The sequence below is a fragment of the Typopeltis vanoorti genome, chromosome 4, assembly GCF_054136105.1.
Source record: "Typopeltis vanoorti isolate ZY-2024b chromosome 4, IOZ_Tvanoo_1.0, whole genome shotgun sequence".
Taxonomy (NCBI): domain Eukaryota; kingdom Metazoa; phylum Arthropoda; class Arachnida; order Uropygi; family Thelyphonidae; genus Typopeltis; species Typopeltis vanoorti.
Genome location: NC_143552.1, coordinates 172,535,713 through 172,679,891, shown reverse-complemented (window position 1 = coordinate 172,679,891; position 144,179 = coordinate 172,535,713). Strand labels below are relative to the sequence as shown.

Below are 144,179 nucleotides of genomic sequence, written 5' to 3'. Positions count from 1 at the left end.
GCGAAAAGTGCAAACGTTTACTCAAGGAATTTGCAGACAAGCAATCAAAATGCATTCTTTTCTCATGAAGCAGATCGCTGCCAGGGAGATCGTAATGTATTAACACGGGTGACGGCGGTGAAATCGTCCGGCTTCACGTAGATAGGGAATGGATTTTAACTATCTTCAAAAGGTAGTTAATGCTGTCGCAGTAAAACTTTCTTTCAAATTACAGACATTAATTAGCACCAAAGATCTCTTCTACAAAAGTTCGTGTGGGAATGATCCGCCAAGGACTGAAAGTGCTGGAATGGCGCAAGATGCGAGTTCATTTCGCATTACTCTCTACTCCTCACTGCTTTTAAATATTCCTTCTTTGCGATGTTGCATGAATGGCATGTCTACGACAACGAGGGGTACAGTGCAATGCGGAAATGAACTTACATCTTTCGTTAACCCACAACACAACATAATTCATTTCAGACGGCTATAACGGCGGCCATACGGAAAAGGGCTACTCCATACCTTACACGTTAAATGCAATTCCAGTGAACCAGCGAGCGGTCTCCACTTAGAGTGGTCTTAAGAATATTCTGTGGACACTTGATGAAAAAATTATGAACAGAGGAGTCACCTTAGAAATTCCGTGACGCTAATTACCAACGGAAGTTTGGTACCACATCACGTCGCATCTTCCTTCTTAGATATCAATGTGCATGCACGTAAACATCGTGATCTTTGCTATGAGCACGCGCTCGTATGTGCTTCTGAATGCTCCCAAAGGCCCATGAGAAGTCCATGAAATGTTGGTATGCATTAAAAAACTCTCCGAACCACTAAACAGCAATAATCGTGTGTCATCGTGAGAAATGCTTGGGGTGTGTTTGCTAATTCCAGACTACGACGGCACGAACCCGTGAAATGTAATGAGAGACGTCAAAATCAGTGGATACTTCTAACTACTGTTCCGCGTGCATATCAGAATCTAATTAGGAGTAATTAGATTAATCAGAATTAGATTAATTAGAGTAATCAGAATCTAATTACAAATTTACTCGTATTATCAGAACCTATCAGAATCTAATTATTATTGCTATAAAAGAAATCAGCTAACGCCTTTTGTTCTCCGATAGGGAACAGGCGAGGACGTTTTAGCCATATTATCATTATCATTATTATTATTTTATATTTTTACTGACAACATGGTGTGAGGATTTCTCATGTGGTTTTCTAAAGAGATATGATGGTGACTCAAAGGAAACAAAAAAAGCTGTCAAATATTGACTCTCGAATTGCTTTTGAGAATTAGCAGCTAAGGGTTGTCCAACTTTGTGTCTATGAAGAAATAAAGAATATGGAACACTCAATTGTCAGTTGTGTTAGAAAACTATTTTCTATATGCCACGTAAAGTCAAAGGATTTAATAAAAGCTTGGGTAAAGTCTGATAAGAGAAAGTAATTCTTATCGCAAGAGGGATCTGCTACAAATTAAAACAGACAGAAATGACAGAGCGTAATAAAGCCCAATTAAAGAGGTGCTTCATTGCCACGAACAACTGATTAATTCTTAAGTCTTTTTTTCTTACTTGCGATCGTTCATTTCAGTGTTTACATTTGTACTCTCATTCGTACTTGAAATCTTTGTTATAACCATATTATATATAAAAACTTCGCGTTACTGTCTATCAGAATTAAAAGACACCTAGTCTAATAACTCTTCTAGCGTAGTCCGCATACATAATAAGCCATTCATATCTCACCACACTAAAGTGTCTCATTTTACGTTTACTAAAGTTGAACTGACTGTCATTTTCACATACCCACAAGGCCAGCGTTTTCAAGTGCTTCTAAAAGTCAGTCGCATTTCCTGACATCCTGGTTATCTTTGCGTAAGGAAATAGGTCTCTGCCTTGTATCAAATCTTTCCCGATGTCATTAATGCAACGATCTAATATGAGCGGACCAAGGAGTGATCCTTGAGGTATCCCACATCTTGCAGCCTCCTTATCCACCTGTTTCTTCATCCGGTGTAGAGGAAGCCTCGAGCTCCCCACACCACGTTGATAGCTGTTAGCAAAATGGACAATCTCTTCAGGACCTGCCACCAGCACCCCATCTGCTTTCATTATTCTTACTCATTTTGTCTTTCGTTTTCTTGTTGAATAGCAATCGAATTGTTTTGGATTGTCTTTTTTTTGCTTGCACGGTTAGTTTCTCTTCACACCGAGACTCAGCTATCTCAACTCTTCTGGCCTGAGCCTGAAAATTTTCATAACTAAACAGTTGAAACAGAAAACTTTTAATAACTAATTCGATTGATCAATGACCCATCTCTTACCAACTCACTCCTCCCACTTTCTCACAGATGGTAGGTTTCTGCAAAGTGTGTATTCTATTAATATTTCCATGGCAAACATTCATCTGGGATAGCATCAATAATTCCCCCATTTAGTGCTAAGCTCGTTGAAATACGTGCAACACCTGCTCCACGTCCCTTCGCAGTGCACCTTGAAACCCACAGAATAACTTTCTTTACCTCTTCCTTCATCCATGCAACTGCTGTATTGTGGATAGTCTTCCCCCTGATGTGTTTCCCAAAGAATACAATATACAAGCTTTTGAAATAAATATAAAACAAGTTCCTCCTTTCCCAATCCACTGTCCACACACGGTACTAACGTACTATAGGTTGATGAACCAACCCCACTTCACTCCTCCTGTTGTATTTATTCTTCGAACTCCAGGAACACATTCCGATGTTAGATGACAGACGTTATGATACTTGAAACGTTGACAGAAGACAACTGAATGATTAAGAATGTATTGCTAATATTTCTTCAAAAGTGAAATGTTTTGGATGGCACGTAAAAGACTAATCGGTTGGGTGAAGAATGAAAAGAGGGCAAAAGTATTCTGAGACGAACTATTTCATAATATAAAATTTCAAAAATATAATATCGGTGATACTGATATTTCGTGGATGAGCACCGGACACCTAGAACACCCGGAATATTCGCCCCTGATATATATATATATATGACTACAGCCAAATGTGGACATAAATTTATTGCCGGCATACTAATAAATTGCATTACACAAAAACAGTTTTTTATAAATTTCGTACAAATTAAATGCAATGCATTTTTGCAAAGGATACAGATTTTCGAACGACGTAGTTAAGGAATTAATGTACAGCGCTTACAGAAAAAAATGCGGAGAGACATTTCAGTATGGAATATGTCCACGCGGAACTGCGCTTCAGCTGTCAGAACGTCGTGCCATGCTTATCACCAAGCGATTCAGGAGTTTGTGAAGCAAACTTGCCCACTCATCCTTCAGAGCAAGGATAAGGCGTTGTTTGCTTTCTGTGAGGGAATTTCCGGCAGCAATGTATCTCCTGCGTCCAAAACATGTTATATTCAGGTTGCTATCCGACGAGAGTGCTGGTCACTCGATTAGATTAATGTTCTTGTCTACAGAGGTATCTCCACTGCTCGTGTACGATGTGGTTTGGCACTTCAAGCATAAATATGAATTCTTCGCCTAAAGCACCACGAAACAATTCGAACATGACACTGGAGAACTTCGTTCCAATATCGTTCACCAGTCAGAGTCCCTTTTTTCCTGCACTTGTACTGCGGTGCATGCATTAAGCATAATACTTCCCCACACCATGACCAGAGTATTTATCCGTTTTAAGAACATTCTCGTGATGGTAAGCAGTACCACTTTTACGCTACATCAAGTGCTGTCTAGAATCGGAGGAAAGAATAATCTGTAAAAATTACGTTAGTCCATTGGCCCAAGCTGACATGTCCTGGCGTGTCATTTACATTTTGCTGTTAAAACAAAATCTGTCTTCATGCTCCTGGCGACCTCTTAGCAAACGTCTGGAACAGGTTCCATTGGTTTCAAACGTTGCCCAGAGCCAGGATATAACATCCAGAGCCTGTGTGTGTGTGTGTGTGTGTGTGTGTGTGTGTGTGTGTGTGTGTGTGTGTGTGTGTGTGTGTGTGTGTGTGTGCATTATTATTGTATTTTTATACATAATAATAATAACAGAACATTTCTTTAACCCCGAACCTGAACGAATCCAACCCCTTCCCCACACACAAATCTTCTCTTCTGTTGGACCCTAAGTCATTTTCTAAAAAGAAATCTAACCTACTCTGTTTACATGTACGTAAATAAACTCAATAAATCATTACTGTAATATTAAAGTCTTCATTATGCAGTAATAACTGTGAATCCCGCCCCTTGCTCTTGATAACCCCCTACATATTTTCAGGGAACACAGTTTAAGAAACACTGCTCTAGCACTATTAGGAAGATGGAGGAGCAAAGTTTTATATCCTAGAACAGCGGTCGGCAACCTTTTGGAGTGAAGAGCCATTTTTAAAATTATATCTGTTAAAAAAAATTTAGGGAGCCGAACGCAGCAATGAGTAACCAATGGTCCGCGTTCTGCATGAGGCCCTCTCAGGTTTTTTGTGCGGTCCACGGTGTTCGTTGCGTTCGGAAGAATTAGTATATTTTAATTAAAAATCTATTTTATGAATGTTGATTTTTACATGTGGATTTATTTGTGCAGGTTAAAAAATTAAAATATTCCTAAATAATGGAAAATAAATTAATACTTTCTTATCAAAGAAAAAGAAAATATTCTTATGCCGATCGAACCGCGTATTTGATTTACTATTTCATTGCTCATCACTGCTTTAAATTTAGAAACTACATTGAAAAATATTACAATTAAATTATTTATTTATTCAGTTTTTTTAAAGTAACACGTTATCATACTGTAAAACACAGAAGTGGCATGTCACACGAAATTATGCGATATTTTTAAATATTAAATAATAAAACAAAGATTTCCCCCTCCTTACAAAAACATATGTATAAAATCCAATAACATATCTATTTCTTTAATTTTTTTAATTTAAAATATCTTCTCAGTGCGACTTTTGCTGTTGAACTTCTTGGGATAGTTTCTCAATATGCGGCGAATACGCCGTAATTTTCATTTTCAAACATGACGAAAGACTCGTGTTGGTTAGTAGGTTTCTCAACTTACTTTTAATCAAATTCATATTAGAAAATATTTGCTCACACAAATATCCGAAAATCGATAGAAGTCCAAATGCGTATGTTTTTCACTGAATGCAAGTGTCCGGTAAACAATTCCACGTGTCAAATACAATCTGATCTTGCTTTTTAAGATCTTCTATTTCAGACCATTTGTGTTGTACTGCAAGGATAGATTTTTGTCTTTCCAACTTCTCCAGGTAAGCTTTAAGATTTCTAAATTTTGAAATTGATTTCTAAATCCTTGGTTTTCAGGTCCTCTAACTCAACTTGAAATGCAACCTCATCAATTCTAGCAAAAGGTGAAAAATTTAATTTGGCAGGATTAACTGCAAGTGGTCGCAATAAAAATGACGTAGTTGCTTTGTTCTTTTTTTTAAACTCCTCAAATCTCCCATTAAATTCAGATCGCATATTTATCACAATTTCTTCGAAAAAGCTTAAATTTATGGAATTATTATCAGCTTGTTCTTGTTGATATTTCTTCAACATAGGAAAATGTTGAAAAAATGTGCCTTTCTCTAAGTCTGTCTCAAACAAATATACTTTTGTGCAAACGAAATCACTTCTTCTAAAAGAAAAACTGCTGTATTTCCCTTTCGCTGTAGTTTCTGTAGTTTCTTATTTAGTGCGTTTAAATGAGAAGTCATATATATCCACCATAAAGTAGAATTTTTGTAACCGATGAGTATCTTCTAACTGTGCATATTCAAGGTCTTTTCGTTTTAGAAACAACTTAAACTCTCAAAGGCAGGTGGCAAATCGCATCAGCACCGCACCTCTGGAAAACCATCTTATTCTGTTTTGCAAAAGAATATCGAAATATTCGCAATTGATTTCTTTAAGAAGTTCCCAAAATTGCCGATGATGTAGCGGTCTTGCCATTATTTTGTTAACAATTTCTACAACCAAATCCATCACTACTCTCATCTCTTTTGGAAAAGTTTGTGCACAAAATTGCTCTTGATGGATTATGCAGTGAAAGGAAAACACGTCATGCAAAATTTGTTTTTTAAAAAAGAAATAAAACCGTTTTTGTACTTTTCATGCTCGGCGCCCCATCGGTCGCGATAGATATGATTTTGTTAATATTAATACCCTTGCTTTTCAAGCAAGTGGTAACAGCAGATTCAATGCCTTCTCCACGAGTTTGTCCTGTGAGTGGCAGTATATCGAGTAATTCTTCCTGAGGTCCTCGAGAGTTTACATATCTACAAATAAGTACAATCTGCGCAATGTCATCCACATCGCATGATTCGTCACAGGCAATGGAGAATCCTGGTGTTGAGTTTAGATCTGTAACCTGCTGATTTGTGATATCTTCTGCCATTCGTATAGTTCCCTCCCTTACAATCTTAGCAGATAATGGCACGTCTTTTATTTTTGTACTTATTTCTGCTTTGTTTTTAAAATCGCAGAAGAGAAATTCGGACATTTTAATAAAACATTCTTCCGCATATTCGCCGTCCGTGAAAGGTTTTCCTCGTTTAACAACTTCTTGAGCGGCCACAAAACTAGCAATAGTTGTATTTTTTGATGCTTTTATCCATTTGGAAAATTAACATTTAGATTTACTTTGCGTTGCAGCACTTCTACTGCCTTTTTTCTTTTCATCTCCCCGTGGATATGCTTTGTCAAATTTATCGTGTTTATTTAAAAACTGTCTTAGTATATTTGATTTTTTATTGTTTGAAAGCTTTTCATGGCGTATTAAACACATTGGAAATCCTGCTGTATCTGCTACAAATGCGTAGGTTTCGGTCCATTCACTTTTAGACTCCCGATTTTCTTTTTCTATCTTTCTCTTCTTTGTTGACATTTTAAATGCTATAAAAATATTTTTATTTTGTTAATATTTATTTTAATGTTACAATATTCACGTTGCGTAACACAATCACCAGTAAATGAAAGCACTGCAACGTCCACTACAAAACCTTTACTTATTTTAACAAAGTGAGCAGATTTACGGACCACACCTGCACCATAGGGGTGCTTAAGGGTCAAAGCTGTATAACTGAGAGGAGACCTCCACATAGCCTTTAAAGGAATGCGGAGAACAGACCAGGGCTTCTGACCTAATGTCCAATCCTCACCTTCTCGTGGTGCACCCTGCTGGGTATCTACTTTGATACTGAACGAACGAGGATGGGCTGGCAATTTGGGATTTAGCCGACCAAATTGTATTCTTATTGGTTAAACCAAAATAAAAAATGATGGTACAACATGACAAAATTTCATGCCGGCTGGGGCGTCGCCCGGTTAAACAAGGCCCCCGTTGTTTTCGCCAGGGAACCAGGGCGAACAGCGAAAAGTCAGCTACTGGAACAAATCTGAAAACAAACCCCAACTCAACATCACCAGAGTTAAAGATCAGTACTATCAACGTAAGAAGCCTGAACGGCAAAGAAATGGAGCTAGCTGAGGAATTAGATAAGTACCAGATCGACATAATAGGGGTGACTGAAACAAAAAAGACCAAAACTGGTGAGATCTTTCTGAGCAATAAATACAAAATGTTATATTCAGGCAATGACAATCAAGGAAAAGAAGGAGTAGCCATAGTATTCAACACAAAATACGAGGCTAATCTTCTAGAATGGCAGTCAGTCTCAAGTAGAGTAATGTGGGCAAATATGAGAATGGGGAACTGGACAATGAGACTTATTTGTGCCTATGGTCCCACAGAAGGTTCTACTAAGGTAGAAGTGGAGGAATTTTTTGAGGCTTTAGAAAAAGCAACTGACACAATGAAAAAGGAAAACTTGGTCCTTGTTGGGGATCTAAATAGCAGAGTAGGAAATGATTGTGAGACATACAAAAATATTTTGGGAAAATTTGGAGAAAAGAGCAAAGCTAATAATAATGGCAAATATCTGTTGGATTTCTGCTCAGGACATGGACTGGTTATTACTAACACCATGTTCCAACATAAAAATGTGCACAAATTCACATGGAGAGAAGAGGCTAGGAATAAGAAAAGTCTCATTGACTATGTTATTGTTGATAGTGATGTTTTCTCCCTGGTGCAGGATACCAGAGTGTACAGAGGATTTGAAATTGGAAGTGATCACTATTTAGTCTTGAGCAGGATAAAATTGAATTTCATATCGAAAAGAATAACATGTAAGAAAGTTTTAAAGCGAATAAAAGTTGAGCAGCTCTCAGATGTGAACTGTAGACTAAAATGCACAAAGATTATTGAAGAAAAAATGAAAGAGTTTGAGAACAGGAATCAAACCTTGAAAATTCAGTGGCAAACTCTGAAGGAAACATTGATTGATTCTGCCAGAGAGATATGGTGAGGTTGTCTGCAAGGATAAAAAAATCAGAACTCCCTGGGTGACACAGGAAGTTAAAGAGGCAGTGAAGGAAAAGAAGAAAGCATATCAAAAGTTCCTGTCAAATAAGTCAGTTTGTACTCTTAGAGAATATAGAGACAAATGCAAGAATGCTAAACACTGTAAAACTAGCTAATCAAAAGTCATGGGAGGACTTTGGCAAGAATATAGAAAATAAATATCAAGAAGGTGGCAAAATATTCTGGAGGTTGTTGAAGAAGCTCAGGAATGGAGGAAAGAGTGCTGTAAAAGGAGTTAGAGATGATAAAGGTGAAATGAAAACAGGAGAAAAAAGATATCCTTGAAGTATGGAGTAATTACTTTGAAAAACTGCTAAATGAAACAAGCAGTGATGACAGCACAGTGATAAAAAACACTGACCAGGCATGCAGTCAGGAATACATATCCATACTTGAAGTAGAAAAAGCCATCAAAGGCTTGAAATGTGGAAAGGCAGCAGGAGTAGATGATATTCGACCAGAAATGCTGAAGTATGGTGGTATAAGAGTCTTACAGTGGCTGCACTGCATAGTTCAGAAAGCCTGGACAGAGGGACGAATTCCCGATGATTGGAGTAGAGCTCTCATAGTACCCATATATAAAAAGGGAAATAAAACTGAATGTGAGAATTACAGAGGTATTTCCCTACTGAGTGTTTCTGGCAAGATCTATGCAAGTATACTTGAGAAACAGTTGAGAAGAATTGTGGAAGAAAAGCTTGGTGAAGAACAAGCTGGATTCAGGCCAAATAGAGGCTGTCAGGATCAGATCTTCACTTTACGGCAAATAGTCGAGAAAGCATGGGAATACAACAAAGATCTGTATTTAAGTTTTGTCGATTTAAAAAAGGCATATGACAAGGTGCCAAGAGAGAAGCAATTCAATACGCTGCAGTTATATGGTGTCAATGGGGCATTATATCAAGCAATACTTAGTCTTTATTTGAGTTGTGAGTCAGCAGTTAGAATTGAAGGAAGTACAGGAAGATGGTTTAATGTTAAATCTGGTGTGAGACAAGGATGTACATTATCCCCTTTGTTATTCATTATCTATATGGATCACATTATGAAGGAATGTGGTATTAAACCTGATATCAAAATTGGAGATGTTAATGTCAGCTCTTTGCTTTATGCAGATGATGTTATACTTCTAAATATATCCGCTACAAGTCTGCAAGATTCTCTGACTAAATTGAATAGCTGTTGTAATAGATATGGTATGAAGGTCAGCAATAAAAAGACAAAGACAATGAAAATAGGCAGAATCATTGAAAATGTCAACTGTGTTGTGAATGGAGAACCTGTGGAACAAGTAAAACATTTCAGCTACTTAGGCACAATTTTTACTGAAGATGGTAAACTAAATATAGAAATAGGCAACAGAATCAGCAAAGCTGGTATGGCGGGAAGTCAATTGAATAAATTCATATGGAATAAGAAAGAAATTAGTCGGAACACTAAATTAGCTGTATACTGTGTACACTTTGAATACAAGACAGTGTTCAAACCAATTTTAACTTATGGATCTGAGAGCTGGGTCAGAAGTAAAACACTTGATCAAAGACTAGAGACCGCAGATATGAAAGTCCTGAGAAAGATTAGAGGCGTGAACAGATGGCATCAATGGCAATATCATATTAAAAATGAGGATATTAGGAAAGAACTTGACATTGTCAGCATCCAGGAATGCGTTAGCAGAGCTAATCTCAGATGGTATGGTCACTTAAATAGAATGGGAGAGGAAAGATTAGCAAAACAAGTGTTCTCTGCCAGGTTGGCAGCAAAACGACCCAGAGGAAGACCAAGATATAGGTGGATTGATACGGTACAAAGTGCCTTAGACGATAGAAATATAAGATCTGATAATGTTGGAGTTTTGACAAGTAACAGACTGATTTGGATGAAAATTGTAGATAGGATGTTAGTAATGATGTAATTTTTCATGTAGTACTGTCATATCCTGTACACCCCTTGAGGGTACATGGCAGGAATTTGATGATGATGATGATGATTACCTGCACCATAGGCGAAGACAATGGGCGTACAGACAAGCAAGCGCTACCGCAGCGCTACATGTGCTAGCCTAGCGTGACGTATTTGGTTTAATAAATTAAAACAACATAAAACATAACTTAAGTTTAATTATTTAATTAAAACTCATGATTTTGTATTGTATTTTATTTCGTATTATATAATGAACACAGTCCATCGCAGCAATTCTTACTACCCCATCGTGAATCAAATCAGGAAGATTATTTGTTTCCGTTCACGAAGACCAAACCTCTCTCGCATAAGATTTTATCTTCGTAAAATGTTTTCTACGGGATTAAGCATGCACGAACATTGTGAAAGTAATTTTAATTGGCACGAATAATTAAAACAAATATTTGACAAATCGGTGGGTTTATGAATTCTTTCATTATCCGTGATAATCCAGGACGAACGTAAAGAAGGATTATCGCGTATCATTTCAAAGAGTTCAAACGTGAAAGTATTCAGTTGGCCGCTAGAGGGATTCGTAGTCGTTTGTGTTTGATGAGAGCTCCTGATAAGATAAGTGTTATTTTAAGTTATCGTTGATAAATTTACTTGAATATTACGTAGTTTTGTTTGCCTTGCGTATTTTAGTTTGTCTCTTTGTGTGTTTAGTGTGTTTCATTTTATAATTTGATAAAATATGTTACAAGTGAGTATGGCCCCCGTAAGAAGGAAACAGATCTTTATTAAAGAACGGTAATATAAAGGGGATGATTCGGTGTACTATCTGCGAAATGTACGCTTTGTGGAGCACGGTCGGAGTGTGGTTAGACGATAATAAAGGAGTGAATGTGTGTAGAAAATGTAGGGCGAATGAGAAATTGAAGAGTATTTCGGATCGTGAGTGTGATATTTTGGTCAAACTTCAGAAGGAAGAAAATAGGGATATGAGAAGAAACGGCGAGGTTGTACCAGAGAATTGTGAGAGTGTGAATGTAGAAAGTGTGAATGATAATATTAATGGTTTTACTGAGAATAAAAAAGATGAGATAGACGCAATGAGTGAGATCGCGTTGTTGAATGGTGCGATACAAAGGGCAAAACAGCAGTATGAGCAAAAGTCGACTGAATGAACCAGCCAATAATAAAAAGTATCATAGGAAAAATAGACGTATGAGTGTGAACATGAACAAAATGAAGGAGAGAGTGCTGTATGGAGACTCGTTAGTACGAGGTGTGATAGTAGAGGATTTGACAAAATCGTACCAACCTGGTGCGACCATAAAGGATGTCACTGAGTCTATTAGAGAGCAGAAGGAAAGGGTGAAAGAAATGATTGTTGTGGCAGGTACGAATGATTTGAAAGGAGACAAAATGGAAACGATAGAAGACCTGAATGAATTGTTTGAGGTAGCAAAAGAAAAGAGTGAGAGAGTTACGATGATTAGTCTTTTTTTCGCGGTATGACAGTGAAGTGTTTAAAAGGAGGGCCATAATTGCGAATGACTTTATGCGTGGGTTATGTATGACGAGTGGTGTGGAATTTGTGGACGTGTGGAGTGAGTTCGATGAGCGAAAGGATCTGTATAAGATGGATGGCTTGCATTTGAATGTATTCGGTGTAAGGAGACTTGAAAAAGTGTTGTTGAATGAAGTGGATGTGCAGAATCAGGGAAACTAGATTTATTAAAGGGGGGGGGGGAGTAGATATGAAGACCTTAGGGAGGCAGTTGAATGTATGAATGAGTATAATATGCCTGAGCGAATAAGGACAACAAATCAGAATGGGATAGTTAGTATAAGGCATCAAGGTAGGGTTGGGGCTAATGGGGGTCGTAAATTCACTTACACTAATGCTAGGAGTATTAGGAACAAGAAGGAAGAGTTTTTGGCCATGTTTGGCACTTCCAGACCACAGGTTATTGGCATTAGTGAATCATGGCTGACTGTAGATGATATAACTAGTGGGATTGAATGTGATGGTTATAGTGTTCAGGAATGACAGGGAGAGTAAAATGGGGGGAGGAGTATTGTTGATGATAGCTGATGAGCTGCAGCCAAAGATAATAGAATTTGAATTGCAGGATAGAGAAAAGAGCACATTTGAGGCCATTTGGTGTGAGATTGTGGCTAGCAGAACTAAATATACAATTGGGTGCTGTTATAGACCAGGTGACGGAATACATGGTGGAGATAGCATGCATAAGCAAATAGAAGAAATGAGTGGAAGGAGGGTAATTATTATGGGAGATTACAACTATGGTCACATTGATTGAAGTGAGGAGAGGACACACGGAGAAAGGAATTGGATTTTAAGCTGTTATTAAGGGATACTATTTGCGACAGCATGTAATGGAAAATACTAGGGATCAGAGAGTGCTTGACCTAGTAACTACATCTGAGGATTTAGCTGTAACAAATATGACCACATTGCCACCAATTGGTGAGAGTGATCATACGGTCTTGACTTGGAAGGTGGCTAAAGGTGTGGAATTTAGAATTAAGACAGGGTACATGTGGAATTATCGGGTTGCTAAGTATGACAAGCTTAGGAGTTTGATTGGTTCAGTGCCATGGCATGTACAACTGCAAGGACTAGAAGTTGATAGTGCATGGGAGGTAGTTAAGAAGTGTTTGCATGAAACAATGGCTGACTATATGACCTAGAGTCCAAATAATAAATCAATTAGGGGTTAAATGGATGAATAACACCATTAAGCTTGAGCTGCAAAAAAAGAAACAACTATGGAGGGAATTTAAGGAGAAAGGTGACCGGCAGGCACATGAACGGCATAACGCGCAAGCCAGAAGGGTAACGAGTGTGGTAAGAAAAGCATAAAAGGATTACGAAAGAACATTGGCCATGCAGGCTAAAGAGAATCCTGAACAGTTTTTTAGATATGTAGCAAGTAAAAGGAAAAATGTACATGGCAGAATGATTTTAAAGAATGCCGATGGTAGGGAGGTAACTGAATCAGTTGGTATGGTTGAGTTACTGAGCAAGCACTTTGAAAGAATAAATCTTTCAGGTGGTGACATTGCAGAAGTGAATGAACGAGTAGATTATACAGGAATTGTGGTGAATGAAGTGGAGGTGAGTAGTCTATTGCATAACCTCAATGTCAATACATCTGTGGGATTGGATGGTATACCAGCTCGTGTCGTACGAGAAGCGGCTAAAGAATTGTCAGTACCCTTGACTATTTTATTTAATTTGAGCCTCGGGTCTGGGTTAGTCCCGAGGGGGTGGAAAGAGGGGAAAATAGTTCCACTGCATAAAGGTGGTTCCAAGACTGCTGATGTAAATTACCGACCGATTAGCATATCAGGAATCGTTGTCACGGTCTTAGAGAAATTAGTCAAGAAAAGAATACAGGATTGGATAGATGAAAATGGGATATTGTATGGGGGACAACATGATTTTCTGAAGGGTAGATCATCCCTCAGTAACTTGCTCACGTTTTATAACACAGTGACGGCTGAACTGGATAAGGCTAATGGGTTTACAGTGATTCTACTGGACCTTGCTAAGGCCTATGACAGGATACCACATGGAACCCTAATCAGTAAACTGGAGAATATGAGGATGGATATAGGGTTGGTGAGATGGGGAGATACCAGAGTGTGGTTTATTCAGGAGTTGAGTCCAAAAGACGGCTTGTGACTAGTGGAGTGGCGCAGGGCTCTGTTCTTGGACCACTACTTTTCAATTTGTTCATCAATGATATAGGAAAGGATCTGAAAGGAACTGTTCACTTGTTTGCTGATGATGATGCAAAGTTGGGTAGAGCAATTGTGAGTGCACAGGATGTCAAAATTTTACAGGATGATTTGGATAGTTTGGAGGACTGGGCTAGGAAAAATGGATGTCAATTTAATGTGGCAAAGTGTAAGGTTATGCACTTTGGGGTGAAAAGAATAGCAGAGTATATCGCATTGGTGGAACCGTACTCCAGGAGATTGATAAGGCCAGGGATTTGGGAGTGTTGGTGGATAAGGAATTGAAGTTTAGGGGGCACATTGCAAAAGTGACTAAAACAGCTCACCAAATCACTTGGCTTCTGAAAAATACTTTAACATGCAGAGACAAACAAGTTGTTGTTCCTCTGTATCGAGCCTTGATAAGACCCCATCTGGACTACTGTGCCCAGTTATGGGCACCAGGGTTTCTTCGTGATGGGGAGGAAGTAGAGAGGATCCAGAGACGAGTGACCAAGATGATAGCAGGTCTGTGGAATGAACCTTATGAGAATAAGTTAAAGATTTGTGGGTTGCAGAAATTGGTCGATAGGCGAAGGAGGGGTGATAGGTCAAGGCAAGGTATGATAGATACTGTGTGATGTCGAATAGTTGTTCTTGGCATGATGTTAGGGCCTCCCTCGATGTGTCTGTTGACTCCTTGGAGTTGCCCGAAATAATAATAATAATAATAATTTAATTTTTCAGCATCGCACGTACTATTTTCAATTGTAAAATATCCTTAATGTAAAATGTCCTCAATTTATTGCAAATGCTATATTTAGGGATTTTAATTTCTAATTTAATAAATAACATTGATTTTGCATTATTCAAAAATAGATTGTTTAATAACGAAAAGAGCCGCAATTATTCATTCAAATAGCCGTATGCGGCTGCGTAGTCGCAGGTTGCCGACCCCTGTTCTAGAAACTGGAGATTTTCAAACAGCAAAAAAAAAAAAAAAATCCAGCTGGAAAACACACACACACACACACACACACACCAAATCAACAGACATAAGAATATAACACTTGCTCCACAGCTCAATTCATAATTCAACAGATTCTGCATTCGGGTTTCAGGTTTGGCGGTAAAGTCCTTAAGAGTATAGAACCATTCTATTTCATCTGTGTTAGTTAACGTTAGCACCGTCTCCTTTTTGTGTTCAGTTGCTGTCATAGTAATATAATAAGACTACAGATGGCGGCACTTACTTTGCTAGTTACTTTTTTAAAAAAACAAAAACAAAACACATAATAATGATGATGATAATAATAATAAAAATAATAATAATAAACAACTAATAATTAATAACTTCCGAAACGCCCTTTTTGGGAGCATAAAAAAAAAAGAAAGAAAAACCTGCTTCTATGTGGTCTAACAAAACTTCATGTTGATGCTGACAATAAGCGAAGCCACATTCTGTTTCGCGCTTCATTCCTGTCCCTGCTATTTCTGTTCACGGAACTTCCTCTTGTACGTACATGAGCAGGGCTTTAATGAGCAGGCATAGGCAAAATAAAATGTCTAACGAAAATGCGTTTATGATTTATTAATAATTCTATTATATATCAATCAAGGTCGTGGACGTTGTGTAAATGTATTTTTGAGATTTTTTTCCTTGCATTTTTTTTTTTTTTTTTTTTGATCAGCTGCATCTACATATTCCGCCGTATGTTCAACATTCTGGACAACCACGAAAGTGTTTAGAAACTTGAACTGGCACCTCCATGGAGTCAGGAGACTCAATCTATCATACCTCTCCTTGAATTCGTTAACAGACAAAGCACTCGCAACTGACTCTGGCAACCCATTCAGGTTGAAAACGTCTTTTCTAAAGGGAGATTTCTGTAGTGCCAAATCTGAAGTCCAAGAAGTCATAACGTATAATACACACACAAGGAAACATCGGTTCATATAAACATTATTACTATTTTCGGAATAGTTAACGCCTCCTAAGTACTTAATCTATTATGTCTCTGTCAAAGCGTATGTTTCCAAGCCAGTTTCTTGGAAAGGAAAATAAAAAGCAGTGTCTCCGGAAGAAAATGCGCTGCCACATCTGTAGGATCTCCTACGGATGTGGCAGCGCTTTTAAAAACAGGCAAACCGGGGAGAACACAAGCGATTTACACGTGGAATAACACGGGCATAAGGAGTAACCACCCTGTTTCTTGGGGGGGGGGGGGGGGGTTCTTAAGCCTGCATGTCTAGCATAGGCGCAAAATAGGAAGAAAGAAAGGAAAGGGTCGTGTCCTGGACTGGGGGTAGAGTGGTGGAATCAGATATTTCCACCCATATGCCAACTAAGCAGCGTTGAATGATCTTTCTATTGTATGAACACTTAAAATTTCAATTTGATGCTCGAGTGGCTGTGAGTGAGTTCAGCTTTTTAAATGTCCGCTGATCGCACTGCCCTCTCAGTGATGTTTAAAAACACATCCTAATTTCTTTTTCATTACTTCGACACATCGAATACCTGGGATTGGAAAGGCTGGTTAAATTTTTGCATGTCTTTTTCTAGTAAGGCCTCTTATATTATACTCCGATATGCGTGGGACAACAAGTTCATTTCTTAATCTTCGTGACATCATCTCAAGTATCCTGTCTGCGACTTTGAAAGGATACTACTCGTATTGCCAAGAATGCTTCCAAGAACCTTAAAGAGATGCAGTCAGAATAAAACTTTTTCTTTTAATTTTAATTACTTTATTATTATTATATATAAAATTATATAAATGCATGTAATTTATCTGAGAAATAATAAAAATGTTAAAAAAATTATAGGGAATTTTAAAGTTGAAAGTTTTTTTTAAAAAAGATATTTTATTTTATTTTATAGTATTTTAGAGTTTCCATTAAAATAGTTTGCGCATGCTCAATGACTTTTTACTATGTTTCAGTGGATTAATTAAAGTTCGATCGAGCGTTTGTTAATTACTAACAGAATGAACCTTCCGCTCTTGTTTTCTTTGAGTTTTCGTTTCAAACAACGTCTTTTCTTTGGCATTCACTTTTGTGTCACTTCAATTTAAATTTATTTTCCTCTCAATTCATTTATTTTATTTTATGTTATATTCATTTTATTTCTTCTTTTCCACTTCTTGCCGTGTTTATTTCTTTTCGTTTATCTCAATTTCTATTTATTCACATTTTACGGTATTTTATGTTTTCTATATTTTAAGGTTCAAATAATTTCCTTCCCCTTTCTTCTGGGTTCCGTCGTCATCCAGAAGATTCACTCGTTAGTTCAACGTCGGCGCTTTCGTTCAGTTATTTCGAATTGCTCTAATAAAATTCGGAGTTCGGTTACACTGTGTTGTCGCCCCATTAATAAATCCAGTTACTACAAATCTCTTCGTCCTTTCTGAAAGGCATTTCTCACCTTTTACTAATTGCTTTCTCCGGTAATTCAGCATTTCTTTTGCAGAGCGTCTTCATCCCCGTGGCGAGCGAGCGGGAGTGTTCCCAGGAGCTCATTTAAGCTTCATTAACGCAAATGGAGGCGAAAGAAGCTTCGTGCTGCTCGATCGATTCTGTACTTGCCTCCAGCATGAAACCTCGCTCCAGGGTGCTCGTTGTCATGGACAACAGAGTCCCTGGAGTCAGTTTTTATTATGTTATTTTGCCGACAGTCAACACGCATTAATTTCTCGTTGTTTTCTTCAAATGTCAGCGAGAAGAGGTCTGTTTGCCGGGAGAGAGAGAGAGAGGGATTAATACTTTGATGTTCGCCAGCCATTAACAAAAGCACGTGCCAATCAGAGACCGGTACACGGTCAAAGAAAACTCCCTCATATCAAACCTGGTGAAAAACGGTCCGTAATGAACACCCACTTTAATTTTCAAAGAACAAGAAAGTATTTGTATGAAGCGGGGAAGATGTAATCTGCGTTGCTGTTTTATTTTAATTGTCGGTGTGATAATCAAGAAATAAATAAGAAATAATCAAGAAAAAACCCAGCTTTCCCTGCAAATTCATCTGCCCTTGGACCAGACAGTTTCCCAGCATCAAGATGCTGGGAAACTGTCTGGGTGCCTCTCCCGATCCTTTAGGACTTAATAGATCTTCTTCTCTCTACAAGAGTGATTCCACCATATCTTCGTGCCTCAAGAACTATTTTTATTACCAAGAAGGAAACCTCTACACATGTTTCAGACTATACGCCAGTAGTAGGGGGGGGGGGATCATTTCTGACCAAATGCTTCCGGTGGGCGTGGCTTCATGCGCTTGGAATGTTTGGAATTTCCCTGAGGGCATAGGTGTCAATGGCTTCAGTTCTTGTGTTTTGGTTTGCGTATGGAATTGTGGGTTATGGTAGAGATAAGGATTCGTGTTGTGATTGGTGGTGCACTAGTGACAAGATGAAGATCAAGATAAGATAAGGAATCGTGTCATAAATGTTTGTTATGAAATGTAGATAAGTGACGTCATTTATTATTTGTAAATAAATGACGTCATTTGTTATTTGTAAATAAGTGACGTTATTGTTTTGAATGGAAAGGAAGATATATTAGAGATAAGAATTCGTGTTGTGATTGGTGGACACTTCTGACCAGATGAAGATCAAGATAAGATAAGAATCGTGACGTGAATGTTTGTTGTTATGAGATGTAGATAAGTGACGTCATTTGTTAGTTGTAAATAAGTGACGTTGTTGTTTTGAATGGAAAAGGGAGATATATTAGAGATAAGGAATCGTGTCGTGATTAGTGGACACTTCTGACGAGATCAAGATCAAAATAAGATAAGGAATCGTGACGTGAATGTTTGTTGTTATAGAGTTTGGAATTTCACTGGGGCCCTTGGCTGTCTGGGACATCACGTGGTGTTTTTGGTTTGTTTATTGTGTTGTGGATGATATTTAGAGATAAGAATCGTGACGTTATGTGTTTGGAAATTTCTGGGGAACATATGTCTCTCTGTGATATCACATGGTATTTTGGTTTGGCTATGGAATTGTGGGCGATGTTTTTGAGATAAGATATCTTGGAATTTTCCCAGTGTGACACACATCTTCATGTTTTGTTTGGTTGTCTATAGATGACTCTACTAATTTCCAATACATTATGGGGTATTTCTTTCTTTCTTGTTAAAGGTCGGAATTCTTAGAGTAGAGTAGAGTAGAGTTGTGATGGCGTCCGAGTTTCGAGTTTTTCTGAATAATTTAATTATATATACTAATGGCACTCAAGCATACGGGTTTTTTTTTTCATAGCTCATCTGTATTTTCTTCTATATGCACATTCTAATCAAGTTCATATTTTATTCATAATTCATCCGAATATTTTGATTTGTCTAAATTAAGATCTTAAAGTTCAATAATTAAATAAATAAACAAATCGTGTGTGAATTCACGGTGATTTTCAAAGTATTCTTACTTACATATACATAACACATCAAAGACACTGTTTGTTCTTTTAAGTTTACATATTTATTTCACAGATGTTATTTACAATGCAATATGCAAAAATAGGAATTTACATATATCACCAATGCAAATGGTGTTTTTCTTGGCGTAACATTTCTTTGATGAAGCAAGTTTGATTGCCTGATTTTGATACTACTTCCCAAATGATTATGGCTATTTCTCCGGTCACTAATATTACCAGTACTGCTATAAAAGCAAGTATCTGGCACTTTTGCGATGTTTCTTGATTTTCACCTGCAAAGAAAAAGAAATCATTGATAGTAATGGAAAAGTTAGCAGATTACTATAATGCTAATACAGTAGTTAGTTTTGGAAGTATCAAAGCTTTACAGAAACATACAAATTTGTCACATGAAACCGTGAAAAGTTGGTTAGCAACACAACCTACTTATGTGAGACATAAACCTATTAGAAGAAAGTTTAAACGCAATCAAATCAAAGTCCCGACACTTTTACACACTTTGCAATGTGATTTGGCAGATATGTCATCCCATGCAAAAGAGAATGGGGTGTGTGTTTCCTTCTTGTATGCATTGATTGTTTTTCCCGATTTGCGTGGGTTCGAAAACTGAAGAAGAAATCAGCAGATGATGTTGTTAATGCTTTCGAATCTATTTTTAAAGAGGAAGTGCCATGTTACATAAACACTGATCAAGGAAAAGAATTTTGCAACAAGAAAGTTCGTACAATGTTTAAAAACAATAATATTCATTTCTACACGACCAGGAGTGAAATGAAAGCACCCAGTGCAGAAAGATTTATCAGAACATTGAAAACAAAGATCTACAAATGGATGACGTATACTAAAAGTAAACGTTATACGAAAGTTTTGCCGACCCTTTACATACTTATAACCTCACACCACACCGCACTATCGGTATGGCTCCTTCGCAAGTTAACCTTCACAATGAGGATCGTGTTTGGAAATATTTGTACGGAACCCAAGAGGAGACTACCAAACCAAAATTTCAAGTAGGTGATAGTGTGGTTTTAAGTGATGATACCCACAAATTTAGAAAAGGGTATTGGGGTAACTGGACACGAGAATTGTTCACTATTGCTCAGCTTATTAATAGAAACCCTGTAGTATACAGAGTTCGCAGTCGGGACGGAGAGATAGTGGAGGGAACTTTCTATGAACCTCAACTGCAAAAGGCTAATATTCCCAATGAACTTCCGGAAGACGTGTATCTAATCGAACAAGTACTTAAGCAGCTCAAACAGAAAGGAAAGCTTCAGTATTTTGTTAAGTGGCTCGGTTATCCCTCATCGTATAATTCTTGGGTTCGTAGCGAAGATGTTTTACTTAACCCTTCCCAGTAATGCCAGTATGAAAATGTTTCCTACAAACACGCAAACGAAATTTCAAGTGGAATTACCACACGAGATCAGACTTAAAGGTAAATGGGAAGTTGCTCTTGCCGAAATTCATCTTCTGGGAGAACTTAATAACATAGATTCCGGTTACGATGAGTTTCATATGATACGTGCAATTGGAGGATGAGTAAACAATATCGACAACAACAACATCACAGGAAATAAAGTTTTTGAAAAGTCTAAAGAAGGATTTTACAAAGTGTACAAGATTCCCCATGGCAGTTACAATTCACCCTCTGAAGTTCTTCAAGCAGTCTTTGATGTGAGTTCTGTGATTACTGGAAAAAAGAACCCAAACAACACCATTTCTCTGACAGTCCCAAAAGATTACATCCTGTTGTTTCCCAAAGAGGCCTCCGGTTTGGGTCTTCTATTGGGTTTTAATCAGATTGGTGTTAAACTGAAAGATACAATCACAGGGAAATATCCAATTGATATAAAGTGGGGTGGAGCCGCATATTTTGTTTATTCTGATTTAATCCAAGAACAGATAGTTGGTGATACATGTGCACCATTGTTACGAGTTGTTCAGTGCAGCACTAAGTGTTCCTTCGTTTTTGCTCAACCTGATTATTATCCGTTACGAAAACAAACATTTCAGTCAATTAGCATTGGAATTCGTTCTGACAGCGGCGAGTTGTTCCACTTTCGTGGTGGCAAGACAATAGTTAAATTACACTTCCGACAAGTGAAGGATGACTGATTATCTGAGATATTACACATTGCAGGCAGGTGGGGCTCAAATATTTACGGGCCCCCCAATACAACGTGGGTACGGATTAGGTAGCATTTTCAGAAGTGCCTTCCCCTTTCTAAGTCCACTTTTAAAACCTGCAGCTCAATTTGTCGGTTGTCAAGCCTTAAAAGCCGGTCAGCATATGATAGGAGATGTATTGGAAGGAGTACCTGTACGTCGAGCCTTTATAAACAGAGCATCAGAAGCCATTGCTGAAAAGGCTCAGAGTCGATTACTTCAGAGAGGTCAAGGAAGCAAGAAGAAACAAACGAATACTAAAAAGCGCAAGCGAGATGACATCTTTTGCTGAGGATATGATGTCAGAGTTAGATCTTTTTTCCCACCCTCGTGTCAACATGTGTGTGGAAAGAAGTTCTTATGTTACCTACCAACCAATATTCAGTACTGACAGTGGAGGTCCTGTGGAATTTTGCATACCAGGTACATCTGAAGAATACTTGGATTTGGGAAAATCATACCTACGTGTTCGTGTGCGCATCACTGATAATGATGATAAACCTATCGAAGATTCTTCTGTTGGTGTTGTGAATAATTTTTTCCATTCCCTGTTCAGTCAAATTGACTTTTTTCTCCAAGATAAACTAGTGAATGTGGCATCAGACACGTATCCTTATAGGGCTTATATTGAAAACCTACTAAATTATGACAGAGATGCTAAAAACAGTCAACTGACAAATGAACTATTTGTTAAAGATGATGTGGCTAATGTTAGTGATATGTTTACCAAAAGTGAATGTGGGATGCGTAGACGACAAGCTCGAATTAACCAATCGAAAAGTGTCGAGATGCTTGGTCGAATACACGCTGACATCATGCATCAAGACTGGTACTTGATCAATAACGTTACTGTTCGTGTTCGTATGGTTCGCAGCTCTCCCAATTTTGTTTACTGACTGCAAATGCTGATTCTAAGGCTAAAGTGCAAATTGAAGAGGCTATACTTTTTGTCCGCAAAGTCAAAATAAATTCAAAGATTCGATTGGCTCACCTGTCTGTGCTAGACAAGTCAAACATGATATATCCCATCAATCGTGTGCAAGTGTCTTATTTTTCGATTCCCAAAGGTATGTCAGATGCCACACGAGAAAATCTGTATCTAGGTGAAATACCATCTAGATTAATTATTGGACTGGTCGCTAGTGATGGATTTAATGACACTTTCAACAGAAATCCATTTAATTTTCATCATTTCAATCTGAATTTTCTTGTAGTGACAGCTGACGGTATTCAGTATCCCTCACAACCTTTGACTCCGAACTTTAAAGAAAGGCATTACAGCAGATGCTACATGTCACTGTTCACATCACTAGGTAAATGGAACAGAAACTGTGGTAATGACATTTCTTATGAAGAATACGTAAAGGGAAACGTTCTCTATGGATTTGACTTATCGCCAGATCAAAATGCCCCCCATGTCGGCCTGTTAAGAAGAGGAAGTATGCGACTCGAAGTTAAATTTGCTCAACCTCTTCCTGAAAACATCACAGTGGTTCTTTATGCAGAATTTGAGTGTACGTTATCCGTAACAAAGGATCGTTCTGTGTTACTGGACTATGAACACTGAACAATTAGTAAGCATACTAGAGTTAGAACCCACCACGAGAAAAGTGGGTTTAGGAGTTTGTGCTCGTGATGAATTGCCACAATATCCGATCAGAAAACAACAGTCGATGTTCGTCGTGAACACAGATCCGACCTGGTTGCCAGGACAACATTGGCAAGCTATCTATATTAAAGACAAGCACGGTGATTTTTTCGATAGCTTCGGTCGTCCACCCGAAAACGATATTGTTAACTTTCTGAATATCAACACTAATAAATGGCATTATAATTCTGTAGCTGTACAAGCTAAGGAATCTGTCGCGTGTGGTTTGCATCGTGTGTATTTTTTAATATTGAGATGTCGTGGTCTTTCTATGCAAAATATTATTAGCAAATGTTATTCTAAGGATTTGTGGTTAAATGATATTGTAGTAACTAATGCTGTTACAGATCATTTACTGAAAATAAAAAAATAATTAAAAAAAAAATTGTTTTTTCACTTACCATTTTTTCCATACCAGTTTCTTATTCCCACGCAGTTTTCGGAGATAGAGAGATGAATTTGGTACTCCTTCTTCGAGCTCTCTTGCGGGGAGGGATTGGAGTGGAAGCATTTTCTTCACTGGGACTGGCTGACGTTGATGGTAGATGGGAATGGTTCTGGGTATTTGGTTTGTTCAGTAAAGGTTCTGGACGTGGTAGTCTATGTTCCTGTTGCTCTCCTTCTGTGTGAGCCAATTGGCTTTTCAACCCTAAATACTTTTGCAGAACATTTAAATATGCTTTTACTTTTTTCATCTGCACGTTTATTTCTTATTTTTAAAATGGCACTCATTTCGTCATCGAGTGTGTAGAGTTCATGCTCCTCTGGTGATTGGAGAAGGGTAAACTTTTTAAACATATTCATTTTCTAATAAGTGAACTCAAGAAAGGAACAATGATACTGCCTAATAATGGGAACAGTGCTCCCCCGTGCTGTAAAACCAGTTTTCTTCTGGTAATGAAGGGAAGCGATTTGTTACTTAGTGCTCTTATAATTTTTTTGTTTCCTTCGTAGGCGTGACTTCTGTTTATGTTTTAATGGAATATTTCCACATAAGTCATTTTTGCATATTTCACAGAGTGCGGTGATTTGGCTGGAGGTACAATGTTTTAAAGCATCATTTGCTTGTTTGGGAGAGGAATGAGATAAGTACATGATGAGATATTCATAGCGTTTGAGTCTATCAGCCATTCAGGGATAAATACTGTATTGGGTTCTTCTCCTGGCAAAATCCGTGACCTCAAGCGTAAAATATCAGGTGTTTCCTGTTTAAAGTCTAAAACTAAATATGAGTGGGGTTCGCGTGTTGCATCTTTATAAATCTGAACTAACACATTCGTTTGTCCTGGAAATACTTGGGAAGCTAAATGAGAATACTGCAATGAGTCTCGGGGATTTTTAAAAGCAATAACATAATGGCTATTGAGAGAAATTGTACAAAAATGTGTGTACCTTTACAGAATAAATTTTGTGTCAGTAGAATGACACTGAGGTTACTGTGATGTGAACCTTTTATGAATACATCAGCTATTTCCTTGATGTCCTTAGCCTGGTGAACCAAATCATCGATTATGAGTAAATTTCTCACATTAGAATCAAATTCAGGTAACTTCAAACCATTCACGAATTCTGTATTGGTAAATTTTTTAAATTTATCTTGATTTTCACTGTAACAGTAAACGATTCGTTCCGGTGGTGGTTTGATTAGTTGATTACAATGTTCTATGAGAGACAACACGAATGTTGTTTTTCCTGACTGAGTAGCTCCCGAAATTATACATGTAAATGGATGTATGAACATATTGAAAATGATAACATAATAAGACTGTGATTATTTTTATATAATCAGAGATCATGTAATAACAAATAGATACTTATTTTTAATATAAAAAAAATCTCCTTGTCAACATTTTTTTTTTTTTATCACAGTCACCATGTAATCATGCCAAGACGAATTTTCTTTTTAATTCTAAGGAAAAAAAAAAAAGCTATTGTGGAATAATAGTAGCAATAACACTGATGTAAAAAATGTACAAGAGAAGGGCGACACTGCAAATTATCGTGTTGGGAAACCACCATGGATTTTTACCTACTAGGTAGAATGTTGTTTAGCTTTCTGTCCCATAGATGGCATCTTTTGCTTATGGGGTATGCGAGTGTAAGGAATTATCCTTTAAAATACCCATAGGGAAAAGTGCATGTGTCTGTTGACACTATGCGCTTCGCAAAAGTGTATCCAAATCTTTTTGTTACGGAGGTCGTTTTGAGTTGACAGTTCCATTTGTCTCTGTGGACAGAAAATGGTACCGGAATTTGGATGTTTTGTGGTTCACCCCTTACTGCTGCAATCATAGATTCCAGATTAATCTCAGTGGCCGCACGAGAATTTAAAGTAATGCCTTTGCATTTGGTCACAAACTTACCCCCCCGCGTTCTGTAGGAATAAGATTTGGGGCCTGTGGTGACAAACTCAACAATAAAGTCACCGTCGAGTTCGTCACCTAGCTCCCCAAGATAGTGACCAATGGACGGTGAGTAATCGCCCGGTTTTTCACTGAAAATGACAGAATCAGTATCTGTGTATAAAAGCCGTCTTTGCAAAGGTTCCATGACCTGCCTACGGTAGGATATAACTATATCCTACCGTAGGCAGCTACAAATGAGGAGATGACAGCATTCCCTTTCCTATTTTCAGGCTCATTGCCTTCAATAGGAGAGTAGGCAACCATCATCTGCTCTTCTGAAACTAACCTGGCATCTTGGATAACTTTACTGTTATCTAAAAAAAGTTCTACGAGGTCTTCATAAGAGGAAATCACCTGGGTCTGAGTTCTTAACATTCTCATGCCAAGCCTTCCCCATAGAGAATTCAAACAAAGCTTAGCAAGTGAACGTTTACCAGGGTTTTTACTAATGTGTTCACTATTTAACATAACACCTTCCCTTAGCAAAAACTCGTCCAGATAAGCCTGTCGGTTTTGACCTTCAGGCCATCCAGATGCTCCCTGTTTCAGCTTCAGAAAGGTATCAGTATAGTGAGCAAAGAAGTTTTCTTCCCCTTCAAATTTTTGAGAAAAATGCCACACCTCGTAAAATTCAATAACTTTATAACCGCGAGAACGTGCTAAATCTAATGCGGGACTGCACCAATAACCTGTAAATGATCGGTCGGTATGAGAGCAAAATGGGGCCATTTCGGAAGCACACTTTCCACACAGGGGGAAGATTAATTTTTCGTTAACTGTGATGGGCAAAACTGGTAAAAAGAGATCGGTAGGTGCTTCCACTTTTGCATGGCAAATACCAAAGTATACCCCAGGAGAATAGTCGAAATTATCGATAATAACTTCGGGATGCCCCATAGGAAATACCTGGTATTTCATTACCCATGGATAAAGGCTATTGAAGTCCAAATAGTGAATAACTTCCCCTTCTGACTGAATTTTGTGATACATTTTGTAGCAGTCGGTTCTGCCACCATGCAGAGCACTACGAGGTAATATGGGATCTGAAATATTAAGAGCATCAATAAAGTTTTTCAAGGCTGTGTTTTCAGAAATTTCTGCATTAAACTGACATTCCCAAATTGAGATAACGTCGAATCCTTTGCTACGAAAGAAGTTTTCGCGATCCTTCGTTTGCTCAAAAAGGGCAATGATGTCAGTGTTTCTGTATGGTTGGAATGTATTTGGCCTGTATTACTTTTGACAACCGTGGAAGAAGCAACCATAGAAATCATATAAAATGCTTCCACATTTCCCATCGACAAAATAAGGTCTGATGTGGACTCCCCCCCCCCACAGAACGTGCATGTTGTATGGTTATATTGTTCTGTTGTTCTTGCCATTTGAGCCAAGCCAAAGCCTTTCGACTTTGTACGTTTGCCCCTATGTAACCCCGAGCAGGTAGTATGGCCAATGTATTAGGTTTCAAAAAGTTTTGGAGAAATACTCTCAAACATACTCCTGCAATTGTAATGTCATGGAGAAAGGGATCAATCTGGGTGAGCTGTATGAAGAGAGTGCGAAAAGTGTTGCAACTGTCTCGCAAAACACGCACGTCATCTTTCGTATAAGCTAAAAGTTCCGCTTTCAGACAGTATTCAGTGTCTAGCCAATTTTCGTACCAAGTCTCGAACTCTGTACGAGTTTCTTTATTCATAAATTCCGGCTGGAAATATGATTTTTTAGGATGACTGTACGATAATCCAGAGAATCGGATGTGTGAAACTTATGAGGAAAGAAACCCTTACGAACTTCTGGGAGATCGAACATGGCTGGGAGTTTCCTAAGAGCGACACTAATGTAGGAAAAACTATCAAGAAATATGATGTTTAAAGGGTCATAATAGATAGCAAGTATCTTCGATCCATCAAACACTACATGGGGTTGGAAATTTGTTTGAAAAAAGATATTCCAAAATAAAATACCCGTCAAAACCACGAAAATTGTGTGCAATTACACGAATATTTTCATATTTTGGTTTGAGAGTCCGAAGGATCTTACCATCACGATCTCTTTTCATGATATTCCTGACAGAAAACAACTCATCTAGAAACTGACCCACACAGTTTTCACCCCAGAACTCGCGTTCGTTACTACCGAAATCAGCTATACATAAGACTGGTACATGACGATGATTTTTAGCTATAGTTTCTGTGTCAAAAACACCCATAGAAACTTGTTTATTTGAGACCTCCGATTTTTTCACGAAGCAGTTCTGTTTTGGGTGAACTGATTTGCAGCGGTTGCAAAAATTTTCAGGTGGACAGACGTGGCTTTTATCTGTAGAGAAAGTAGCCAAACACTGTCCGCAACGATGGAGTTTTGAACAAATATTATTTTGTATGTGCAAATTCAGACATTCGTTGCCGTAGAAAAATCTATTTCATGACTTGCACAAAAGAAGGTCCCGCACACTATGACTGGCGTTTGTGTGACAGCGGATGCATATGTTTTTGCATCTATGCATTTGCAATTTGATAGAGTCTTTGAATGTTCAAAAACAAGTGGGGCAATAATAGATACCCCCAAACAGAGCTGGCACGCTATGCACTAAATCATAATGAGAGTTGCGGTATAAAAGACAGATCTGTTTACTTCCATTTGGGCCCCGAAATACCACAGAAAAATCAGCATCTGCCGAAAAAATTACGATTTGGTATTCCAGAGTCAAATGCTTTTGAAAGAGATCTGCTTCTGGAATACTGCAAGAAATGAGCGGAACCCCCTGCAATTTTGTGCAGAGTTAAAGCCCTCTTTGTTTGTAACTTTTTACGATCTAAACACACTTGTCTGTATGTTTGGGCATCATCACTTTGTGTAGAAACACCCAGAACAAGTGCTCGGGCCATGCAAAGATTGTCTTTGTTGTTAATTTCCACAATAGCTTTTTTTATTTTCACAAATTCACCCAGGCTAAGCAGCGAACTTCTTTTAACATTGGTTCTGCCACCACCATTGTTACTGATATTGATAAATACGACATCGATCACAAGATCATTTGCCAAAATAAACTCACGTTTCGATTGGGCAACAGCATAAAAAGCATCAACTATCCTTTGGATAGTTAGTTCAGAAAGTAACATGAATGGTAAGTTAATGTTACTTTCTAAACTGGATGCACTAACGCCCAACTGAACGTCAGAAAAAGTTCCAGAACCCGATAAACGCTGAATGATCTCATTAAGCATATCTCGAAATATTTAAAAAAAAACACTCTGTTGAAAACAGTTCCAGATCACGAAATCGAACTTGATACTCCAATTGTCGAGTTTGATACATGATAGATTTACGTGATCAGGCCACCGAAACAGTATAAACGTCTCTGTAGAGTGAGGGTTCAATAGTAGTAGAAGTAGAGAGTTTAGTTTCACATCCAGTAACTGAACGTGAATTATATAAATTTTGGGGAGGGTCGCGACTTCCTCCAGCCACACCAGCAATTGTTACATTAGAATTAATACCACGTCCTGTGGTTTGTACATTTTTGCAATCATTTTCTCCAGTCAAATCAACCTCTACAATGGTGGGTTGATGATTGAATATATTCCCATTACCATCAACAAAACGAATAACAGATGATCGCTATTAAAAAAAAAATTAAAAATTACTTTCTAGATTTCAGAAATATTGTTTAGAAATAAAAACTCAAGGTGATTTTAGCAATTTCAATACTACATAAGAGTTTCACTAACACAATTTTACTAAGCATCACCCCTCAAAAATTTCCCCCCCAAAATCCTAATAACCAAAAAATAAATTAAATGTTACTCATCATAATTTATTAGCAATTTTGACACTATGCGATGGTTTCACTAACACAATATTACTAAATAACCACACTCAATATCTTTTCCCAATCAAAAAAAAAAATATATATATAATGACTTATTGGATTTCACTTAACACAAAACAGATTGAATATCATGAACATGATTTTTATTTTTCCATTGCAAAAACCACCTTATAACTTTATAGACAAAAATCGCTAATGTAGTCACTAAATTTCATATGACATTGCTATAAATAGACAAAATTAACTTTCCTTTTCTCCAGGAAAACTCATTTTGAAACTACAATCTTCTGAATGCATAAAAAATTTACCAATATAAAACTCCAATGAAACGAGCGACCCTTTAGTCTATTTATAAAAAAATTAGAACCAATGGAAAACCAATAATCACATCATGTGACAATGAATAACATAGTTCTCAACGATCACACAAGGTCAAATTACAAACCTTTGCTACCCATCAGTATTGTAAACAATAGTCGCATCAGAAAGTTGACTAATACACATCCCAGAGAAAAATTTTACCTTTGAAGTAGAACGATGACCGACTGATCGGAAATGAGTCACTCAGTTATCTACAAACAAGGTTAATGAAAATTAACAGTGTGGGAAAATAATTCACAAATATATTCTACTTACAGAAATAGGTTAAGAGCACAAGGAATCGAAAGTAAAATTAATAGTTATATTGGTAATTTCCCAATGGAAACCAAGAGTTCAAAACAAAACACACGATTTCTCACCTATATACAACAAAAGTCGACCGGATAAGATAGATACCTTAAAGATAAGACTTAATGAGAAATATACAGTGTTGGAAAATAAATTCACATATACTTTATATATTTATTAATTCTGCTCAGTTATTCTGTTAGAATATGACCTGTAAAAGTAAAATACAGAAAATAACGAATCAATTTGAAAAAAAAAAAAAATAATAATTTCACTTGTCAGAATTCCATACTCTAACAGCAATCGGAATTCGAAACCGGAAATAACACTTACCCTAAACAAAACGGCGCATAGAGTTTCCCACCAAGCTTGGGCAACTTTAAGATAAGACTTAATGAGAAATATTCAGTGTTGGAAAATAAATTCACATTTACTTTATATATTTATTAATTCTGCTCAGTTATTCTGTTAGAATATGACCTTTAAAAGTAAAATACAGAAAATAACCAATCAATTTGAAAAAAAAAAAAATAATAATAATAATTTCACTTGTCAGAATTCCATACTCTAACAGCAATCGGAATTCGAAACCGGAAATAACACTTACTCTAAACAAAACGGTGCATAGACTTTCCCACCAAGGTTGGGCAACCGTGGGAAAGAATTAATACAGAGAACCAATCAGATACTAAAGTAAATTAAGTAGTCCACTAGCTTTTCTGGTTATTTACAGAAATATCTTTCAACTCCTATGTTTTGTGTGTTTTGTGGTGTGAATATATGGTAGCCACAGTAACCTATAATGAAAAAGTGAAATGTCTTTTCAGACTTGTGTTTGTGTTCTGTGAATATATGTTAATCAACAATATGGAATATTCAGAAAACCTAGATAGTACCAAGATATTCCCATTCTGGAAAGAAATGTAATTTTTTGTTTTTTTTTCAAAGAAATGTTACGCCAAGAAAAACACCATTTGCATTGGTGATATATGTAAATTCCTATTTCTGCATATTGCATTGTAAATAACATCTGTGAAATAAATATGTAAACTTAAAAGAACAAACAGTGTCTTTGATGTGTTATGTATATTTAAGTAAGAATACTTTGAAAATCACCGTGAATTCACACACGATTTGTTTATTTATTTAATTATTGAACTTTAAGGTCTTAATTTTAGACAAATCAAAATATTCAGATGAATTATGAATAAAATATGAACTTGATTAGAATATGAATATAGAAGAAAATGCAGATGAGCTATGAAAAAAAAACTGTATGCTTGAGTGCCATTAGTATATATAATTAAATTATTCAGAAAAACTCGAAACACGGACGCCATCACAACTCTACTCTAATCTAAGAATTCCCACCTTTAACAAGAAAGAAAGAAATACCCCATAATATATTGGAAATTAGTACAGTCATCTATAGACAACCAAACAAAACATGAAGATGTGTGTCACACTGGGAAAATTCCAAGATATCTTATCTCAAAAACATCGCCCACAATTCCATAGCCAAACCAAAATACCATGTGATATCACAGGGAGACATATGTTCCCAAGAAATTTCCAAACACATAACGTCACGATTCTTATCTCTAAATATCATCCACAACGCAATAAACAAAACCACGTGATGTCCCAGACAGACAAGGGCCCCTAGTGAAATTCCAAACTCTATAACAACAAACATTCACGTCACGATTCCTTATCTTATCTTGATCTTCATCTGGTCAGAAGTGTCCACCAATCACGACACGATTCCTTATCTCTAATATATCTTCCTTTCCATTCAAAACAATAATGTCACTTATTTACAAATAACAAATGACATCACTTATCTTCATCTCATAACAAACATTTACGACACATGATTCCTTATCTTATCTTGATCTTCATCTTGTCACTAGTGCACCACCAATCACAACACGAATCCTTATCTCTACCATCACCCATAATTCCATACGCAAACCAAAACACAAGAACTGAAGCCATTGACACATATGCCCACAGGGAAATTCTTGACATTCCAAGGCCATGAAGCCATGCCCACTGGAAGCATTTTGTTTAAACTGTCCCACCAATCATGACACGATTCCTTATCTCTACCATCACCCATAATTCCATACGCGAACAAAAAAAATCACCCACAATTCCATATGCAAACAAAAAAAATCACCCATAATTCCATACGCGAACCAAAACACAAGATCTGAAGCCATTGACACCTGTGCCCTCAGGGAAATTCCAAACATTCGAAACTCATGAAGCCACGCCCACCGGAAGCATTTGGTCAGAAGTGACCCCCCTACTACTTAGGCCTATTACTCTATCACCAGTGCTTCTTAGACTTTTCCATAAGATATTGGTCAGACGACTACAGCAATATACACAGCACGACCTGGCACAGAGCCTTTATACCTTTGGATGGCTGTGCCGAGAACATCTCCCTCCTTTTCTCTCTTCTTCCAGATTCCCGACGATGCTTTAAGCCTCTATACATGGTGTCCCTGGGCCTCCAGAAGGCCTTTGATAGCTTCTCCCTTCCTGCTATATTCTTCGAGCGCTATCCATTGCACGATATCCAGAACTCTTCCTTATGTTATATGAGTTTCTTCGCTCTCTTCTTTACGACATTGGTTACTCTCTGGGTGCCTCTTTCTTCAGTGCTATGATCTTTGTTGACGACCTTATTCTCGTAGCCTCCACAGAGATAGGCTTGCAGGAACTCCTCGACCGGGCAGTTGACTTCTTTCATGTTCGAAGCCTTACTGTTAATGCAGAGAAGTCTTGTTCATTCGCTGTTTTGTCCTTCAGGTCACAACACAAAGCTGAAGCTCAAGAGTATAGAGTCTTCCTTGCATGCGAGACCATTGCGTGCTTTGACCATCCCAGAGGAGTGGAGATACCTTGGTGTCACTCCAAAGAGGAGGTCTTCTGTCCCTTCTGCTTTAGAGTCTGGGCTTTCCATTTTGAGGCAAGCTCCTCTTAAGCCCCAGCAAAGGCTTTTTATTCTGTTCTATTATCTCCTACCTCGTTTTACCACAAGTTGGTTCTTGGTAGGACGTATGTCTAGGTACTGTCTCGAATGTATGGTGCTGTTAGCGCTGCCATTAGATCATGGCTCCGATTACTGCCAGATGCCCCAATAGCGTATTTCCATGCTCGGGTGAAGGACGGCGGGCTCGGGGACCCGTCACTAAGGTGGTTGATTCCACAGCTCCGCTTATCTAGAATAGGGAAGCTTCATCCTCTCCTATCTGTAGACAGGCTTTTCATAGCCCTCGTATCCAAGAGGACTTTAGACGTGTGGAGTGGACCTAGTATCAGGGCACCCAGATTGAGACAGCAAGAGGTGAGTAGAAGAGATGGGTGTCTTCGTTTCTGATGTTGTTGGTACCCCTATAATATCAGTGGGCACGTGATGGGACTAGATTACGTCCAGGGTTTGGGTTTATTGATTTAATAAGGAGTAGAATAAATGCCCTTCCCCCTATGACCCATATACAGCCCGATGTGGCAGTGAAAGCATTAGCTGTAGGGCTGGCTGCCGTTACAGCGAGACTTTGTCTCATATTTCCCAAAGCTGTTTCCGGACACGTGACATCCGTATGCAGAGACATGCTGTGCTCTCCATATTGGCTAACCGTTTTAATAATAAAGGTTGGGAGACCACTGTTGAACCACACTTAGAACAACTTCTGGCGTTAGAAAGCCAGATATAGTAATGAGGAGAGACGGTTGTGTTTGGGTGATTGAAGTTAATGTAGTGGGTACTGGGTGCTCACTTCCCTATTGCCATAAGAGCAAGTTCAGTACTACGAGCGAAATTCTGACCTTGCCAGGCAAATAGAAGAGGAGTTTTCGGCAGCTCCTCGTTTTACTAGCGGCACCTGACATCCAAGAGTGATGTCAAAGTTATTTCTTTGAGGGTCCTGCAGGGTACACTGGTGGCCTGGCGTTACTATCAGCGCATGACAAATAGGATACCAAGTACTGGCGTGGGGTGATACCCTTGTAATCTTTCTTTTTATGTAAAGCTTCGGCCTTCCGAAGTCCTTTTGGACGTTATGTAAGAGTAGTACTACTCTATCAGTACAAAGCGTAAGAAAATAAAATGAAAGTAATCCGCTATTCTTGTTAATGATCAGTACGCTCCTGATGGCTGCAAGATAAGCCAAAACTTAAAACAAGGAAAAAATAATAATCGCATTAACACTTTCCAGTTAAAAAAATTCGCTGTCATTTTAGACTTATCTAACTTTTATTGAAGAGTGATTAGCAATAAACACGCACCTGCACTGCTTGCTGGTTCTAGATATTCCAGGAACCAAAGGGAAAGGGATGCAGCAGACAACTGCTGCTCTGTTGAGATCCTTACTCGATATGTTATTGTCTAAACAGTGAGAGTTCTGCGGTTGATTTTCGTTAGTTGCTGGGATAAAACCCGAGCTTTCGTGAGGGGAAACCCTACTTGAAAATTGAACCAGAAGAAAAATACCTCAGAAAAAATTCCATTACTCAGATGATCTGATTTTCCCTTTCAGTCGCTTCCGACAGTAGGTGACTTTTGTAGGTATTGCCCACAAAGTATTCCTGGTGAGATTTTTACAGGGTTGTTCACCATTGCTTCCCCCCCCCCTAATTTCATCCGGGCTCGGGACCGGCATATGGCTGGGAGGTATTTATGACTGTAATCAGCGTGTGTGCACGAGGGCCGTTTGTCTCTTCTGGGGGACGAACAACCCGAGTTTCAGGGTGAAAAAAAACCCTACCTCCGTATGAGACCGGCTAACTCACCTTTAGTCGAAAGAGACCAGATAAATGCCTCACGTCACTGATGAAAATCGAACCCAGGCTTTTCCGACCAAAGGGTTTCTTCTATACCGACTGAGCTACGGAGGCTCAGCGAGTAAATCAAACGGCCTTTCTTCTGGTATGGAAGTAAACGCAATTGCGAAGGCCTGTTATTGAATAAATACTCACTGGTATTTATACAGAAAACTGACCAGAAAACTATTCCTTCTCTGAGTGTCTCCAGTATTCTATTCTGAGGTTAAAATAAATAAAAAGAAATTAAGAGCGAATGCCCTCGAACAGGACAAAAATGGGATTTCTTATTCAGTACCCAACACTCCAATTGAAAGATGCTCAAATCGGGAGGCGGTGAGAGGGTCGAATTCCTGACGACTGGAGCAAATCTGTCAGAGATCTTCTCTATAAAAAGGGAAATAAAAGTGAATGTGAGAAGAACAAGCAATTTCACCTACTCAGTGTTCCAGGTAAGATTTATACTTGAAAAGAGGACAAAGAAACTTATGAAACTGAAACCTGGAGAAGAACGAGCCTGGCTCAGGAAAAATACAGGTTATCATCGTCAATTTTACTTTACGGCAAACAGATGAGAAATCACGGGAATGTAACAACTATGTGGCCTGAGATTTGCAGATCTGGAAACCGAAAATAACAAATGGAAGAGAAAATCTGTTCAAAACGCTATAAATGTATGCTGTAAACGGACATTGTAAATAATCCATATAGAAGTCAGAATTCAAGGAGGTAAAGGAAGATGGTCTGATGTTAAATGAGATGTCAGGAACAGGCGACATTACACCTGCTGTCATTCGGCATCTACATGGATCGCAATGCGAAGGAAACTCTCATTAAACCTTATTACTTTAAACCTTATTCATTAAACCTTATGAATACATTCATACGGAATAAGAGAGAAATTAGTCAGAACACTAAATTAGCTGTATAAAAGACAGTGTTCAAACCAGTTTTAACTTATGGATCTGAGAGCTGGGTCAGAAGTAAAACACTTGACCAAAGACTAGAGACTGCAGATATGAGAGTCCTGAGAAAGATGAGAGGCGTGAACAGATGGCATCAATGGCAATATCATATTTAAAACGAGGATATTAGGAAAGAACTTGACATTTTAAGTGTACAAGAATATGTGAGCAGAGCTTGGGCCACTAACGGGGAGGGAACCGCAATGCATGGCCACTTCCTGTCAAGACAACCCCACCTCAGAAAGATGCCTTCCTAGTTGGAAGAAATGCCAACTAGACACTAGGAAGAACATCCACCACTTAGGTGGTAGATGTTCTTTCTTCATCGCCCTCTGAAATATCACCACCCGGCTTATTGGAAGTCTGAAGTGGCAAAACACTATTTGGTCTCCAACGCAATGGATTCCATTACACCTGCTGTTTTCCATTACATTTACATTTTCTGTTCTTCTCTCTCTCTTCTCCGTTCAGTGTTGATGATACCCTTTCAAGGCCACGACAAACATTATTAGAAACCCATAACCTCCTCCATTTCGAGGGTACATCGGTTTAAACAGCGGTGCCGCGGGCCGACTACAGTTAGTGTATGGACCCAAACTTACTACTAACGTGTCAGGAGGCTTCCCGGTCAACTGGTGCATAATCCCGCTGCCACACACACATTCTGTCAGTCGCGCCTGTGTATCTGGAGCCAATTACTGGTATGTGGGGAAGTGTCGAGGCCACGTTATGGCAAAGACAAGTGTCTATCTTTGAGAGAAGTCGTCTATCTTGTCTATCTTTGAGAGAAGATAGACAAGAGTCTATCTTCTCTCAAAGCACGTTCCCGTATATCCTTCCGTTTAATCCTGATTAAACTTTTGAAGTCTCTTACAAACAATGACAGTGACACGTTAGGAAAAAGACACAGAGGAAGACCAATATCTAGATGAGGTCCTGCACCGTGGGAGAGCGAAATATAACATCTGATGACATTCTAGCTTTCAGAGATGGGAAGAAAACGAGGAAAACGAGGAGGAAAATTATCGTAACGGTGTAAGGTTTCCATTTAACAATATCGTTAAATAATAGCCAAGAGGACGCATGTCCATTATTTGATGAAGATGAAAAGGCTGTTCGAAGCAGAAGAGATGAAACGTGGAGTTTCAGTTTTATACGGAAACGTTTGAAACGTCTTCCTCACTCTGAAGATGAAATGTAACGACGATGAGTAGCCCTGTTTTTAAACAATCTGTTGAAGCCAATCTATACTGCAACAAATCACATGCGTCATAGTGAAGGGGAAGGCACATTATTAGATTACTTTCATTCCGGTTACCCTCTTCTACACAGAACCAAGTTTTTAAGACGTGTTTAGATGCGATACCCAACAAGAGGGAAAGACGTCTCGCTGGAAAGGCGATTTAGCATTTTTGCTGGCCAAATGATTTTTCGGTCTCGATGGAATACTTGACAAAATAGATTTCCTTAAGGCTGAAGCTAACATAGATGGTGTAAAATATTTATGCAGCTCCGAAAAGACTAAATATTTTTACATAAAGTTTACCAAGACCAGTAAGAATTGTAACTTGTACATAGATGTTTGTTTAAATGTAAATAATCCCAATGGGAATTGTATATGCTCTCTGTCAAATAAGGGAATATTCTAGAAGGTGTAGTGTTAAGGCAATACCTGCCACTAGTAAACAGTATATTTTTAACTCTTTGTAAAGACATCAAATTTTGTGTGTGTTCTACATGGAAACGCTCAAGGTCAGTGCTAGGTGGACCGACAAAAGCTTCAAACGAATGTCCGCTGGCAGAACGAATAGGATTTAGGGATTGTTGGAGAAAAACAAAGGAAGGATCAGTCTGAGAAAAAGATCAAGGGATTTCACCGAAACGTTCTGGGGTCACATATCTCCATGCAAGGATTTGCAAGTGACCGAATAGAAGGCGTTGGCGAAAAGATCGCATTATCGGTTACAGAAATTTTCGTCAGTGATCCAGAGGTCATCTAGAAGTCGTCGGCAGTTATCCGTCAGATGTACATCATCGCAATTTCAGGAGAAATCATGCCAGAGATCTAAAATAAAGATGACGAGGAGCCGATCCGCCAGGCAAGGCAGATATTTGATGACGAACTGACGAGTCTTTGCCGGGAGCTGTTAACCAGAGGGAAGAAATTGCTCTGTCGGTCCAACGCACATGCAAGCATTCCACAAGCCGATAATCTTTGCCCAAAGTCAGGACAGAGCATCCCAGAAGCGTCAGTAAATCTATCGCCGGCATAAAGAGGGAGAGAAAAACCTGACACGGAAGTAAAGGGAACAGAAGTCCAATTCGAAGCCAAGTGCACAGTGGGTAACAGCTATAAAGTGAGCTGACCAGTTTGTTAATTTTTCTTCAGCTTTTAAGAGAACTTTTATTAGTGGACTGTAAAGCAGAGGCTGATCTAAATAGGCATCATTAACAGTTGAAGATTATAAAGTAATTAATTGTCAGTAATTGATCATAGTTGAGATAAGTCATAGAGTAACTCTTTGCTGAATTGGTGAAACTTACCTACAGAATATTCCCAGTATAGAAAGGAAGGAGCAATTGCGTGTAAAAGATATTGTCTATGTATTGCAGTGTAAATGCAGTGTAAATTTGTCTTATGTGAATTAAAAGTTTGTTGTTTAAATATTAAATAAGTGTCACCTGATTCTTAGTTAATTGATGCACTCTTCCGAATATCAAAATATTAGAGCCTATTAGCGGGAACCCAGGAGAAAGGATAGTAAGGAATAGATAGTAGACCACGACTGCAGATATTAATTAAATTAGAGATATTCTGAGGGTAAATAGAAGACGCATTTTGCACTTCTTGTTAATAGAAAACGAACTTCAGTGGCGCAGCTTTTAAACAAATAAATTTTCTGGTGTTTGTAGAATAAGAAAGCAAGTGCAGAAGGCCGTTTAGAGCAAGGAGATATATACGAGATTAAAGAGTGATGAGGAAAGCAAAATAATGCATAGGGAAAAGAGAGATATAATAATTGAATAAAGATAATAAAGAGAACACCCCCTCTTTCTCCAGACGGTAGACTAGTTGGATAATAGAATACAGTAAGATAATAAAGACATTTTTTCCAATTTATTACAATGGCGCAGCCTGTAGGATTAAACCCACCATCGTTTACAATGGGACGAGTTACGGTAAAACCGGAGATAATGCTAATCCGATAAGAGGTATATAATTGCGTTCAAAGATCTGTCTGCCAGAATACTTCAGGAGAAAAGGCCAGAGGCCTTTTCTCCTGAAGTTTTTTATTTTTCTTTTTTTCAACGACAGCTGTCGCGTCCTCCCTCACAACAAAACAGCACCGAGCTGTGTTGTTGTGCGGGAGGACGTGAAGAAACACAGCGCTAGTCAGTTGGGTCAGCTGGTTTCTTGGTCTTGAAAATGCAGTTGTGTTTCCATCACCATCATTTCCTGGTGTGTTTACCGCTGAGGAGAGTTCAGGACCCTCTAATAGCATTAAAGGGTTAAGTTTACATTATTAAACAAAAGCCATTTTCCAAATTCTATTTCTTCAATATTTTGCTCATGAAGATGAGCATTAAATTTATTACGAGTAAGACATTGTCTGCATAATCTAATCTCGTTAAGCCCTGTATCACATTGTGATATCAGGTTTAAAGTGCACGTGTATACGCAAATGTCATTTCTTGATTTGACTCTAAAAGCCACTCGACTCGGATTCGTTTTTTATTTATTTATTTATTATCTAAATATCGTGCACAGTTTTCTTTTCAGTATGGTATTCATTTTTAACACGCCCAAAACTGAACTTGAATTTTTTATTACCCACCTTCAGTATTCCCTGGCATGTTTTCTGTAAGTGAATTTGTGCAATTCTTCTGTTGAATTTGCTGTTAGTTTAAGCGGTTTATTTCCTGAATGGAAATCTAGCAGGAACTCACCTTTATCAGTGACGTTTTCTTTTCTGCAGTAGAACATTCCCTTTTTGTCTAGTAATATTCTGTTGTCATTTGTCTTAATCACCAAAGAAGTACCCCCCTACTTCCTTTCTCAGATGCCTTCTCCAATGACTTGATTTTTTTATTTTTTTAATTTATTGTTTTATTTTTACGAGGTTGCGCCCATTGATATAGCTATAATACATTAGAACAGTATATGAGCAGTGGGGGAAAGGGGGGACTTGTTTACGTTTGATTTGTAAGACTGTACATTGTATTCCTTGGGAAACGCAACAGGGGAAGACTATTCCACCATACAGCAATTGCAGGGATGAAGGAAGAGGAAAAGAAACCTTCTGTTTGTTTCAAGCTGCACTATGAAGGGATGTTGTGCAGCACCTGCATGTGTTCCAACGGGCTTAGCACTGAGTGTGAATTATTGATGCAATTTCAGACGAACATTTCCCATGGAAATATTTGTAGAATACACATGTTGCAGAAACCAAACGTCTGTGCGGAAGTTGGGGGGGGGGGGTGAGTTGGTAAGAGGTGGATCATTAATAAGTAATTCTTCTCCTCTGTATTGAGTCAAGCATTTTGAGGGAGTTTTTAGCAGCTCCATCCCACATGTGAGAGCAGAATTCGATAGCTGGACGGCTTTGTGATTTGTATAAGGCTAACAGCTGTTCAGGGGGTGAAGTAACGTCTTGAGCGAAAGAGAAATCCTAGTTTCTTGAAGCTGAGGATGCAATGGTTGTGATGCGTTTAGGCTAGGAGAGGTTTGATGGGGTGGGGGGGGGGGTAATTCCAAGAAAAATCTCATACGGCCTGGAAATTTAGATATCATCAAAAAGAGTACCGAGAAAAAAGTGTTCTATTTTATGAGAAATCGGGCCGAACTGGGTCTTATTAGCATTGAAATTGATGAGGTTATCCGAAGCCCATTGGGGGATGGCTCAGAGATTAGAATTGAGGGCGGTGGTGGTTGATGTTCTGTAGGTTGAGATGAGTTGTGAAGAGTAAGATTTATCAAATGAAAGGGAGGAGTGCTGTCGTCTGCAAAACTGTGTTTGGGTTGGAGGTCAAATGAAGTAGGACATTGATATATATCAGGAAGAGGGTTGGTGAGAGGACAGAACCTTGTGGACCCCTCGCATTAGTTGAATGGTGAGTGGATAAGGAACCATTCACAGTCACAAAGAGTGTGCATCCAGACAAAAAGTTGGCAATCCAACTACGGAAATTCTGAGACAGACCAAATGATGTTAGCTTACTTAGTTTTGTGCAGACTCGGTCAAAGGCTTTGTAGATATTAAGTGCAACCACTTGAGATTCGCCAAACTTCTCCATGGCATTTGTCCAGAGATGGGTGACATATGTGAGCAGATCTCCTGTTGATCGGCAGCGACGGAATCCATACTGCCAGTCGTTTATTAGGTGGGTGTCTTCAAGATAGTACAGGAGTTGGGAATTGATGAGTCTTTCCATTACTTTAGACAGAAATGAAGTAAGCGCATAATAGCAAGAAATAATAGCGCAGTAGTTGGACGGCAGTGACTTGTCGCACTTCTTGGGAATGTGTTAAATATAGGCCAGTTTATAGGTTGTGGGATAGATTCCAGTGGAGTAAGAGGGCATATATAGGCTACATAGGATAGAGTCAGTTCTGGTGCACAAACTTTCAGGACAATTGGGGGAATGCCATCATGATCAGGAGACGTTTTTGTGTCTAATTTGGACAGTATTGTTCTGATCGATTCCTCGTAAAAGGATATAGGGGACATTATATGTTGGGTATCTGGAATGGTTGGGGACATTTACGATTGTCACTTATGCATGCATTGGAAGCAAAGTGTGAAGTCAGAAGATTGGCGTTTTCTGTGGGTGATAATGCAACAGAGTCATCTGGGGATGATAAGGGTGGAAACAGTGTTGGGCAGGGGTTATAGGCAATTGTTTGGCGAGAAACCAAAAGACTCGGCTACCGTTTGAACAGGTTGCTGGTTTCCTGTTTTCTGCTCTTTCGAACTCTGTTTTGGAACCACTGATTGTGTCTTGCATCGATTTCTGGCTTCAAGGAGGATGGGGGTTCTTGATTTCAGCCAGATTTGGTATGTTTGATTTTCCATTTGTACAGCCTTGGCATCTTTTGGAGAACCAGAGTTTAGTTAGGGAATAGCAGTTCAAGAAAAGAGTAGTGTGAGAAATGTATGTTGCCATTGTGGATTACTTTGGTGATAAGTTCGATAGCACGTTATAATGCCAAACTACTCTTGTGTGGGTGTGGCTGTGTAAGCGTTGTTGGATGGGGGAGGAGATGATCATTAGATTGTGGTCAGAATTACTTAGCTAGCCTATACTTTCGCTGTGTATTTGGAAGGATCATTGGTAAGGAAGATATCTAGGATGCTTGGGGAGTGGTTCGGGTTATCTGGTATTCAGGTTGGCATCTGAACAAGGTGTGTAAGGTCATTAGCGATGCCAAATGTTTCAGTATCTCTGCCTGCAATATCTGTACAGCTGGGGGGGGGGGAAAGCCAGCTTGTGTTGCGAACATTGCAATCTCCAAGAGGATAATTTCGCTGTTGGGAAAGTGGGGATGGAGAAAATCAATTTTTAAGGAGAGGAAATTAAAGAGCTCAGAGTGGTTGGTTGCACTGGGGAAGCGATAGAGACAGCATATGAATTTGGCTGAGTGGGGAAGGGATATTCTCAACCAAAGAAAGTGAAAGTTAGGTGATTGTAGGTTGGGTGCTCTCTGGCAAGATATGCCAGAGCGGATGTATGTGCAGACACCACCCTTGGGACGAAAGTTTTAAAGAGTGAGTAGTTTGGAAGGTTGATATAAATAGTGCTGGGGGAGGTGAGATTTGAGTTTCGGCCAGAAAGAGTAGGTGGGAGTTTGGTAGACCGAAGGTGGTAATGGATACTATTAAGGTTGGAGTTTAGGCCACGGATGTTGGCGAAGTAGATATGCAAGGTTCTGTGAGGCATATATTTGATTGCAAGGACGACATTTCCTATGCAGTGCCTGCATACTGGTCACCATGGTGGCTACTAGTGGTGTCACTTGATTTTTGCAGCAATTTAACTTGCTTGTAGTTGATGATCCAACTGGTATCTCTATTTTGACATTTTTTTTCAAGTTTTCTTGTAAGATCGCGTCCTTGTTCTCCTCTGTGCAAATGTTAGGTCTGCTCGAGCACGTATGTGCGATCGAGGTAAAGTGTCCTTGAACTTGTTGTTGATCGCTGTTATTAGTTTTGATGTGCTGTCGGCAAGTCACTTTTACAAGGCGTAGAAATTTTGTTCCGTTCTTTATTTTATTTATGGGTCCAAAACGATTGCACCTGACGATATTCTTAGAATCGATGTTGCATTCTTCAACTAGTTTGTTGATGCCCTCTTTGAATGATTTTCCGTTTTCAGTCGGAAATTTCATTTTTTTTTTTATTTGTTTTTTTTTTTTGCCTCCATCGAGTCGTGTACCGTTGATGCGATTAGGTCGCGGAGTTCATTCGTTTCGTGAGCAAAGGTGAACTTGCATTGCAGCGCTGATCGTCAATTAGTTCGAACTTGGCTTCCACTGCTCGTATTTTAGAGGAAAAAGTTTCGTTCCTAGCAGTGATGTGCTGTTCAAGGTTTTCGACCCTTTTATCTACGTTCAGGACTTGTTTTACCGAAGGGAGGCACAGCTAACAGAAAAAGGGCTGTTTGAGGTCGATAAACAGCTTGTGCGCCGATTCTTCTATTTTGGTGCAGAAAGCGAGCAACCAATGGCAACACATCTCACAGAATATACCCTTCTTTTTTATCCGTAACACCAGTTTTACAGCTGTGGCACGTTGTCGGTTTGTTAGCGACGATCGACGGCGCTACGCTGGAGAGACAGAGATGCTCGTTCGTCGTTCACAAGTAGGCATAGCGGGCCCTTGCACGTGGCATAGAACTGGAAAGACAGCTTATTTAATGCACTATTAGTAGTTGAAGGTTGTGCAGAAGTAATCCTCTTCTTAGTACCAACTGTTAAGATTTCGGTTTAACCCCTTAACATACAAAGACATCTGTGACACGTCTTTTGTTTATTGCACCAAAATTGATTTTGAATTTTGGTTTCACATATAAATACAACCGAATATAGACGCTAGACAATCTCGTGCCTATTTCCTTTCAGCCGAGAAAAGTCGCCAACGGCGTGTATCGGCTATTTCATTTGCGTTTGCACAAATTCATCATTATTTGAAAAATAATGAAGAATTTGATCCAGCAAATCACCCTCGCCCAAAACTCGCCCAAAAAACTGGCAGAAAAACGACCGCTTTCTGATTTTTAATTGGTACGTTAAGAGGTTAATGATTCATTTCGATGAAAAACACTCACAATAACGATAAAATGTGGGAACACAAGTTCAGAGATATTTCACCGACGCGCCTGGAGGATGATTTTGTATTATTACACTCTTCCTTAGAATAGTCTTCTGAGAGAACTCCCAACACAAATGGTCCCATTCTTCAGTTTTAAACGTCGTACTTTGGTCCCATGACTGCACTTAAAACCAGCTACAGTTAATTTATTTTCGTGTTTAGCGAATGCCTTTTTGCCATCCTTTCCTTTCTTTGATCATGTTGCTGGTGTATAATCTCTCGAAGCTGTTATTTAGTAGCGCCTCACCTATTTTGTTTTCTCTGTCTCGATTCCTCCAATTATATCGAGGTGGTACGTCTTTCTCTCACTCCTTTTTGCTTTAACATTTCTTATATTGATGATGCCTATAAATTTGACATTGCATTTAATCAATCTTTGCCATCATACTGTTTACGCTTTAAGCCAATACAGATTGCTATTTGGTCAGTTGAAAATTGTCCAAAGGACAAAACTACCAGCCACATTTATGTTCAATCAGTATTTGATTGAACGTAATAATTATATGGCCTCATCAACAAGTGGATGAGACCATATAATTGCATTCACCACAGGGCGAGCATCGAATGCTCACCCTCAAATATCTAGCTTTCATCACCTATAAATAAAGCAAAGTAATGGTATGTAGCATCTCCGTATACCCGTTGTTTTATTTTCACAAGGTTGAATTTTAAAGTTCATCCAATTTTGGGCGCGGTTACTTGAACGTAGCGCTCTGTGGTATACTTTTCCTCAGAGAACGGCGAAATAGCGATCGCTCTAATAAATGTGAGATGTTGCTTTCATATTTAACCGAAGTTATGGATTTTCTTAATGATGATGATGAATGTTCGGATGGGAAATTTTGAATTTGTGACTCAATCCTTTGCAATCTCAATTCTTGAAGTCCTTCCCGCAGCTGTCGGAGTAGGTCATGATGCATTAGCTGGCACTCAACTGGAGCGTTTAAATAGTCGATTTTTTATAGACACGAAGAAGGGCACGCACGCACCCCCCCACACACACACACCCACACACACACACCAAAATTCGAATGTGTAAGTTGTTTTAGGTATCGAAGCAATAGGGGGCAGATAAGAGCACCAAAGCCGATTCACAGAAAATATAAATTCTCCTGAAAATAGGGACGGTCACTAACACCACAACTCCGATAGAGTGATGAAAATATTGTGCTATAAACTTTATTTCATTCTTTTGTAATATTCTTAATAACATTTCATAACGTAGAAATGTAAGACGAATTTTATTGCTTTTCTAATTATTATTTTTTAAAAATAATTAACGAATTCAAACAACTCAAATTTCCATCTTTCATGAAGGCAAGAATAACACCGACGTGTTTTGTCACACAATGTCTCGCAAAATGTCTTTCACGAATATATTTGATCTATACACGGAGAGAAAGAGAGAGAGAGAGAGAGAGAGAGAGAGAGAGAGAGAGAGAGAGAGAGAGAGAGAGAGGGAGGCAGAGAGAGAGAGAGATTGGGGTACGCAAAAAGATAATTGCTGCCGCGTTAGCTCTGAATGGAAAAACCGATGACAGCGATCCTAAACGGTCTGTTCGGACAACTTGTCGAGTGTCATTTAAAATTCTCGGTGCCTTCTATAATGGCTTGACGCTTTTATCATATCAGGCAAGTGCATTTTTATTGACTTCCTGTTTGCATAGTTAGCAGCGAGTGTCAAATTATATTGTAACACCTTGAAATTCCGTTTGTCTGATACCTTCGAAAAAACATCCACATTTCCTTCGGTGTGTGCTTGACGACCTCCTCTGCCACACACATCCAGTCTGCTTCGGTATCAACTGTATCCTGTAGTTCGGGAGGTGTTGTTATCGTCCTTAAGATGCCAATAGTTGTTAAGTGTGGCTGGGTGTGATATTCTGTAACCATGGAAACCGCACAACACTTGAAAGTCACCTGTCATGCGTGATATGAATGATTAATCCGAATTTTGTTATGTTTGCGACAGAATTGTAATTCCCTTTTTACTGGTGGATCCTGCGTTATTGATCATAATATCACGAATTCGAATGGGCGAAAATCAGTACTTCCGTTAACACTGGCATATCCGATCGGTCATATGGACGAAATCGTTTGGTGTGTGTGTGTGCGGGTGAACGAGAATGAAAGAGATGCAGCTAGTCAACATGTGTTTAATCAGTTAGACTCATACAAAAACCAAGCTTTAAGCAATAAAGTGTTATATCCGTTAGTGAGCCTCACATAACAAGGTTACTCGAAGAAATGTTTCACTTTACAGTATCTACAGCACTCCTCGAGTCTGCCTTAATGTCTTGGATCGACGGTGATTTTATAGCTTTGTTAGCATCTGCAGAAAGAACAGTTCGAGAGAAGATGAGCTCCTCACCTGCTATCCCAGTCTCGTACTTCCACCATCAGAGGTACCTTTCTAGGCTTACCTGGCGTGTACTTCGCTCTGTCGTGCTCCATTGACTTTGCCAAGTTAGGACTAAAAGTACTTTTTATTTCGAGAGGGCTTGACAAGGGAGTAAAGCTTGGAGGATTCACCACCGGTCCTCCGACTTTCGACTTTTTAAGACTCCCTGTATAAGGAGAAGATGAACGATAGGAAGGAGACTCGGGAGGGGAGGAAGCATCTGTTCTGGTAACGAGTTTTGACGGTGGAGTCGGAGATCGTCGTCTTCCAGGATCAATTAACGAAGGAGGAGCAGGCGTAGAAGTGCGAAACTGTCGTTGTCGACTCTCTGCCGATGACCGTGTATTGGTTGCCATTCCTTCGGATTTACTGACCCACACATCGCTGTCTCGATCCGACGATTCAAGAAGACCTCGCATGAATTGGTGTCGCTTGTTGTCTGCAGGGCTCCAGTTGGGGGACGTTTGCTCTCCATTATAGAATTTGTTTTTCAGGTTCTTCTCGAAGGTTGAAAAACTCTTTGTTAACCCTTCGTGGGTTTTGTTATCCACCACAGACTTATCGAAGCTATTTTCGTAGCTTCCATTCCGGTATCGGGATTCATTTAGACTCTGTCTGATTCCTGTTGCCCTCTCGATCGTGTTGTACTGCCCACTTGGTGTAGAAAAGCGCACGTGATTCGTGGACCCATTGCTCCTTTGGTGCGGTCGGTCTAGAGAAGAGCTCCACCGGTGCTTTCCGTCTTCTTCCTTCCCGTGCCAGAACGACTTGTTGCCCGTTTCCTGCACGGAGCTGTTGTGCTGCCTGAAGGCGCGGGGAGAAGATAGTTCCCGTTTCTCAGGACGGTGGACAAAAGCGGGAGAGTTACTTCGGTCCAATTCGTCGGGGAGTTCGATGTGAATGATCTTTTCGTGGCTGCTTTGGAGGGAATCTCTAGAGGAGTCCAGTTTGGTGTCGCTTCGGGGAGAAAATAATCGCGTGTGGCGGGGGAGCGTCTGCGTGTCTGCAAGCAGGTAAGGGGAAGTGAGCTTCTCATTCCCGAAAAACGGCTTTCGAGGTACTTCTCTGTAGGACGAAGACCTCTGCACGCGATTGCTGCTGATGAGAGGTCTGTCGTCATATCGGAAGGACTCGTTTCTCCTGATACGATGCTGGGCCGTCTTAAGCGATTCTTCAGCGAGCGACGGGGAGGACTTCCATAATGAAGATGATTTTAAAGGAGAAGGATGACGGCGGGGCCAGTTAGTGCTGTACGTTCCGTTTTCCCCCAGGTAGAATGTCTTCAGAGGTGGTTTTGACGACTTGATCAGGGAGGGCCGAGTAGGAGTGGCTTCTTTTGTCGCGTGGGTGGAGAAAGACCTCATCCGCGATTCTGCCTCTCGATTAGGTCGGTCGTAGCTGCTGCTGACTCTCGTTGAAGAGGACTTTTGTTTAACTTCCCGTTCAAGGCGGTCTTTGTCATCGACAATCAGAATCCTCGGCACTGGTTCACCTTCGTGTTCGTGGTGATTGTTTGCTGGGGGTTTTCTGGGGGCCATTTCAATTTTAATAACGTTTCCTCCAGAAGAAGGATGTTCTGCAGCTCCGTCGCTCTCGTCGGATCCGAAGTGATCGGTCAGCCAGCGAGTTGTCTCATTATTTCGAATCCCTTCTTCTTCCCTTAGACTCAAAGCCTTTCTCGTTAGGGGATCTCGCCGTTCAGGGGAATGTTCCCGTAAAATGTTCATCTGCTGTTCCTTTCGTAGTTTGTCTGATAAACTGTCGAGACCGTCGTCCGTATAGTACTCGACGTGCCTTGTTGTTTCTGCAGAGGCTTCTGGTAATGCCTCCGTGACTTCGTCTTCGGGGACCTCGTCGTCGTACAATTCTTCGTGATGGTGCGTCCTAGTAGTCTCTGTTGTCAGTTCGCCGTCCTTTAGTTCCGACACCTCGCGCACTTCATCCTTGTCAGTGACTTTCTGAGAGCGGCTTGTGTAGTGGGTGAGCTTCCCGGGTCTCTCGCTTCCAGGGCTGTGTGGAAAAGGTGCATCTGTGGGGGCAGTCAGCGCCTTCTGATGGATTTCCTGTATATAAAAAGAAGACAATGAGTACAGTTTGTTGGGTGAATGAAATAAAAAGATGTGCATTCGAGGGATTGAAAGCACACACAACAATCCTGCAAATATCCTAACATTTTTCCTGCAACATTTAACTTCCTTCGAGAGTCTAAGCTAAGCATTACTAACGATTATTTTTGATTGCAGAAACGATAGAACAAATATTTTCTCTCAAAATGCTTAAAAGTAGTCATATATTATGGGTATCTCAAGGAAATGACCTCATTAGTTGTTTTTATATTTATTTAACGCAAAAGATTAGCAAGTGATTAGCAAAAATAGTTTAATTAAACAAATTAGCAACCTTTTAGCAACTCGAAAAGATGATGAGCGAGAAAAGCAAGATTATCGTGTGAGCCGTTTTTCGAAAATCCGTTTTCAACAAAAGAAAAAGTTCGCTTTATCAAAGAATGAGCCACGTGACTTCATTTCGGCGATGCAACAAACAAAATCGAGGATATTAAAGATCCAATCTTAAAACCGCAAAAGCGAACAGATGGAAAACCGCTGAAAGTTTCTACATATTTGAAATAAAGTTGGATCTTAAATATCACTTGTTCACGCTCTCCGTTCGTTTCAAGTGGGTGGTGTAGTTGGATGCCCAGATTTGTAATTCTGAAAATCTTCAGATGATAAGATTTCCGGTTTCACACACTGCGTTCCTTGTTTAAGGAATGAAAGGGTAATAAGAAACATCATCTTAGTATCCATCTATTCATTGGACACATCAGATGCCGTACGGTTACTCAAGTCCTCGGCGATGTGTCACACAAGTCCTCGCTAGATGGCAATGTATGCTTTTCTGGAGACTTCAACTACGTGAAGATTAGTCACACCACACACATCATTCATCTTTCCATCTCATTGAGGATACTCCTTCCTCTTCTTCTTCTTCTAGAAACTTTACCTTCTATTACTGTTCTGCGACGTCCTCCTCCCATCCTTTCAATGTCTCTTAAATATTTTACTTTTCTTCTGTCAATATCCTTAAGGAGCCTTAAAGTTCTGCCGATTATTTCTGGCACCCATCCATTGGTCAACCTTTCAGAAATATCTACCTCAGCCTTCTGTAACACCACATCTCAAAAGCAGCCTCTTCCTGTCAGACTTCTTCATCTACCAAGTCGTACATCCATAATTCTCTGTTGAAAAAAAAGCTGCATCCAAATTCCTCAACTTTGCATCTTGAACTCTTCATCCACAATCCATCTTTAATCTTAGTATGGCCAACAGTATTTCCGATTTTAACGGCCTGAAGGTTGGTTACCATATCCGTTTCCCACAAAACAGGTTGCGTATTGAAATCCGCATTCGACATGAATACACACATACACACACCGATATGGATATAAACAGTCAATCTTGAATTTACAACAGGGTTCTGTTTCGAAGATCCTGTCGTAACTCAAATAGATCATAAATAGGAGGTTCTCTTTAAGAACCGTGAAGATATGCATATAATTCAATGTCTTGGTGTTATAACGTGTGGGTTAGTTTTGCTATATTTTAACGTAATTTACTCTTTGTTTACAGCGAAATAATAATGGTGTGCAAATGATAATATACTGGGGTCCAAAAGCGAAGAACAAACTATATTGTTTACCAGTTTATGAAAACAAATTTGATGAATATAGCCAAATGTGGATATGAATTTATTGCCAGCATACTAATAAAGTATATTAAGCAAACAATGTGTTATCGATTCTGTACAAATTAAATTACAGGATGTTTTTCAAAAGTTACAACAACTGATTCAGGAGTTCTTGAGGCTCGCTCCTCCTTCGTAGAAAGAATAAGGCCTTGTTTATTTTCTGGAGGAGCAGCAATGCATCTCCCTGTTGTGTTTCAAACGCGTTCTTTAGGATGGAGATCTGGGAAGCTGAGAAACTCAATTGGATTAATATCCTCAGTCTTTAGAAGTATCTCCACTGCCCGTTTATGATGTAGTGTAGCATTGTCACCCATAAACATGAATTCTTCGCCTACAGCACCACGGAACAATCGAACATGAGGTTGATGAAGTTCGTTGCAATATTGTTCACCAGTCATGGTCCCTTTTTCCACACTTGTAGATCGGTGCGTCCATTAAGCATAATGCCTCCATTCATCATGACCCCAGCATTGCCATATGTATCCCTTTCAAGAACATTCTTGCGATGGCAAGCAGTACCACTTTCACGACGGATCAAGTGTCGTCTTCAATCGGAGGAAAGACAAAAACGACTCTCATCTGTAAAGAGTCCATTAACCCATTGGCGTGTTGTCCATTTTTTTATGGATACAACACCACTGTAAACGTGCTGTACGATGAGCTGTGGATAAAGGGACGCAATCTACAGGCCTTCGGGCGTATAAGCCTACTCCTGTCCCAGATGTCTTGTTGCAGTTTGTCTAGATATCCGCCCAACTGTGCTTTAATGGAGCCAACTCGCAACGTGACCCGCTGTGTTGCGTCGATTACGTTTTGCCGTTGTAACCAAATATGCATCTTCATGTTCCGTGGTGGAACGAGAGCGGCCTCTTAGCAAACGTCTGGAACAGAACGCTGTCCAGAATCTGGATGCAACACCATGTGAGATCCCAAATTCTCTGGCAATATCAGTAATTATGCCCCCTTCTTTAAGCTGTCCAATAATTCTCCCCCCCCCCTGTTAAATCATCAAGGCCATTGAGAAATTATAAGAAATCCAAGTTCACAACTTTATTCCTTTACGAAAAGAGCTTCCTTGAATCGCAGTTTGCTTACAGCAACCTTTTGACTTTTATCCTGTGGAGTGCTGCCACATAACCTCTTTGCCCGCAATTCGAAAATTTGAAGGTGGATCCGCTTTGTACTCGCAATCGTCAGTTGTGCGAATTGCCACAAGCTGATTCGTCTGAATGTGAGGTTGCAATCTTCAGAAAGAATGTTCGTCCTTCGGTTTTGGATACCAGTGTATAAATTTCTGTAAAAAGTACGTGAACTGTAATGAATAACATGAGCGTTGAGTTTTTCTGTCCATTACGAGTAAAATAATGAAAGGAAACAGATGGGAGGGAGGAGTAATTATTCGAAGCTGCTGTCTAATTAACTGCTGTTTCATCAAAATGGGAAGCTAAATAATTGGAAACAACTTCTAAAAATTCGGGAATCAACAGAGTTCTGAGGGCTTCACCAGAGGTATATCTTTGTGGAAGGGTTAGGCTCCTCTTTGAAGGATAGTGGACCGTACGAGTGAATTTAAAATCTGTTACATTGCGTTCAACTTACTTTTCACAAGTTCTCTTTTCGTTTTCTGCATATATTTCTCTGTAATTGTAGAAATTGAAAAATTGCAGCGTGCATTATTCCGGAGACATTGCTTTGCATGTTAGATCCATTTATTCAAAGAACGAGCTGCCTTATTAACAGAGGCAAATGCCGCTGCCGATTTCTTCCCTGTGGAGTTTTCTTCCTCTGCTTTGCTCTCTCTCTCTCTCTCTCTCTCTCTCTCTCTTGCAATTTTTGTGCTTCTATTGTCACAAGGTTTTGGTTTGAAAGCTCTTCTTCAACATCTTCCAACAAATGCTTGATATCTTTATTTTCCAACCTCCATTACTTTACTTAGCGCATTCTTTGCCGCCCAGATGCTTGTGCGGCTTGTTTTTGCCTTTTTGAATGTATTTCTGAATCTTTTCTACTATTTCCTCATGTTTAAGTAATCCAGGCGACCAGACCTGACCACAGCAATCCAGATGTGGACGTATCAACGTCTTATAAAGAGGAATAATAACTTCTTTATCTCTACTTGTTAGTGTGTTCTTCAGTAACCAAGTAATCCTATGAGCTATCTTGACACCTTAGCGATATGTCCTCTCAACTCCAATTCACTATGCACCAATATACCCAAGTCCCCAGCATCGTCAATCTGTTGAAGTAAAGATCCAGGAATGCGGTACACAGCTTGTAAACATTTTATCCCAAAATGTATAACTTTACAATTTTCCACATTGAACCACTGAATCCATTACCTTTTCCCTATATTGCCAGCTAATTTAAATCAACCTACAAGCTCTCTACATCAGCTCGATTGATTATTAATATGCTACCCAACTTTGCATTATCAGTAAACAAACTCCCTTCAAGACATTTTTTTAATCATTTAGAAAGTAGAAATTACTAATTACATCAATTTGCATTCGGATTGCTAGAAAATAAATTAAACTTTTATTGAAAATTTTTATTTATTGATAAGTTGAATTCTGTAAGTTCCGTCAAAACAAAATGAATCATTTCGTGACTTTAAATAAAAGTTTCGTCATGTTACTTGCTTAGCCGTTGGGTTTCTAGATTTTTCCTGAAAAACAACAAAATACATGCCACATTTTCTGCTTGTGGAATTTCGCTAAATTTGAAATTAGCTTTGACCTCGGTTATTTGCATTTTAAGTTTCTTTCTCGCATATTTGCTAATGCCACATTCGTCAGCTTTCATTGTTTTCGTCTTCGTGACGTTCATCGTTCTTTGGTCGGGGATGCTTTGCTTTTTTTTTTTTTTTTCACGCGACATCTTGCGAATAAACGCAGGTGAATAGTGCGCTTAACCTCGCTTGACTGCAAAAGCAACACACGCACACACGCACACACACACACACACACACACACACACACACACACACACACACACACACACACACACACTTGATAAGTATGCTTGAGGTCCAGTTCGTTAACAGGAACTCATTAATCTGAACTGCCAAGTAATCCGGTGTATTTTTCCCACGTGCGAAATACTCACTTTTTAGATGCATGCTTTTGCAAAGGTTGTGGATTCCAGAGTCTAGCACTAACTCTGATGCGAACACTTCTGTGGCTTCTTTCATTTATTACACGACCTCTTGGGTTTTATCCTTTATCGAAATGTTATTTCTCGAATTTATCGAAATTTGTGCGTGAAGTACTTTCAGGAATGGGGAAATTCGTGGTAAAGTTGGTATAAGTTCTCATCACTTGCCTTAGTATCTCCCATAATGCAAAGCACATCTCCTTGCAGACATGTATAATGCTGTGCATTAAGGGAAGGGCCACTACCCAGACCGGTTTCGACCGGTTATAGATAAATATGGCTTCTCTATTGCTTTCACCTTAGTATCACCACCTTTGGGTCTGGCTCCCACTGAAGAGACCTCAATAAAGGTCGAAACCGGTCTTGGTAGTGATCGTTCCCATAATGCATAGCATGCTACACGTCCGCAAGGAGATGTGCTTTGCATTTTGTGATGCTCAGACAAGTGGTGAAGTGATACCACCTTTACCAAGGGTTGCCCCAGGCATGAAAATACTTCAGACGCAAACTTTGTTTGCTTACACTTGGATAAAAGATAAAACCTAATATATAATTATTATTTAAGTTCATCACTGCTTCGCAGCAAAATTAGAATAAACACAGGATTAGAGAAGAAGAAGAGAGCTTTATCTTATTGGTCTGAACGTTAAATGTTTTATTCCTTCCTCCCCTTAAGAGTTTGTTCACTTCAATGAAGATTTTATTCTTTCAAGTCGCTCTTCATTAAGCCCTTCATATTTGCTTCGCTGTCTTCTTCTCCTTCTACATTTCTGATCTCAAATTCAACTCAAGATGTCTTATTTTTGAACAGGTCGTGACCCAACGTCAGTGTCTTATTGTACAGCAATTCCCTTTCGGTGTTCTGCATTCCGACGTACCATCAGCGACAAGTACGATCACGAAAAGTAAATTGAACGTGTTTATCACTAAATTAAATTTGACTTATAATTAATTTAAATTAAAATGGTAAATTCTTTGACGTTTTCAAAGCAGATCAACAAACGACGCAGTTAACACTGTCAAGAGCGAAATCATGTGACAGTGAAATGCTGAAGGGGAGGAACAATAAAGAAAACAGAACAGAGCTCTGCCACTCCGAGCATGTGAACTGCAGAGACTTAAAGCAAATCTCTGGCCTCCACCGATTCATTTTATCATCTAACATTAATATTACATGCAGGTTAGAAAATTTCTGCATTTTCATAGTGCGGGAATTATTTTTCACAAAGGCATATTTTTTTAGCTTTTTTCCCACTGCAGAGGATGAAAAAAAAGGGAAAGCACAACATTAATGCAGTCCATCAACATGAGATTTCTCTAATTCTTCGCTACTTAGAAAATACTTCCTCCTTTAAAAATAATGTCTTTAATTTGCATATTTTTAGTAAGTACGTACCTTGCTTATTCACACCCTCTGCCGAACGCAGCGATCACACCAACACCCTCTTCTGAAGCATTCTCCAGCCAAAAGAAAAGCCGGAAAATTGCGTGCTTTCAGTCGCTGCCAGCATCTGACGGTGCCCGTGCGGTTGCAATCTTTAACGCCTTCGCTGCTCGGGCTGCTTCAGCATCGCAAGAACCGCATTCTGCTCCGTTGCTGAACAGCACCAACGAGGAGTCTCGGACGAGAGTTTTCCCATTACCTGTTGACACCCGTAGCTCAACTAAATAGGCGGGCGCCGTGAACACCTTCCGGTTGTCGAGTATTCCGCGTACACCCTCGCTAATTATTACGGTTCAGAGATAAAAGAGGTCACACGCTTACTTACCGTCCCGGTCAGCTCCCTGAAAGTCTCGTCGTGAAGCTGCATGTTTTCCTCCTTCGTTTCTTTCGTCGTCTGATGGGTTTCCGTCTTCTCGCTCACCACCCGGGCAGATCCCGGTACGAGCACGTATCCCTCGTCTGGTGGGTCGTCCCCCGAAGTCTTGTGCTGAAACAGAAATGGATTCGAGTGTAACACAACCGCTCGAAATCATCGCGCGTGAAAGAGTCCGCAGTTGCGAACATTTCTTTCCTGATCGCGAAAGAGACCGAAGAGTTTGGAAAGAGTGATTGGCTCAGAACATTAAGATGGAGACTAAGGTTTTTGTGCTTTTAGTTTTATTATTGTCGATAATTTATTGAAAATAAAAATGAAGAATTAAAAAAAGAAATTAACTTGCACGTTAAGTGCACTTAATGGCGCATCTTGGATATCAATAATGATGCCCGTGGCCCCTGAATCTGCTTAAGGCTGCACTTTTAATAAGCGTTTCATTCGCGTCAAAATCAATGAGCAAAATGCATAAAAAGAAAGCTTTAAGATCAAACCTGAACTGAATAAAAAAGTGTATGTGCGTATACAATTTAGAAGGCTGTGCATTAATTTCTCTCGCAAGACGTTCACAAAGGAAGGTTTCCCTAATGCAGGTCCCTTATTTTCCGATAAAAAGAACCCTTTTTCAGATTGCAATAACTTTTGGTTAACTATTGCATGCGAAATACCTAGAATATAAAATACAACGTTCTCTCTCTCTCTCTCTCTCTCTGAGTATAATATTTATGCATATAAGCCTGCATAATCTCCGACTTTTGCAATCCGGTTTGATTGTTTGAAGTTAGTTAGAGAGGCGCCGTTAAGTTTCTGAAGCTGGCAAACTTTGACAGCAGAAACAGTTCCAAGGTTTTTATAACCTGGAGTGCCGTGGGTAGGGGAAGGAGTTTTTATGTTTTTTTATTAATGAATAATAATAAACTAAAAATAAATAAAATGAAAAAATAAATGACAACACACACACATACAATATATATATATATATTTTTTTTTTCATTTTTAATATAAACTGACTAAAAACCCGAGAATGATAACAAATTGAGATTTATTTGAAAACGCAACATGTTTCATCGGGATTGACTTCATCAGGTGTTAAGAACATAGAAAGATATTAAAAGACACCGAAAAAAACATTGAGACACTCTAAAGCTATACAATATATTGAATAGCTTTAGAGTGTCTGTTGAGTTCAATGTTTTTTTCGGTGTCTTCAAGTGGCACAGCAACACCGACTGCTGTGCACAGACTTTAAAATAAGATCGAAGATAACAACCTCTGGAAACCATGGGATGAAGACAATTAAGTTGTTTCGCGTAAAAGAAGAGAGTGTGATGAATCGTTTTAGGGAGAGGGTGTTAGAGAGGATTTCGAATGGACTGGAAAGTTTACAAGATTGGTGGAAACATAATTGAAAAGTAATCCTGAGCGGTGCAATCGAGGTGCTTGGCGAGACATCTGGAAAGATTAGAGAGCAGAAGGAGGGTTGATGGTGGAATAATAATGTACAAGTGGCAGTGACAGCTAAGAGGAAGGCAAAGCAGTAGTAGGACGAGCGAAGAGTGGAAGAGGACAGAGAAGTGTACAGAGAGAGAAAGCAAGAGGCCAAGGGAGTTGTGGCACAGGCGAAGGTCATGGCATATCAAGATCTGTATGATCAATTAGAAACAAAGGAAGGATAGGAAAAAAACTATACCAACTAGCGAAATGTAGACAAAGCAGCAAAGGACATCTTACATGTGAGGCAGATCCAAGTCGCTGAAGGAAGAGTATTATGGAGGGATATGAAAATAAGAAATAGATGGAGAATATACTTTGAGGGACTTTTGAATGAGGAAAATGCAAGGACTCACAGAGAAGATGGTGCAGAACATCAGTAGAGTGGAAGTGACGGAGGCCATGAAGAGGATGAGGAATGGAAAATCGGTGGGCCCCGACAGGATTCCAGTGCAGGCATGGAAGGTACTGTGGAAGAGGGAATTGACCTGCTTTGGGACCTGTTCATGAAAGTTTGCCAACAGGAAAATATACCCGAGGAATGGAGGGAGAGTACTCTTGTCCCCGTCTACAAGGGTAAAGGGGATGCACAAGACTGTAAAAATTACAGAGGAATAAAGTTGATGTCCCACACAATGAAAATCCTAGAAAGGGTTCTTGATGGAAGATTGAGGAAGGAGGTAGAGATTGCAAAGGAACAATTGGGCTTCATGCCTGGTAGATCAACAACAGATGCTATCTTTGGGTTACAGCAGATGATGGAAAAGTTTCGAGAGAAACAACGGGAGCTACATCTGGCATTTATTGATCTGGAGAAAGCATACGATAGAGTGCCAAGGCAAGAAGTCTGGTGGTGTCTGAGGGAGAAGAAGTTTCCGGAGAAATATATCAGGTTGGTGCGGGAGATTTACAGAAATGTGAAGACAAGTGTTCGGACCTGTCTGGGACAGACAGAAATTTTTTAAGTAACAGTTGACTTGCATCAAGGGTCAGCATTTAGTCCGTTTCTGTTTAACATTGTGATGGATGTGGTGACGGAGGAGGTGAGAGAAGATGTGCCTTGGACAATGTTGTATGCAGATGACATCTTGCTGTGTGTAGATTCAAGAGAAGAAGCGGAAAATAAACTGGAAAGATGGAGAAAAGTACTGAAAGAGAGAGGGGTATGAGACTGAGCAGAAGTAAGACAGAGTATATGTGTTGCACAGTGGGCGGCGGCCAGGAGACAGACCTGGAGCTGGAAGGAAATGTCATCAGGAAGGTGAGGGACTTTAGATATTTAGGTTCAACAGTAGAAAAAGATGCAGGAGCTGAGACGGAAGCGGGATGCAGGATACAAGCGGGTTGGAGGAACTGGAGGGAGATGGCTGGAGTGTTATGCGATAAGAGGGTGTCGATCAATCTGAAAGGCAAAATCTATAGGACAGTAGTGAGGCCAGCTATGACGTATGCTATAGAAACTGTGGCCCTGAGGAAAAATAACATCAGCAGGATGGAAGTAGAAGAGATGAGAATGCTTAGGTGGATGTGCTGTGTGACCAGAAAGGGTCGTCTGAGAAATGACTATGTCAGGGGAACAGTGAAAGCTACGAACTTAGGAGCGAAGATACAGGAGGCAAGGTTGAGACGGTTGGGTCATGTGATGAGGAGGAAGGACGAATATGTGGGAAGAAGGGTCATGCAGATCGATTTGCAAGGAAGGAGGAAGCATGGGCGGCCAAAGAAGAGATGGAGGCAGCTGGTAGAAGAGGACTTGAGGATGAAGAACTTGGATGTAGTGACAGCCCAAGACAGGAAGATGTGGAGGAGACTCATCATCAGCAGTGACCCACTTAAGTGGGAGAAGCTGCAGAAGAAGAGGAAGATTTAGAAGTATAACATCGTCCACATAAAGCAAAGAGCTGACATTAACATCTCCAATTTTGATATCAGGTTTAATACCACATTCCTTCATAATGTGATCCATATAGATAATGAATAACAGAGGGGATAATGTACATCCTTGTCTCAACACCAGATTTAACATTAAACCATCTTCCTGTACTTCCTTCAATTCTAACTGCTGACTTACAACTCAAATAAAGACTAAGTATTGCTTGATATAATGCCCCATTGACACCATACAACTGCAGCGTATTGAATAGCTTCTCTCTTGGCACCTTGTCATATGCCTTTTCCGGATCTATAAAACTTAAATTTTTATAGATCTTTGATAAACTCAGATCTTTGTTATATTCCTATGATTTCTCAACTATTTGTCGTAAAGTGAAGATCTGATTCTGACAGCCTCTATTTCGCCTGAATCCAGCTTGATCTTCACCAAGCTTTTCTTCCACAATTCTTCTCAACCGTTTCTCAAGTATACTTGCATAAATCTTGCCAGGAACACTCAGTAGGGAAATACCTCTGTAATTCTCACATTCGGTTTTATTTCCCATTTTATATATGGGTACTAATTTCAAGTACTAATTCCTGACTGCATGCGTGTTGAGTGTTTTTTTACCACTGTGCTATCACTGCTTGTTTCATTTAGCAATTTTTCGAAGTAATTACTCCGTACTTCAAGGATATCTTTTTCTCCCGTTTTCATATCACCTTTAACATCTCTAACTCCTTTTACAGCACTCTTTCCTCCATTCATAAGCTTCTTCAACAGCCTTCAAAATATTTTGCCACCTTCTTGATATTTATTTTCTGTGTTCTTTCAAAAGTCCTCCCATGACTTTTGTTTAGCTAGTTTTACACAGTGTTTCGCTTTCTTACATTTGTCTCTTTAAGAGCACAAGCTGACTTATTTGCAAGGAACTTTTGATATGCTTTCTTCTTTTCCTTCACTGCCTCTTTAACTTGCTGAGTCCACATTGGAGATCTGATTTTTCTATCCTTGAAGACAACCTCACCACATGCCTCTCTGGCGGAATCAATCAGGGTTAGCCACTGAATCTCCAAGTTTTGGCTCTTGTTCTTAAACTCTTTCATTTTTACTTCAATACTTTTTGTGTATTTTAGTCTACAGTTCACATCTGAGAGCTGCTCAACTTTTATTCGCTTTAAAACTTTCTTACATGTTATTCTTTTCAATATGAAATTCAATTTTATCCTGCTCAAGACTAAACAGTGATCACTTCCAATTTCAAACCCTCTGTACACTCTGGTGTCCTGCACCAGGGAGAAAACATCACTATCAACAATAACATAATCAATGAGACTGTTCTTATTCCTAGCCTCTTCCCTCCATGTGAATTTGTGCACATTTTTATGTTGGAACATGGTGTTAGTAATAACCAGTCCATGTTCTGAGCAGAAATCCAACAGATATTTGCCATTATTATTAGCTTTGCTCTTTTCTCCAAATTTTTCCAAAATATTTTTGTATGTCTGACAATCATTTCCTACTCTGCTATTTAGATCCCCAACAAGGACCAACTTTTCCTTTTTCATTGTGTCAGTTGCTTTTTCTAAAGCATCAAAAAATTCCTCCACTTCTACCTTAGTAGAACCTTCTGTGGGACCATACGCACAAATAGGTCTCATTGTCCAGTTCCCCATTCTCATATTTGCCCACATTACTCTGCTTGAGACTGACTGCCATTCAAGAAGATTAGCCTCGTATTTAGTGTTGAATACTATGGCTACTCCTTTTCCTTGATTGTCATTGCCTGAACATAACATTTTGTATTTATTGCTCAGGAAGATCTCACCAGTTTTTGTCTTTTTTGTTTCAGTCACCCGGATTATATCGATCTGGTACTTATCTAATTCCTCAGCTTGCTCCATTTCTTTGCCATTCAGGCTTCTTATGGTGATAGTACCGATCTTTAACTCTGGTGATGTTGAGTTTGGATATGCTTTCAAATTTGCTCCAGTAGCTGACTTTTCGCTGTTCGCCCTACTTTCCTGGCGAAAACAACGGGGGCCTTGTTTAATCGAGCGACGCCCCAGCCGGCATGAAATTTTGCCATGTTGTACCATCATTTTGTATATTGGTTTAAGCAAATAAGAATACAATTTGGTCCGCTAAATCCCAAATTGCCAGCCCATCCTTTGACCCTTTGACCCAATATATATATATATTGTATTTTTAACCCAAAAAGTCCGGTAATCAGTCCGGTAATCTAGAAACCAAACTTATGGACCTTTTTCATGCCACTTCAGCCTCCAATATACGAGGCGGTTGTCTCACACCAGGCGATGACATTCATTTCCCACCTAAAGACAATCCCAAACATCCACGCTCACGTCGGGAATCGAAACCGCAGCCCATAGGTGGGAGAGAGAATATGCTGACCATTCATCGAACTAGGATGGCACTTAGGAAAACATGAACTTGTTCACATGAGATTTGAGTTTTGACAATTTTTCGTATTCCTCGGCGAATGGGCATGCATTTGAGAAACAATTCTTATTTCTCTGGACATTAAATGTCTTGCGATCGAAATGCACGCCCGAGCCGCTAAATCCATACGCCCTTGTTATTAAACTTAATTTTCTCACAAACTTGTTCGCATTGCGTTAGATTGTATATGCAGGGTGGCCATAAAATAACTTTCTCTCTTTGGAGGCATCTGTAGCTAAAACCAATAAACGAACTGAGACGAAATTTTATACTGACTTTTGAAGGCACGGGGAGATGATTTCCGTGGAAAAAAAAAGATGATTTATTACCAAATTTCGCTGATAGGGGAAATTTTGGCGCTGGCAGATCCGAAAGCAAGCGGATAATTACATTAAAGGCAGATAAAATGGAATAATAACATTTTGACGGTGTAAGCGACAGCGGCGTCACTCATTCCAACTGGTTATGTGGCTCGTTACAATGATAATAATAATAATAATAATAATTAAACTAAAACAACTTGCGAGAGAAACAGAAATTAATGTAGTGATTGAACTCCCAGGCAATAATGTTTTATTCATCAGAATCAGGGTTCCCCTGGACCACATACACGATTTTCAGTGTGAGGACCTTTCTTGTGTACAACAAATTGCATCCGGTGTGCGACATAGTGATCCAGTTTCTTCAAACTTCTTAATCATAGCTCTCAGTACTACAGCTGACATAGGACCTGTACGCAGGTTATGAAGCCTTCTAAATTCCCGAAGGGCCGCTACGTTATTGCACTGTTTAAGGTAAAACAACTTAACAAGTAAAGCACGCTGAGGCAAGGTAGGACACATATTGAGCACAATTCGTCAGTCACTCGAATAACTGCCTGAACGTTCCCAATCCCTTTTTAAGTGGAATTGGTGGCGCTGCTCTCACGTACGCACAGTAAAATTTGTACAATCCTTTTTACCTGCGTTTACTGCAAATATTTGGCTGCTTTCGGCTCCGCCAAAATTTCCCCTATCGGCGACTTTTGGTACCGAATCTTTTTTTTTTTTCATGGAATTCATCTCCCCATGCCTTCGAAAGTCTGAATAAAAAATGTGGTCTCATTCCGTGTATAGTTTTAGCTACAGATACCTCCAAAGAGGGAAAGTTAATTTATGGCCACCCTGCATATATATATATATGTTACGGTTAAAGTGATACATCCGGTTATTATTAATAATTACCGGTTAAAGTGAATAATTTACGAGAATTAATCACTTTAACCGGTTAAAGTCAATAATTCCTAGAGGAGTCCGGTAAATGTAAAAAAAACAAGTTTATAGGTTTTATATATTGGTTTTCATTCTCAATAGAAATTATAACAGCGTAGGTTAGGTTAGTTTAAAATGAAAAAAAGTAAGGAAAGTACTTCTTTTGCATTCAATGAAATCAGAAATCATTATAAACTAACATCTGTGAACATTTAACTAAACTAAACTAACCTGGATGTCGCATGTCGAACCAGGGTGTAGTCGTAGTTTGTCGTGGGCAGATTAACGGGGATGAAAAATAAACGTCGTTGTGGGCCGAGCCTAATGATTGCGGGCAGATAAGTGGGGATAACAAATAAAAGTTGTGGGCAGATGAATAGGGATATTCGATAAACTTCGTTGCTGTACCTCTTTCCTCATCAAATGGAGAAAAACACTGACAGTTCCTCACTGAGTTATCTATATCTCCATTTATCTGCCCGTCATTAAGCTCGGCCCACAACAACGTTTATTTTTCATCCCCGTTAATCTGCCCACGACAAACTACGACTACACCCTGGTTCGACATGCGACATCCAGGTTAGTTTAGTTTAGTTAAATGTTCACAGATGTTAGTTTATAATGATTTCTGATTTCATTGAATGCAAAAGAAGTACTTTCCTTACTTTTTTTCATTTTAAACTAACCTAACCTACGCTGTTATAATTTCTATTGAGAATGAAAACTATATATAAAACCTATAAACATGTTTTTATTACATTTACCAGACTCCTCTAGGAATTATTCACTTTAGCCGGTTAAGGTGATTAATAATAACCGGATTTATCACTTTAACCGTAACATACATACTGTATATAATTTTGGAAAGCGGAACAGTGACAAGCTGTAATCAAGATTATTGCTGATATGTACAGGGTTAAGGGTTATTTCTTTTGATTCTGTAAAAGAAGGAAAGAAAGAAAATTCACTTTTTTATTCATTTTACGATATTTCTCTTAGAATATTAAGAGTATTTTTGTGCATTTATATTTTCCGTAAGTTTCTAAGAGAAATATCTTTAAATAACTATTAAGGTGATAAACGCCTTAACCGACTTGTGTGCATTTGCCGTTCAGCTGTCTCACGGTTACATTAGTTTAAAAAAAGGAAGGTTGTCTGACCAGCAGCGTTGTAAATATAGAAGCGAGGAAGAAGTTAGGGCAATCTTTCACACTACTTTAAGTCACTTCTTTTTTCCACGCAGGAAAAAAAAAAAATGCTTGTAAAACCCGAAATTCAAACGGTGGGCGAATAATCTTCGCATTTATCACCCTCGTGTGCGTCGTCACGATGTTAAGAAGGGAGGAAAAGCAATAATTCGTACCTCGGTGTTCTCCGTTTCTTCCGTCTTGTTATCCTCGGTGGTCTTCGTGGTGACCTGAGGACCGCTGTCAGCGATCACTTTGCCGTCTTCCATGACGATCTGCCTCTGCACACGCGTTTCCACCTGAAATAAAAAAAAAAAAAGTGAGTGGGCCAGAATTAAGGGTGAAGATCGTCGGAGAACACACTTTGCTAGTACGGTGAAGAGTGTGCGCGTTCCTCAGCTCGACAAATGAGCGCTCGCCGGTGGCAAAGAGATTTTTCCAGCTGGCGAATTGCTGCAGAGAGAACGAACGGAGTATTTTTGTTTCATTTAATTATTATTACGTGACACCTCCAGGGAGTCCAAAGACCCATCGAGGGAAGGTACCCACTTTACAACTCTCCACCAACCGCAATTACACCAACGCCATCTACCGGCCACCAATATTATTTCCACAGACAATCACAAACATCCATGCCCACGGTGGGATTCGAACCCGTAGCCTTTCGGCTGAAAACCGGATACGCTAACCACTCGGCCAGCCAGGCCGACATTACGTAGAAATTTCTAAACAAGTGTTTTTTTTTTTTGTTGTTTAGTTTTAACTTTTATGATAAACAGTGAAGAATTTTTAGTATGAAGGGCTATGCAAGTGACAAATTTGCTTGTAATAATTCATGTTTTAAAACAAGCAAACAAAAAAAATCCATGTTTTTTGATGTTCTTTCTTAACACTAGTAAAATTTATTTGGAAGCTTCCTATAATAGTACAAAATGTTGAAACAATCACGTGTGTAACGTAAGAGCAACAGCTCATCCAGGTTACGATATGCATAAAGTTACAAAAATATGTGTAATGCATTTTCATTATATACACATATGCACATTCATATAATATACATATTACATATTATTATAATATAATTACATAATAAAATCAGAGGAGACATGCTAATATGTACAGAGAAAGTTGCATAACAATTAATTAGGAACAAAATAAAACAAATCAGTTAAATAGCATTTCATTTTTTTACGTTTTACACATGAGACTGGATCTTTAAATAGAAATATGCTAAAAAACAATCATTTATACAATTATTTTGAACAGAGCTTCCTCATTTCTGTGGGAAAATAAATACTCTTTGATTAGCGTTTTGTATTTGATTGGGTTAGTTTCATTTCTTATTGTTAAAGTTAGTGAATACTTTTGGCGCTAAATAAGTACAATGTTTGCGTATTGCTTCTTCATTCGCTTTCGGAGCTATATATGTTAGGATGGATTTTGGCCTTTTGTGTTTGAAGAGGTCAGTTTCGTCGTAGTTTGCTGCCTGTTTCACTAGCTCGTTGGGGTGTGTAGAGGTCTTGGAGAAGAATTTTGCCGCTGTAGTTTTTAAGGAAGGAGTAGATGTAAGGGATGTTTGTGTCTCTATGCAGTTGGACGTTTCTTACAAACCACGGTCAGTCTAAGATCACGCGCAAACTCTTATTTTGCACTCTCTGTAGCCTGAGGATGTTGGTGTTGGATGTATGACTCCAGGTGGGAGATGCGTATGTCAGTATGGGGCGGATCGTCAGCAGGTAGAGGAATACTTTGATTCTGGTATTTAGCTTCCTTTTTCTGTTTATTAGAGGGTAAAGTTGTGCGATGGTTTTAGATGCTTTCGTGCATAAGGCTTTGATGTGTGGGTTAAAAGTTAATCTTTTGTCCAGTGTTACCTCAAGATATTTTGTTTCTGTTTGCCAGGGGATTTTGGTGTTGAATAGATAAAGGTATCCCTTGGGAGTTGCCAATCTTCTGGTGAAAAGTATCGCTATACTCGTTTGGGGATTCACTTGTAATCTCCATTTGGAGAACCATTGTTCTAGTTTTAGTAGATTTTCTTGCAGTTTTTTGGTGATGAGATGTGGCTGTAGAGATCTGGCTAGTATTGCTGTGTCATCCGCATAGAGTGCTAAGATGGATGGCATTGGGTTGTGCAGGATGTGTGCCATATATATCGAGAATAAGATCGGTGCCAGTAGGGAACCTTGGGGAACTCCCGCTGAGATCCGTCGCTGACTTGAAACTATTCCTCTTATTTTGACTTATATGTGTCTGTCCTGGAGGTAAGATTTAATTAGGTGGACTATTCTTGATGGTATGCTTCCTGAGATGAGCTTGTGCAATAATCCAAAGTGCCATGTCTTATCAAGAGCTTTTGCTATGTCGAGGAAGACTGCTCCAGTGTGCTGGTGCCAATCGTAGCCGGTGGTGATGTACTCAATTAGCCTGTGAATTTGTTGAGTAGTACTGTGATGTTGTTGAAAGCAAAATTGTTCCTTTGGAAGGATATTTAACTCATTTACTGAGGCTTGGAGTTTGGAGAGAATATTTTTTCTGTAATTTTGCCTAAATTTGAGATTAGGTGGATGGGTCGATAGCTTTCAGGCAGGTGTGGATCTTTATCTGGTTTATGCACTGAGACCACATCTGCAACTTTGCAATAGGAGGGGAAATAGTTGAATCTGAACATGGCGTTGATTATTGTGGTGAGATGTACGACTGCTCTTCGGGGCAGCAGTTTAACAATTCTATTTGTTATGCCGTCAGGGCCAGGGGCTTTTTTATTCTTTAGCTTCTTTAGGACTTCATAGATTTCCGCTGGTGAGGTGTTTGCAGGTTGTTGCAGGTGTCGGTGAGTTTTAGTGCATGTCTGACATGGAAGTGGATTTTGTAGACATGCTTGATATCCAAGTTGTCGTATGCAGGGCTACACTATTTTTCTAGTTTTTTTTTGCTATCTCTTCAGCGTTTTCTGCGTCTGTGTGTACTGTACTAGGCCCCTGTCTAACTTGAGTGGGGGAAGCGATTTGTTTTTGTTTCTGAGACTTCTTAATATCTTCCAGATGGAGTGTTCGCCGGGTGATATAGAGGCTAATTTGGCTTCGTATGTTTCGTTCCTGTGAGCTTTAAGTGCTTCTCTGACTGAATTATTTAGTTTGTTTGAGAATCTTTTTGTCTTGAGGTGCACGGTGTTATGATAACTTTTCCTTGCAGTTTTTGTTTTTGTCTCTAATTAAATACATGATGTCTTCGGGTAGTTGGTTGGGCATAAGAACGGTTTTAGTAGAGGTGACCACTTTTATGGGTGTGTTGATTTGCTATTCCAGGCTTTTGACGGCATTTTCAATTTCTTTTGTGGATCTGGTTGTGTTTTATGAATAGTAGTACCTTATAGACGTATAAATATCTAAAGGACAGTATATTTAGTATGGTGTATTTATTACACATTTCAGCATCCTTGTATTCGTTTCTAGTTAAGATTTTAATTGCTTTATTCTGAGTCTAAAGGTTTCAGCGTAGTGCGATAGATTCCTCCCCAACTTAATATGCCATATTGCATATTATGGCTTTGAATCCAGGCAGAATATAATATTTTTAGCATATTTAAATTTAAGAATCATTTTAGGTAGTAAAGTCTGTTTAACATAATCCTTACTTTATTTATGACATCGGTAATATGCAGTTTCCAGCTTAAATTACTATCAATTTTTAATCCCGAGTACGTTATCACACTGACGTTTTCTATTTCCTTGCAGTTGCAATTTGAATTTGTCCTGCAATTCCAATTCATTGTGCAGTGAAGTTCATTTTGCCCGTTGTATTTCGCAAGTTAAAATTTACATATTTAGTTTTTCAGACATTTAGATTCTTATTCTTGATATTTATTCTTCTTCCTAATGGTTCTCTCACAATGGAAATGTTCCACAGATTCACTTATTGGGGGATATCATTAAAACAATAACGAGGAGCTCGGGTAAGTACATTTATTTCGAGTCGATTAAGATTTTGAATGATTTTTCAGCACACACACACACACACACACACACACACACACACACACACACACACACACACACACACACACACACACACACACACACACACACACACACACACACACACACACACACACACACACACACACACACACACACACACAAAATGTACATTATCATATAAAAAAAACTCTCGTCTTGGATCACTTTAGTATGTCTTGCTTTCGTTCCGCTATAGCGTATGTCAACTCACTCTATTCACAGTCCAGAATCTCACCACCTCAGGATCCATTCCACTAAGAGTTAAGTGCCTTCCAGATAGCTTTAAAAAATCCACAGTATATTCAGCTTTGAGTTTATATCAATTGCATTACAAGGTTATTTGTCTTCTGTTGTGCATAAAATTCCACCTCCTTCGATGCCTCTAATTTCGGATATAAATGACATGTCAGTGGTCGCTTAAATGCCAAAGCGAGATATCTGCGATGATCCTTCCACGTGCCTATTTCAGGAATGTGGAGACTCGCACTGAGCTTGTGACCTAATGTCTAACGCTCATATTTTCGTGCTGCACACGATCAGAAGGTGTCTACCCTGATATCGGAAGTTCGAGGTGAGGCTGGTGGTGTGGGTGTGTTCGACCAAATTGTAAAGTGATCGGCATAAGCCAAAATAAAAACGTTACAGCATTATCTTATTTCATGCTAGTAGGAAACTGATGAAATTACATCACCTGGGTGTGGTCAGGGTAAACAAAACAAGTTTTCGTCAGGGAAAAAGGGGAATAATAAAAAGCGCACTTCTGCAACAAATTGCAAATTTCCATTGGCAGAATTCAAGATTAACGTAACAGGAATGATCAACGGAAAAGAAATAGCAGAAGAACCAGAGAAATACTAATTCAATCCGTAATTGATGCTACCGAAACAAACAAGATGAGATTCTTCTAAATCACAATTTGCGCGTGTTATGTTTAGGAGATCAGGGGTAAGTCAGTATGAAACGGAATGATGCGGCAAATATCAAAATGTGGAATAGGACAGTGATTCTTGTTTGTGTCTGTGGGCTCCCAGAAGGCTCTACAGAGAAAGAAGTCAAAGAATTTTTCGATTCATCATCGAAAGAAGCTGACAGAAAAAGAATAAGAAGGAAAAAAATTTGCTCCTTTTGGAAGATCTTAATAGAAAGGCAGGAAATAAATACCTTTGCATAAGAAATGTTTCGGGAAAAATTTGGAAAATTCTGTTTAGTACAAGGACTAATTATTATTACCAACCCCTCGTTCCAGCATGAAAATGTTCGCCAGTTCATATGCAGAGAAGATGCGAGAAATAAAGACAGGCATCGGCTGTCTTACTGTTGTTAGCAATTCCCAGTTGTTCGAGACAACACAAGTGGATTCAGAGAATCCGAAACACGAAGCGATCTTTCTGCAGATAAAATTGAATATAATTTTCTGGAGAAAAGTTTGTAAAAATTTTCAAGAGGTATTAAGCTTCAGCTGATTGAAGAAAACAAAAAAGAAAGTGAAGATTGAGCTTCCATGGCTCAGTCGGCGTACACGAATCCCTTTGGTCGGAAAGACCTGGGTTCGATTTCCGTCAATGACACGAGGAACCTTCATCTGGTCTCTTTCGACTAAAGATGAGTTAGTGAGTCTCATACGGAAGTAGAGGGTTTTACACCCGGAAATTCGGGTTTTTCGTCCCCCAGAACTGGCAAACACACGGATTTACATCCATGAATGTTAATGACAATATGTGGAAGAGACAGGAGACGAACACACGCATCTGCAGACACAGCACATACCGGGAGGCATAGGGCTAACCACCTATCCTCGAGTTACGGTAACGGTTAAATGTAGAAAAATCCCCGACACTGCAAGCTAAAAGAGGAAGAAGAAGAAGAAGAAAATTAAGATAAGAATCAAACCTTGGCCACTCATTAGCAAGTTCCGAAGAAAACAAACATTATGGCTAGTCAAGTGGTGTGAAAGGACAAGAAGGTATGATTCCTTGGTGGAGTCAGGAAGTTTAAAACGTCCTAGAAATTAAAAGAGCATAAAGAAAGTTCCTGGTGAACTAAATCAGTGTTTTATAACCTGGCAGAATGAAGACCAAATGTAAGATAACAACGCAATGTGTAAAAGCATTTAAAGAAACGTCTAGAGAAGCCTTTGGTAAGAATATATGAGATAGATATCTGAAAGATAACAAAGTGAATGTTGTCGTGACTGTTAAAGAAGAATTAACAGACTTCTTAAATAGAACAACAAGAAGAAAACGAAGTAAGGAATACTGTCAAAAGACACATTGGTCACAAAGGCGAAATGAATATTGCAGTTAATATAATCTAGAAGACTGGAGTAATAACTAAATGAAACAAGAACGAAGAGAACAGTGATGGATGATAGTCAAGAGGAATGCAGTCTGAATTACGATGGTGTTCGAAACCGAAGGAGCAACATTTCCATTTCTGCAGATTGCAAATTCAGACTGCGTCCATTTGTATAACTGACGATTTCGAGTAGAAAGTGAGTAAATTCAAATTTTCTAATCTCGCGCAAAGTGGTCACGTAGTAGCACTCAACAGGATAGAAGGAAAAAGGCTGCTCTAAGCGAACTGGGTTTAAAGGAAGCTCTTTTCATGAAGGAATAAACTGGCAAACCTGAATGTCCTTAATGTCGCAGACATCAGTAGATGATTTCAAGATGAGAAGAATTATTGGAAAGTTTGTAGAAGGATTGCAGTAGAATTACTGATATTGCCAGACAGTTAGGAATCTCACATAGCGTTGTATCCGGGCTCTGGATAGCGTTTCAAACCAATGAAATGGGTTCCAGACGCTTGCTGATAGATCGCCCTCGCTTTATCACGGAACATGAAGACATGTTTGGCTATAAATGTATCGATGTACCAGGGCAGGTCAGCTTGCAAGCCGGCTCCATTCAAGGACAGGTACGCGGATTTCTCGACAGAGTGTGGCAATATGTCTGCGACAAGTAGGCCTATACTCCCGAAGGCCTGTAGACAGCGTCGCTTTATCCAAAGCTCATCTTAGAGCACGTTTACAATGGTGTTGTGTTCATAAAAATTGGACAAGGCACCAGTGAGCTAATGGACTCTTTACAGATGAGAGTCGTTTCAGTCTTTCCTCCGATTCTAGACAACACTGGATGTGGAGTAAAAGTGCTTACCAGCTCGAGAATGTTCTTGAAAGAGATGGATACGTGGTGCTGGGGTCATGGTGTGGGAATACATTACGCTTAATGGACGCACCGAGCTACAAGTGCTGGAATAAGAAACTACGACTGGTGAACGATATTGCAACGAAATTCTTCAACGTCATGTTCGATTATTCCGTGGTGCTGCAGCGAAGAATTCATTTTTATGCTTGCGGTGCTCCACCACACCATACACGAACAGTGGAGATTCTTTTGCTGAACGAGGATATTAACGAATCGAGTGTCCAGCATATTCCCCACATCTGGGTACCGTAGCACATGTTTGGGACACAATTGGGACCCATTCATGCTCGAAATTCCCAGCAAACAAACAAACAAACAAACGAGGCCTTATCCTTCCTCTGAAGCAGGGTTTCCCAAACTGTGTTCCGCGGAAGGTGAATAGGTGTTCCGCGAGAAGTTCTCAGGGAATTTGTCATTTTAGTTTTCTAAGCATTTTTCATGAATAAATATTTTATAGTAGAAATATTCCGAGGATAATAATATTCGTGAATATGTCGAAAAGCTCAGACCCAAAGGCCTAATAACATCGGTGTATCGTTAATTTTCACACATCGAAACCTTTCGACATTCGGGAAAGGAATACGCTGTTTATGAGCGGTCTTAAAAATTGCCTGCAATGGGATTACAACAATGGGCGGCATATCCTCTGTTCTCAAAACTGAAAGAAATAGCATCTGTTGCAAATGTTAGTAACCAATCAGCAAGGAAATATATATAAAAAATTTTCCACTGAAATTGAAGATCGAGGTAGTCTGTATCCGATTCTAAAATCTATTACTACTGAATACTTTCTTCGCAAGTTCGTATTGCAGTGTAGTGCTTATTCTGAAACCGGAGTGCCGTGATTTTTTTTAAAGTAATAGGAATACAGAGTTAAAATTAATACGAATAAGAGACAAGGCACTATGTTTAATTTTGATATTAATAAATCTCTTATTGAAGGTGTTTATGATGCAACAGATCGTGAGTCATCCACCTCCAGCCTACAAAGCGATCTCCAGGACGTACAAAAGGAGGAGAAAACTACCAGCACACAGGAGACAGTCTGCATTCACTCGTAAGTACTTATAATATTATAAATATTTGGTGAGCAGAATGGGATATGGCAATGAAAATCAGCACAAATTAATTGAATGATGTTTAATTAATTATTAATTAATAATCAATAATCACATATTAATGAGTAATAAAATCGGCTAAACTAACAATTAATTATTAATTAATACAAAATAACCAAAGTGTTCCGTGAAAATTTCAGGATTCCGTCCTACAAAATTTCTAGAAAAAGTTTGGGAAACCCTGCTCTGAAGGAATGTCGCCAGTTTGCTTCAAGAACTCCTGAATCATTTGGTGCTAAGCATGGTTCGACGTTATGATAACTATATCGCGGTTCGGGGTGGACATATTCCGTAGTGAAATTTATCTACGGATATTTTCTATACATTAATTCCTTAACTACTTTCTTACGAAATTTGATACTTTGGGCAAAAACGTATTGCAATTTAATTTGTAAGAAATTTATAACATATTTTTGTGTAGTATAATTTATTAGTATTCTGGTAATAAATTGATGTCCACATTTGGCTGTAGTAATTAAATGCGTTAATATATAGGTAAAAATGCAGTTCGTCCTTTGCTTTTGCACACCAGTGTACATATCAATACTCGAGTACGAAAAGCCATAGAAAACCGATAATCCTGAAAAGGAACTAGAATAGATATTTTCCCAGAGATTATCAGATCTGGAAGTATAAAAGTGTTACAGTGGCTACGCTGCAGAACTCGGATACACGAAGTCGAATTGCAGATGATCGAATAAGATCTCGTCATCTATAAAAAGTATCACAAAACTAAACGTGGGAATTACATCTAAATTTCAGTACTCAATACCGATACGATTTATTCATAACTGCCTGAGAAGAATCTAAGAAAAAAATTGATAAGGACAACTTGGAGAAGAACAAGCTGGGTTTAGTACGAACAGAAGTTGACACTGTCAGATTTTCACTTTGAAACAGATTGTTGAGAAAATGGATCTTGTAATTTGTAGATCGGGAAAAAGGTAGAGGACAAGGCACCAAGAGAAAAGGCGCTCCAAACACTGAAGGTGGTGTAAACGGGACAGAATATCGAGGACGACTAGTCGTCATCTGAGTTGTTAACCAACAGTCAGAACTAAAGGAGGTTCAGAAGGCAGTCCAGGAAATGCTTTATTTCTATGTATCATAATGCTCTACACTTTAGCGCATCGAATAATAGCGGTCGTACTCGTGGAACCAACTTGAGGCTTTTCATAAAATAACGAACGAGACGTTTCCATATTGTGAAAGCTTTTCAAAGCAAAATAACAGCTTTCCAGCACAAATTTCCAAGCAACTAATTTGCAGTGGAGCTGAGTTTGAATAGCAGAACGCATCTCAAGGAATGGTCGTTGAGCCTCAAGTGAACCACATTCTCGTGTAATCGATCTCGAGGCTCAATGACTTTTCATATCCATCTTCGTGAAGATCAACGACTTTTGGTCAAATTGATTGCTTTCCCGACCATAAAAATTTCTGAAATGGTGATATTTCTAAGCAAAATCTGCAATGTAGATAACTTTCTAAGTTATCTGCAAGGCGCTGATTTAAACAATAGGGTACAAATATCGCAAGGAATGGTCGTTGAGCTGAAGTGATTCACAATCTTGAGGTTCGACGATTTTTCACATTCAACTTCTTGAGGTTCAAAGCCTTTTTTCAGGCATTCAGTTGTTTAAAAAAAGTTCAGTTGTTTAGAAAACTTCACACAATGCGCTGTTGAGGTAACCCCCATGCAATATCTACTAGAGTACACGCTTTTGTCAACTCATTTAAAATATCACGACATATGCTTTAAGCAACACGAAAGCGATGATGCTGCAGACAATCACCTTTTCATTCAATAACACTTTCGTGATAAAGAAATGCGAACACAGCATCGCTGAAATGCAGACGGCGTTTAAAATCAGAAATTCATGCCGACGCGAGTGGCGCACGTCAGTGAATTTCTGTAAAGCACAGAAATGCTCAGTATGTAGCGCTACTATGAGTTCTCTGTGCTTCATACAACCACTAACAACATCACTGCTTTGTAAAGGAAACGGCAGCAATTATAAGACGGTGGTGGGTGATGAAAAGTCAAGTTAAACCTTAAAAAAGCTACTGGGAAAGTCGTCCATGCTTCAATGAACCGATATACAATATGGAAATGCAATCCAACGTTAGTTATGTGATCATTGGACGCTATCGAACACAAAAATGCTTGGGATAAACGAACACTACAAGAGAGTCATTTTAACATCGATGGAAAGCTGATTCTGAAATCCTACTAATGCATGATTGCCCGCGCATGTTTGCATAATTGAAAACCAGCTCCCGACAGAAATGCTGTGACGCAGAAGTTGCTTAAAATAGAAAATCCCCGAAGTGTTTACACCCAAAGATGCCAAAAAAGAAATACCGATGCCACGGGCCGCGCACGAATGAACAGCTGCAGACCACAGAAATGCTAGGAATATTGCGCTGCATGGCGTGAACCAGAATCTCACACAGAAGTGCTGCGACATACAAATTAAGATGCAATTAAGTCAAAGGTCGATGAGAGGAAAATAATAACCTTAGAATTAAGAAATCTTAAAAAAAAAAAAAAAAAGATTGCTGAACGCAATAGGGGCGCATATTTACCAAAAATAATAAATAATAATAATAAACGTCCCTAAATGGAGCTTTATTTTCAAATTAGCATCTCGTGAAACATTTCCTAAAAAGTCATTCAGGCCAGTGGGCTGTTTTCATTGCTGCCCTTGTGGGACGAAGTAGAGAATAAAGAAACCACTTTTGCTTCTTTATTCTATGGAAAAAAAAAAAGATTCCCCTACTGCACGGGCACGGAAAGTAGGACGGAATCGTTCATTTCCGCCAATAATTCGTGAAATTTCACCATTTCATCTTTCATGCGTGAGAAATTATGAGATCCACGAACACATGGGCAGGGTATATACGAAAACCAGAACACGCACGCATGCGCGCGCGCACACACACACACACATGGGTTTCGGTTTATGGATTATGTGTTTTCATTTTACCGCATAGCCTGGACACACTCCACAGGATCCAGTTTACCTTGGGAAAGGAAAACAGCAGTCTTCCATTCCTAGATTACAGGCCAGCCAGATGGATCCCTGGCATTCTCCATTTACAGTCAACCTACACATACAGTTAGATGCATTCACCAGCCTTTATATCTACGACCTCTTTATAGATCGTCTGAAATATTTATTTATCTAATAAATAAATATTAATATATATATATTTATAATAAATATGTATTAAATATTTATTTATATACATCAGTAATAAACCTGATTTTGTCTACATGTTTCATATGTTGATTAATCAAATAGATGAAGATCATAATATAATTATACTTGGAGTATAATCCAAGTATAATTATATTATACTTGGATTATAATATTGGAGTATTTTGCCTATATGTATAATGTCCGCTCGGTTAGCCTAGTGGCTGTGCGCTTCGCAACCCTATGCCTGGGGAAGGAGTGTCCTAGGTTCGATTCCTGTCGGTGACATGAAGAGCTGAAGGATCTTCCTCGGCCATAGCCAAGTTAGCTGGTCTTGGGCGTGGACAGCAGGGTTTTTTCTCCCCAGTTTATCTGGGGTTTTTCATCCCACAAACAGGCAAACCAGCCTTGAGAACTCAACACTACAGGACATTGGATACACTCGGGCGTAGGGCTGACCACTTTATCCTGTGAACGGCTTGAGGTCCGATGATTAATAAATCCTCGAGACCGCAAGGTAAAAGAGGGTAAAAAGGAAGATGAGATGTAAGATGTTTATGTCGCTTTTTCTGGTAGGGGAATAAACTGGAAATATGGTTGATTGCATGCACTGAGACAAGTACCGGCGAAGTGTAAGAGATTGTGGAGACGATGCAGGACAGGTGTTAGCTCTGGAGAACATATCTGAATAGAGCTTGACAGACTGTGTCAGGTTTAGACGAAATTTAGTCGCCAGGACATTCGGTATTCTTCTGATGGACTTTTGAAGAAAAAAAAGTGGAGTAGTTTGATCCAACTCCTGTATAGATGACCCACTTACATTGGTGAGCTTTATCGTGAAGTGTTGTATCGTGCAAGCGCAAGTGTGCAAAATTGCTTCCATGGCTTTCAAGGGACCAGAATGTACGGCTCCCATTTAGACAAAGGTTTTCTGCTGTGGCTTTTATGGAGTCAGATTTCGAGTTACCATTAGTTGTTTTGCATTTAGTATGTGCTTTCTTATAGGCTGAGTACGAAGCTGAGGTTCTCATTGCAAGCCACAGCACTGTGTTGAATTCTTTTTCCATTCAATTATTTTGATACACTTTCTGTTGGAATAATGTGAGATTGGAAATAATGTCACGAATGTGAATTGGCAATAAATGTTCATTTGAATGTAAAATAGCAGGAATAAAAGGAAAGTAACATTTAAAATAGACATTGTTAATTAAAAGGAGACTGTAAATTAGAAAGTCAACAACTATTGTGGATGGAATGGAGAATGAAGGACTTCGTGCAAAGAAAGATAACTTTTTTGTGACTCACATATTCTTCTTGATTTAAACACCTGAAGAAATAGTCAGACAGTGGAAAACAATGGCAAAAGTCCAGTGGTAGTTCTATTTCGCATCTCTGTAGTGCTGAAGGTAACGAGATTACGAGATTCAGGGTGACTGGAGGAAGAGCGTTCTCTGTGAGGGGAATCTTCAACAAGCTTTCATCTGAGATGAAAAGATGAGAGATGACCACTACAGAGTATGTGGAATATGAAGTCGTTAAAAAGATATCAAAGAGTATTGGTAAAGTGGAGACGAATTATCAGCAATTTGGGTAAGTAGATGTTCGATTTGCCTCATGTCATTGTTTACAGGAAAATCTTCCAAATCACGTCCAGCTTCGTCAGTGGTATTGAAGTTGTGGACATTAAGATTGCTCGAGATGCCCCCTTATTATTTGAATAACTGGATTATAGAAGGTCGGCCTTCGTGAATAGGAAGGGGAGGACGTCAGAGAAGTCTTCGGAGTTTGAAGACTGGAAAATACAGCAGATGAATATCACTAAATACGGTAAGAATACCTTGAGGCTCAGGCGATCAAACAAGCGATTCCAAATTATGCATTCTAGCACACAAGTGTCGTCGCCCTTTAGGCGAAATGATCATGAAGTGTGAACGTTGGACCTAGAAGGTGAAGTGCAGTTGAAAGTAACTGTTATTTGTGTTTCTGCCAAGAACAGGAGGTCAGGTCTTGATAACTGTAAGTGGTGATTTACGTAATTTCTCCTGGAGTTTATGTCGGGGATGTTGGTAATGTGCATGTGACAGCGATTTTTTTTTGTTGTTTGTGTGTTTCGCAGGGATTCTGGCTTTTTTTTTTTTTTGTATTGTGCTTTGGTCTTTTGGTTCGAATTAGTGTTTGAAGGAGATTTAGTTTCGTCGGTGTTTCTGCATTTCATTTTTGCTAGCTTCAGGGTTGGATGGAGGGGAGACACCAAGCAAGTGATGGACACCTCTACAGAGAGCAACAAATCTGTTGCAATGACGCGGTGTCGACAGCGGCTCCACACATACTATTACTCTGACGTCTTGCATGCACGACCGGGCAGGGCACGTTGTAGCGGGTTGCTGAGCCAGCTGAGCGGGAAATCCTGACTCCTTTCTGACAGATTCAAGCCTTTGTCCTCTCTCTGGAGCCAAAAGCTGTGGCATCACCTCACTCACTGATGCTACTCTGAAACGAAGGAGGAGGAGTTTTGGGGTCTCTAAGTATGGTTGGCATATTCTTTAAATTTTAAATTTTGTTTTCCAGGTTTTTTCCATGCAAACGAATGATAACTAATGGTGATTTTTATATGCGGCATATTAGTGATGTCCGTAGCTAAATCTATTCTCGTATACTGACTACTCTGATCGGCTTTCTCTCCATTGAATAATGGAGTTCGCATCTACATACAATTTAAAAATTCAAGCAGTCTCTTTATGTATTACGCATGTAATAAATGCAATTTAAGTTTCAATTGCAATTGGAAATTCAAGTTCGATTATCATGAATTATTCGCCATATCCCTTTTCAAGTAAACTTCGAAAATATTTTGGAAACGCTTGAAACTGCTACACTAGCGATGCGAATGCCACTCACCTGCTTGGTCTTGTGGTTCACCTTTTTCTTGCTGGTGGTCCATTCCTCTGAAATATAACATTCATTCAGTTACTATAATTTTCATGACATGCCTATGAATGCATGAACTATTGTAACATTAATAACATCGATTCATTGCATTACATCAGCATCATCATCATTATTTTAGGACAGGGATTTGTATGAACAGGCCAGATTGAGGAAGTTAAGAAATATTCCATGGGGTGAAGAGGTATTTAAATTATTTTGACTTTGCCATTCTATATTTTTAATGTAAATTTAGCCGATGTAAATTCCCTGCACGGTAATTATAGTGAGTTTGTATTTTATTACAACGCTTGCATGGAGTGTGGCGAAGGACGCCCCACGGTCCATCCAAATACACAAAATCCACTAACACATTTCTTCGTGTTAAATTATTTCAATTTGCGTTTCACAATTGTATTTTACAAATTAAACTTTGAGCACATTACGCTATTTAAAATATAACTACAAGCAAATTAAAATCAGCATTTCAGAGCAATGTATTTACGTATAATACATTTCACGAATCCATAAGGAAATAAATATTTAGTATTTGGATTTTTGAAATCTAATTTCGATCAGATGCAATTAAGTCTTTCATATGTAATTGCAAGTTCATTACTCTCATTAACCTAAAAAATTTCGTTTACCGATTAGAAAGAATACTGACAAGGACACATAACTAAAATGCTTCCAGGAAAAGATAATTGCCATATTTGTGAAACTCTCAAATTAGCTACGTCAAGGATATTTCATCTTATTATTTTTTTTTTTTTACTGTTTAGTACTGAACTTGATAATTGGGCTGAAAATAATGTGAGATTGGAAATAATGTCACGAAGGTGAATTGGCAATAAATGTTCATTTGAATGTAAAATAGCAGGAATAAAAGGAAAGTAACATTTAAAATAGACATTGTTAATTAAAAGGAGACTGTGAGTTAGAAAATGGTTAAGAATTTAAAAAAAAACTGTAGCCCTGACCGAGAGGTTCGCGTATCCGCTCTCAAACGAACAGACAGTCCGAATTCCGCTCTGTCCAGAGATGTTTGCGAGTGCCACGTGGGAAATCTGAAACGTCGACTTACTGCAGGCTTCAATCGTTTTAAAAAGTTCCGTGTTCAGTCTATAGAGTAGGGAATGTGGAAAATAAATAAAAATACAGAACTCTATAAAAATAGAAAAAAGAAACACTTCTCTCATCTACTTGGTGTTGTATTATAGGTTCACGACCCTTCTGTGGGTGAGGAAAAAAAATTAGACATGCCTAGCCGATAGTATGAACGATGGTGTGCTGCACCAGCACACTTTCCTTTGTACTATCCTCTGATAGTATGACGTTGGACCGTCATGGATATTATAGGTTTTCAGGTCTTAACTTTTTTAATTCATAGCCTGTTTTCAAATAAAGACTTTTAGTATTTTCTTTTCATTTTATTTGTGTTATTTTTCATCCATATGTACATTGAGTGGTTCTTCACCTTCAGCACTATTTCCAATCTCGTACTATTTTCGACTCCATTATGAAGTTCAGTATTCATATTTGTAGATTTAGGGACTCAAAAACACACGTGTTGAACAGATTATTTTATTAATTACAAATAAAATAAAACTTGACGTTTCGACCTCTATATCGAGGTCATCATCGGAAGAATACACCTGTATACAGAACCAAGCTACATGCTTATGCTTTCTATATCAGTAAACTAAATCTACGCAGTTAATAAATCTTTTTTCTAGCCTGACCTCTAGTGATAGAAAGAAAAAACAAAAATAAAGAAAGAAAGAAATAAAATTATATATAAAAAAAAATATATATATATATATATATTTAAAAAAAAAAAAATTATATATGTATTATAAATAGATAAATGCAACTACAATAAACTGTTAGAGTCCTCATGTATTAATATTCTGGATAGTTACAAAATGATTTCTTTCAGTTGCTATTGAATGTTCTAAACACTTCACCAGGTTGTCTTCTTGTAGTGGGAATTTTTCTAATGCTAGTTTAGGATGTTATACAGGTTGTAGATGGGTCCGCCACATTCTTGAAATGGTGAGGCCATCATTTTTGTTGAGATTTGGGTTGTGTTTGAGCATTTCACAAGACTCTTTAAATTTTCTCTCAAACCAGGTTTTGGTGCGGTGTAGGGACTTGGTATTTTTCCAGTCAATTCTATGGTATGTTTGGAGTGCATGGTTAGAAAGGCCTGTTTTACCGAAGTGGAGGTATTTAAAAGAAAGAATGAAGTTCAGTATTATTAATGATAAGAAGAAGAAGAAAAAAAAAACAGGAAGAAAAACTTGATGAAATTAATTTGAAAGTTTTACAAATATGGCAATCATCTTAAAGATCTAAGAACCTTAAGGTATGTTTTGCTCGTCAGTATTCTTTCTAATGAAACAATTTAATCAGGAGATAAAAAAAGAAATTCTATCCTTACAGATTGGTGATGCAGGCAGAGCTCCATTTCCACTGAACTGTGCTGTTACCAAAATCCAGGAAACCCAGTTTTTCCTAAAATATAACAAAATTTTCTTTCCATTTGGATCTGTTGTAAATGCGCTATTCTAGTGTGAGTAAAGCAGTGAAGAGCGTCTCTGTGCCCCGTCCCCACCTGTAGCGAAGGCCTGCAGTGGTGAGGCCATCACCACTGCAGGCTTATGATATAGATCGTTATATATATCAAGCCCAAACAGGAGGAGTTACAAATATGCAGCCACGTGAGTTCCGTGTGGGGATTATTTGTTCTCTATGTGAGGGATGTCCAACCTAGGGCCCACAAACCCGATGCACTTCTACATCAGGCTTCTAAAGTTTGTGGAGAAATCAGTTTAAAAATGTATAAAGATCGACTCTCGATTGCTCAGTCAGTCTCGACGATTCCTTTAAGCTGGAAGGTCGTGGGTTCGAATACCGTCTACGAAGCAAAGAACCATTATCGGGCTTTTAAATAACTAATGTCATACGGGAGACATCAGGTTGTTGTTTCCTCCCGCAAAACAAGAAAAAACAGCATTCAACATAAAGTCATTGTAGATAGTGCCAACTGCCCAGTAGTATCAGGTTTCTAATAAACCAAACTGCTTGGCGCTGATTCGGACCAACACGAAAAGGACGATGGGAGGGAGCTGTTTATACAAAGCCAAGCCGTTCCGTCACAGATACAAGTGGGCATGCACGCAAACGACGCCCTTACACTGGAAATTTGTTTAATCGTTTAACATTCACACACATGCTGTTGTGTGTGTTAAACACACACACACACACACACACACACACACACACACACACACACACACACACACACACACACACACACACACACACACACACACACACACACACACACACACACACACACGTACTCTAGCATTGAACATTCACATCGGTCAATGCCAGTTAATCACTTCTGGTATGTTTTTGTTTTCATCAGGCAGTCTTCATATTTGCGGTCTGATTATTTCTCTTATAAAAGCGAAGACCTTTTTGCAGCGTTAGACTTCTTCATTTTTACTCTTTATTTTATTTCAAAGTGGGGTACTATTTCGAAATTCAAGTTTAATAACTGTTGGGAAACACCACGGGAAGGATCCCCTCGTGGTGTATTTTTATGGCATAACAAGGGTGGGTAAATGCGATCATTTAAGTTGAAATTAAATTTAAAATTGATGTAAAACTTTTATTCACTCAAAGCATGTTTTCTGCTGTCTTTTCTTGTCACGTTTCTTCTGTCATACACGAAATCCTTCCGATTTTACGTACAAATGACAGGGCCTGAGAATGGGGGGGGGGTGTAATCAGTCTGAAATCATTGGAAGCTGCTTCTCTGTGTTGTAGGGGGATTTTCGCATTCGAATGGTACCAACCCTCCATCGTTTTATTAGCCCAACAATTAAAGAAACTTTTCTTGCCGAAAAAGGGAACACGTGTAGCCTTTGACCCTTGTAAGCAGAATGGTAAGGACCGATGAAGATCATTTTCTCTCAAGAGCATGCATCCCATTCTGAAAAGTTGGAAGCCAAGTCAATCAATGTTGTTCGTGTATAACTTTAACGGGGATGTTCTGTTCCAGGAAGAAACGAATCGGTTTGGAGATTTTGAAATCAAGCCATCTTTAATAACAAGTGCCGCTTGTCGAGCATTCTCTTGCTCGATTCGTCTGTTTTGTGATAAGAAAAACGTAAAAACGTTTCGGTAGGGAAGACCATCGTTAAGGATTCGCAGTGACCACTTGAAGATAATATTTAAAGTACGAGTGCATTAATAGAACAAGACTCGTATTGAAGCTAATGCACTGAAACTTGAGTAAATCGAAAAGATCCATCTTGCCACAAAGTTTCTTTAATTGCAGGAAGTTCATTTGAAAAGTCTTTCAAGATCTTCTGATCCCAAGAACCTGGCAATAATCATGCAGCGAAAAATTTAGGAAGTGTTTTCTGGTATTTCTGTTTCCTTCGCTTGTTCTTCGTCTTGATGGCCGAATTTTTGAGTGTCGCTTGTGAAACGCAGCATCGGAATGCCCTGATTGTATCGAAAAGAGTTCTTCATCAGCAACGCTGATGAAGAACTTATAAAGCACACGCTTTCCTTTTCCGGAAAGCGTGCGCTTTATAATCCTCAAGAGAATAAGGAAAGCACAACCGAATGGAGAGAGACCCTGAAAAAAATATCCTGTTATTTAAAAATAACGAGAGACTTCATTCTTATATTCTCAATTACTTTCGCGCCTTGAAAATTTGTCACACTTTTTATTAGCGCAAAAGACAGTCTGTTCTAAAACGTGGACCATGAATTTATTTACAATACTCAGTCCTTGAGATCAATGCCCACCGAACTTGAGTAAAGAACTCAGAGTTGGTCATTAAATCGTTGGAAGTTCATGAAACAGATCAATAAATAAAGTTTCCCAATCGAGTGGGAGAATACTCGACGACGTCTGATGTTAGAAAGAAATCCCAGATGGGAAGTGTGGGGGCAAAGGTGCGAGGGCGTGCCTGGGCTGCGTTCCTTTACATTCACTCAGACTTCTGATTGGAGTTTACTTGAAAGGGTGAACGAACATGCAGCACCTCTGAATAATACGACGCTTCCAATGATGTGGTAATCTTACGGAAAAGATCCATTACAGCAGGTGCTATTGCAGCACGCATTGAGGAAACTGACGTGAAAAAAACTTGATTGAATTGCAGACATCCCATCTGGTTCCAACAGGACATTTTCAGGACGACCTGGAATGAAGGGTGCGCGTCACGCTATTGCGGCAAATGCATCATTTAGTGTTCATCGGCACTTGAACATCGAAATCGACATTTAATTCTTCCACGCTCTCTCTCTTAACGCCAGCGATGTGAACTGATTATTGGACATCGCATGCAGATGTAAAGAGAATGCTGAAAAAACTGAATATCGTATATTTTTCACATTTAATAAACTTCTAATTAGATGTGGAAGATTTATGTAACAAGTAGAAACATGTTCTCAGTTCTCCTTTAGAGAAGTCTCATTTAATGAAGACAACTAACTGGATTTGATAATCTATCTGGTTCCATTGGAGGGTTCATCGTGTGATGGGCATTGCAATGTTCTACCGTCAGTTTCTTCATTTCGCCGCTTTATAGTCATTGCTGTGCGAGCCTTGTCATGTTTGGAGGTATACTTAAGCGCGAAACGATGACACGGCCGCATTGCAAGACAAACACGCGCATTCGCACACCACAAGGCCATCACTGCGGACCACACTGCCAGAAGCAACCACTCAAACTTAAATTCTGCTTCATTTTCTTACCAGATGATCTTTGTTGATGCACAACATAAATTCTGTGCACTTTGGACCCCTCGATGTATATTTTGAACGGCTTAAGGGATGAATCTCGTGGAAATGTCGCGCAGCTATCCATCTGCTCTGAAATCGCCGAACGTAATTTCTCAGAGAATGAGCGAGATGAAGCAACCGCACTTCTCAAGGAGCGTCGTATCTCTTTCGTCAGTATTTTAGTTCTGTTTAGAGTTAATCTGCGGACTTATATTTCTTCGGCGTTGGAATCATTTTCTGCGTAATCAATCACATTCACGTGCATAATCATTTTCAGCGATTAATTTTTTTCAGGAAATTACATTCTCGTTCCTCTTTCTCTCTGAGGCGATTGTCCTTAATTCTTCCAGCGTATTCGGCATACACGATCGACAAGTAATCTGCTTCGTAAGAACTCAGCAGATTGCTTCATTCGCATCCGTTTTCCAAAAGTGGGAGGGAGGGGTATGTTCCACGAATTTTGGTAGGGCATTGTGGATAATCAAATCCAAAATGCACGTGTTATTGTCCTACACAAGAATATTTAGCTTGAAATCCTTGTCTGGAATAAGTAGAGGGTATCAGGGGTTCTTAGTTTAACGATTCCCAGTGGCTAACAACGGAGCGTTTATTTTGTGGGCAAACGGGGCCAATTGATTGTGACTAATGAGGGATGTTTTTGCTGAAAGTGCCATCCCATTGTATTATCAGCTATCCTATCTATTTTCACCACAAATACTTTCACTGGAATAATTTTATGCCAAGATTTAACTCTTTTTATCACATACCGGCAACGGTGATGTACATTTACATCCTCCTAAGGAGGTCAGAATTACTACTAAACTTCACATAAACTGCAATAGAGCAAGTCACTTACCGTGCTTAGTTGTAGAAAGGACGTTTGGATCCTGAAAAATAAAAGACCTCGGATTATTATTTACATTTGCATTAAACAGTCTTCTTGTGATTAAACAATTCAAATATTCCAATTTCTTATTCAAAATAATCCTCCTTCCAATATTTCTTATTCAAAATAAGTTTGGCAGCACTAAATAGCTATTAATAATAGTCGAATTTTTGGTTTTAAATAAAAAATACATCAATTGCCGTTTCGACAAAATGTTGACTACAAAATGTTCGTAGCAAACGAATTTCCTCCTAAAATACTTTTGGCGATTTTCTTTCCAATTCGGATTGTCTTGGAAGGTAATACGACTTTATTAACGAAAACCGTTGCATGTTGTAGCAGGATGGTAAATTCGTATTAAAAGGGAGATCGGGGGATGTCCTTCCCTGCTGTTACGGAAAGACGTTGCTTTAAACTAAACTATTCCAGAAACATCTGGAATAGTTTCGGCAGAATTATTTTTATTTCCCTTCTTTCTTTCATTCTTTTGTCAGCATTTTTATATCACAAAACATCAGTAAAAACAAAACGCTTGGAGGTTGTAAAAAGCAACTGTGTGAGAATCTTACTCTTAGTATGCATCGCTCGTATTTTTTGGGGGGGTTAAAAACCTGAAGTTTTCAGGGAGGAAAACACCCTAATTGCTTGATCCTACGATCATCTAATCAGGGTAACAAAAAAAAAGTTTCTCTAGTTGGCGACCAACATAGAACATACTAATTATTGTAAATCATTTTAAATGAGGTTGCGTCACTTCAAAATGGACTAAGGAAGAACAATTTAAAAATGGAAACGAACTTCGACACCCGGAACATTTCAAAATTCAAACTGGTAACAACCATGAAATGTTCAATCCTAAAACGTATTTGTGAAGTGGATGTTAGGAGAATTTTTAATTATTTTTTAAAAATGAAAAGAACTCTCAAGATAAAATGCGTGCTGAAAAAAAATGCAAGCATCGGGTTTTTAAAATTTTAAAAATTATCGAGATCGAAGACAGGAGAATAAGAGATTTTAATTAAACAAATCACAAAAACGATTTGAAGAGACGGAGAGAAAATTGAACTATTCATTAATTTGCACGATGCAGCTTGTCGGTTTGGTCGCAGTGATGTCGACTTCGTCTACACTACTGTTCAATTTTTACCCTTTTTCTTCCAGCATTGAGTGAGATGATGTGGAACTGTGATCAGAAGATGATTTTCCTTCGGGTGCCTCATTTCCAGACGATCTAGAATAGAGATGATTTGTGGTTATAAATGGGATTGAGAAAGAAATATGAGCTGGGATAATTTATGGAGCTCAGACAGTTGATAACACAGTCAACTATTCTGGACTGAAGCACCCTGGTGAAAAAATCTTACCCTACTACTACTACAACTACTATTACTACTAATAATAATAAAAGTAAAAGAAGAAAAAAACTTAATATCTTTAGACAATTCTTCCAACATGATTATAAAGAGTGGTTTATAGAGGTGTTTCTGTTTACAGTTTACTAACCAAAAGAATGTTTTTTTTTCCTTTTCTCTTATTTATATGCATGAACAAAGAATGTACGACATTGCTAATATGATATTATTTTGTAAACGGTGGACTTCTAAACCCCGCGGCATCTTTCCCGGCTTTATCCGCTCGGTTGTCAACGGCTTCAAGTCTGCGATGTAATCAATGATTACCAATACGAAACAGGAAGAGCTCAGTCGACAAGATGTTTCTGTCATCCCACTATAGAAATGGGGGATCGGAAAACTTCCAAGTTCTTTCTTTTTGACACATCCGAGAGATTTAACATTCCCTAAATCTTAATATTAACTGTTTGGCAATAAGTAACAAAAAGGGAGTATTATGATGGAAAACTGTTGAAGACTGTGTTATCAAGTCAGTTCTGCGAGATGGGGGGGGAGGGAAACCTACACTTTCCAGGAGCAGTGCTACGGAAATGCTCGCTGACGATACTCTCCCGGATGTCGTTTCCATTTCCTATTGTACATCAGTTGCCCTCTCTCATTTTCAGCACGTTGATCTCCTTCAATGGCCCACAAATTAATTGCATGAACTGAAATCAAATGTAGCCTTATTTTTACTTGTTTCGTTTTTTCTTGGAGAAAAGGTGGTTCCCCCCCATGGTTAACTTTGAAAATTCAGCCAGATTATGAGTCCAAAACGAGTATTTCTGCTTGTATGAACTTTCACCTTTTTACTTTGTGTCCAGAAATAATTTCCCCGCTGAAATCCTAAGTGGGTGCTTTCAGATATTAACATTTTTGTCTCCTCCCTCCTGGGAATAATTACGAATGATTGATGTGCGCAGAAGAAAAGTTTAGACTAATAACACTTCAAAAAGACCTATCCAAGACCCAAATAGACGGAATCTAGGAGTAGAAAGTTTTTAAAAAAGAACCTTTTCCCCAGAACTCCAGAGTTATTTCTCATATTTCAAAACATCAATTTGGAAGCATTTTTCACTGATAAAAAAAAAAAAAAATGAAACGAATAGAAACCACAAAATTCAAGTACTTATTATACATTTTGCTATCACAATGGGGGGGGGCAAAATAATTTAAACGCGGAAATTTATTCTTTGATCAAAAGAACTTTGTTGTGTAAAGTAACACCTGAGGAAGAATAGTTACAGGAGATAAAGCAGTACTGAAACTCAAAATAATAAACGGAAAATCCACCTCGATTGTTTTCTGTTTTTCTTTGATTTAAACCCACAATATCTATCGAATTCAAAATTAATCGACTTTACTTCCGATTAAACTTTAGAACATCGCCAGCATGATCTCTCAGTTACTTATGAACTGCAGCTCACAGAGCATGCTCAGAGCAATGCACAATAAAAAACAGAACTGCTCAGATGTTACCCAAGGTAGTAAACGGATGTTCTGTACAGGGGGAGTCTTCTGGCTTAGTTTAATTATGTGAGGAATAAACTTCTTAATGAAGAAATTAACAAGCAGTTTCCGCGGAAATTGTTCCTTGGAGCGTTTTCAGTCCGTGTAGAAAAGAACGAAATACGATTCATTACACTTGATTATTCCCGAAAGCACCCTCAAGCAACGGGGGACGTGCAGCCCATTTTCGACTAATTGGCGTCAGGACAAAGTTACTGGGCTACGAGACGGATGAACTCTGGGATCACAAATAGGTTGATGCATTGCTAGGTACGCGCATCTACCCTACCCTGAGGCACACGTGCTGGTTGTCAGTCGGTGTTTACGTTGACGATAAAAGCCGGAGTGCTGCTGATACTTGAAAGGCGATTCGAGGATTTAACAGAGCTGTTCACCGAGAGAAATGTCTTTGTGCGTTAGCGCGGGGGGGGGGGGGGCAACACCCTGCTACATTAAAAGACGTCGCTTCATGAAGAAGAGAAATACGACATGGGGATTGAGGTAGATCGCAATCAAAGAGAGAGAGAGAGAAAGAGAAATGCAGCTACTCTCTTCAACAGGAGGTGGCATTCCGTTTCCTATTTGCAGTCCGATAACAAAACTGAGTTGAATTTCGGAAAAAAGTGAGGGAACAACTAGAAATGCATTTAAGTAAAGGAGGGAGGGAGGGAGCAAGTGGAGACGTTCTAGAAAAGAGTCTGAGCTAATTTTCATATCGTGTAGATAGATTAAAAAAAAAAAACAGAATCGCACAATCAGTTGTATCTCTTATCTTTGTTTAGGAAAAAAGGAGAAATGGTTGATCAGTCAAATAATGAAGGACCCACAGTGATCCGATCATCAAAAAGGATTCATTACACTGTCGATGACTTTATTCAAATGGGATGGAGTCGAGTCTCAAGACCGGCCTTCAAGAAAGCACAAGTGGTCCTGAATTGATGTGCAGTTGAGGTCGGAGTTAAACCACAAGAGATAGGAAATGCAAAAAATTAATAACATTATGCCCATTACTAGCGCTTGCGCAAACACACACACACACACATAGATTAAAGATTAGCAAGAAAATATACACTAAGTGGCTTATCGGCCATTATGCTCTATTTGTAGAAGGAAAGCCAAGCATAAATGCAATCACTGAACTTATTTTAACTAACCTACTTCAAACTTAACTAACAGGCTGTGATTGCATCACACTGTCGGCTCATTTTCCTAATAAAGCGAAGAAAATGAGGATGAGGATAGAAAGACGCTTCGGGCTAAAAGGCGCCAGGGGGCAATGCATCCCCCTGTGCATCTGGGAGGAAAGAAACAGGCATACCTAGTTTGTATTTCTTACAACTGCCTTCGAAGGGCAGCAAGCAGACTTCGGAGAAAACACACGGGGGAATGCTGCAGACTGTGAACACGGCTTACTCGTTTACCCGAGAACTGAATCCTAAAAGGACGGAGTTCACGCGGGTGCCATTTGCCTTGTTTACGAATGCGAAACTTGGTTTAATTGTTCTCGGATGCCTAAAAATTTTTTTTCGGCATACATTAACTTAATAGCTTTCTTTCTTCTTCTTCTTGGAGTTGAATGATTGTCAATATTCAAAAAATATAACTGCCCAATCATTATCCCCCTAATACCAGTTTATTCTTTTATTCCACGTTTTTCTCAAGAGTTATCGTAGATACCGAACTGCGTGTGAGTGATGAATTTTTCTTATAAGTTAGGAAAGCTGAAGTGGAATCTCATAATATATGGAATAAGTATCCAATCCGGTTTGTATAACTATTTTCATATGATTGAAGCACGCGGTGAATCGTAAGCGACAGACTTGGAGCCCAGTCAGGATAACCGCTGTGGCTTTTTCCTTTCCACTTAACTGGAGTGTTTACTAAGTTGTCGTTGCAAGCTGAAGACGTTGATGTAATAATTCATCGAAATCGGTCGAGGGGTATCCAGATCACGTGTTTGCTGGACGAGGAGAACAGAAGTCAGCAGCGACACGAAAGCGAAGGACTTCGCCGCTTTGGTGTTTTTAGCAGTCACATTTGCGATCAGAAAGTGAGTCGCGTGGTGTAAGAAATGCCTGAAGGAAAGATCGTCTGAATGAAATCAGGCTGCGTGTAGAAAATGCTTCAGAAATCTGCTTAGATGCCTGTTATTGTCTTTCGGAATGAACGTGGTAAGGAAAGTCATACGCAGAACCTAAGGAATGGAAGTGCTCCTACTGCAAAAAGGGGGGGGGGAGGAATGCAACCAAGAACAGCAGGGGATAATAATAAAGAAAATAATAAAGTTAATAAAGAAACCCATTTTAACGTAGCAAAGCTAGACGAGGAACTGAACAAAACAAGAAATATAGTGAAATTCCTTAAATTACTCGAAAACGGATTCGAAACTACCGAACTACCTAATTACTTTCGTCTTGCATCTCTGATTTCACATTACGAAAAAAGCAAATTAAAACGTTTCGCAAATGAAAAACTTTAAAACTTTAAGAAACAGACAGTAAATGTTGTTAGGGCAGAAATAGTAAACACTTTCGGATGTGAAGACCGATGTGGCCATTATTCCTGGTCTTCTTACGCCTTGTCTGCTGCCCTTGGATGTATCGGTCAACAAACCATTCAAGGACTAAGAACGCAAATTCTACACGGAGTGGATGGGAGCCGCCACTGGCAGGGAAGATTAACAGACCTTCACAGGAAATGTTGTGCAACTGGATTTTGAGAGCTTGGGACATGATTTTGCCAGAAATAATTGCAATAATTTTTTAAAACCGACATCTCCAATGCCCTGGATGGGAACGAAGTATGACACTGTTTGGGTAGATTTGACAATGCACATCAGGAAACTGCTCTCGACACCGGAAGTACAGATAGCGTATAGGAGATTCTTGGTAAGTCATATCCATTTTCGGTTTCTATAAATAACGGTGACCTTATGCTTCCGAAATGATAAAAAGGACAAACAATACTGAAACTATTTCGATTTAATTACAGAAGCATTGTAATTGTAAAATTTAAATGCATTCATTTTATAATTAATGTGGGCGATTTATTTATTTGTTCGTATGGGTTTCCTTCTCCACTTTCTCCCGCGTCAGTTAGGACGGGTTGAGCCAACTTAATGAGGGATTAAGTTAAGGAGATAATAAATCCCGTATTATTTTACGCCGGGTACGAAACTCGGAGATCGAAATCCATCGAAATCTAAGAGTTTCATGTCGAAGAACTATCGGCGAGTCCAAGCGTAAGTCATCACTTGGGTAGTTTATTTATTCATATGGAGTTCTCTCCCTTTTCTCCGCGTCCCTATTGGGGTGAGTTGATCCCCCTCATGGGGGCGTTAAGTATTAATAGCTGTAGATCCGTGTGTGTTCACGGGACCAGCTTGCCTGCTTGCGGGATGAAAACCCCCAGATAAACTGGGGCGAAAAACCCTGTTGTCCACGCCCAAGACCGGCTAACTTGGCTATGGCTGAAGAAAATCCTTGAGCTCCTCACGTCATCGACGGGAATCGAACCCAGGACACTCCTTCCCCAGGCATATGGTTGCGAAGCGCAAAGCCATTAGGCTAACCGAGCGGACACTTGGGCAGTACAACACTATGGCAACTCGTCTCAAAGGTGGCCGTCACTGTCCTTAATATTTTCTCATAATGTAAAACGCAGCTCCTAGGAGATGTATTACTGTTTTACATTATGAGGAGAGGTCACTACCCAGACCGGTTTCGACCTTTATTGAGGTCTCATCAGTGAGCAGGTAGACCCCTGGATAATACCAAGGTTTAAGTGAACCGAACTTACATATACCCCAACTAACGAATTGCCAGACGGTGTACCCATATATTATTATTATTACTACGATAAAGAGCCAAGAGGCTATTTTACCGGCGACATAAATTAAGTTAAGGGGATAATAAATCCTTTATTATTTTACAGCCTGTTCTTGCTCCACGGTTCAGCGGAGCTTGCTCCACATTTGACACGAGTTGCCCTAGTGTTATACTACCCAAGTGATGACTTACGCTTGGACTCGCCGATAGTTCTTCGGCATGAAACTCTTAGATTTCGATGGATTTCGATCTCCGAGTTTCGTACGCGAGGGTAAAATAATACGGGATTTATTATCCCCTTAACTTAATTTATGTCGCCTGAAAAATAGCCTCTTGGCTCTTTATTGGATTAAGTATATGCTTTTTATGACTGTAAATTCGGGCGTGTGTGTGTGTGTGTGTGTGTGTGTGTGTGTGTGTGTGTGTGTGTGTGTGTGTGTGTGTGTGTGTGTGTGTGTGTGTGTGTGTGTGTGTGTGTGTGTGTGTGTGTGTGTGTGTTCATGGGGTTGGTTTGCCTTCTCTGAGTGTGATTTGGGGTTGGTTAAACTTTCCCCTTGTTATTTTTCTTATGGATCCAAATCAAGATCTAAAACTTAAATGTTGCTATGCCTAAATTATGGGCATAGGGCTAACTATCTTATCCTTGAGTTGCGGTTGCGAAGTCTAAGAATAGTTGGAAGGTCGTGGGCGCTTTAGTGCCTGTTAGGACCACTGATGAATGAATGAGTGCCTAAATTATGGTCACTTCCAATGTCAGCAACCGGGAAAGTTCTGGGTCCATATTCGTGACATTTTATGTAGAAAAAGTGCGTTAGTCAAGGTGAGATCATTCTGCAAAGCAAATTCTACAAGTTTTATATCCGTGTCATTTGTTTCTCGTAATCCAAAAGGGCCAACAAAGAGGAGAAAACTCCATATACCTAATCCGATTTTTGCATTGTAATCCACTTAACCTGTTAGAATATATTTCTTTCAACCTCAGATGACGATCAAGAAACGATCAGATGACGATCATTTCTTGATCGTCGTGTGAGGTTGTTTGTTCATATATTCTTAGTGGTTTACCTTTTAGTCTTACTACTGAAAGTCTACTATTCACAGGTTTAAAGTCTACTTCTTGCCCTTCTTCTGGAGTACCTGATTAAAGAAAGGGCACTCTTCTTCTTGTTTTAATTCTCCAGATTCTGGCCATCTTGTCTCACATAATCCAATGATCGCCCATTCATAGCGTACTCATTCTTATTGCGGAATCTTGAGTTGACCACGTTGATATAATGATCTAAAATTCCATCTTCCGATAATAAATCTGTTTCTCAGAGGAAATTCGTGTTTAAATATCTTTATATTCATGGGTAGGTCATTATCATGCACTAGAGAAGAAATAGCCGGAAATACTGCTACAGCAGCAGTTGAATGCAAAGCAGCCCACCGTTAGTTTTTTAACTCTATGCCTGTATACTAAGATAGAATTGTTACACATCTGAAAAGTAGTACGAAAATAATAATAGCGAAAATTAGGTAACCAAGAAATAATAAAAACTGACTGAAAATAATGGCATGAGTGGGTTCTATTTTATGCTCGAACATTATAGTTGAACTGGAAGAAGAAGAGTAAAACAACAACAACAACAACAACAACTCACTTGGAAGCATTCCCAGATATAACTAACGCAACTTTAGAGAAAACCAAACTTGTTGTGGTCGTCTTTATTGACTTGTTTAATGCATTTGAAACGCTCACACTTGAAACTATTAGAAAAGCTAAGACACGTTGCAGTGAACAAGGAATTACACACCTGAAAAGCAGAAAACAAATCTCACGATTCGGTCAATCCTCAGTGGGGAGTTATTAGTAACGTTTGGTGTCCCAGAGGGAGTGGATCTCTCGCCAGTTCTCTTCAACATGGATATGCACGATATTAACCTACTACCTCTCAGAACCAAGATTTTCTAATGGGTGCATTGGCACAGCTAAGGGATCCAACGTAATATCAATACATCCATATTCACAGCCTAAGAAAAGAGTCAGTATAGAATAACTGCTCACTAATTACATCGCCATAAATTATTATTATTATTATTATTATTATTATTATTATTATTATTATTATTATTATTAGCTTCCCAACACGGCAAAATTAAGATAGACTTCCCGGGAATCAGGCATCACTCTATGAGAGAAAAATCTTGCCCTCACTCCCGCCTTTCCAGCATTCATTCTCAACTTCCATGGATGCCCTAGCGTCCTTTCCTCCCATTAAAAAACACAAAAAAATTCCATCAATTGAAATCCTGTATGATTCTTTCAGAAGTTTGTAAGTTTTAATCATATCGTCCTTCTTTCTCCTGTTTGCTAGTATCTGCAGTCTACAAATTCTCAATCTGTCTTCATAATCAGTATTCCACAATCCTGATATTATTTTTAACACTCTCCTTTGTACTCTCTCTCTAATATATCAGAATCACAACGGAAACCAGGAGACCAGACCTTCACACAATAGTCCAAGTGAGGTCTTATCAAGGCCTTGTAAAAATACAAAATGACATCCTTATCTTAACACGTGAACATTCGTTTCAGTATTGCAATTATCATTTAAGTTGTATTTGCAGTCTTTGTCACATGACCCCTGAACTTCAACATCCTATCTACTAACACTCCAAGATCCCTAGCCTCATCAGTTTCTTCAAGCATAATCCCACTAATATAATAAGACATTGGATATGTAGTTATGCCTAAGTGAACATTTACTGACATTGAACTTACACCCATTTTCCTATGTCCACAATTCCAGCCTATTCAAGCTGTATTCCTGATTACCCTACCTATCTTTGCATCATCAGCATATAGCTGTATGTCACATGCCAAATGTCATTAATGTACGCACTGAATAACAATCCACCAAGGACTGATCCTTGTGGTACAACACACACATGTGTGTGTGTGTGAAACTTGAAGATTCCCCCCCCTCCCCATATACCACTTTTTGATATCTGTCAGTCAGCTATCCTCTTATCCATGCTAATATTTAATAATCCAATCTCATATTCTCCAATTTATGCAATAGTCTTCCATGCTGTATTCTGTTAAAAGCCTCAGCAAAATCTAAAAGAATCATGGTGTATCCATTCCCCTTGTCTAAATCAGTAGTAAATTTATTACAGAATAGGAGTCTGCATGACATAGTTCGACAACTTGCAGATTCTGCTCTTATCTAGTTCCTTACTTATGCAGACATTGTTACACATGCTTGATAGTTCCGAACTAGACGAACACAGAATCATCCTCTCTTCCTAATCATTTCCATAATAATAGCTATTTCCATCATTAACACACCTACCTAACATTGTCGCTCTTACACTGACATTCTCACCATTCCTCCCTTTATAATTTAGTTTTCCCGACTCTCTGTGTTAGGTCTCATACCAGTTATTAGTTTTCCAGACTCCTGGTACCAAACGCACTCAGACGTAGGCCATCCCTCTTATACAAATCGAAACTTCCCTCAAACTCACTGCACACATCCAAAAACTCGCATCCGTTCCTTCTATACAGCCTAAGCGTCGAATCATTTGCCATCATAGATCTTCTTTTTATCTTTTTAATTCATTTTTGTCATAGCCAGGTAAAATACTAACGATTTTCACTTTCTCACTCTTCACTCTCGCCTCTTCCAGCAACCCTTTCATGTCCTCTCTCATTCAATATCTCTAGTGAAATCTTTAGCGCCCTACTACAATTACGATCTCGTTTACTTTTCTGTTTTTGAATCACTTCCTTTATATTCTTATTTTTTTTCCCGGAAAAACTTGACGCTAAAACCCGCTCATCAGTGGTATGTTTTAGGATAGAGTCACCACACCAAATAACAGCCTTCTTTTTACAATTTACTTTACTTACTAGATTTTGGTTATTACGCACTAACTTATCTGATTTCGTGCTTTGCTTTCCATTTTGCTGCTGATTTTTTTTTTTTTTTGTTCTCCCTGTGTTCGTCTAAACGCCGCTCGACTTTCTGTAGTTCCCTCGTCGTCTGTCTAATAATTTGCTTTAACCTAGCGATCTCAGAGGTTAAATTATTTTCAATATTTTATTTCAATTATTTCAATATTGTACTCTCATAAGCAGAAAAGATAGAATAATATTCAGAAATTCTGAGTCAATCCGTTGAAAATCGGTATATAACAATCCAACATCCGCCCTCCACTATACAGCACTAAAACCACCACCAACACTAATGATGGAACAACAGAATCAGCCCTGATGTATATAAAATAAAATGCTATCAACAGAACGTTCACCTTTGCCCCTCCATAGTTATGCTGAAATATCGCTTATTTCTAATTAGAGAAAAACCCAAACCGCATATCAAGCCTTCAGACAATTGTCACATATGAATAGGACGATTAATTCGGTAAAGCAACTCTGAGCTTTTACGTTCAAGATATGTTACCCAAACCAATTGAAAACAGAAACATTGCACCCTAGAGTATGCTAAAATGGTGTTGAGGTACATCATGAAATTGCGGAGAAATACCCACCTACATACAATACTTTACAGGCCTAATGAGATGCAATAAAGTAGCTCATGCTTTCCAGTAAATAACTTATCGTGGCATCTGAGAAATGCGTGTTCCATTCCAAAAATATATTCAATACAGAGACTATGAGAGTCAGATGTAGTAAATGGAATCGGTGTAAAAGGCATAGTGTTTTTAGGAAGGACGGAAAAGATAAGGGGGAGAGTACTAAGGGGGAAGGTTAACAAGATAAACTCTATGGGGTGTGGTGTTGATAGAGACCTGTTAGGGACGATGAAATGAATCGCCAATTTAGCCCTATGGGTAATCATTAGGGCTAAATTGGCTTCTACATTGATTAGGTAGAAGCGAAATTTCATAATAAAGACGATGGAGAATTTACTGAGCTGTTACGAGACAACTTTCTCAAGCATGCGAAAAAATGATCTCAAGATCAACGAGTGTTAAATTTGTCCATCGCGTCAGAAGAGGTCTCAGTTAAAAATATGAATGTTTTGCTAGTGGTGATAACGATAGTGCCGTAATATGCCAGGAAGTAGTTGGCTATGCCGATGGTCAAATCAGGACAGGTCACATTCTGAATTATGGCAAACTGAGAAGAACGCTATCTTCGGTCCAATATCGGTTACTGAATGGGAAGGATATCAGCAATGCAGGGAAGCTTTTGAAAACGTGCGTAAAAGAGGAAATATCTGAATGTTCCTAAAGTTCAAAGAAAAAATAGGGTGAACTTGAAATGGGTGTGCAACCCATTTCAAGTTCAAGAACTTATTAAGCGAAAGACTCCTAAAAAATGGCTTGGAAGGAATATCATGGGAATAAGAGCGAGAGTGGTTATGAAATATATAAAGCGCAATCTTGTTTTGTATTGAAAGCTTAAAATGGAGTATGAAAAGAAATTTGCTGGGCAGGCACACCAAAAAAATGTATCTCTATGCGGCAAGTAAAAGTAAAATTGAATGCGGAAAAATAACTTTATTGAATGCAGATGAGATTGTTCAAATAACAAGTGCTCATTACGCTAAGATCTATCAACCAGGTGTGTGTGTGTGTGTGTGTGTGTGTGTGTGTGTGTGTGTGTGTGTGTGTGTGTGCGTGTGTGTGTAATATGATGCACAATGCTGCCACTGCTCTGGATGAAGAGATGGAGATATGAAGAATGAGGTTCAAGAGCGGTAGCCTAATATGGGTACCAATTCAGCGATAGATGGTATATCAGCTCAGTCGAAATGGCTTGGCTATTGATATGCTTGTATAAATTAAATCCGACTCAGAAAAGATTTCAAAGGATAAAAATAATGTATAATAGTTTCGCTGCACAAGGGTGATGAAAAAACCGTGGTGTCTAACCGGCGAACTATCAGCATATCTGGAGTGGTGGTGAAGAGTTTAGAAAGGTTAGAGGTCATGTTTTTAAAATTTGCCATATTTTATATTTTATAATAATGTTACGGCTGATTTGGGTACAGGAAATTGATAAACTGTGATTCTGTGGACTTTGCTGAGATATTTGATAGGATACACGTGAAGCACCACATGAAAAAACTGTTGCATTAATCAGAAGATATGGGATTCGATAACAAACTAATAGATTGGATAAGTAAGTAGCTGCCAGACAGGCATCAGAAAGCTGAATGTGGTGGATGTGAATCTGCCAGATTTAAGGCGAACAATGGTATGCACCAGGGATGAGGCCTTGGACCATTGTTGTTTAATCTATCCATTAACAATACGGGAAAGGAGCTGACAGGAAATTTCCGTTGTTTGCTGCTGAAGATGCGAAGATAGAATCAGAGATGTCGCTGATATACAGCATTTACGGAATGACATGAATAACCTGGAATGGTGGACAAGCGATAATGGCTGTCCATTCGATGTTAGTAAGGGTAAAGTTAGGCATTTTGGTGTCATAAGATTTCTAGTGGCATATTATATTGGCGAAATTGTATTACAAGAAACTGATTAAGCTAGGGATCTTAAAACTACGGTGGATAGGAAACTTAAATTCACAGGTCAAATCTCAAAAATTGTAACTGCAACTCAGAGGACGATTATGAAACAAACATTGGCATGTGAAGATTAAGAAGTCATTTCGACTCCTTACACGATCTTTATACGACAGCAGCTGAACGATTGTGCGCAGATTCAGAGTAGATCAAGAAATTGCGGAAAAGGCACGGAGAAGAGTAATAAAGGTGATCGGGGTATCGGAATGCAAATTACGAAGAGAGATCGACCGTATGTGGACTGCAGGCATTGAAAATCAGGATTAAAAAAGGGGGGGAAGAGCGAATGATATTTGGCTGGTAAATTGGTCGTAGCTAGGAAACATTCAGACAGATTGATGCTGCAATTTACGTTCAAGTGTAGGCGATCTAACTACATCTCTACAGATTTCCAGATTTTTCTTTCGGTATTTTGTAACGACAATAGAAGACCTCCGAATCATTCCATCTTATATCCTCTAAACTTAAGATATGTAAAGGTATGTCGATAATATTCTTTGATTTGGAACCACGGACAGTTAGGCCCTCTCAAAAATCAATATCCCAGAACCGAGAGAGAGAGAGAGAGAGAGAGAGAGAGAGAGAGAGAGAGAGAGAGAGAGAGAGAGAGAGAGAGAGATGGCTGCTTCATCAATAGCGAGAAAGAGTTAGCCAAACAACTTCAAATCTAAAACCTTCCTACAAAATTGTTCTAAAAACATCAAGGTTATTGCACATGAAAAAACAAATTTTGATAGAATCATTTTTATTGATCACAAGAAGTAGTTGGGTCACTTTAAACCAGATCAAGATAAGGTAAGGATTTGTGACGTCATTGTTTGATGAGATCAGTGACGTCATGAGTATGGAATGCTTGAAATTTCGCGATTTGTCTGTGACGTCACATTGTGTGTTTTGGATAGCTTATGGAATTCTGGGTAATTGTTCACATATGGAATTGTGGATGATGGTTAGAGATAAGATCGAGTATGGAATCCTTGGAATTTCCCAGGGTGACACATCCGTCAAAGACTTAACGTTGTGTCTTTGGTTCGAGTGGGGAATTGTGGGTAAAAGTTCGACTATGGAATTCTGGGTGAATGTTAGGAATGGAATGCTAGGTAATGTTTAGGGTATGGAATTCTGACAAGATTGAGCTAAGATAAGAATTAGATAAGTGAGTGACATCACATTGTGCATTTGGCTTGAGTGTGGACTTGTGGGTAATGGCCAGATCGTGGAATTCTGGGATATGGCTGTGTTTGTCATTGACATGAGATGAACTTTTTGTTTGCATGTGGCATTATGGGTAATGATTAGAGATTGGAATTCTGAGAGGATATTTGGTCAAGTGTTGTGGTCTTTGGTTCAATTGTGGAAGTGTGGGAAAATATTTGTCTATAGGTGACAGCATGAATTACAGGTATCCCCTTCAACTCCCATCAAACACACACACACACACACATCTTTGTTTTCTTCCAAGTTCAAGTTTTCTAAAATAATTAATAACTGGATATCAATGGTATCTGATTTACCCCATCAATCACATCCTCACCCCATTCACTTTTTTTTCTTTCATGTTCATATTTTATAAAATAATTAATTACTAAAATCTCACTTTTACTGAATCTATGTCATGTATAAGATCTTAAAAACTTCCTTACTTTTCTAATTAAATGTTAACTTTATTACAAGCTATAAGCAGAATAAATATTTTTAAATATGGAGAACACATCAACGATACCGTATTTGTTCATTTAAGTTTAAAAATACACATTTATTTGACTGAAATATTATTTACAAGTATATTCACAATGAAAAATTAAAACGTAATTACATAGAAATATTTCACAAGATATGTCTCTTTTGCTATTTTCCTGAAGAAAGAAAAATATCAAAGGGTTTTGGATCGATTTGCTGCCTGAAAGATCGAATTCCTGTAAATAACCTGAAAATTCAGTTTATTCTTGTTCCTTATAGTTTCTGGCCGTTTCCATAATATCATATGCACTGTGGCTCATGGTAATGTTTTCCCATTTTTGGATGTTCTCCACATAGTGACATCATGGAAAGTAAAGTCACCGTTATCTTATTCTATTAATTTCACACTGTAGTATGACAATTTGTACTAAGATTTCATAATTTGAATGCATACATTTTTTATATTAATAACTAAACAGAAATTAAACTGTAAACTTAACAGGTGTCTGCAAGTAGGGTTACCATATCTCTTGAAAACAATATGCAACATCAATGTTGACCATAAAAATTGTAAAGAATAATAAAATGTTTACCTTCAAATAAATATTTATGATCAAGACAAGCAAGAAATTCATAAACTTTTCAAAGTTTTGACAATCACAACCTTATTGTTTTCATCATTTGGAAGAGTGCAACCTAAAAATTCGCATCACATGATGCAGGCTTTTGATATGCTTCTATATTTTTTTTCAATCTGATTTCTTATTTTACTCTTTTTTTTTCCTTCAAATCTTGTACTAGTATTTTATAACTGAAACCTCAGCAAAGAGATTGAGTATTTCAACACCTGATTTTTTGGAAGTCAAGATATGGAATTAACAAATTCTGAGGGTGCATCAACATCTGGCCACTGAAGCTCAAAATGCTCGACTTCATTCTATTCATGAAAACTGTTCTGTAGCTTTGAGTCTGCTTTCCCACATTTCTTAATAAGAGATACGTTTCTCATAAAAATTCAAAACGTGCTTTTCAAAATCTACTTTTTATGTCTCCTTCACTGACATACAGAAACTACTTTTGCTTGCAAAACTGTGGGGATTAACTTGTTGTCCCTTCTGGCTGTTAATTTTACCTTCGATTCCTTGTGTTTCAAAGCTGCTTCTGTAGCTGAAATTTAAATTTTATTTCAAAATGTCATACTTTTCTTTAGCATTTTAGTAAGTTTAACTAAAGGAAATGAGACAAACAAGGATTTGGACTATGCATTAGCATTTTCTTATTAGAATCTCCTTTTGGCAGCACAAATAAATAGTTATTATTATTATTATTTCAAATGAATATTAGCTCTGTAGTATATTTTGTTAATTTCTGTAACAAAGTTCCAAACCTTCGAAACTTTAGAGTGAGTGTAAGAGTCAATGGTGTCTAATCATGACTCATATCCTCCATTTTGATGTTTATGTGTGGTCCTTCTGTGATGCTAATTACACCCACATTCTAATTGAGATAATCAGTTCTGGTTTTTGATTATATGGATGAAATGTTTACAGATAACTCAAGCAATGTCAATAGGTAGCAATGTTTCTAAAATAATTAATTACAGGATATTAGTTTTCGCAATTTTATTTTTTTCATTCCTAGCATTAATTTTACAGTAGTGATAGTTTTGCTTTTTTTACATTTACGTTTTCTTGTATTATGATGTATTATAATCTGTGTTAATGATTTTGCTTAAAGATTTCTTTGTCACCAAATTTACACATGCGGTCTTCATATAGATGTAATTTTATAGATCTTAAAAGTTCATTAATTTTCCAAAAAAATTTTTAACTTTTTTAACAGAATTGCAGCAAGTTATAAAGTTATGGTTTTATATCAACTTCTAAACCGAATAAATGCGTAAAAATTTCACTGTGGAAAACACATCAACACCACAAAAGTTTTGTTCATTTAAGTTTGCAAATGCTCATTTTATTTTGCTGAAATATTATTTACAAGTACATTCACAGAGAAAAATTTGAACATGTAATTACCTTGAAATATTTCACAAGATTTAGTTTACAATCTTAACATATTGCAATGAGTTCAATAAAGAAAATATTCCTTCCTCACAGTTTCTTGATTACATTACATCAAAATAGCTGGTCATGCAAAAAAGTCTTAAGGTCTGACACCATAGGAAGCACCCCATACATCTGCTCAGGTGTTAGCCTGAATACGATATCATGCCTACCTAAACTTTCCATGTATTCTTTTGCCACCAGATATACACAAGCAGTCTTCATATAATATTTGTAAATGTCACAAAATAAAGAATCTTTATCGAATTGAATAAAGTCTTGAAAGTCTAATTTTACCATTGATGAATTTAAATGATTAGCGATAATTTTTCCCATGATATGAATAGCTGATAATTCAGTTTGCAAAAATAGTAAATGGTTATCAATGTTGTAGATTTTGATGGAAATTTCTCAGCTTTTTCACAACTAATAGAGAAAACTTTGCTTCCACCATCTCCTGTATCATTGACCATTAGTTCACCATCTTGGCCTTTGAGAATATAACAGTCTCCAAGGTCCAATTTGTAGTCTACTCTTCTTTGCAAGTAGATGAAGATATCAGACTACTTCCTGCATAACTTTTCCCAAGTAGTCCTGGATAAACACATCACAATGTATGTACCTTGTAAAATAATAACCGGTTTCCATCTCTTCAGAGCTATGTGAAGAGTTTTGTCTCATGCTATTTTCCTGAATAAAGAAAATTTCAAAAAATTTTGTGGCTCACCACACAAAACCCCACAACACAATACGATAGCTGCATTTTATGAAGGGTTGCAGTAACCGAAAAGGCACTCAACTCGATGTTCATTCCTTACTGTTTACCCTGACCGTTTCTTCATAAAAACGTAACATTCGCACAGATGACTCATACACATGTTTTTGCATGCTGGTGGATATGATGTTGATGTGATTTTATCTTACTTTGTGACATCATAGGGCAAAGCTTATCTCTGTGGCTCAGATAGTTTTCTATATTATTTATCCTGATTACGTTAAGTATTTTTTCCAACATGAATAAAGCAGTTATTTATTATTGTTATTATTGTTTCATCTGAACTTTAGGTCTGATACTATACTTTTCATGTTAAATCTTCTGCACTAAAAATTATGGCTATTAATTTTACATCCAGTTCCTTGTGCTTCCAAGCTATTCCAAGCTGCAGCTGAATTATTTTTTCCAAAAATGTTGATACAGCTTTTTGAAATATGTGGAGGTTGGCATGAACAAATAAGACTAATAATTCACTGATTGGATTTTTTTAAAAAATTTCTGATTAGTTTGTGGTAAGAATTCACAAGATTTGTCTGCAAACTTGCTAATTTCTTTTGGCTTTTCTATTCTAATCTGTTGGATACATCTAATATAGTAACAAAATTGTCACTATACTTTATCCATCAAAACACCCACAATTACGTTATTTGCTAGGTCTGTATTTTTTGTTCTGCTTGTAGAACAGTAGGGTCATGAAGTTTTGAAACAGAACTAGTCACTTGCTCTTACATTGACCTCTTGTTTGGATAACTGTTAGTGATGTCACCCAAACTGATAACCACAGAGGTTATCAGTTTGAGATAAGTCCAGTACCTTTTCAGTTACTGCAATCATTCATCCACTGCAGCTGTTGTATTGTTTTGTGGTGTTTTGTGTCTGGTAAAGTAAAATAAAGGGTGAGCTACAAATGTCTTTGAAATTTTGTTTCTTCAGGAAAAAAGCACAAGACAGAACTCTTCACATAGCTCTAAAAGGATGGAAACTGGTTACTATTTTAGAAGATATGCACATTGAGATGTGGTTATCCAGGACCACTTGGGAAAAGTTATGCAGGAAGTGGTCTGATATCCTTTTGAAAAGAAGATAGGCTATGAATTGGACCTCAGAGACTGTTATATTCTCAAATGCCAAGATGATGAATGAATAGTTGATGATACAGGAGATGGAGGAAGTGAAGTTTTCTCTATTAGTTGTGAAGAAGCTGAGAGATTTTCATCAAAAATGTACGACATTGATAATCATTTACTATTTTTGGAAACTGAATTACCAGCTATTCATATCATGGGAAAAATTATTGCTAACCATTTGAATTCATCAATGGAAAAATTAGACTTTCAAAATATTATTGAATACGATAAAGATTCTTTATTTTGTGACATTTACAAACATTATATGAATATTGCTTGTGTATATCTGGTAACAAAAGAATACATGGAAAGTTTAGGGAGGCACAGTGTCATATTCAGGCTAACACCTGATCAGATGTATGGAGCTGCACTTCCTATGATGCCCTCCCTACCTTAAGACTCTTTGGCGTGACCAGCTATTTTGATGTAATCTAATCAAGAAACAGTGAGGAATGAACATTTCCTTAATTGAACTCATTGGAAAATGTTAAGAGTGTAAACCACATCTTGTGAAATATTTCTATGTAATTACATGTTCAAATTGGGTCGCTTGGTGTCGCACTGATTAGATCGTCGGCTTGTCGAGAACTCCTGAAAAGATTAGTATTATTTTGTGTTAAAATTAGATATTTTACTGGAATTTTAAGTAGCATGTTTGCTTTTTGTTTCTTGGTGTGTCTCTGAAATTTTTACATGTTTTCTGTTAATTTAATTATTATTTTTAAGATAAGATAGCATACACATGGCACTGATAAAGAAAAAAATGGCGGCCAGGTCGCCATGTTTGTTTAAGAGTTTTGATGTAAACGAATTTATGCAATGTGCTGTCTGTGAGATGTATGCCTTGCGAAGAGCGGTGGGAGTCTGGTTAGAAAGTGATAGTGGAGTTAATATGTATAAAAAGTAAAGAGAATGAGGACTTCAAGCGTGTTTCGTGTGTCGAGAGCGATATCGTGAACGATAGTCAGAATGTAGAAAATGGCGGTGTACTAGAGAATTGCGTGGTAGTGCCAGATATGTGTGAGAGCGTTGCTGAAAGTGTAAATGAAGGTAGAAATACAGAAAGAATGGATGATTTGATCGATAATGAAAATGGTGAGATAAATGCGAGTAGCGAAATTGGCCGTTTGAATGGTGCGATAAACAGAGCTAATAAACAACTGGAGCATGTGGAAAAATGTGTGTTGAATGTACCGACAAATAACCGGCGGAAGTCTGTGACAGCAAATAATAGAATGTTCGTAAACGTCAATAAAATGAAGGAGCGAGTGCTGTATGGGGATTCGCTATTAAGAGGTGTAATAATTGAGAGTTTAACGAAGTCGTACCAGCTGGGTGCGAACATAAAGGACGTCAGCGAATCTATTCGACTGCAAAAACAGAGGGTGAAAGAGATGATAATCGTGGCAGGAACGAATGATTTGAAAGAGGACAAAATGGAAATGATAGAGGATGTGAGGGAGTTGTTTGAGGTAGCAAAAGAGAAGAGTGAGAGAGTTAGGATGGAGAGTATCTTACCACGGTATGATAGCGAAGTGTTTAGAAGGAGGGCCATAATTGCCAATGACTTTATGCGTGGGTTATGCATGGAGAGTGGTGTGGAATTTGTGGATGTGTGGAATGAGTTCGATGGGCGAAAGGACTTATATAAGATGGATGGGTTACATTTGAATGGAGTTGGTGTACGGAGACTTGAAAGAGTGTTGATGAATGATGTGGAAGTGGATGTACAGACTCAGGGAAACTAGATTTATTAAGAGGGGGGGAGTAGATATGCAGACTTTAGGGAGGCAGTTAAGTGTATGAATGAGTATATTATGACCGAGCAAGTACGACGGACAACAAATCAGAATAAGTTGTTAGTATAAGGCATCAAAGTAGGGATGGGACAAATGGGCTTCTGCAATTCATGTACACTAATGCCAGGAGTATTAGGAACAAGAAGGAAGAGTTTTTGGCCATGGTTGGCACTTCCAGGCCACAGGTTGTTGGTATTAGTGAAACATGGCTGACAGAAGATGATAAAGCTAGTGGGATTGAATGCGACGGTATAGCGTGTTCAGGAGTGACAGGGTGAATAAAAAGGGGGAAGGAGTGTTATTGATGATAGCTGATGAGCTTCAGCCAAGGAGTATAGAAGTTGAACTGCAGGATGGGGAAAAAAAGCACATTTGAGGCTGTTTGGTGTGAGATAGAATCTAGCAGAACAAAATATACAATTGGGTGCTGCTATAGCAAAGGTGATGGAATAGATGGTGGGATAGTATGCATAAGCAAATAGAAGAAATGAGTGGAAGGAGGGTTATTATTATGGGTGATTTCAATTATGGTAACATTGACTGGAATGAGGAGAGGGCACATGGGAGGAAGGAATTGGATTTTATGCGGTTATTAAGGGACAACTATCTACGGCAACATGTAGTGGAAAATAGCAGGGGGCAGAGAGTGCTGGACCTAGTAATTGCAACTGAGAATGTGGCTGTAACGAACATGACCATGTTGCCACCAATTGGTGAGAGTGACCATAAGGTCATGACTTGGGAGGTGGCTAAAGGAGTCGAATTTACAATTAAGACAGGGTACATGTGGAATTACTGGGCTGGTAAGTATGACAAGCTTAGGGGTGTGCTTGGCTCAATGCCATGGCATGTAAAACTGCAAGGGCTGGATGTTGATAGTGCATGGGAGGTGGTTAAGAACTGTTTGCAGGAGGCAATGGTTGACTGTATACCAAGAGTCCGAATAATAAATCAAGTAGGGGTTAAATGGATGAATAACACTATTAAGCTTGAGCTGCAAAAAAAGAAACAATTGTGGAGGGAATTTAAGGAGAAGGGTGACCATCAGGCACAGGAACAGTATAAAGCTCAGGCCAGGATGGTAACAAGGGTGGTAAGAAAAGCAAAAGCAGATTATGAAAGGAAATTGGCAATGCAGGCTAAAGGGAATCCCAAACAGTTTTTTCAATATGTTGCAAATAAAAGGAAAAAGGCTCATGGTAGAATGATCTTAAAAAATGCTGAGGGTAGGGAGGTAACCGAATCAGTCGATATTGTGGAATTACTGAGCAAGCACTTTGCAAGAGTATATCATCCAGGTGGTGACTTTGCAGGAATGGAAGAACCAACAGCTTATACTGGAATTGTGATGAATGAAGTAGAGGTAACTAGTCTATTACAGAACCTCAATGTCAATACATCTGTGGGATTGGATGGTATACCAGCTCGTGTCGTACGTGAAGCAGCTAAAGAATTGTCAGTGCCCTTGACCATTTTGTTTAATTTGAGCCTCAGGACTGGGTCAGTCCCAAGGGGGTGGAAAGAGGGGAAAATAGTTCCGCTGCACAAAGGTGGTTCCAAGGCTGCTGTTGAAAATTACCAGCCAATCAGCATAACAGGAATCATTATCAAGGTCTTAGAGAAAATTGTCAAGAGGAAAATACAAGATTGGGTAGAAGAAAATGGGATACTGTATCGGGGACAGCATGGTTTTGTGAAGGGTAGGTCATGCCTCAGTAACTTTCTCACGTATTATAACACAGTGACGGCTGAACTGGATAAGGGTAATGGGTTTACAGTGATTCTACTGGACCTTGCTAAGGCCTTTGACAGGATACCACGTGGAATTCTAATCAGTAAATTGCAGCATATGGGGATGGACATAGGGTTGGTGAGATGGATAGGAGGGTGGTTGACGGAGAGATATCAGAGAGTGGTTTACTCAGGAGTAGAGTCCACAAGACGGCCTGTGACTAGTGGTGTGCCACAAGGATCTGTTCTTGGACCACTGCTGTTTATTTTGTTCATAAATGATATAGGAAAGGATCTGAGAAGAACAGTTCATTTGTTTGTGGATGATGCGAAGTTGGGTAGGGCAATAGTGAATGCAGATGACGTCAAAATTTTGCAGGATGATTTGGATAGATTGGAGGTCTGGGCTAAGGAGAATGGATGTCAATTTAATGTGGCAAAATGTAAGGTTATGTATTTTGGGGTGAAAAGATTTGTGGCAGTTTACTTCATTGGTGGAACCGTGCTCCAGGAAATTGATGAGGCACGAGATTTAGGAGTGTTGGTGGATAAGGAATTGAAATTTAGGGGACACATTGCAAAAGTGGCCAAATCAGCTCATCAAATCACTTGGTTGCTGAAGAATACGTTGACGAGCAGAGACAAGCAGGTTATTGTTCCTCTGTATCGAGCCTTGATAAGACCCCATCTCGACTACTGTGCTCAGATTTGGTCATCTAGGTTTCTTCTTGATGGGGAGGAGGTGGAGAGGATCCAGAGGCGAGTGACCAAGATGATAGCAGGTCTGTGGAATGAACCTTATGAGAACAGGTTGAGGATTTGTGGGTTGCAAAAATTGGTTGATAGGCGGACAAGGGGAGCTATGTTTGAGACATTCAAATTACTGAAGGGTTTCTATAAAATTAATTCAGAAGATATTTTTGAGAACAGGGCTGGTTGTGGGAGGACTAGGGGACATCCATGGAAACTGGGCAAAAGTGTGGTTAGTAAAGGTGTTAGAACTGTGTTCTTTACTTTTAGAGTAGTGAATGAGTGGAATGCGCTCCCTGAGTCTGTGGTGGATGCTGTGACAGTGAATGACTTTAAGGCGAGGTATGATAGATACTGTATGAATGTTGAATAGTTGTGATGAATATGATTTGGGGCTTCCCTTGATGAGTCTAATGACTCCCTGGAGTTGCCCGTAATAATAGTAATAGTAATAATAGTAATAAATTTTTCTCTGTGAATGTACTTGTAAATAATAATTCATCAAAATAAAATGAGCAGTTGTAAACTTATTTGAATAAACATTTTATTGATATGTGGTCCACAGTGAAATTTTTACTCAGTTTTTCTGTTTAGAAGTTGATATATAAAACCATAACTTTATACATTAATGCAATTCTGTTTAATTATTATAAACAAAAAAGAAGTGAACATTTCTTTAGGAAACACTAATGAAGTTTAAGATCTAGAAAATTACATCTATACAAAGACCATATGGGTAAATTTGGCGTCAGAGAAATCTTTAAGCAGCATCATTAACACAGATCATAATACATCATAATACAAGAAAACGTAAATATAAGAAAAAAATATATCACTAATGTGAAATTAATGCACGAATAGAAAAAGTGGGATAAAACTGATATCCTGTAATTAATTATATCAGAAAAATTGCTACCTATTGACATTGCTTGAGTTATCTGTAAACATTTCATCCATATAATCAAAAACCAGAACTGATTATCTCAATTAGAATGTGGGTGTAATTAGTATCACAGAAGGACCACACATAAACATCAAAATGGAGGATATGAGTCATGATTAGACACCATTGACTCTTACACTCACTCTAAAGTTTCGAAGGTTTGGAACTTTGTTACAGAAATTAACCAAATATACTACAGAGCTAATATTCATTTGAAATAATAATAATAATAACTATTTATTTGTGCTGCCAAAAGGGGATTCTAATAAGAAAATGCTAATGCATAGTCCAAATCCTTGTTTGTCTCATTTCCTTTAGTTAAACTTACTAAAATGCTAAAGAAAAGTATGCCATTTTGAAATAAAATTTAAATTTCAGCTACAGAAGCAGCTTTGAAACACAAGGAATCGAAGGTAAAATTAACAGCCAGAAGGGACAACAAGTTCATCCCCACAGTTTTGCAAGCAAAAGTAGTTTCTGTATGTCAGAAGGAGACATAAAAAGTAGATTTTGAAAAGCACGTTTTGAATTTTTATGAGAAACGTATCTCTTATTAAGAAATGTGGGAAAGCAGACTCAAAGCTACAGAGCAGTTTTCATGAATATAATGAAGTCGAGCATTTTGAGCTTCAGTGGCCAGATGTTGATGCACCCTCAGAATTTGTTAATTCCATATCTCGACTTCCAAAAAATCAGGTGTTGAAATACTCAATCTCTTTGCTGAGGTTTCAGTTATAAAATACTAGTACAAGATTTGAAGGAAAAAAAGAGTAAAATAAGAAATCAGATTGAAAAAAAATATAGAAGCATATCAAAAGCCTGCATCATGTGATGCAAATTTTTAGGTTGCACTCTTCCAAATGATGAAAACAATAAGGGTGTGATTGTCAAAACTTTGAAAAGTTTATGAATTTCTTGCTTGCTATGATCAAAAGTATTTATTTGAAGGTAAACATTTTATTTAAAAAAAATCTTTAAATAATTTTTTATGGCCAACATTGATATCGCATATTGTTTTCAAGAAATATGGTAACCCTACTTTCAAACACTTGTGAAGTTTAAAAGTCTTAATTTCTGTTTAGTAATGAATGTGAAAAAAATTATGAGTGCAAATTACAAAGATTTAGTGCAATCTGTCACATTACAGTGTGAAATTAGTGGAAGAGGATAGTGGTGACTTTAATTTACCTACCATTATATCATTAAATACAGGGTGTCCCAAAATTCACGCAAGAAGTAATTTTGATAGAAAACACAGGTTTTTGATTAAAAATTGTAATTTCTTATTGATTCATAAAGTATACAGTATAGGGTTATGCATGGAATAGCATATCGGGTAAATGGCCTCCACGGCTTTGCTGCCACATTCGCACTCTTTTGTCGAAATTTTCCATGACCGTTTTGCATAAATGTGGCTGGATTTCGTTGATACAGCGCTCAATTTCCTCCTTCAAGGCGTGGGTGGTCGTGGGCTTGTTGGCATAAACCTTAGACTTCAAAAAACCCCAAAGAAAAAAATCCAACGGCGTTAAGTCACGTGATCTGGGCGGCCAATTCTGATCACCAAAACGGGAAATTACACGACCAGGAAATGACTCATGCAGTAATTGAATTGTTTCTCGGACATGTGGCACAGTCTTGTTGAAACCACATGTCGTCCACATCCATATCTTGCAATTTAGGCACAAAAAACTGGATTATCATGTCGCGATAGCGAGCACCATTAACTATTATTGCCTTAGCAGCCGCATTTTCGAAGAAGAATGGACCGATGATGCCTCCAGCCCAAACTCCGCACCAAACAGTGACAGTTGTGGATGCATTTGTTTCTCAATCACTCTTGATTTTCTGAACCCCAAATGCGACAATTTTGTCGATTAACGAAGCCATCAAGATGAAAATGAGCCTCATCGCTGAAGATGATTTTGTTCGAAAAATAAGCATCCACTTGTTGTTGTTCCATAATCCATTCAACGAACTCTCTTCGCTGAGTGTGGTCATTTTTAATAACCCTGAACTGTCAGCTGTCACGCTGTTTTTTTTTTCTGATTGGCAACACTTTACCGCAAAAATGGCGCTAAATTTAAATCTTGCGTGAATTTTGGGACACCCTGTAGTTACATCCACAAATGGGAAATCATTGCCATGAGCCATATTGTGAATGCTATTAAGGAAATGGCCAGAAACCTATAAGGAACAAGAATCAATTGCATTTTCAGGTTATTTACTGCCATTCATTCTTTCAGGCTGCAGATCATCTTATGTGTTTGTGTTGTGTTGTACTCTACTGTTTTGTGTATCCTGTAAAAGTAAAAAGAAACGAGCAAATCCAAAACCCTTTGAAAATTTTCTTTCTTCCGGAAAATAGCAAAAGAGACATATCTTGTGGAATATTTATAGGTAATTAGGTGTTTGAATTTTTCATTGTGAATATACTTGTAATTAATATTTAAGTCAAATAAATATGTATTTGTAAACTTGAGTGAACAATTACAGTATCGTTGATGTGTTCTCCATATTTAAGAATATTTATTCTGCTTAGAGTTTGTAATAAAGTTAACAACATTTAATTAGAAAAGTAATGAAGTTTTAAAGATCTTAAACGAACATGACATAGAAGCAGTAAAACTGAGATTCCAGTAATTAACTATTTTAGAAAATATGAACTTCAAAGAAAAAAGTGTGTGTGTGTGTGTGTGAGGGGGATGTCGCTGATATCCAGTAATTAATTATTTCAGAAAATGTGAACATGAAAGAATAAAAATGTGTGTGTTTGATGGGGGGTGAGGGGGATACCAGTAATTCTTGCTGCCACCTATACACAAATATTTTCCTATAGTTCCACAATCGAGCCAAAGACCCCAGCACTTGAGCAGATATCCTCCCAGAATTCCAATCTCTAATCATTACCCATAATGCCACATGCAAACAAAAAGTTCATCTCATGTCAATGACAAACACAGCCACATCCCAGAATTCCACGATCTGGCCATTACCCACAAGTCCGCACTCAAGCCAAATGCACAACGTGACGTCACTCACTTATCTAATTCTTATCTTAGCTCAATCTTGTCAGAATTCCATACCCTAAACATTACCTAGCATTCCATACTCTAACATTCACCCAGAATTCCATGGTCGAACTTTTACCCACAATTCCCCACTCGAACCAAAGACATAACGTTAAGTCTTTGACGGATGTGTCACCCTGGGAAATTCCAAGGATTCCATACTCGATCTTATCTCTAACCATCATCCACAATTCCATATGTGAACAATTACCCAGAATTCCATAAGCTAACCAAAACACACAATGTGACGTCACAGACAAATCGATCCCCCAGCGAAATTTCAAGCATTCCATACTCATGACGTCACTGATCTTATCAAACAATTACGTCAGGAAGCCTTATTTTATCTTGATCTTGATCTGGTTTATAGTGGTCCGACTACTACCATCACTCTCCTAGTTTCGTGAATCCTCTTGTGTTTCACATCATCAGCAGTCATGATTTGTGTTTCGTTTCGTTCTCTAAGTCCTTGATGTGTTCGAATTATCTTGTTTCTCCCGAACTGGTTGTCTGTCCTATGAAGTGTAAAGTCAATCTTTTACACCCCAGGTTTCTGAGAAGTGGATGGGGAGGTTTTCGAGATTTAATTAGAAACCGAAACATCATTTATTTATCAGCTACCTGAAATGCCCCACATGCATTGCAGTTTTTTCTCAAGAGCATTCAAGGAATCAGCTGAAATGATCAAACATCCTCCACAATGCAACTAAAAACAAGGCATGGTTGCACATCAAGTCTGATCTTCTCTAATTCAACCGGGCGCGCAAGAGGTTACCAGTAGGTCGCAGCAGACCACGAAGCAGCTAACAATATCTTGGCAAATAAGCGCTTTGCGTTGTTTGGCCTACTTTTTTAAAAATAATTCATTCGATACGCACGTTACCTCTTATTATCTGTTTTTTAGTTTATTCGTATTTCTCCTGTTGATATGAAACATAACATTTTTTTCGAAACTACTAGCGTAGTCAATGAAAATTATTCTATTTCATTTGGTTCATTCCTGTGGAATAATATCGGCGAAGTCATTTCTAATATGTCCTCACTCCACAGAAGTCTAGGCAACGATTCCATCGCCAAACTACTTGCAAACTAACAGACTCAACGTGGTCCCTGTGATAAGCAAGTCAAAGGTTTTTTTTCTCTTCTCGTATTGATCATAGTTCAGTAAAACTTGCCATAATTTTGAAGAGTACAAAATTAAAACAGGGTTTACTTCTTTCCTCATTCTTCACTCACTACTTCGATCGGTTAAACCTACACGCAGTCATCGGAAAAATCTAGCAGCTTATGACCTGTGGTGTGATTGCAAGATCCCATACTGGGGACAGAAAAACAAGTATATTAAACAGTGCCTCGAAGTGGATGCTAGAGATGTAGAATACAAGAGAAGTGAGGTCAGAAACAGCTCTGATTTAGACCAAACATCAAACTTTCCAAGTTACTTCAAGGCATGCAATACGCAGGTTGAAGGTGGTCTCACAATGGATGATGAAATTCGAATGTCACTTAAAGACTTTTACAAACACTCATCCCCACAGCACGAATCGACCATAGCATCTTGGTGGGAGAGTGGAGACAATATTAGTTCCACCAACCAAGTGAATGTTGCTTACTTCTAGAGTTGTTCAAATAAATACACTCATCGAGTGCAGTTCGCACGCTTAACCGTTGGATGATCGAAGCATTTGAAGACAGAAACGCCTCCTATTGCTAACTACAGAAAAAACGAAAACCACAGCAAGTACTTACCAGTTCATTCACTGGGCCAGACACGACTCTCTTCGTGATTACTTTGGTGGTGGTGGGGTTGCTGCTTCGACCACCGCTGGCAAAACTCTCCTGAGTGGAATACTCGTGTTCGGCCTGCATGATTTCGTCTGGTGAGAGAAAGCAACCGATTAAAGCTTAATCAGATTAATAGCAATAACAGCAATGAGAATCACAATAACATAATTTCAGTTAAGCAATATCTTAACATGAGTATTCCCTCCCATTTCGTGTTAGATTCAATGGCCTCGTACTAAACATGAATATTTTTCTTATTTTTCTACGTTGCAGCAGAACCTTTGTGTATCCAAGCAGCAGCAGTGGGAAAAAAACTTGCCTGTAGTGAAAAAGTAAATTAATTAGCTATTTAATCTTCTTAATGGATATTTTGCTTAAAAGTATCAAAAAGGATTTGCAGTTTGCTATCTCTTTTTTTTTAATGTCACTGCGTTTGTACTAAAACATACGCACTCTCAGAAATTAAAAAATAAAAAAACAGTCTGAAAGTATTTCTTCAAACAATAAATATATAAGAACCAAACCTGTTTTTCATCCCGGGATAAAATTTCCCCTTCCAGAGGAATCACAGGGTGTGCCATCTTTTCTGAATGTTCGTCTCCAAAATAAAATGATGGTAATCTTTCTCCATCGGTTTACAGCAAGCCTCCTTTTTTTTTTTTTCTTGCAAGTGCACTGCCCCATATGCATCACCCATCCCCAAAATACAAAGGAATCAAATCTCGGTACAACAGATGCTCCTCTAAAGCATTTCCAACAGATAAGCCATTAGGAAAATAATGTTATTAATTATCGATCAACCAACAGCCCAAGCTACTGCCTTCTCTTAAAGAAAAACCTGCTCGTTGGTTGCCACCAGTTTTTATGAAATCCAACTCCTTGTAATTCATTCCTGCATCAGTTCGACGAGCAGCATACGGCAATGCCAACATTCTTCATTGAAACCTTTTTAAATAGGAATGCCCGTTCAAACGAATGCTGTGATGTCTTAATTAACTAAACCAGTTTCTTTTCAAGTGTAGAAAAGTCAAGTTTCTAAGTGTAAAACCGATATCCATCCTTTCCCGCTATCTTCAGTTATTAATGCATTTGAATCTATTCCGTTTTGAGTGAGTACCACAAAACATCGTCAGAGAACAAAAAAGAAGAACGAAATGGGAAATTCAAAGGCAAATGATTTCAAACGAGCGCTGGAACAGATCATGATTATATTTTAAAGTCTGTTACAGCAATCGGCTCTAACGATTAGCATTTGAATTTCCTATCATTGTTTTCCTTTTGTTTTCTGTGGTACTCCAAACGAAATGGCTATCACTTGGTCCAGTTAATTGAATGATTCACCTTTCACTGTGGCCTCACGTTCGTTCCGCATTGTTTGTTAACAACTGCTTATTGGAAAGCAAATGCATGGACCCGTTTGTTAATGATTAGGAACTCCTTCATTCTCTCCTCTACGATAAGAAGATAAGCATCGAATAAGAAAATGTAAGATAAATTTGAGATTAATAAGATATTATACTGCACCGGTAGGCAAGATTTATTACATCGATCATCTCCAATTACACCATATAATCAGTCAGAATGACACAAAGAAGTTAGTATATTCAGCAAAGAACTTTAGAGGCTCAGCAAGCTGAAGCAGAAGAATCAGTGTAATGATTAAATGCGCTTCATAAATAAATACTAGAGAAGACGTTTCTGAGTTAATGAAGTGCATGCACCGATTTTATTTTGTAGTTTTTCATGAAACGTTCTCAGTGGATTCACGTCGTCATATGTCAACTTTTGAGGAGTGGTAAGTGAACAGCGTCTCCTCTCTCCAACCAGCACGGTCCGTCTTCGAATCCGACTGAGGCATGGATGTTGGTAGATAACTTTGGGTTGCAGAGATTTTTTCCAAAAGTCCCATATTAAGTCTCAAGGTGAGGAGTTCCACATTACCTAACTCAGTTCATCCTCGATTATTATCAAAGATGGGCTGTTATTTATTATTAGCAGTAGGTTCACAACATATTATAAGTGTGACTGATATGAAAATACCACAGATTACATTACTATCACACAGCACCTCCTATTGCGTCCAAGTAATCATCGTGGGAGAGCACCAATTTGAGAATCTTCAAGTGTTTCACTACTTCTGGCTTAACAGTTTCTTGCCCCATCCCGTAATGCTTATCTGCTGCATTTACCACACTCAACAATTCTAGAAACCAACTCGATCTCTTCAATTTCTTTCCCCTGATGGTTCATTTTTTCAACCTAAAGAAATAGTCTTTCTAGGATATTTTCAATATCTGCTAAGCCAGTCGGCTTCCCTTTTCAAATTGCCATGACCAACATGAAAGATATGCAGAAGGCATTAGCTGTAACCAGCGGTTTAAGACAAATCGCACATCTATCGATCCAGATATATGGCGTACCTGTCCAGTCTCTTCCGATACCCTTGATATCTTCTTAATCAGTAATTCTTCCAAATATACCATAGAAGTTGTCTATCCTCACCTCATGATAACTAAGGCCATAATTGTATAAGATTCCATTTCATGAACTGCCAGTCAAGAGTCCTCTTTTGCACCGCAAGGCTTTCATTCCCCCAAAATTCCCGCCTAGTTTTATAGCGACTAAGCAACCAGGGAATATAAGGTCATCGTGTTATGTCTGTATATTTTGTGTTTTCCAGTCTACCTTGCCTGTTTTGGTGAATGGAAAATTAATTTCCAGGAGGAAAAGATCCTGCCACCTCCTATCCAGAAGTGTAATTGCGTATTCCAGTCGTTAGCAAAGGCAATCGCACTCTGTGTCTGCTCACAAGTCCTTCGACTACCTTTGACTCAACATGGCACCATCCACTAAAAGATATCGCTGACGTCATACAGCGTACATAACCAAGTTAAGTCACCTCTACCAGGGCTCGAAAAATTATGCAAAATCCTACTCGCCAGGAACAAAATACACTCGCCCAAGACACCTCCATTTTAATGACACGTTCTTATAACTCAACAAGAGTTCCGTGATGTGGGTGGTGTCGTTATTTGGATAAAATGCGCATGGTGTCAGAACTTTCCGAGAAGGAAACTTTAGTGAACTATAAGAATAGGAACAAAGAAAACAGCATCGAATTTTTGGAAAATATAATTTGTTACGTTGATTTTTGTAACAGAATGGTCCATTACATTACAAATATCCTTATGTGTTAACTTAAAGATAAAACAAAACAAAATTGTTTAGAAAGTTGTTTTTAATTAAACGAAATAATATTTTAAGCAGCATGTTATTGCTGAATTTTTTTTCATGAATTTTTTCACCTGAGATTTAGTGATTAAAAACAATTGCGAAAATTACATTATTCGAGAGTAACTCCGCCTTATTTGAAAAAAAAAAGCATTTCACATGTTGCTGATCCTTTGCATCGAGACAACAGTAATAGTCCTGTTATGGAGTAGAGGAATATTTTCAATGTTGGAATTGCGATTTCCTTCATCTGGTAAAGGACATTCAATAAAATGACAGAAATTGGGAGACACACCTTTGCTCCGAAGGCTTTTGAAGGAATCTGCACTGTACTGGCCCTTTATTTACTCTGCGTGTTTAGTAAATAATGCACGGAATTTTACTACGAATTCAAAATCCAGTGAAGATGGCCTTCCATGCGTTTGTGGCCTTACATCGCCCATCTTTCATGAAATGGAAAGAGAGAGAGAGAGAGAGAGAGAGAGAGAGAGAGAGAGAGGATTAGAAAGTAGAGAAGAGAATTGGTTGGAGAAGTGATTGAGGGAATGAGCAGGTCCCGAGAAAATGTGAGAATAAGGAAAGGAGGGAAGAATGGAGGGCCTGCGATCAATGCGTGAAAGAGAGATGAGAGAGAAAGGATGCTACCGAAGGTAAGAATAAAAGCGTAAATGATGCCAAGAATGAGGACTTACTTGTAACAAGAGAGAGAGAGAGAGAGAGAGAGAGAGAGAGAGAGAGAGAGAGAGAGAGAGAGAGAGAATGATAGCGCACTTTCACAGAATTGTTCACAGTACGAAGAGTAAACATGAGAGACTGCAAAAATTGTGTGACAAGTAGGTAAATAAAAGAAAGAACAGGTGTGAAAGAAGATCGAATAAGAAGAAGAAGAAGAGAGAAAGAGAGATTAGAAGAGAATTTCGTAAGAAGGTTTTCATGACAAGAGAAAGTGACGAAATCGAGCTTCCAAGGTGCGGAGGTTAATGATTTTAGTGGGGCTATTAGGGTGAAGAAAGGTAACGAGATTGTTCTAGCGGATCTGGAAGTTGAAGAGTGTGGGGCGAGGGAAGCAGGATAGCCTCCCTCACGCCGAGGCGAGCTGAGAAGGAGGGATATGATTGCAAGTGACTTAACATTTAGGCTGTGAAGAAATAACGATGCGTATTTCTTGGATGTGTTTGGAGAGATTGAGGAGCAGAAGGACTAAAATATAAGACAGACGATTTGCACTTGAATAGATTTGCCAACAGGGGTCTGGAAAAAGTGCTATTGGATACAGTTGGATTGAAAGTGCAAAATCAGGGAAAAAGATGCAGTCACCGTCAAAGCAGATGAGTGCGCCAATTAACACAAAATTTTGAATTTTGTTCCTGAGACTCATCAAGAACAGAAAGGAAACCCACTGTCAGGCCAAACCGTAAGGATAGTTGAAGGCCAAGAGCCTAACCACTAATATATTAGTATACTATATACTAATAGTATAGTATACCATATATATACATATATATATAGATGCTTCTGAGTTGACACACAACGATGCTGCCGACGTTCAAAGCAATTCAGCAGATCGTTTCTGAAAGGTTGTGGAGGATCTCCGTTGTTTTTGCTTTCACATCTACTCACAAAAAATCTGTTCCTTTGAGCACTGACTTGATCTTTGGGAAGAGGTAGATGTCTCAGGAAGCCACGTGTGGCGAATAGGGTGGGTGCTCAAGCACAGTGATGTTGTGATTAGCTAAAAACTGCTTCACAGACAAAGCGTTGTGCGCTGGAGCGTCGTCTTGGTGCAAATTCCAACCGTTTCTCCACAATTCTGGTTTTTTCCTTCTCACGCGTTCGCACAATTTCGTCAAGACTTCAATGTAATATTACTGATTTACCGTCTGGCTTCTGGGAGCCTATTCTGCTATTAAAATACCCCTGGATATCAAAGAAAACGATCAACGTAGCCTTGAACTTCAAACTGCTCGTGTTTTGGTCTTGGAGATGTTGCTGACTTCCACTGCATTGATTGTCGCTTGGTTTCCGGATCATACGTAAATATTCAAGTTTCATCACAAGTAATTACCGAACTCAACAAACCTTGTTCATCTGACAACATTTTTGGAACCATTTTTGCACATGAATCTGTTTCATATTCAATTATTCCGTTAAAATGCGTCGAACCCTTTCCCTCTCCAAATGAACTTTCTCAGCTACAACTCGAACACTCAACCTTCTGTCGCAGTTTTTTTAATCTTGTCATCGGTAACTGCTGTGCGTAGCCGGCCTGGGCGATCATCATCTTTCACACTTTCTCTGCCTTCCGAAATTCGTTTGTGCCATTCAAAAATGCGTGCACGAAACACGCACTCTTTCCAGTAAGCCTCACTCAATAATTGAAAAGTTTCCTTCACGAATTTCTTCAGCTTCACAAGAAACTTGATATTCGCTGTTCACTCTTGCACTCCAACATTTTCCGACCAAGAAAACGTCGATATTTGAACACGCGTCCACTCGTACTGAGTAAAGGGATGGAGTTGAGCCTTGTTTCCCGGTGAGAGGTTAGAACATGCTCTATAACTCTCTCTTTGTCTCTCCCCTCCCACTCTCCGTTTCCAAGTTATAGGGTTAGTCTCATTTTTCTTTTTCGTTTCTTTCTTTTTTTTTTTGTGTCGGACCTCGTATATATATTACACCGTTGCTAGGATACAACAGAAAGAAAAACTATGGGAATTAGAACCTAAACGTGTAAATGTAAAAGTATTAAGTTCTCTGAATGCATCCCAGCCATCATTAATCAAGGACTTTCACGAGGATGCGTAAATACGCAGAACGTTCGGAACAATTAAAAATAATTAAAAAAATAATAATATCAGTACATTTTGTATAACTGCATAACAGTTGCTAGGCGCCTCCGCAGCACAATTGGAAGAACGGCAGTACGTTGTCTTTCGATTAGAAAAGACCCGAATTCGATTCAGGTCGTGATGAAGGAATCGTTATATGTTTTTTTTTCTCTTCTTTCTTCAACTGAAGGTGAGTTAGCCCATTTCATACAAAGGTAGCAGGTTTTTTTTCTCTCTGAAACTCGGGTTTTTCATCCCGCATAAAGACAAATCGGCCTTGAGAACACACGCAATTTACAGAGAAAATACTACTGGTGTTGATGGTCGGCAGTAGATGGCGGTGGTGTAGTAGTTAGTAGAGGAAGTGGTGAAAACGGAGAGTTGTAGAGTAGCTGTCCTACCTTGATGAGTCTTTGGACTCCTTGGAAGTGTCATGCAATAATAATAATAATAATAATAATAATAATAATAATAATAATAATAATAATAAATTAAAATGGAGGATATTTTGTAGGCAAATATAAAAGTGCATAAACGTTTCGAAAATTTACAGGAGAGCCTATGAGAAAATGGCCTTCTTTCATTGATTTGTACTGCATAAAGGACACAAGCTCTTCCTATATATATATATATATATGTAGCCTTAGAAATCTAAACAGGTATGCATGTATGAATTTTCTGATTAATGAAGAGCCTTTCCATCTGGCTTAAACCGAGTAATCCAGTTGGAATTGAGGGAAACAAACAAAAAAAAAGCCTTAAAACATTCGCAATATTCTTAAGGAAATTCGTGAATACGAAATAATGAATAACTTACTGATGCTCCTTCGCTGCCTTTTGTTTCTGAAGTTTTGGACGTTTAAAACAGTGCAGAAGGTTTAACCGAAAATCACGTCAATTCTTCAGCCTCGTGCTCGAAAAACATCTTGCTGCGCGTGAAGAATTCTCCAGTTGGATCGTTTTTGATCTTGATACAAAAAGTGAAACCATCCTCGTGCTGGATGACTCAGGGAGAGCGAAAAGGGGCCTTTCCAGTTGCATTCCATGCGAGAAACTAGAGTTCGATGATGTGAAAAGTTACACTCCTTGTTGAGATTTTCAGCGAGTTGCAACATGATTAAAGATGTTTATAAATCCAAAGAAACACGTTTGTTCCGGAGAAAGGTCAAGTGATACGCACATGGTGGGTAAACAGCTTCGACTATTGAGAATCATTTACGGGAGTTACTAGGTTATCTCTCTACCACAGTGTCCTCCCTTAGCGACTTGACGCTGCCGTTAAGAGATAGAGCACTGGCGAGTGATGTCACCCATACAGGCTGATGCACGCCGATCGCTTCGTTCTACCTGGAAATACGTTAGACTGTCTCCAGCGCAATTCTCTGTTTTTCTTATTTGTTTTCCACTTCGCCACTAGACAAATAGCGCTAGGGCCGTTGACTGACCTTGGCTAGACGGATCGCATTTATCGTGCTGTGGAGGTAGAAACAGTTCCGAAAACTCGGGGCAGGTTAACTGTCATTTTGACGCAAGTATCGCTGCGGAGGAGCTAGTGGGCGAATATCTGCGAGACCTGTTTTACCCCTAGAAGGAGGTTTTGCGCTGCCGCCGTTGATTTGGTGGGATCGCTGAGACCCACGCGTTTCTCCAACACACCCACTGCACGCATGCCTCCGAAGGGTGGTCAGACGGTCGCAGGTGGCGTAACTCAAGACTGCAAGGTGTGTCGTAGGTGGTGTAAAGGGCGTCACTTTTTGACTGTTGAGCAAATTCTCACCTGGGCGTCACGTGGTAAATGTTGCCACAGTGCGCGAGTATGTTGTTGTTATTGTAAGTTCTTCTCTGCAAAAGGAGATCGCCAGATTATATGACTTATAACAAGGCCGCTGTTTAACCTTCTTGATGCTCAGTTACTTAGTAACTATCTTGATTAGTAAAAAAGTAGTTTTTCAGGTCCCAGCGCATTAAGTGCTCAATCTAAAACTCGACGGAATTTTGCAGATGTGAGGATCACAAAAGAATTGAATAAAGTCCAGTTGATCTCGTTATAGTCATTTGTAAAATTTTAAATTGTAACACTTCACAAATATTGGCTTATGATTTAGTAAATTTTTCACCTCATTTCACTTTTTTATATTTTGTAGCGTTCGCAATATATAATTTAAAAAAATTTCATTGCCGATACTAATATTCAGTTACTAAAGTTTTATTAATTTTAATTATTTCAATCTCAGGTAATAAAATTAAACTAATTTTAATTGTGTGTGTGTGTGTGTGTGTGTGTGTGTGTGTGTGTGTGTGTGTGTGTGTGTGTGTGTGTGTTACCGATTAGCATTTATATTAAATTAATTTTCTATCAATATTAATATTACATTTATATATTACATCTATACGTATGTGTTCCTACATTTATATTCATATTAATATGTTTTTATATTTACATATATGTACACTACATAATTCAAACATCATCCGTAATTTATGGTACGTTACAACGACTGCAAATATTGGCAAACTTAAATAATTCTGAGTGATACTTTTCGATAAATCTCTGTTTTGACACTGGCCACTTATCTCCTGAAGTGAAGATGATGTGTTGCATTAGAGGCATCCGGATGGAGTCCAGTAGCTGGCAGTTACAGTATGTGGTCAACAGTCTGTTGAAGGTGTGGACTATAAATGCATGATTGGGATTCCTGAATATGGAATCTGTTTAGGTGGTGTCTTAGCTTTCCACGTCCCGTTAGTAGCATGGTAAAACCTGGAGAAATGGCATGTCTTTTCAGCCGTAGTCTGCTTCTGCTGCTTGGAAAGAATTCTTTTGTTGTTGATGCGTTTTTTTGATGTTTTCCATTCTTCTTCCCACAAGTCTAGGCTTTTCTCTTCTGCAAGTGTTTTTATAGCAGATTTTTAGAACTTTTGGAAACTTATTTCTAACCGTTCGTTTCTAGCTGCTTCTTTAGCCAGCTGATTCTCTCTTTCTTTCCTGCTATCCCCCATTATGCACCCTCAGCCAGCAGAACTTCATTTCCCATCCCTCTAGACTGAGATTCCATACCATGTTTCTTGTCTGTTCTATTAACGCAAGGTGGTTTCTCATGATGTCTGTAGTGCTTCTAAGGTCACTGTAAATGGGTGCTGTCGTCTGATGAGAAATGTGGAATTCCAATTCCCGGAGATTATCATTATTATTATTATTATCTAAGACCTCCAGGGGAGTCAAGGATTCATCGAGGGATGTTGTAAATCACCCAAAGCAGCTGCCATTCCTTCCCTTAAATTCATTCCGACCAGATGCACTCACTACCCCTAAGGGCAAATTATTCCACTCACTCACTGCTCTCTGGGAGAAAAACCTAGCTCTTAACCCTTGCTTGACTGAGAACAACCTTAACTTTTGTTCCCGTGTTCTCTCCCTGCCTTCCATATAACAAATTTAAAAAAACTCACAAACCCAGTACCTAATTAAAAACTATTGTCCAATTTTCGATGTCATTAAGACATCACAAAAGCAGAAGCGACAAGCAGCCATAAAATTCAACTTGAGGTTGAAACTTTGTGTGAGTTAGCCCGGTAATGAGAAGTTCTGTCGGAACAATAAACGGGCAAAACACCACCTCGTCATGAACGTGTTACAACTAAGAAATATATTGGTGAATGTTGTTATGGTAGTTACAGATATTTTGGAATTTAGTTGAGGAGAATTAGCATTTCAACTCCACAATTGTCGGCTTGCCTTTGTCGTTTGGTAGCGACAACTTTTTTTCCCAAAATTAAAGCTAAAAAATCGTGGTGCGAGATATATGTGGGGATTTTCGGAAACTAAAGTTTTCAAAAAAACTGAAAATGGGTATGACTTACCAAGAATCTTCTATTCGCTATCGCTACTTCCGGCGTCGAAATTTTTGCTTGAAATAATGGGAAAGAAGATGACTCTCTTTGAGTCGATGACTTTGACGATGCACACAAGGAACCTGCTCTCGCTTTTCAAGCTGATTTCTCAGACAACAAAGAAATGACAAATAGACAAACATGAATTGGAAAAACTCGTGTGGAAATGAAAATATTCAAAATGCTTCTTGACAGAGTTTAGACTTCAAATTCAAAATATTTTTTGTAGGAAAAAATAAAAAAAAGTAGTCAATGTAATGTATGCGGTGAAAGTAGTTGATTGTTAAAATACGCTCGTACTTCCTGCTTGATGTGGGAAATTATAGACTTCGTTTTAATCCTTTTTCCCGAGAAAGCAAAACAATGTTTTGGGCGTAAAATACATTCACGTCTGAACTATTGCACATTCACAATTCATAGAACCGGGGTTAGCAGTTTGCCAAGAGTAGTCATGCTGAAGGGAGAATGAAATAAAGGATGTACGAATCGGTCACCAAGACGCGAAATCACGTGATGTATACTCGTACGTAAAACTTCCCAACTGTTATACAAGCAAAATAGTTACCTCTTTAAAAATTGCAATGTTGATTAAAGAAGAGTTAATTTTCCCACATCCCACAGAACATATTGATTACCCTATTATCGGAATCGATTCTCCTTTTTCTGACATGCGCAGAAGTGGCGAAGGGTTCGCATCTGTGGGTATACAGTACTTGTATATAGAGGCTAATGACTTCATATCACATGCCTTAGCATGTATCCCATAATGCAAAGCACACCCTCTTTTACGCGTGTATAATGCAATGCATAATGGGAAGGATCACTACCCAAACCCGTTTCGACCTTTATTAAGGTCTCATCAGTGGGAGCCAGACCCGGGAGTGATACCAAGGTTGAATAAGTAATGCAGAAATCATAGACTCGCATATCTCATATACAAGCAGCCAAAAGGTTCTCGTCTTGTTAATAAAAATCTGGATGAGAGAAAGATGTAGAAAGTTTTTTGCCTTTGGCTTATTATACGTTAAAGAGCTTTGCATTATGGGATACATACTAAGGCATGTGATATGAAGTCATTAGCCTCTATTTCACGCGGAAAACTTTGTTTTGCTTCCTTGGGAAAAGGATTAAAACCAAGTATAAAATTTCTTGGTATCTTTAACGTATTTTAACACCCAAAGGTAAAAAGCTTTCTACATTTTAAAGACTCTTCTGGTTTACTGAAGAGGTTCTTAAAGACATTGGTAGTTAGCTTCATGTTAGCAAAGTTTAGAGAAGTTGAGGTGACTTAGATTGAGAATTGTTACTCCAAATGTAAACTCGCATAACCGACAAAAGAAATATCAACTTAGAAGATATTCTTACAAAAGGACACACACACACACACACACACACACACACACACACACACACACACACACACACACACACACACACACACACACACACACACACACACACTGTATTCGTTAATGAGTTGCATCAGTATCTGCATTTTACATTTGTAGCATATTTCTTGTTGATATGCCTTTCTTGTTGGGTGAAATTCCAAAGAAAGCGCATGGTTCGTTTTCTAAGAAAGGCGTTTTCTGCTGAAGAAATGTATTTAAACATCTAAAGCAGACAAAGATTGTTTCTTTTTTTTGTAACAAAATTAAAATAATTTAAAACTTTGCAATTTTTTTCAGATCCTCACTGTCTAATGTAAAAGTGGTTCTCTTTTTCCTCCGTCATTTTTTTTTTTTTGATATCTTATCGGATATAATTCTTTGTTTGTAAAGTCTGAGCACATCTTCTTTCAAGCAAGAAACATTTTATTGGCTTGGAAATGTACTCCACCCTGGTCAAACTCTGTAGAATGAACTCTTGTTTTTCATTATGCACTTCTTTCCTGGAATCTCTGAACAGTTCGGTGTAAGCACACGCGTATTGCAAGTATGAAGGGAGTTGATTGTACGGCTACTTTCTGGTTTTTATGGGTCTTTAGGAAATGAAGATCTTTGGCGTTATTGCGTTCATTTTCGATTATTTCTTTCCAAGCATAATCCAAGGTCTTCGTTCTGAACATTTTTTAAATTGAAATGGTGACATGTGACTCTCGAAAACTAACTATATGTAGAAGTAAAATCTACTCTGTGAAAAGCAGGCCTTTTCACAGAGTAGATTCATCATCATCATCATCAGATAATATCATCATTAGATGATATTATCTGATGGTTTAGCGTAAAGGCACTTGGTTTAACATGGGAACTAAGGAAATGATGTTTGTGAAATGAAAACCTGCTGTGGATGAGATTGCATAGTTCTTTAAGGTCTACCCTTTAAAAAAAATGTCATTCCCGGTGTAAACATATAATGGCACTTCTTACACAAGAATTCTCATTGAGTTATTGTACAATAGAATTAAAATATTTAAATTTCACTTTCATTGTTTAATATCATTAAACTAATATGCTGTTGATGCTGGAAAGTAAGTTCACCATTGAATTTGTAATAATACAGTTTACATCAGCGGTTCACCCAGATCCAGTGTGTGCGCGCGCTATTTCCTTTGCCTGCAAAAGGAAACTAGAAATAACCTGATATGAATTTTATATGTCTGGTCCAAGCACGAAAGGCCAAAAGACCTACAGCACATTAGTGCAGTGTGTGGACAAGAGGAATGGAAGAGGGGAGGAATGTCTTCACATTTTTCTTGAACAGCTGAGGATTGTAATCTTTAGGGAAGGCAGAGTGGGGAAGACTGTCCCAAAGGACAGAAATAGATGGAATAAAAGAGGAGGCAGTGAAGTTGGTTTGGTGAATTTCAAAGTTGACTGTAAAAGTGTCTTTGTTAGCAGTGGCTCTTGTTTTAATGATTTTGGAGGAACAAGAGTGGCCAATTTAGCAGAGCACTGTCGATGAAAGTATCTGTAGAAGAGGCACACGGTAGGAACTGAACGTCTGCGAGAGGAGGGATCATTAATTAGCCGGATTACCCTCTTCTGGATATAATCGAACAATCTTAGAGAAGAATTTGGTGCACCACCACCACCTCAAATAGAGGAGCAATATTCCATGGCTAGGTGGATTTGAACTTTGTATCGGGATAGAAGCTGTGAAGGTGTAATAAAGTTCATCAAGGGTTTGGGTGGCTTCCGAAGCTGTAGATGAAATATGGTTGTGCCAGGAAAGATCAGAGGAAAAGATCAGAATAAACATAATCTAATACAAGCATGGTATTTTGGTGGTAAGGGAAGCCTAGTCGGAATTTAAGGTCCCTAATATAATACCAAAAATAAATTTAAAAATGCATAAGAATCTACAATAGATTAGTCAATCCACGAATGTTGTCTCCTCCTGAAGATGCTTTGCAGGTGCCGTTTCACGCATGCGTTATTAAGCTTATCGTAAGACATGCTTATAATAACTCGTCCCACAAACTCGGAAACGAATACTCCATATCACACCTGTTTTTGTTTTTCCAGGTATTCCATTCCATTTATGAGTCGACTCCTGTCTAGGAGGTTGACTACCATAGTGGTTAACTACGGGCGTAACATGTGATGAGGACTCTTCCTCACGTTGTCGCAAGTATTCATGACTGTAATCCGTGTGTTCATGGGGCCGGCTTGTCTGTTCTGAGGGACGAAAAACCCGAGTTTCAGGGTGAAAAAACTCCTACCTCCGTATGAGACCGGCTAACTCACCTTTAGTCGAAAGGTTTCAGATAAAGGTTCCTCACGTGATGGACGGGAATCGAACCAGGTCTTTCTGACCGAAGCGCTTCGTCTATTGTGACTGAGCTACAAAGACTCTTTCCAGGTGTTATTCGCGATTAATTGGAAAAACTCTACTTAATAAGACCTAAGTAAATAAATAATACCTAAGCTGTCCTGAGAGCATCACTTCGGTTATTCATGTTCCGTATATCATTCTCTATTGTGTTATAGAAAATGTTGATCTCCGTAATTGCTGATCTTTTCGACGCTGAAAAAGCTTTATCTTTTCTTGTAGAATTTAAAAAGTATGGTTACACATTGCTATAACTAATTCAAACAAAAATGAATATTTAATTCTTCCCTTGCAGAGCGAAAGATTGCAGAGCCCACTCATCCAGCTTCTTTTTACTCAAGACATTAAAAAAAATCCATTCTTGTATTATTTGCCAAATAAAGGCGTACAAAAGCAAAATCGCTATCTTACCTTTTTGCTTCAATTAAAAAATAAAATAAATAAATAAAAAGATGCAATCAAATCTGCAACATCAAAACTGGTTTTGAAAGAGCTCAAAGCAAGAAACTCGCATTCTGTCCAAATAACGACACACTTTCTCTTCCTTTGCGAAAACTATTTGGACGTAACTTTATTCTTAGCCAATCGAATGGTTCGACGTCATTAGCAGCGTAAAAAAGCCCATCTTCCCTCTCTTAAAATTTCCGCCAAGTTTTTCATTAATGAAGTTGGTAAAAGTTGTCCTGCGATTACAAACACAAACGCGACATTCGCTGTTGATTTTAATTCCATTTTGACAGTAAGAGACTTGAAGAATCCTTTAACCAAATTGGATGTCAAGAGATTTTCGGATGGAATTTCTCCGATTGTTCTGAACGTTTGAAGAATGATTTTCTTTTTATGCTTGCTCTTCTTTTCTATTCTAGTTGAATGTGTAGCACACACACACACACACACACACACACACACACACACACACACACACACACACACACACACACTGGCAATTAGCCTATATTCAACCAATTTCCAAGAGGGAAAACGGTGGAAATCTTTGGCTCTCAACTTTTACGCTACCTAGAAATCAATCATTAATTTATGGCGCTGGTAGGAATTCCGATGCTATCGAAAATGTGGCCCTACCTGCTTATGTTTCCAACCGTGACATAAGCCCTGGATACGTTTGAGGGATCCCATGTGGTTTCTGATAATATCTCGAAAGCATTTGAGCATACCTGGAAAATTGCCTCGGAGCAATTAATTAATTAATACGACGTGTACCCTCACTTCTTCGACCAGGTTGCGGGTTTATCTCTGAGGGCACCTTACTCGAATACACTAAAGACGTATTCGCCATCAGAAGTATTTATCTAGACGGGAGTGGGATCCATAAGGATCCTTCTTTCTTCTATATCCGGATAGTTATACTTCTAGTCCGCTAACCGTTTTCACCAAACGACGAACTTTTAGCATAATTTCTAAGACAGTTGTAAATTTTTATTTTCTAATCATTCTTCTCGGATTCTTACAATATTATTAATATAAATTCTTTCTAAACTAAATCCTCTCTCATTCTCTCCCCCCCCCTCCCAGAAAAAAAAAAGAGCCCTTTTCTTCTAACCTGACCTCCGGCACTATGCAGATCTCTAGAAAAGTTGAAGTCTTTCTTCTGGAAATAGCTACAACACACACCTCAGTCAGACTTTCTTGGTTTGAACAATCACAAGTCCTGCTTCCTCACTATCCTGGAAATTAAACTTCTTCTGTCTTTCTATCTTGCTCGGCAGATTATCACTGAACAATTCTTACTCTTTTAAAATTACAGATCCCTAAATAATTTTGTTCCCCACATTTCTATTGGTTCCTCGAGGTGTTCATTAAAATTCCATCGCTCAGTGTATGAAGAAGACATTTTGATTGATCGCTCTTACCTTGTTTTCATCAAGTCGTTCTACGCTCTTTCCCGTAGTTTTTGCATCTGCGTGCATTTCCTACAAATTCTTTCCTCCTCCCTTACTGTAAATGGTTTCACGACTAATTTTGTCGTCTGCAATCTGGTGAAGAATTTCTTGAAAAACGTCCATCAGACTGTAATTAGTAGTCCTCATTAAAAGGTTTCAATAGGTTTTAAGTCATTCTTATAATCGGCATCTTTTCTGGCTTCGGCGATTTCTTCTGTGAAGCCACGAAAATCATCAAAGAATTGAGCGCATCCCTCTCCTTGTGAATTGCTTCACTCCCTCCCAAGAATCAGCAATGTTTTTGATGGCATCATGGACGTTGTCATTCTTCCAGAACTCTCTCGAGGTCATCACATCATCTTCCGTAGCCATGACTGCTTGCGGGAATGCACGCCGTAAGTAATAAGCCTTAAATGCAGAAATGACTCCCTGGTTCATCGACTGTAGTAACGATGTGGTGTTGGGTGGTAAAAATACGATCTTTACATTAGGGAGAAGGTCATTTAAAGGTGTTGGATGTCCAGCACAAGCAGAATCTTAAAGGGGATTTTCTTTTCCGAACAATAACGTTCCCCAGCAGGAATAAAATAGTTCAAGAACCGATCTTCAAACATGGCGAGTGTGACCCTTAAATTTGACCTTAAATGTTTACATGCGCGGAAGAAACTAGTTCCCGAATTATTGATTTAATTATTAATTATGTTTATGGGGAGCCCGTGTTCTGTATTAAATTAAATGAAACAAATTTTAATTAAATTTTAAAACTATAATATTTGCCTGGCACTTATTCACATCTCATTTGCAGAGGAATCAAAAATTAACTGCATTACTTATTTTAGTTTTTAATTGCATAAGTAACTCATGCACGTATAAAGTTAATTGGGGCAACCAAACTGAGTTGAACGTCATACATTCTAATGCATTTTGTAACGATTATTTTCTTGCAGAAATTGGAATTCGGTATTTTTTACAAAATATTTTTAGTCTGATGTAATTCTTCAAGAGGTTTCCCGCACATAGATATAAATAATGTACGTACAATGTATGCGCCTGTACCAAGTTGCGCAAGTGCTATTACATGCACGACGTTCCCCTTGTTGTTAAAGCAGCTCCGGGTAGTTTCACTTAGACAAATCAAGAGTACTGAACGCGTGAGTTAAAACATATCTTAGACCAAGGAGTTGATCAATAGGCTGTCGCAAAATGCAGCAGCAAAATATGAAATATTCCAATCACGAGGGTAGCGAAATTTATACTCGATATTCGCATGTTTTTTTTTTTTAAAATAGAACATATATTAATAAGATTATAGCATAAATAAGCCATTACTTGAGGGGCTTTGTACCGCAATTAAAAGAGCAACAGGACATTGAAGCGAATGGAAAGGACCCAATTCGATTCTTATCCCAATGAGAAGTGTCTTTGTACGGATTTATGGAAAGGGTATAGGACGATAGCCTGACCCTGAGAACTTAGACGCAGCGAAACCACGTGACCTAGGCATGAAACGTCGAGCAAGATACCCGAAAGACATCACTAGGGTCCCAAATGCACACCCACCCTGCCAGCTACATTGAAAAATCATGACCTTAAAAACACGCACCAACCTTTTGTTTCTCAAAAAACGCTATCTCCTAACAAAATACGCGCACCTCCCCTGAAAAAACCGCTCCCATACACACATCATCATCTTAAAAAAACACCACTCTGCATTCATAAATATTAAACCATAATAGAAATATAACCCGCCTACAACACAATAGAAATATTACAAAAAACTCGCTCTACTAACGACTTGCGTGTTATAGCACTTACGCAACTTGGTAACAGACGCATGCACTGCGTATACATTATTTTTATCTAGGTGTGGGAAACATCTTGAAGAAAAAACAGGACAAAAAATTAATCCGAAGTGACTTCAGTTTTTAAAAAAATGTTTCTGGCTTTTTGCGTGGCTGCAAGTTCGTTCCTAGCGATTTCACTTCTGGTAACTTGACCAACTTCCAGCACGGTAGGTCACTTGCTTTCGCGTACGTCTGGGCTATCAGGAAGCAGACTTACGTCGTGTACTACCATTCGATTTTTTAAATCTAGAACCGCTCCCAGAAAGATCCAATGTTATTCCACTTAAAGGTACTCTTAGAAGTCAATCATGTACTTCCTACAGATGAAGCATGTCACTTCGGGAACGTTCTTTGTAGGGGGTCACTCCACACTTCAAGCATGCTCTGTTATAGTCTAGATCAGATTTAACCCCCTTGGTACTGGGGCCAGCAAAGTTGCCTCGAGAAGTGATGTCTTTACACGCGTTAACACGCATAAATGAATTTCTGTTCCCGACGAATGTGTAGTAGGTGTGTGGGGGGAGGGGGAGGTAAAATTAATGAACCACCTCCATGAAACTCTGTATCGCCTTTGTGCTTCTGATTCTGATCATCTCCCATCTTCCTCTTGTCTCGCTTCGCGCTAACAGCTTTTTCCCCTTTTAATATCCTGTAAGTTTCAACTCAGTCTCGCAACCGCAGTCTTTAGCCTTGGACTTATTGATTAGTTTTGTGTTAGGTAATTTTGTTTGACCACACATACACACACACTCCAGTTTGAACTGTCCCTTATTGGACTTCTTTCATTTGTAGCGTCTTTCGTTAAAGAAAACCAAGTCCGCAATTCGGATAAATTTAATTAAATCATTTATCATTTCAGAGAGCAAATATGTATACTTCGTGTTGTTCTGAATGATTTTTATGAACATTCTATATTCACTTAAAGATAAAGAGCCAACAGGCTTCATTTCGGCGATATAAACATTATTTAAATGAAGGGGATATTAAATCCCACATCGTTTTAAAACCGAATAAGAAACTCAAAGATTGGAATCAGAGAGTTTCATGCCGAATATAGTATAAAAAACTATAAAAGTATCGGCGACTACTAGCGTAAGCTAAATGCAAGTAGTCCTAGAACGGCTGAAACCGGTCTGGGTAGTGACCTCCCACCATAATGTAATAACAGCATACATTTCCTAGGAAATGTGTTTTACATTATGGAAAATACCAAGAATAGCGATCAGAACTTTACCACCTTTGCTGCGAGTTGCCCGGTATTGTACTACGTACTAGGACTACTTGCATTAGCTCACGCTAGTAGTCGCCGATACTTTTATAGTTTTTTATACTATATTCAGCATGAAACTCTCTGATTCCAATCTTTGAGTTTCTTATTCGGTTTGAAAACAATGTGGGATTTAATATCCCCTTAATTTAAATAAATTCCATATTCATTTTCTTATATATCATGAGAAATATTGGAAATAGTTCAACCGGGATGTAATTGAGAGAGAGAGAGAGAGAGAGAGAGACTGATTTTTTTGTGATTGGCGTAGATTTTCATTGTTGGAATGCCAAGGCCCAATCCTCCGAAAATTTGTTAGAATTTTAATTCATGTTCCAGATAAACTGCATCAACGTCAGTCATTTAACACGAATCGACAGAGGAAGAGAGGGAGTCAGAGCACCCTTGTCCGAAATTGGAAGCGAAACTGCACAACTCCAATTCACAAATCCTGAACAAAACCGTCTTCTCAAATTCACGGATTTAAATTATGGAAATTTGCTTGTGAAGCTGAGTGCTGTGAAGAACAAATAGCAGAGACACGCAAACCATCTCATAAAGATGGTGGTCTCGCACTGGGCCAGAAAAATCGTCTTTCGCCTGAAGACTTGCACAGTGAAAGTTGGAAGGGTGGTCTGAATCACGCAAGATGGTCGAGAATGTCTTTTGATGGTGGATTACTATCAGAAGACACCATTAAAGATCACCGTCCTGCTTATTGGAAGCATGAAGTGGCCTCAAGTTCCCTGTTTGGTCTGCACAGTGAGTTTCCTCACGGTCCGATGCACATTGGCCCCAACGACGGTGCCAACGTGGTGGATGGGGGTCGTCATATTCCAAGCTAATTTAAGTTAACTGTGTTAGAAGAGTGGTATTTTTTTCACATGTTTTTTCCCATGAATCGATTAACATGATTAAACGATTAATCATGAATCGATTAATAAAATTCAAGGAAGAGACGCGTTTGTATTGTGGACCCTCAGGAGCTGCTGTTAATCCCGTACATCCATAAGCGGTAAGAATATTATACCACGGTGACCCCTAATTACGTAGTTAAAGGTCACGAAAGGGGAATTTTAATTTGATTAAAATTCACCCTTGTTGAGATTCCTGAAAAAAAAACGTCAAAATATCATCAAACATTACGTTAATAACTTCACAAGAAAAATGATCGAATCTTCCGCCCATTTTCTGGGCTGTGGGGTTGTCAGCCTGCGACCTTTTTTCATAGAAACGGTTATCTGGTTGTGCACTTTCTTCAGCACGTGAATGTCGTTTAGGAAATGACTCCTCCTTAAAAGAGTCCAAATGAGGTTGAACCAGGGCTTCGTAAAATATAACAGTTGGTTTTAACTTTTTTATATAGTTCTTGAATTCGTACCCGTTGTTTATTAACGACGTCTGTCCTGTGATTCAATACGACCTTTCCACATGGCTTAGAACATTTAAAATGGTATTGCACTTTTATTTATAAGTCCTTCCGAAATTTTCTAGCCTTAACCGAATAATTTCCTCCTGCAGTTTTGAAACTCGGATGAACCGTTTTGAAACTTAGCATCTCGCACTGAATGCTTAAAAGCAGTTTACGTATTACCTCAGGGCAACAAGAGTCTGTTGAAGTCTGGCTGAAGGATATCCCAATCATTGTTTCTTCATTTTTAGTTTAGAAAAATTTGAATTTCGAAAATTTCGTCTACAAATTTCGATATTAAACTTGGAATTCAGCTATTAGTATTGTTGATAAAAGAAAAAAAACCCCTCAATAGTGACCATTATGGAATCCTCTCTAGTGCGATGCCTGGTCGGAGATTTATTAATTTAATACTTTGTTTTCAATAATCGCCTTTCTAGCCATCCCAGCGATCTTTATTAATGCCAAATTTCTGCGACTTGTGAGAAAGAATATCGTCTGTACGTTACCGAATGTCACCATTGCAATGAAACTTATTTCCCGCTTCTCCTTTCGTTGCAATAGTGGCATACTTGACGTAATGGCTTAACAGGACTTGCCTTTAAGAAAGCCCTGTTGAGATCCGTTTACATCTTGTTATTTCTCGCATATGAATGGCTCTAAGTGGAACCCTTGACGGTTTTTTAACTTGTCATTGATGATAAACTTAATGGCCTGAAATTCCAGTTTGACATTTCGGTCTTCAACTAAGGACTGAGGTAATAGTTAACCTTCTACACTAAACTAGAATGGCGTCGACATATTATGAAGATGTCATCATTTAAATCAGTCGTTTGATATGTTTGAATGCAACATATGTCGCCTGCTTCAAATTTTTCAATTAAGTTTGTTTTATGCTTGACATTTTTTTCTCAAGTTCGCTGCCGGGAGAAAAGTGAGTAACTCTTCAGCTACAGTCGGTATTTATTTTTGCGTGAACGTGAAGAAATGATTCATTTCCCCGCCCCATACCAGTATTTCACAACGTTCGCTTATAACAGGAATGCGACTGGTCTGTATCGCAGAAAAAAGTCACGTGACATCAGTAGATTTGGCTTCGTGCCACGAACAACTCATTTCCTACATGTTCGTACTTCATTATGCATCAAAACGTGCAGTCCATAATCCTAAATATTACGCAAGCCATTTTCATCCTCAGTGAGTTATCACCACTTGGAGTTGGCCCTGCTTCCTACAATGCAATCGTATCCACCTACGATACCTCTGTTTACAGCCTTTCTGGGTAATAGTTCTGCAGTTCTGAAATTCGCGAAGTAATTTTTAACGATGCAGCCCACGGCTGCATTGTTGAAACGGCTTTGGAAACAAGATTTAGATATTAGAATCGAGCCTACTCCATAGTGATTGGGGACCTAATTAGCCAAGTACATATTGTACTCAATCTGCAACTGATACTTTATGGGATCGAATCCTGTTGGATTTGTAAATTAATTTCGCATCACACCGGAAAACAAACTGTTTGTTACCTGATGAATTTCACAAATGCCGAAGCCATAGTGGGATTCGAACGTGCAGTTTATTAGATGGAGAGTGGATACAGTATCCACTAAAATGGTTAGAAAATATTCGTTTTAGTGTTTGGAGCAATGAATCGGATTATTTAGCCCCATACTCCATCGCCCACAATATACTAAATTAAAGCATTCATCTGAGGTGTTAAAAAAAACAAAAAACAGCATTGCACCAATCTTGAATCTTACTCAACCTATTATCGACTGCGTGCATGTAAAGAAAATAATAAATGGATGACAATGAAATGCTAGAATGTTCACACTTTCCATTTCAGTGTGATCTCTCTCTTTGATCTCTCTCTGCAAACTAAATCGGCTGCAGAAAATAAACGCATTTATTGCAAAGCACCGGTAGCGGATGTACACCTACACTACTTCTAGCCAGAAAGTTAAAGAAGGATCCTCTGATATAAAGCAGAACCTCGGCTGAATCAGATTCACAGCAGCCTTTTTTTTTCGTGTGAATTTGGAGTATTTTGAAACACAACTTTCTCGTGTTTCCTGACACAAAAATGATAAGATTTATAATTTTCTCATTTCTATAGAACCCCCCCTTTTACCAACCCCTGTAGGCGTCAGGTTAATTATTTATTAATTAAAGTTCATAAGTTGAAAGCAGATTAAATCAGACATATTTGGATTATGCGAAGATCCAGATTATTAAAACAAATTTAGAAATGAGTGTGAAAATTATGTGAGATTAGAAAACGGCGTGGAATCACACCCGAAGTCAAAATACCTGAAAAAAAAAAAACAATCAACATAAAACCATAATGAGCAAAATACAGAAGGCAATGAATTCAAGATAACGAAATTTAGTATTATTATGAACGAATGAAAGTATAAAAGCTGTTGCTGGCTTCTACTGTTGGTGGGTCATCTTTCTACACTTTTCTTTTTGTTCAATAATTTTACTTTCCCTTTATTTATGGATTATTCTTACTTTTTGATGCATCTTGACTCGCCTATCTGATTTGCGCCTACCACATTGTTTCCCAGTCTCGCAGCGTTTCGGGCCGAATGTAAAATTCGTGCACTGAATATCAGAAATTGGACACCTTGGATAATATAATCTTCGTATTATCGAAGTATGTCCAGTTTATTATTTTCTAATTTCAGTTTAATTAATCAATCCTTTAATCCTAAGTACACATATGAGTAGAAGGGTTAGTTCCATTAACAGCGCTTAGTGTTTGTTTATTGGTCAGCTATATTTAACATACAGATGGCGTGGAAAAGACCAGCGCTGGAGCGGTGAGGACCATAGAACCATAGGATTCAGAACACGAACGTAGCAGTTAACTTGTACAAAACGATTAATTGCTTCTAAATTACAGGATCACGATTTTCCTCACCATTATCTTCCCCGACACCTCTTGAAAAATATCGCACCATTTTCGAACAGTTCTCTCTTGGTTCAATCCCCGTCAAAGATATGCTTTCCGAATGCCAGTATTTGCTTTTCAGAGTTTTCGATCATTTTCATTTCGTCATGACTGCGAACTCCAGAAGAAAAGAGCATGCGCTGATCACGTGAGCTTTCTTAAACATCTGTGAAGGTTCATAAAAGATTTGCTGTTTGGAAGTAGCAGAAAAGTAACTTTTTTAACATTTCCGTATTTAATGTATGAAATTTTCATGTTCTACATGGCTCGTAAAAATGCAAATATTTACCTTGCTGTATGCTTCTCTATTTATCTGCCGAATAAATAGCGGCATAAACGATGACAGATGTGTAATATTCTCATTAAGCACTCGTGCACAGCAATGCACACTCGTATTAGCATTGCGAAATGTGAAGCTTCATATAATTCAGCAAATATTTGCATTTGTTACCTTCCACTTCGATACATGTGAGACTGCAGAGCCCAGCAAGCCCCAGCTTCTCAATGGCACTCCACAAGTCATTGAATGTTCTTCCGTTTCGCTCGCCGTACAAGTCATTCACGTGTACTCGCTGATCTCTACATCCTTGAACACGAACAATATTTGTGAAATTGTTCCAACTTTGTTTCCGTGCAGGGAAGGATGGCAGCGTGTTGGGTTTCTTAGTTCAGTCACGAGAACAGAGTCAATTTGTAGCGAGCATTAATCTCAACAAGTATCAGTACAACATTTGTACTGATAGTTATAGTAGTTAAAATCTCGTCTCGTTCGGAGCCGCCTTTACCAAACGTGGCACATGATTTGGTATTTACATTTGAATGTGAATAGCGTCTTAACGCTTCAGAAGAAATTTGAATGTTAATGCGTGCTAAGATGTACTTCAGCCACAATAAATGAACCGAAATTTCAAGATATTTCTTAGATTTTTACTTGTGAAATGAGAAATCTTGTAAACATGAAAAGAATATGAAGTTGCTCGCTGAACCTTACATGCGAATGTTCCTTCTGGCAACCGATTTCTAAGCTGAGGCTGACAGGGAAGGAGATCCTCGGTAAAATTTCTGTAGATCAGTGCAAGCTGCGCGGTTTTCTTGTGTAACATCAAATAAACAACTTACTAACCCGTTTGAGTACAAACCCGATAGTTCCCACACCAAGAAGAGCCAACCCGCGCATCCTTCGGAACATGAAACAATCGGTGAGGTTTCCTTAGTAATATAATTATGGAAAAATTATCCGAAAATGTCTTGACAGCCTAGACTTTCGTACTAAAATTAAGAAGTGGCGTATTTCTTACTTATTAGTCCGTCCACGCATTCTGACCTGAGCGAAGCTGAATTCAAGAAACTGCTTTCACTCGAAATTACAGTGGAAAGTACAACCTTATCACCTCCCCCAGGAAAAAAATCCATGCTCGCTTGCATAATATCCTGTCTCCCATTGGAACTCCCCCCCCTCCTCTCTCTCTCTCTCTCTCTCTCCTCTTTCTGTTTCCCTGTTAAGCCTTTTGCACTTTTCGTAACGAGACGCGCGCACTCAAGTAGTGCAGCAATTTTAATTAAACCAAAGTGGGAGGTCAAACATTTCCTACCTGCTTGCAGAACCCTATTCCACCGGTGACTCCAGCAGGTGATCCAGAGAAAGGCGTCGCACTTTTCTCGTCACGAGTTCTCCTCGCCGTCGGTGCTGCAAAGTTGTTTCTCGGCGTATTTTGTTTGCCCGTATGACGTGGTCGTACGGAACCGGTTTTGCGAACTACGCCACAAAGGTTGATCTCTTAGAGTCGAATATGCGGACCATAAAAGGCGGTCCGAGTGACGCATGTGACCTTATAACGTTAATGAATTTGGCCGTCATGACGAAATAATAGGAACGATCACAGCTGCGAATTCGGCATCGCAATTGAGGCCAAAATACGTTCTTAATCGTGCAAATTCCGTCACTTCCGTTGACCAAGCAGAAACTTTCACCCCCGCTGTAAGAGTATGACTTGGTGTTTTGTGTACACACAATACGCCGAAAGATAAGGGCGGTAAAATAAATAAATAAAAATAAGTTATGTAATGGAAAAAACGTTGCGCTAAGCGGGGAGGGAAGAGAAAGAGAGAAATGAACTGAAAGAAAATATAAGAGCACTTAGGAATGTCGAAGGAAATTAACTGCAGATGGCTGCTCGGAAGAAGTTAAAGCTGTGCGTTCGGTTGTGAATGGAAGGAGATAACATAAAGGCTGTGAAGACCTCGCAATACTCAAATATGTCGCCATCAAAAATTCAGAAAGTGAAGGAAGGTTTGTATCGGAAAAACAAAGCGATTTTCAAAAACCACGGAAGACAGAAGAGATAACAGAAATAATGAGTAATAAAAGAATCTGGAATAGTCCTGATGGAAACGAAGAATATTAAATATATTATTTTATTAAGAATATTATTTTATATTTTCTAATATAAAATATTAGAAAAAAGGAATTAGAAAAATAAATAATAAATCTAGCCATATTAACTGCCTCGAAGTAGAGATATTGATAAAGAAAATAAAACTGTCTAGTTACAAATAAAAAATTAAAATATCTTAATAACCAAATAAAAATCAAAATGCAACACTTAAAAGATAAGGATGTTCTGATGACGAAACACAGATGGAAGGAATATATAACAAGCGTATAATGATCACACACCAGACAACTTCTGGACAGCGCCAACTCAAATTAATCAAGTAAACGTAAAGAAGAAATAGTAAAGGCAATAAAACAAAGAGCTACACGAAAACATTAAACGAAACAAGAGGTGACAGAACAATAGGAATGCAAAGAAGAGTGCACATCAATGCACCTGGTCGGAAAGCCATAAAAAACTTCAAATGCAGAAAGGCAGCTGGAGCAGATGACATTCGACCAGAATTGCTCAAATATGGAGGTATAAAAGTTTTGCAGTGTCTACACTGACTGCATAATCATAATATAATCGATATCTATATAAAAAGGGGAGAATAAAGCTGAATATGAGAAAGGAGAGGAAGTTCTCTACCAAGTGTTCCAGGTAAGATTTACACCAACATGCTTGAAAAGAATGTAAGAAAGATTGTGGAAAAGGGAACCTTTCAAAGAAGTTCAGTCCTATTGGGTAAATGAAACCTTATCCAGAGCAATCTGTATTTAAGTTGTCATTCAGCAGTTAGAATTGAAGGAAATACAGGAAGATGGTTTGATGTAAATATCATTCGTTAGACAAGGATGCACTTTATCTCCCCACCCCACCCCTTATTCATCATATGTATGGATCACATTATGAAATATTAGGAATTTACATACATATCAAAATTCTAGAGACTAATGCAAGTCTCCAAAATTCTTTACCTCAATTGAACAGCTAATCGTAATCCACAATAAAAAGACCAAAACTGTGAAAATAGGCAGAAATATTGAACACATCAACTGCATTCTGAATGGAGAGGGTATACACCCTCTGTCCAAAAAGAAACGGAACCTTTCGAAAATAGAAGAAACTAGTGGCGCCACCTGTTGTATCTTTTTGTTGTCGAAAGCGGCAACCTTCATTAGTGTTGTGTCAACTGTTTATGAGATTTGTTTCATTAGAAGCCGAGTTATAGTGCCAAGAGTGACAGTGTGTTTTGACGAACGGACGGAAAATGAGTTTCAAACAGAGAGCTGCGATTGATAAATTTGGTAAAGGATTTACCGAAACGCATCAAATGCTTCAAACAGCATACGGTGATGAATTCTTATCCCGTACTCAAGTTAAGCGATTTCAAAGTGGTCGTGAGACGCTTGAGGATGACGAAAAGTAGGGCCGTCCAAAAACTGGACTGAACGAAGTTAACATCCAAAAAGCGCGTGATTTTATCGAAGAAAACCCGAAATCGTCCGTGAGATTGATTGAAGGTGAATTGGGGATTCCAAAATCAACTGTGCACAACACTGACCAAGAGTTTGTGCCTTCGTAAATTGAATTCGCGATTTGTTCCCCACAAGTTCCCCGACGACCAAAAAATGTATCGAATTGAACACTGCAAGGACGTCATTAAAACCGCTCGTAAGGACTCAAACTTCCTTGAAACGATCGTTACTGGTATCGAAACGTGTTGTTTTGAGTATGAGCTCGAAACAAAGCGCCAGAGTGCTGAGTGCAGACCACCAGAAGAGGGACATCCGAAAAAAAGTCGCTTGGTCAAAAGTAAAGACAATGCCGATTTCTTTCTACGATTCCAAGGGCATTATCCACAAAGAATTCGTTCCGCTTAGCCAAACGGTCAATGGTGAGTTTTATCTCGAAGTTTTGAAACGATTGATAACGAGAATTCGTCGCGTACGGCATGAATATCGTGACGACCGACCGTTCGTCGAAACACATTGTCACTCTTGGCACTCTAACTCGGCTTCTAATGAAACAAATCTCATAAACAGTTGACACAACACTAATGAAGGTTGCCGCTTTCGACAACAAAAAGATACACCAGGTGGCTCCATTAGTTTCGTCTATTTTCGAAAAGTTCGGTTTCTTTTTGGACAGAGGGTGTATAACAAGTAAAATATTTCAGCTATCTAGGCACAGTTTTTAGTAAACATGGCAAGTTAAATCTGGAAATAGACAACAAAATAAACAAAGCCAGTATAGTGGGTAGCCAACGGAATACATTTATATGGAATAAGAGAGAGAGAGAGAGAGAGAGAGAGAGAGAGATTAGTCAAAACACCACTCCAGCAGTATACAAGAAAGTCTTCGAACCAATTTTAAGTTATGGATCTTGGAGCTGGGTTAGGTGTAAAGCACTGAATCAAAAACCACAGATATAAGGGTTCTGAGAAAAATTAGGGGAGTGAACCGATGGACAGCATTTACACATTCCTGATAGAATCTGGGAAAGAATGAGAAAATAAATACCAGCTCGCGGTTCGTTTGTATTTGTAGCGTGTTCGCACTCGCATCAGTATGAGACGTTTCAGTAACCAAAGGCTTGAATTTTCCAGCTGAGTTGTTTTCTATTAAGAATGCGACGGGTAATTTCCGTTTTGCTGTTTTTTCCTCCACAGGAAATTCCTTTGCGGCATCTGTTCAATCTGTTCGGTCTTAAACTAAATGATTTATTTAGGAGTATAACATCATCTGCATACAGCAAACAGCTAAGTTTAATTAATTGCGTTTTCGTGTAAGGTGTGATGCCAATTTCGTTCCTAATGTGATCCACATAAATGGCGAATAACAGTGTAGTCGCATGGGATTGCATATGAAAATCTTTTAATTCTAGCTGCTGACTTTCAACTTAAGAAAATACCGCTTTGAGTGATATGCTTTCTCCAGATCTGTTGAAGTTAAGTGCAGTTATTACTAGTTTTATTTTTGTGATTTCTCAGGTTTTTCTCTTAAAAAATATGATTTCGGTAGGTCTCTTTGTCCTGAATCCAGATTGTTCTTCCCCAAGATTCACTTTCATAATTTTCCTTAGCCTCTCGTGAATAAATCCTACGTGGATTATGCAGTAGCAAACTACTCATTACCGTTTTTATATTATTAATGATGGGTAGAATGCAAGCCCATCTTACAGGCTTCGATTTAAGTAGTGTAAAATTACATAATCCATATTTGCTCATCTATTCGAACATCAGCTACTTCAGCTCTTTTCACCTTTCAGATGATAATCTCATATCATGCACTAATGATATGCGCGCACGACTATGCAGCTCTCGGCTATTCCTGTTTTTTCTTGTCCGCTTATTTGCTGATTGCGATTTCAGATACGAATTGGAGCTTTTCCCATATCTGATTAGTTAATGTCGTTCACGAAGATGCCAGCAGCAGCGCCCCCTGTTATCCAGTTAGGTTGGATGAGTACCAAATTTTCACACGATCCCAATTAGTTCGGTATGTAAGTGGAAGTTTAATCACGCGCATTCCGGAAGAAGGTGGAGCTTGGATATTATTTCTGAAATTTCGGGTTAGTTCCCTACATTCTTTACGAGATGCATGGAAGTCCCACTAAAGGGTGTTTAGGTAAGTTCCGCTTTCCCGAACGAAGGGGGAAAGCGTTTTGCATGTTGGGTTTTAAACCCGAAAACAGATAAAACGGCCGGAACAGAAACAGTTAACTCACATAATGTACTTGCCTCGTAACCCCAGTTCGTATGGCCTTAATTTAGAAACGCAACCCATTTACACCAGTTTCTTATACACAATGCAGAAACCTCTCTTTAGCGTAACCTTCCAAGTCCGAGTGAGAACCTCGGTTAGGCGTAGAGTTTTATATATTGACGAGTTCAGCAGGCTTTCTTGCGGCGAGAGTCATTGAAGTGCAATTGCAGCAAGCTAACGATGAACTCACTTCATGGGCGCGTAACGATTCCATGCTTTCAGGCATTGAGGATCAACTGTGTGTGATTTTGCTTTTAATAATCCTTATGCTGACCTAGAATTAAGGATGGAAGAAAGGACCATCCAAGTAGCAACGATGTCCAAGTTTCTCTCACTGATTTTAAGATGTGGCTTCGTATGCGTATAATAATATATTGTTCGATATATTTTGTTATATATTTCTGAGGGACGAAAATCCCCCCCCCACCTCCGTATGAGACCGGATAACTCATCTTTAGTCAAAAAATACAAGATAAAGGTTCCTTACGAGAATCGAACCCAGGTCTTTGGACAAAGGACTTCGTCTATACCGACTGAGCCACGGAGGCCTTTTCATGAGGAATTAATTCCCGTAGTTGCGTTTGAATCATTTGTTTTCTGTTCACACAATAAACTTCATTTCGCAGATAAACCTTCTGTTTTATTTCTTTTCTTGTCACGTAAAGCTTTTCACACATTTTCTTTACCTTGTATGCTTACTTAATATTTGAATTGGTTCATTCTCCTATGATGCACAAATGAAATTCAAACCAGTCTTGTCGATAGAGTTGCTGCCTGTAATCGCGATTGAGAATTAATGAAACCAACTCACACATTACTGTACTCAATCCCAACATGTTGGCTGCTTGGTCAGATCCATTTAAGTTTCCAGCTCGTTTCATCAAGCTTTCACGAATGCTGCATCGCATACAATTCAATTCTGCGTGTCAGCCATGATTTGCTGCTTTTCTTAATGATAACACAACTCAGTATTCTCATAGTCAGAACTG

The 144,179-nt window shown here is 38.6% G+C and overlaps 1 protein-coding gene across 2 annotated transcripts; it reads right to left on the bottom strand.

Moving 5' to 3' along the window:
* Nucleotides 1-46,542: 46,542 nt before the first annotated feature.
* LOC150107851 (uncharacterized) lies at nt 46,543-138,766 on the bottom strand. 2 transcript variants are annotated; one of them, XM_090391594.1, is made up of 7 exons: nt 138,637-138,766; nt 113,909-114,036; nt 84,922-84,952; nt 78,224-78,270; nt 63,959-64,081; nt 55,471-55,632; nt 46,543-48,864 (listed from the first exon to the last, which is right to left on the bottom strand). In XM_090391594.1, exons 2-7 carry the CDS (start codon nt 114,026-114,028, stop codon nt 46,768-46,770), a joined length of 2,580 nt encoding a protein of 859 aa, XP_090247720.1. In that variant the 5' UTR covers nt 114,029-114,036; nt 138,637-138,766; the 3' UTR covers nt 46,543-46,767. The 2 variants fall into 2 exon arrangements, with proteins under 2 accessions (XP_090247720.1, XP_090247721.1); XM_090391595.1 differs by lacking the exon at nt 138,637-138,766 and adding an exon at nt 120,818-121,415.
* Nucleotides 138,767-144,179: the final 5,413 nt, after the last annotated feature.

What these genes read in the sequence shown, in the direction of transcription:
- LOC150107851 (XM_090391594.1), bottom strand. Translation starts at nt 114,028, where the DNA reads ATGCAGGCCGAACACGAGTATTCCACTCAGGAGAGTTTTGCCAGCGGT. An exon ending in CTGGCCCAGTGAATGAACTG is followed by an intron (nt 84,953 to 113,908) that starts GTAAGTACTTGC and finishes TTTATTTTTCAG; the next exon opens with GATCCAAACGTCCTTTCTAC. An exon ending in AAGAAACGGAGAACACCGAG is followed by an intron (nt 55,633 to 63,958) that starts GTACGAATTATT and finishes TTTCTGTTTCAG; the next exon opens with CACAAGACTTCGGGGGACGA.